Source organism: Osmerus mordax, chromosome 13, assembly GCF_038355195.1.
Source record: "Osmerus mordax isolate fOsmMor3 chromosome 13, fOsmMor3.pri, whole genome shotgun sequence".
In the NCBI taxonomy this organism is placed as follows: domain Eukaryota; kingdom Metazoa; phylum Chordata; class Actinopteri; order Osmeriformes; family Osmeridae; genus Osmerus; species Osmerus mordax.
The window spans coordinates 11622307-11740874 of NC_090062.1; the positions used below are offsets into that span (position 1 = coordinate 11622307).

The 118568-nt window shown below is 45.1% G+C and overlaps 7 protein-coding genes across 7 annotated transcripts; 6 read left to right on the plus strand and 1 right to left on the minus strand.

Annotated features, from left to right (window-relative positions):
- Positions 1-2785: 2785 nt before the first annotated feature.
- Positions 2786-3700, plus strand: rpp25b (ribonuclease P and MRP subunit p25, b). Its single transcript, XM_067249449.1, has one exon. The coding sequence runs from the start codon at positions 2786-2788 to the stop codon at positions 3698-3700; it is 915 nt and encodes a 304-aa protein (XP_067105550.1).
- Positions 3701-7483: 3783 nt separating this feature from the next.
- LOC136955284 (cytochrome c oxidase subunit 5A, mitochondrial-like) lies at positions 7484-9932 on the plus strand. The gene is made up of 5 exons (XM_067248957.1): positions 7484-7618; positions 8489-8605; positions 9017-9138; positions 9393-9519; positions 9793-9932. Exons 1-4 carry the CDS (start codon positions 7546-7548, stop codon positions 9504-9506), a joined length of 426 nt encoding a protein of 141 aa, XP_067105058.1. The 5' UTR covers positions 7484-7545; the 3' UTR covers positions 9507-9519; positions 9793-9932.
- Positions 9933-10411: 479 nt separating this feature from the next.
- Positions 10412-13798, plus strand: fam219b (family with sequence similarity 219 member B). Its single transcript, XM_067249043.1, has 6 exons — positions 10412-10617; positions 10928-11036; positions 11277-11370; positions 11492-11569; positions 11730-11781; positions 11994-13798. The coding sequence occupies exons 1-6, from the start codon at positions 10552-10554 to the stop codon at positions 12141-12143; spliced, it is 549 nt and encodes a 182-aa protein (XP_067105144.1). The 5' UTR covers positions 10412-10551; the 3' UTR covers positions 12144-13798.
- Positions 13799-14686: 888 nt separating this feature from the next.
- On the plus strand, positions 14687-50167 carry LOC136955288 (AT-rich interactive domain-containing protein 3B-like). Its single transcript, XM_067248965.1, has 9 exons — positions 14687-14737; positions 15803-16441; positions 32096-32173; positions 32446-32518; positions 45675-45858; positions 46860-47119; positions 48150-48422; positions 49317-49406; positions 49946-50167. Exons 1-9 carry the CDS (start codon positions 14702-14704, stop codon positions 50125-50127), a joined length of 1815 nt encoding a protein of 604 aa, XP_067105066.1. The 5' UTR covers positions 14687-14701; the 3' UTR covers positions 50128-50167.
- A 3465-nt stretch (positions 50168-53632) lies between these two features.
- On the minus strand, positions 53633-61454 carry LOC136955287 (semaphorin-7A). Its single transcript, XM_067248964.1, has 14 exons — positions 61327-61454; positions 61027-61160; positions 60757-60798; positions 60534-60632; positions 60372-60456; positions 60138-60245; positions 59584-59726; positions 57431-57609; positions 57025-57133; positions 56652-56838; positions 55699-55814; positions 55351-55496; positions 54825-54892; positions 53633-54678 (listed from the first exon to the last, which is right to left on the minus strand). The coding sequence occupies exons 1-14, from the start codon at positions 61433-61435 to the stop codon at positions 54341-54343; spliced, it is 1863 nt and encodes a 620-aa protein (XP_067105065.1). The 5' UTR covers positions 61436-61454; the 3' UTR covers positions 53633-54340.
- Positions 61455-65896: 4442 nt separating this feature from the next.
- LOC136955723 (rabphilin-3A) lies at positions 65897-73592 on the plus strand. Its single transcript, XM_067249450.1, has 5 exons — positions 65897-66041; positions 69583-70604; positions 72249-72420; positions 73113-73279; positions 73437-73592. The coding sequence occupies exons 1-5, from the start codon at positions 65897-65899 to the stop codon at positions 73590-73592; spliced, it is 1662 nt and encodes a 553-aa protein (XP_067105551.1).
- Positions 73593-87228: 13636 nt separating this feature from the next.
- Positions 87229-102923, plus strand: LOC136955398 (collagen and calcium-binding EGF domain-containing protein 1-like). Its single transcript, XM_067249096.1, has 11 exons — positions 87229-87341; positions 88534-88614; positions 97870-97922; positions 98205-98339; positions 98730-98867; positions 99468-99604; positions 99742-99865; positions 99954-100093; positions 100248-100283; positions 100523-100558; positions 100799-102923. The coding sequence occupies exons 1-11, from the start codon at positions 87229-87231 to the stop codon at positions 100985-100987; spliced, it is 1182 nt and encodes a 393-aa protein (XP_067105197.1). The 3' UTR covers positions 100988-102923.
- Positions 102924-118568: the final 15645 nt, after the last annotated feature.

Consider the following 118568-nt stretch of genomic DNA (forward strand, 5'->3'; position numbering starts at 1 on the left):
GTGATTACAGACAGCCTTTTACCATCCAGTTTAACCTCTGTGCACTTAAAATCAGCCTCTCTTCTCTGCCCCTCTCTTCCTCTCTCTCTCTCTCTCTCTCTCTCTCTCTCTCTCTCTCTCTCTCTCTCTCTCTCTCTCTCTCTCTCTCCCTCCCTCTCCTTCTCTCTTTTGCTCTCCCTCTTTCTGTCTGTCTCATTCTTTCTCCTTTTCCCTCTCTTTCTCCATCAGTTTATTATGCAGTAACATCACTACATCCCCTTAGGCAGCTGTGCATCTCCTTATGACTGATGAGGGTAATTTCTCCCCAAACAGCAGAATGATCACTTTGGTGAGAGCCCCAAACCCTCTGCTCCCTCCTCCGCCCCTTTCCCCTCCCTTCCCACTCTTCCTCTCTATTCTTTTCTCCATCGCTGGAGAAAATAAGGAAAACAGAGATGTTTGTTGCTGTTTCTCCTGCAGTGGATTGAATGGGTTCAGGAGATGGATGGTTGGTGTGTTTGTGGGTTTGGGACAAACAGATGCACTCACACACACACATACAAAATGGAGAAAGAAACTCACATCACACATTATCATTGTAAATTATTTGACCAACAGGGACGTTTTTGGTTTCGTTTGTGAGTGTTGAAAATATTTTTTTCATCAACATGGCTATTGATCCTAAATCAAACAAAGCCAACAGTAACATTTTCTGCTAGTGTTTTGGTAAAACAAAAACCATTCGCTGTAAAACGACTTTTCTTATTTTCTTTCATTACCATAGAGATCCAATATAATAATATGCCAGTGTGAGTTACCTTCACAGTAACAACTAAGGGTAGATACACTGGTTCTTATTCTCCATGTGTGTCTCCTGAGGGAGGCTGATGGGAGTTAGAACAGTTAGGGGCTTGTCTGCCTCTCTGCTGGACTCATAGGTTCAGCCTCACTGCTCTGTCTTCACCCATTCTCACAGCTGTCCATCACACTGCTAAACAAACCCACCTGTCTGCCAGGAGACTGGGCTGGGTTGGGATGGGTGGCTGGGCTAGACTGAAACAGGATGAAGAGTGGGCTGAAATGGTATAGGATTGTAATGGCACAAGGCTGGTATAGGATGGAGGCTAGAATGGGGTGGGCTGGTATGGGATGGAAGGAGATGAACGTGGGGTGGGGCTTGGCTTGGCGGGGATAGGAACCTGAGATTGGTTGAGTTTCTGGAATGGGCTAGAAGGTCTGACTGGGCTGGACTGGGCTACAGCTGGTGGCTGCTGGGCAGGTGCAGAATTGAGTGTGACAGCGCCCTCCCCTGGTGATGGAGAACCTATTAACCTACTTATTACCCCCACCTGTCAAGCAGCACCACATCTGTCCCCTACACTGTCTCACCTGCAATGACAGCCCTGGCCCACTAATGAAGACAGTCATACCATTATAACCTCAATGGCGTGACCGAATGGCATGCCTTTGTGGGCCGTCTGTCCTTGATCGCAAGTGTGTTCCCAACCTCGTAACAGTATATCTATTGAACCATAAGAGACATGCCGTTCTCACTGGGCCACTTGATTGCTTCAACAGTGAAGCTATTAACAGCACATTATGGAAATTGTAATGGTCAAAAACATCTAATGGGATAAAGGCTAAGTATGGTGCAATTTAATGCCACTGACTTTCAGTGGCTCTTTGAAGGATGTTTTCAATTATACGCAGAGAGCTAATTTAATTCATTGTTTCGTGGCTGAAAATGCATTTTTAAAGGTTGACTGACTCTCTATTTCAGAAACTCAGGTTTAATCAGTCATCTACATTGAACACAGGCGCCGGAACGTCCTCTAAAGAGATTGACAAAGTTGCCCAGGATTCTGGGCTCCGCCAGGCTCTTAAAGGGACGTACCCCCCACTCTTTCTTTCCCTCCCCCTCCTCCCTGGCTTCCAAGCCACGTTTCAATTATGGAAAGAGAGAGAGGGAGTGGTTCATCAGAGACATGAAAGGCCTGCCCCTTTAAGAGGGCTGTCTCCCCTCTCTCTCTCACGCTCCCCCTCATCCAGGCAGACACTCCTCCTGCGAGCGCTTGTGAGGCAGCTCCTGTCCATTCACGGCTCTTTGTAGGGAGAAACAGAGCGCACTACCCAGTGCATCACTGAGACATCACACACACGGGTCCACGGACGACCAGCCCAGGGGGGTCTGCTTCTGAACATGATCTGAGAGTGAGGTGAAAGGGGACAAGAGAGGATAGAGACCCAGCCACTCCACATCCAAGGAAAACCTTGACCAAGAGGGCCACAAGAAGATACTGGACCGTCCCAAGAAGTGTATCTAGGAGTTGAGAGTGATATGGATCACTGGATCAAACTGACCAGCTGAGACAGCAATTTACTGCGGGAGAGGGGAACTCAGTTTTCTTCTGAAAAGTTACACTGAAAAAATGAGCTGTTCCTGGAATTAAGACAGGGACGCTGCAGCTGAAAGATTTTCTGCTCGTCTTTCCTGAACTTTCAAGATTGTCATTCATGGCGTGAAATTGAGATACTCTTTAACAGCAGCAGCTTGAATTGTCCCATCAGTATTCTTCATACACCAGCTGGCGTTTATCTTGTTTTCCCAGCTCTGTCTGAGTAGCTGGGTGGAAAGAACTCTCACAGAGCAGGATCATGTTTTTCGTCTGAAGCCCTAAAACTTTGTAACCGCTGAATGAATAAAAAGACTGTTAGAAGAAACAGAAAATGATGCTAGCCTGGCTTCTATGCGGGGAGATTTTCTGACTGGACTTGGTTGTGCAGGAAAGAACTGAGGACAGAAGCCATGTTCACAGGTTGCGGAGTTGCCGGTTTCCAGACCCAGTACCAGATCCCAGCTCCTGTTGGACCACATACAGCCCTGGAGGTGAACAGGCAGGTCCAGGTGGAGGTTGCGGTGACCCCGCAGATGTATCCCCCCTTCCAGGGTCAGGCGTACTGTGGACACCTTCCCTCCACTTCCCCCTCCACCACGCTAAACAACATCTCTACGTCGTCGCAGACCTCACTCCCCATTCCTCCTCCTCCCGCCGCCCTCAAACTGGGGCAAGGGGGGTTCAAGAAGATGTGTCGCACCGAAGAGGATGGTCCCTGCCCATTCCCAGGGCTGCCAGCAGGGGTTTTGGAGATGCGCGTCAAGGAGGGCAGTAAGATCCGCAATCTGATGGGCTTTGCCATGTCTCGCATGCAGGGGGAGAGGGGGGAGGTGCCTGGCGGTGCAGCCATGGGGGTCAGCGCCAGGGGAGGCGGGGTTGGGGGTGGTCTGAGGCAGGTGGTGTTCACCGGCTCGGGGCGCGCGGTTACCAAGACGATCACGTGCGCGGAGATCATGAAGAGAAAGGTGGGGGGTCTGCACCAGATGACCAAGCTGCGCTACAAGGGCGTGAGGGAGGTGTGGGAGAGCCAGGAAGGGGGGGCCTCGGAGATGACGGTGCACAGAACCGTGCCCTCCATCAGCATCCTCCTCTCCAAAGACCCCTTGGACCCCCAGGAGCCCGGTTACCAACCCCCAGAGACCCTCAGTGCTCTCTGGGAGGAGAGAGACGGGGCCGGTGAGGGTGGGGCTGGGGAGGGTGCCCCACAGGCAGCTAGCAAGAGAACACTAGGTGTGTCTCCCCGTAGCAGCCACCCTGACTGCAAGCGAGTGTGTCTAGGGGAGGGAGGAGGAGTAGGAGGGGGGTCTGGTCTTACCCCTCGCTGACTGACTTGGCTGGACTGTTGAGGGGCAGTGGAGGGGAATGGATCAGGGAAGCTCACTCAGTCCTGCCCTCCGCCCCAGCACAAAGTAGCCCAGACAATCAGAGCACTCACTCAGATGGAACCGAGCTCTCTGAGCAGAACTGAGCACACAGGCCCCTGACTGCACAAGTCAGCCTGAAATGGGGCCGGAAGTTCTGTACATATGGGGGCTTATGGAATGCAACTACACTGTAAGCCCAGTGAAATGTTTTTTTTCGTCGTCATGCCAACAGAATTTTAAATTACGCCGTTCATGCCTAAAGAGCTTGAATATCTTCCTTTCTCTTACACAATATCAGCACCACAAAACACAAGAAAGGACGAAATTAAATTTTAGTCGCCATTCTCTTTCTTTCTAAGATGTTGCTTATTTAATTTTTAGTCTTGTTTTATCTGTATAGTGTATAATCAAAATGCAAAAGTTGGGTCCTCGACATTTAAGTGATTATCGATAAGTATGCCTATGTTTGTTCAAAGACGTCATCAATGACAAATGTAACACAGTATATCCATGGAGTTTTGTTTTGTCTGGAACATTAATCATATTCAAAAATCTAATAAATTATTTGAAAAATAATCGTTTGTCTTTCTCTGTGCTCACCACTCATAGTAGCCTACAACTGTTAAACACTGTGTCTGGAAAGGTAATCCCTGGGTGCTGATCCTTTGATAAGCTTAGCAGGAGTGAAATTTGTCTAAAAGACAGCTGATTTAATGACATAGCTGCTGATAAGACACACAGCTCCCCAGCCTGCCTGTTTGACAGAGCAGCCTGCAGGCAAAAATACAGGCACAGATTATCATTATGATTGTAACACCACATCACAACAGGAAGGGGAGATGGATTAAAACTGTGGCTGAAAGAACTTTACGTTTTCCCCTTAGAATGTGAAACCACGGCAACAGTCTGCTTAAATTTATGGAGTTTTATTCATGCAATCTTAGTTCTACCTCAGCCTTCAGTTCTGTAGGTTTTTTGTTATGGTTTGATTTCTTATGAGGTGGTTCAACCAAAACAAATTAATAGTTAATCTCTTCAGAAGATTGTTGTGGTCATCAGATTAACCATACGTAGTCTGTTCCATTATGTGTGCAGTATACACTACTGTACAATTCTATGGTGTGTGCAGTGTGATTACATTCATCAAACCTTAAATGAATTGTTCAAGATGTAAAAGGAAAAATGATGTATGTTGCTCTCCTTCTCAAACAGCCCAATGAGAGCTTTTCAAATCTAACACTCTTGCATTTGCTCTTTACGAACCATGTCTGCTTTAGGCATAATAATAAAACTTTACAAATGTAATGGGAGTCTTTCCCTTGATCATACTGAAAATCTTCAAAGTCAGGGCCGCACGGCTTAATATCGCTAATGATCAAAAAGTCTTCAGTGGCTTATGCATTGGACCACTGGAGTTCTCTTGCAAATGATGAATTCTTGAGTCTACACCCAGTGTTAGGGTGAACCTGTCTTGGAAAGGATGAGCTGGAAATGGCACAATCCTATTGTGTGGAGTTGGACGAGAGTACAGTGGTTGGCCAGCTCTTCTCTCTCTATGGCAGACACACCGATTAACCTCCTTCACGAACCCATTAAATGAATCAGAGCAAAGCAGAGAAGCCAAGGTTGAGTAGGGAAAAAACGCTGCCACTGCAATAAACCCCATATGGAACAAACTGTGTGTCCTCAAGACTGCAGGAAGGTTATCGCTTCAGGTCGTTGTTATCACACAGTTAACAGCTTTCACAGAGGAGGCTCTGGGACAGCAAGCCAGTGATGCAGGTCACATAGATAGCAAGGCTATAAGTAAATCTCATATCGACCCGAATCCTGTTATCAAGCATAAAAAATTCTAGGCCAAGAGTAAAATGCAGAGGGGGGTAATTATATAGAACTTGATAGCACACTTGAGTGAGAGCCCTGATAAAACACAGTGACAAAAGCATGATACCAGTGTTAAATCCAATGTGGCATTGTAACAAATAGGGTAGTACTGTGAAGTAGTCAAAACTCAGCATGAGAGTGCGGACAAGGTTATTCACCAGCTGAGTCTATTTATACCGTTTTATTCCGAGGTAATCATGGAGGTGGTTATTGAGTTCTCTACACTGTTCTCTGAAAATAATGTTCCAATGTACCTGATTAAATACATATTTATAACAATACTGAGAGTACATCTTTTTCATATTTTATTGATCATCACAACAAAGTTAGTATTTGGATCTATTAGCTTTGTTGCACATTTTGAGGGAAAGCTTGCCAACTGCATAGAATTTGAACAGAGAGAAAGGAGAGAGGGAGAGAGAAACAGAGGGAGAGAATTCATTTTGAACTTGTGATAAAAGTGTGTGCACTCTATTTCTTTTCCCCTCTCTCTCCGTCAGATGAGAGCGAGGTCTGTGGAATGGCGTGGGAGTTCACTATCTCCCAGCCTCCAGATGGTTCCGTCTCCCCTTATCTAGAAGAATGGGCGCAGCCTCCATTTTTCACCCCCCCTTATCTAGAAATCCTTTAAATTGAATATTTACTGGGGCTATGTTTTCTGCCAGAGTTAGTATATAGAAGACCCCATTCCTCTTTCTTGTTGAGACAGGCCAAAAGGTTTTTTTCTCTCTCTCTCTCTCGCACACTCTCACTCTGCCTTGTCAGGGGAAAGGACAATGATTGATTGTGTGATCTCCAGAAAAGAATGGAGGGTTAAGCTGGGCACCGCATAAAGATATTAATGGACAACCCTAAAGGGAACATGTTCAACAATAGAGAGAAGTATGTACTCAAAATGACAGGAGCCAGACGTCCTCCATCTTGTGTCAAAAGTGAAATAGAGGGAATTAATCACTTTTCGCGCACACCATTGTTTCAGCGTCCCCTCTGCTCACAAGGGGTTACAAGCACACTCAAGCAGCCATTGAAAACATCTTATTGCAATTTAACTGACTAGGGGGATATCTGCATAAACAAACATGTCACAACTCCCCCCCCACCCCCCCACCCCCGGGTAAGTGGGAATGTCTTTTCAAAACGCTTCTCTGAAATTCTTCCATGTTGGATTAATCAGTGCAGCTGAGGATGTAATTGCAGGGCTGAAGTCAAAGCTGCAAGTGCAGATAATAAAGACTGAATACATGGCTGCCAGAAATCTGAGGGAAAAATACAAGAATAGAGAGACCAATCATGACTTGAAAAGCTATCTTAAATTGTTGGACCACAACACCATTGAACATTATATGCAGACTTTTATATGGGAGAATAATGTTTAGGGAAAAGATGGCTGCTCAGTGCGTAGATAAATTTTTAACAACCTCTTCAAAACTTTAATCCTGAAAATATGCTGGGTCACAAAATGTAGGCTACTCCATCTCTGATATGTTGAGTCAGAGAGTCAGGTGGCTGAGCGGTAAGGGAGTCGGGCTAGTAATCTGAAGGTTACCGGTTCGATGTAGTTCTTCTGACAACCTCTGAAGGATCTAGGATCATGCCTCTCACTACTTCAATATGTTGCCATCTAGTGGAGAAAAACGACTATCACTGCCAAGGTCAGTTTGTGAAAAGAGGACATCTAAGACGTTGAAGTAGTCTTTAAACTGGAAAACCTCATACAGAATGAGGTGTATCATTATCGTTCTCTCTACCCCATAGTAAAAATTGGTTAAAAGCAGTTTCCTTGCGAATGATGATGGCCAAGGCCCAGCACGTAGCCCTTCATCGAGTATGCGCGTGCGCAAAGCCTCCTTTCTAATGTCGGTCTGAATCGGTTCCTAGTCAGTGTACGGCAACATAAGCCACTGATTTAGTAGGTCTGCATAATGTTCAGAGCCGTAGTTCGACTCTCAACTTCTGGAATACGGAGTTTAGCGCGGCCACAACCCTGTCATTCGGGTAAGATTGACACCTAAGTTTACAGTAATGTATAGACTGATTAAGAGTTTTGCCAAAAACGTTAGCTACTGTAACTTGCTACTGACTGTACCTCATGCTAGCGTTAGCGATCCTGGCTGGCTGGCTATATAAGATAAGCTAACCTTAGCTTGCTAGCCTGTAATACTGTCAGGGTGACATTGGTTAGCATGTTAGATTAATAGTGACAATTTTCGCTTTTCCATTATCTTTTTCGGCCATCATAGCGAGCATCTTGTTTGTAAAAGTAGCAATCCATATCACACAGATATCGAGCTAGCTAACAAGCTAACCATCAAAAAGCTACTAATGTGACCTTGTCTTGCGATGACCCATGTTTGACCAGGTCATCATCACACGTCCACTAAACTATATGCAGCCGTTGTGTTTTCAGTGACAGTTTAGACTACACTAGAGATGTGCAATGTTTAAATTACATATTTTCATTCCTGAATCTAACGGAGTTTATGGTAGGCCGATGGTGATTGCTGTCCTCACATGACCTAGTGGTTACCTGAATACAGACTTAACATTGACCGTAGGGAGGAAGCACTCCAGCTATGGTAATGTTATATTTAATCAACAGTATGCGGATTACAGCATGTCGGCTGTTTGGTATTTCGACTTTATGTCGACAACAATCTATTTCATGCTGCTTATTTTCCAAATCTGGACTGTTCTCGAAAATGATAGTTGACATTGAAGTAAGGAGGTCAGCTTGTTTGTCAGGCTGAGTGGGTGGGTTATGGGATTACAGAATAAGTTATTTTAACTATTCTTATTTGACAATGCCACAAATCTCTTGTCCTTAAAGCAAAACAGACCACATCACAACCACTTTCTGTTTTACAGCTCCACTGCTGTGCCGAGGATACTCCCATGGCAAGGTGGAGACAGATGAGGAGTTTGATGCCCGCTGGGTCACATACTTCAGCAAGCCAGACATTGATGCATGGGAGCTAAAGAAAGGTAACTTCCAAACATATGAAACTCAAAGTGACTTATACGTCTGGGCCCTGTGGAAGTAATAATAGTTTAGCTAAAGCAATTTGGTTAACTAAGCAAATATTTAACAGGGATGTAAGGATTTTGTCATCTTCCCTCTTCAAGTGACTTCTCCTGAGAAGTTTCATTTTGTATTTATGGTTACTTTCTGGACTCATTGCATTGTACTTGTAACATTTAGAATCTAAATACTTTGTATAGTAGTTTAGCATTAATATTAGCTTTTTGCCTGATTTTGTTATTGACATGTCTCATATGTTGCTTTTCACTGCTGTAACGATCCAGTTTCCCCTCGAGGATTAGTAGAGTTACTGCCTATACTATCTCTTGAGGATCAGTAAAGTTACTGCCAATACTGTCTGTCTTGGCTTGCAGGCATGAATACCCTCATCGGTTATGACCTGGTACCCGAAGCTAAGATCCTGGACTCGGCTCTCCGAGCCTGCCGAAGGCTGAACGACCTGGCCAGCGCCATCCGCATCCTCGAGGCAGTCAAGGTCAGCTGCCAAAACATGCTATCAAAACATGAACCTATGTTTATTTATCTGATACTAGCCATTATCATTTGATTATTATTCTCAAACTGCATATGTTATGTGTGAGATTGGTTTATTGTAGTGCCATTGTCTTCACCTAATGTTGGCAATGTTCCTTCATTGTTACTGGTTTGTGATGTTTCAGGTGCTATATGTTATACGTTGGAATGGTTTTGACTTTCTTGCATACTAGTAAACATTTTGTGTTGATACAGGACAAATCAGGCCCACACAAAGACATCTACCCATACCTGATTCAGGAACTGACTCCTACTCTGGCTGAGCTAGGCATCTCAACACCAGAGGAGCTTGGTATTGACCGGTTATAGACCCCGTACCTGGGTGAGTGCTAGATGTGTTATGCTCTCATATCTTCTGGAACCATGTTGTGCATTCATTTTTTTTAATCAAGGAATGTAGCATTTGCCATTATTGTGTTTTTTCCTGATTTTACACTAGTACAGCATGTGCAATAAACCTTAGGCCAGAGCATGGAAATTGTCCTGATGTCTACCTGCACAAGAATGTTGTTCTGTATTATAGCTTATAAAAAAAACATGTTTCATTTTTGGGCTTCAGAAAAAAACTGATACACTGTCATTGTTTTATCCTCAGGTCATTGATGTTCAAACAGAATCACTGTTCTTCAAAGTTATGTCCCAGTTCCAATGTCTACGATGTTGACTGAAACTTCTTATCCGGTTGTGAATAAATAAATGGACCTAATAAAAAAAGCAATATACTATTGAATCAAATGGTTTTTCTCAGTTTTGTTCACAAAATTCTTACATTGTCTTTTTAAGTGAAGTAAACTGATACCTTTCCTTCTGTGGTTAAAAACTATTAAACACTTTTATTGATACATCAACTGTGTTCTAAAATGTGTTAGAATATCTTGTTTGTTGCTGGATACACGCATTTTACGTTTTTCAGTAAGGTTTGTTGGCAGTATCAATCACATTGATTTTGACAGATGAAAATCGTCAAATAAAAACTTTAACAACATGTATGCCCTGAAAACGGTCCTAAGAATGAATACCACATACATGAATCCAACTACTGATAAACCGATATGAAAAGACTGCATGGATGCCATCCTAATTTTAAGTATTTATTCATTTTTGACCATAGATAAATAACTCTTAAATAACTTGAGCACAGTTTCCATCCTTATGGGTTCATCATGTGGTTGGACAGGAAACGGAAGTAGTTTTGCAGCAACCGTAATAGCGAGCGAGCTAGGCTGATTACTGCCTGGCTAACAGCGTTAGCTTTAGCTATCCAATAACAAAAACGTTCCTCTTGGGTGTCTAGGGAAGTCGAGAAAGTGAAAATGCCTGTCTTGTGGTGTATAGCGTGACAATCTTCAGCAACATGAATGACATTGAGGAGGAGAGGGATACCCTCCTTGCTGACCTACCCGAATCCCAAGTTTTGACGGTAAGTTTTCATATTGAATTGGAGAGCTGGCTAACCAGCTAGCCCGGTTGTTGACGAACGAACGGGGACAGATTTATTGACTCGGTCTTCTTGCGAATGGCACCCAGTACTTGATTTTCTATCATATGAATAATCCGAATAAAGTCAGATAACCTCATAAATGCAACACACCTAGCTAATGTTATGTGCTTATAGCTACTCGGCTCACCAACACACAAGCGTGAATGAAAAATATACCAATTATAGTTTAAGTCTAAATCCATGTCTTTACTAACTATTCACGAACACGCATCCTTTCCTTGGACACTAGGGTCCTGGCACCAGCGCAAGAAGCAAGACAGCTGATGGGGGCATCCGACCATTGGAGAAGAGGGGGCCTTACATCATGTCTAAAGCTCCGGCGATTCATATGAAACTACGTGGGTCCACTTTTCCACTCTGTATTTTTACATAGTATATCGTCTGGCATGTTTTGTGTGTCATTCATTCTGGTTTAGGGGTCTACATTCCAACAAAGTAAATTATTTCCCAGTGAATCATTCCTTAAGATGTAGGGCTGTTATACTCGTACTAACAGACACAGAGTGTGCATATAGGCATATTTCATACTGACATAATTGATCTAATTTCACTTAATGTCGCTGTGATTGTGTTTGCAGAGAAGCATAGAGAGATGGCCAGGAAAGCATTGAAGAAAAAAGGCCTTACATCAGGGGGGCCAGTCCTGCAACAGCCCAGACAAGGTGGAAACAGGTAGGATCATATCTGGTTATGTTAAACACATGGTGTTGTTTTGTGATTCACTCTGGAGGAAGGAATGGCATAAGATATTCAAACCATGCATTTTCAAGTTATTCTGGTTTTTGTTTTCCAGAAGCGTGAAGTTTAACAAGGGCTATGCCTCCTTGAGTCAACATGCCGAAGACACCCTGGTAGCACTAGACTCTGACAGGTAAGGCTAGCAGCTGTTGATGGTATTGATAATTTTTTACATAACATGTATGTTACTGTGTCCTGCACAGTGTGTCATGCACATTTATGGAGAGCTCGTTCACACAGGCTTATAAAACTTTCCACCTCATCTCGAATGGTTTTGTGTTTTGTCCTTGCAGTGATGAAGAACAGGATGTGGAGCAGTACTCCTCAGGTTACTCTTCAGCTGAGGTGAGCTAGCACAGATGACTGTAGTGACATGCTGTCCTACATCTTTGTTTTTTGGTTCTTTGCTTTCCCCTTATTGATAATTTTATATTTGATCTATTTAAATCTCTCACACACATGAATGCACACACCCCTATGAACTGCCCCTGCCTACCTACACATCACTTGGAATTCCCGCCAGTATTTCTTGACTGTCCCCTGATCCGTGTTTGCAGGTCCACCCTGACCTGAGCAGACAGCTGCTGCAGGACGGCTACCGTCTGGACGAGATCCCTGATGACGAGGACCTGGACCTCATTCCTCCTAAAGCCATGGGCTCCTCAGGCTGCTGCTGTTCTGAGGCCTCGTCCTGCTCTATGCAGTGAGCTATCCAGGTCCCTGACCTGTACCTGACTCCCCGGATCACCTGACCTGGACCTGACGCCCCAGATCACCTGACCTGGACCTGACGCCCCAGATCACCTGACCTGGACCTGATGCCCCGGATCACCTGACCTCTCTATTACCGTGGCCTTAGCCAGAGTCCAAAGTCAGGCCCATCTGCCAACCCTCTAACTAAGCATGGACCCCCCCCATCCCTCTAGACTCTAAGCCCCCTTTGCTCGTTTAGGGCTATGCTCCCACCGTGCCCTAAAACCCAACACATACACGTGCATGGATGGATGGTTGTCCCAAGCCTTAGCCACTGTCAGAGATCTGTCGCCCTGAAGGCTGACCCTGGTCTTTTTATGGAACTGGATGAAATGCAAACCCTTCAGAGGTTCTGTATGGTAGAGCAGGGGGATTCTTTCCTCTGGTATTGCACCAGCTCATCGGACATAGATAGGGGCCACTGTCATCTGTATGCTTATACGGTCAATCGCTTTAAGGCCATTTAGACATTGTAAAGGGAGATACAGCATAGTAAGCATAGCGGTCCAATGTGCTAATGCTCTGTAGCTGTGTGGTGTTATCGCCTTTTTTCCAAAGTGAGCTATTTGGAAATCCTACCAGAACATGAACATTCCCTGACCATTTTCTTCTAGATTTCTTCTTCTAAATTTGTATTTGTTTCTTTGTAATTCAGTAGGATCTAAACTCTAAAGAGCTAAGTCCTTTGGTCCATGGCTCTGATGTTATTACAAAGTTGTTTTGGATGTGAATGAATGCTTCAATGTGATGTAAATGGTGCTTGAATGTTACGTCTGCAGTCCAGCACTTAGTCAGACTGACTCTTTCAATGCTGTGTTCCAAAAACAATGACATTCTTGATATGGAAATGTCTGGCATGTTCCCCTCCCACAAAATGGCACTGTTCGGTAGTAACTTGGCCAGAGGTGCTCGGGTCAGTTACTGTGTGTACTGTGTGTTTGAGCTGGTCACCCAGTCACTGAGGTCAACCACTACATAAAGGACTCCCCTGTTCCTCAACCTCCTACCAGGCTTTTCAATGAGGAAGCTCATTGTAATGTTCTCCCTCTGTGGGGGATCTGACCAGAGGCCACCTTGAACCTGTCCTTACCATTTTGACATTCATTTCTCTCATCCTCTTTATTTCACTCTGCAGATGTTACCGTTTCCCAGCTGTCTATAATGTTACAGTGTTTTCTTGGTTTGGTTTTTAAAGCAGTGCATTGTGAGTGTTAAATACATTTACTGTATAATTGATTTTGTCTTTGTTGGACATAAGGAGTGATTTCTGTCACTTTTTGAGGAGGTGTTCACCCAATTTAAGAGTATTTATGTTTATTTCTGGAGACTTTGTGGAGGAAGTGTGTCTTGTCTGATCAGCTTTGTAGTTACATGTACATTAGGCTAATTACTGCACTCTGCATCAGGTGCAGTCAGTAGTCATAACACTGCACTTGCCTGTACTATGCAACTCACAGGACAATCTGCTTCTTAATCCTCCAGTGCTACAACATACCAAGTGTTACTGAGTGCTAAATGCAATAACTTGAATTATTATGTCACAGAAAACACTATTATTTGTATATGATTATAAATATTGTTTTGCTATATTCAAGTAATAAAAACTATACACCATGTCTTGGCTTTGTTATTAAGATATGCTTCCAATTGACAACTAGGTTGATTCAGTACACATACATTGCACATACATGTTGAATAACTTGAATGTGAGCAATGAAGAAGCTGAAGGCCTGTATTAAATAATGAAACTGTATGGTTGTTCAGTACATCTTCAGAACATATTTCATCCACAAGGGGGAAGCATTGAGCTAAAAAAATATTTAACGCTAAGACTAGAACATAGGCCTATTTAAATTACAACTATAACAAAGACATACAGTAACCTGTTTAGATTATTCGACAGTTCAAATAACGTTCGACAAGAAACAACAAGGAACGTAGACTCGTGTTTGCCTCTGAATAGTAAAAGCATAAACATTCATTGAGTACAGTATTACATTCTAATTGTTTCATATCCATGTCCAATGTAATCGCTATGGATTTTCAGCACAGTTACAACACACGAGTCTATTGTACTCTATAAAAAAAGCCCCTGTTCGCAAGATTAGACTGTGACAGAGGTGCCATTCCAATGGGATTTGCATACGTGCTGTAACTATTCAACCAACGTAGCGCTGCAACTCTGTAACTTGTTGCTGTCACTGGGCGGGCCCTAATGATGTTGTGCGCCTAAGCGGGGGGTGTCATTCTGGGGGAAGGAAAATCGAGTCAAAGGAGTTACCTCTATGCCAAGCTTTTCGAGATATGAGATCGGGCTATTTTCGTGTCCGTTCTTTTCTACAATTTAAAAAAGAAAAGTAAAAAACAACAACATTTGAGAGTAACGACCTTCATTCGCTCATCTGCTGGTGGACAAATTCAACACCGTTGTGCATGCACTATTTCTCAGTGTGTTTACAAGTGATTGAAAGCGTGCCAGCGAAGAGGGAATAGGATAAGCAAGGAAGGAGGGATGGTGGACAATTCCGGTAGCAGCAAGGCACAAATGGTGAGTTGTCCCTCCGTTTGGCGCTATGCCCTGCCCGAGCAGTCGTTGTGTCATATCTTTTTTTTTTTTTGCTGTTAAGCAAATGTTGCACGAGACTGAAACTACAGTCATGGTATAACGCCTTCACGTTATTAGTACTATGTGTATGAGAGGTTACAAAAACGTAATTGACATATTCTGTGTTCCTTCTTTTTTGGGGTAATGTAAATTATTGAATTCAAACCACGCCGTGCGTAAACAGCAGCCTGCATTTCATTCATATACTGGATATTTGATCGATTGGTAATATAGGCTATAGTATTCACCAATGACCTTAATCTTAACTACTTTAGAGTTTAGAAATAATGTCATGCGTTTCACTTTTTAGCTACTCATGTGTATTAACGCCAAGATTTATAATTGGAGATCTGTAAGGAGCTTTCCCTATACATCCGAAGAGTTTATTTTCACAGTAGTAAGTGTAGCCGTAGTGTAGACTTTTTATTATAGTTTGGTAGTACTTAAAATTGCATACATCCACGTACGTAGCTTTTAAAATGTGTTTGACACGATACTTGAATTGTAACTTGAAACATAGTAGTCCACTCCTGCGTGGTTAATGTTGCGTAAGATTGTTGCATCTCGAATGGAACACATCTACAATTTTACTTAAATAATTACTTAATTAATCTTCTGGGCACAACTCTACATTAAAAACGTTCATATCTTAAACATATTTAACACGCACCCTAATGTCTTGAGGAAACATCTGTCAAGACACATGCATTCATTCTTATTCTCACATTACTCCCCTATGTCCATTAAGGCATGTCACATTGCTGTTTATAGCATGCTTGTCCATACTGTACTTCGTTCCCCACATGTGATGTTCATATGATGTGATTACATGTTATCTATATGACTGTAACATCAATAAATCCACTCGGCCCCCACCCAGTGTTCTCTTGTTTGCTGTTAGTTTGTGGCCTGCATATTTGGACCTGCCAAGCCAAACAACTCTTTGGGTAATTTGAGAGTGGTAGGTTTATGGGTAGCTATTGACGTCTTTCTCACTTCCTCCCTCAGCCCAGCATGTCTCAGGAGGGAGGTCTGGTAGGGGGCTATCCTCAGGGGGCCACGGCAGGGGGCATGAAGCTGGAGGCTGTCATGGAGCAGCTGCAGCGCCAGCAGCAGGCCCGGCTGGAGATGGAGCGCAAGGAGCGACGGCTGCGTGAGGCCCACATCATGTACGCCCAGCAGGTAGCAGCCCAGCAGGCCATCCTGGCTGCAGCCCGGGCTGGAGGGGCAGGCTTCATGGCCAAGGGCCTGGCTGGAGTGGGGCCTGGAACCGGGCTGATGTCCAGGGTCTCCAACCAGAGCAGCGTGGACTCTGAGAGAGAGGACGAGGAGGACAGGGGTCGAGACTCTGGGGACGACGAGGAAGAGGAAGAGATGATGGAGGGAGATGAAGGGAGCGAGGAGGACGAGGGGAGTGCTGGTGGGCTGGAGTACCTCCGCAAGCAGACCATGGCTCTGCAGCAAGGTGCCTCCCGCTTGCCGGCGCAGCAGTTTGGCAGTTACACAGCCTCCGCCCCCCTGCAGACATCCTCGCCCCCTGTCAGAGTGAAGCAGGAGCCCGATGAAAGTCTCTCTCCAGCTGGCCCTCACTCCGCCACCTCTCCCAACGGACAGGCTGACTGGAGCTTCGACGATCACTTCAAACAGGTCTGTCTGCCGTCACTCTCCCTATTATGTCAAGCTTGGTATTTGTCTGTTTGTAGTTACGTCTTCAAAACAAATCCCTTTCCCTTAAGTGTTTCGAAGAGACTTGTTTTACCAAAGAGTAGGTTTGCGCCTTGCAACAAAAAAAACATGGCCATGTATTGCTAGAGAATTTTTGTTTCCGTTGTTAATCTGGCATCAAGGTTCAACTGTCTTTCCTTAAACACTGAGAGTCAACACAGAACTGTGTAATCAAAACACAGATGTCCTTTCACTAACTTACCATCACAGAGGACAGAGAGGAAAAGCCCTCCATTATTCCCCCTCTACATGTTTGTGTTATGTGTGATTGCTGAGCCTTCTCCTGCTGTGAAAGCCGTCTTAATCAGTCTGGGCCGCGGGTCTCTCAGACGGCATCTTTGTGAGCCACTTTCAGATCCCGGGGGAGGGCTGAGCCGTCCATCAGCTTTTGTGGCCAAAAAATCCTAGAAGTGTGTCCTGGCGTGAGGCCAGGCAGGAGCACAACACTGCTTGGCGCGCTCTCTCACGCTCTGTCTTTCTGTGCTGTGTGTGTGTCTCAGCCAGCCCTGCGCTTCTCTCTCTCTATCTCTCTCTTTCTTTTTTTCTTAAGGTTTGGCCCAGGTCCAGGTTAGAGACAGCACCGCCAGGGGTTTAGCTTTGAGGTTTTTGTGGGCGGGCGGGCGGGCACGAGTCAGCTCACCAGGGGGGTGGGGGCACGAGGGGGGTGTGGAGGTAAGTAGGAGTGCTGCCTCACAGTAGCAGACTTTTAAACCCTCTCAAGGGGATGGGCTCTGTGCCAAGGGCACTTTTCATTGAAGGTAAATATTTCCTCACCGCTGTGTTACGGCGTGCTGGAATGCCAGCTGGAAGGCAAGCTATGCCTGGGCAGTGGGACTGGCAGCGCTAGCAGGGTTAGCGCCTACAGGGAGGGCTTCTGTGGGCAACCAGTTGGCTGGTATAAAAAGCCTGGCTGCGTAGGAGATGACAGAGTTAGAGGCAGATCTTATGTATGCTGATCATTAGGTTGAGTGTGCCGCACTATCATTTTCCAGTCTTTTATTACTGTCTATTTAAAGGGGAAATGTCTTTGGGCTGTCACTCTGTACGTTTCCAAATATAGACCCTCCCCTCTTCTACTAGGCCTAGGGCCGATGTTTGAAGCGGATGTTTAAAATGACAACAGAGTAAGCCCTGGATTAAATGGAAGTCGAAAGAAACAGACAGACAGGCATGCATGCAGATACAGACAGAAAGACGGGTGGACAGATAGGCAGCAGAGGTTCAGCCTAGATGGAACACTGTCATAACCCGGTGCATAGAGAATTGTGGGGGGGGGCTCATTGAAAGCACACCACTGTAGGATCACTGTGGTAAGGGAATTAAACAGGTGTTGACCGCATTGTTGTGTCACTTCAAACAGAGGCAGGCAGCGGTGGTATTGTCGTTGGTATTGTTCAGAGGTGGCTAAACTTTGTGAAGCCTGGTGACTGGCAGGCAGGCAGGCAGGCAGACAGGGAGACCCAGATAGTGGTGGTATAGCCTAGCACAGGCCCTGTCTGTGGCCTGGGGCTTTTATTAGTTGAGAGGGTGGGTTCAGCCCCAGCTCTGGGGGGAGGGGGAGGGGGGAGGCTTTGTGAGACCAGAATTGGTCTGCCCTTTTTTTGTTTCCTCTCTTTTATCTTTCCTGTCATTATGTCAGCTCTGCAGTATTTAATGACGGCTCATCTCCTGAGGCAGTGTCAGGTTGCAGCCGTTGGTGGAGGGGGGAGGGAGGGGGACAGTGGAGTGGAGAGTGGGAGGCAAGGGGCCGTTTTTTTTCTCCGTAGCATTGTTTTGTTGAGGCCAGAGAGAAGTTATAGGCAAATACCACTGTTGAATAATAGCGTGGGGGTAAAGCTGTGTGTTTATGATTATCTAAAAGCAATGCCACATACAGAATACAGACAAGATCTTACTGTAACCTCAAGTGCTCCACACAGGCCTTAAAGTTAAATGCTAAATGCTTAAAGTCAAACCGATGACTTCAGTATTAGATTACATGATCTAATGTGAACTCAGGTTATCCAATTATTTTTGGCTTCTGTGTATACCTCCACTACAGTACTCTACTGTACTGAGTATGTGCATATATGTACGCGTGTCAGACGAGAGGAGGATGAAGTGAGTGGCCATGTTGTCCTGTCAGTGATGTATGTGTGGTGACCTCAGCCCAGCCCCAAACAGCAGGGTAAATAATTGTCGAACAAGGAGCTGGACAAAAGGCGTCGCGTGGAGCAGATTCAGGGAGGGTCATTGGGGCCTGCTCAGGCCTCGTCCCCCTATGGCCCTCCTCTGCAGTAGGACACGCAGGCCGATTGACCCCTGTAATCTCCTCCTATGCACCCCCCCCACACACACCCCTCCCTGTCCTTAGCATACTAATCTTCTGTGATTAATAGAGTTTTAATCACGACTGTGCACTGACACGGACCAACTCCTGTAACACAGATTTGGTGTTGCTGTTTTAGTTTGAAAACCCTAATATATTTCACACGTTGCGGATGTTGTTAGCTGGGTCTGTCAGTTTCCTCTCCCATACACTTTCTGTTTCAGAAAAACTGTGGGTGAGGCACTACATTTGCATTGTTATTATCGCGGTTAGAAAGGGAAAGAGTTGTCTGGCAAGAGAGGACCTGGTCTTCATCCGTAAATGTCGAGCCTACCATTGCAGTCTCAACAAATGCTTGTATTCTGTCTTTGCTGCAGCCTCTCTGACTGCCTCCACTGCTGCCTGCCACCTCAATACAACAACATCTGCTACTGCCTCCACTGCCTCTGCTCTGTCTCTCCCACTGCTTCTGCCCAGGCCAAACCTGTTTGTTTGAATGAATGCTGTTGCATAATTTATCTGTCGCCACAGCAACGCATCAGTCAGGAAGTAGTGAGATGCACAGCTGCAGCGGAGGATCGATGGGGATTGTGTATGCTTTTAGAAAAGAGGAGGAGATGGAGGGAGGGGATGTTTGGCCTAATTTATGGTTCATGTATGATGAATGAGCTGGACATTGTATTTAGCAGATGTACTCAACTATGCATTTGGGACGACGGAATGTGGAACGAACGCTGCCCTGGTGCGTGTGCACACTCTGTCAGGGAAGGCTGCTGCCAGCGTGGGAGAGATCTCCACTTCCAACCGTGACAAGCCTTTATTCTGGTTGTGGTTGGGGATGGTGGGGCCCTCGGAGGCCCATACGTAACAGGTGTAGCCTGATCTGCCTGGCCTGCTTTCTGTCTTCCTAACCTCTCTCATCTCCTGTTCATCATATTGTTTTCAATGATTTTGTTGACCTTATTCTGTAAGAGCTATCTTATCTCCTCTGTTTATCGAATCAACAGCCTTTTTGTGGCCTGTGGCAGTTGCCTTTTAGGGGGTCAGGGTGGATAGACTGATTTGTACATTTCCAGCCAATCCAAGTTTGTCAAGAAGATCTGTGTTTTAGCAGTTTTCAGATTCCAGAATGCACTTCTAATGGTCTAAATAGTTATTTGCATCTATAAGGATCTATATGTCTCTAGTATTTTGCATTGTTGAAAGCACAAAAAGGCAAATCAGATACAAAATATCTATCAATCTTGAGGTTTGGAGCTGTTATCATTTACACTTTATTTGATTATATATGAGTCCCCTGTAGACCATCTGTAGATGTTTATAGCATTTATTTACTATTAACAGAATGTCAACCACAGCTTTGCATATGGTCAACATCTGGTTAGGGTTAGTTGATAGTAATTTACCATTCGTTGACAGTTTATAATAAATTATTGTTCCTTGCCAATCATTTTATATATAGCCTATCAAGCATTTCTAGACATGACAAATAAAGCCTACAATGTGATCAAGCTTAGTATTGTTTCGTTTTTTAATTGTCATTTCTTTTATCTTTGATTACTTTATCAAAGAGGCTTTATCACTCTTGCCTTCCGTTGGGGAAAAACTATAACTGTACAGTCCAAACTAATGTGCAAACTAAGTGATTGATAAGCTAAAGGGTTAAAGTTGTTTCCAAATTTAGCCTGTTAATTTCAGCGTTGGTCTCAATGCAGATTAGACATGCTCAAGGTGTCTGATTGCTGGTTTGTTTTTAGATTGTGGCTGTAAAGATTATGGACTACTTAATACATTTATTTCAGAATGTCTATGGACGTTTTAAATCCCATGAATGAATAGCTTTGTACCAGGCTCTGTTTTCTTATGCTAATATGTAAATATATGTAGTAATTCAAAATAGAAACTTCCACAACTAACATATTAAAGAATGTTTATATGAATCCATTTCTTTGAGTTGTGGATTCTCCTGACCCACAGGTTTTGATAATATAGTATTTCTAACTTTTCAAACAGACGGTAACTGCGTGTGAATGTCTATGGTTAGTTATGTGACCAACTGGGATTTTCTCATTGGATGTTCTGCCTGGTGTGTTTGTGGGGCTTCGTCTGGGCTCATTAACTGGAAGGCCTGGCTGTGTACAGAGGGTGTGGTGGTGGGAGGGGGAGGGAGAGGGGGGGCTTCTAGCACTGGGTTTGTCCACCTTCCTAATGGTTCTGCTTCATGATAGAGACTAGAATACGCTCTACCCCTGTGGAAGCAAACTGCTTGGGACATGCTTGGTTTGGATTGGTATGGAAACAAACTTAATGTGCTGTGTCTCAGCGCCTCTTCAAAGTGTTGTGCATGTTGCCAAGTTGTGTTTGGTGAAGGGTAGATCTGCATGATCTATCCCTGTGTCAACTAAACAACTAGATAACTCACCATGTGGGTCTGGCATCATCTGATCTAGCTGGGTTGTGCTATCCTGCCCCTAACACCCTAGTGTGGGAGATTCCTTCAAGCCCAGAAATAGAGGTATTGAATTTGGTGACGAGATGGAGGGGGGAGGGGAGGGGCAAGAAGATGTTGTAAAAGGAGGAGTTGGGATGGGATGGGGGGTGGGGGTGGCTGGTTGGTCGGTCTGTCTCAACACTGCACTATGCCGCACCCAAAGGAAACATTCCAGACGGAATTAAAGAGTTAACTCTTCAAACAGTTAGGGTTCCCATTGAGGGATTCGACTAGAAGATGGGCGTTGGGGGGGGGGGGGGGGGGGGGGGGATGGGAGGACAAGCATGTCTGTTCTGCAGTCAGTCTAAGGCCTCTGATTGGTGATCTCTCAACTCATTTCACTCAGTGTCAGAGGGGCTGTAAAAGAGAGGGGGGGGAACCCTGAAGGGTCCTTCTGAATGGGACGGGGTGGAAGGAGAGGCTCTCTGGAGCAGTGAGAGACACACTTCTTTTATTTGACCCAAACAGCACATCTGCCACCACTGACAGAAGACCCCCTAGGGGAGTCTGGGGTAGCTTAACCCTGTTCTTGGAGAGCTCCCCTCCAATTGGCTTTCGCCCCAACCACGGTTATGCTAACCTAATTTAGTATGTCATCAATCATTTGATTTATTTGATATACTGTTATGCCTATAAAGGGTGTACGTATTTGTATTGCGTGTTTTTCAAAATTTTCTTCTTTCGAATAAGTATTTTTATCATTTATTTCATCCTTTTATCATTTGTGTATTTCCATCACATGGATTAGATAGCTGCCATGTTTTTGTTAGTTTGAGGTTACCATCCTCCTTATTCGTCCAGGGAGTAAAGTGGGCCACGCAACAGGAAGCAATGGCTCCTCCAGGAGTTAATGCAAATAACGGCTTGAATCACCACTGATGCATATTTCTGCCTAGGAAGAAGACACTCAAATTGAACTGCAAGCCACAGACATCTCTCACTGAAAAGCAAATAGTGAATGACCATTAGGGTGTCATATATACAGTACCAGTCAAAAGTTTGGACACATTTTCCCATATATATTTTTTTTAATTCTTTCAAATCTCCCCCAGAGGATAGACTTCCATCGTCTTTGATGGAAACGGAGACAGTAATGGCTGCTGTAATTTGATACGTCATCAAGAACCACCACAAACCAGCCCCCTTCCCCCACCCTCCTTTTCCTTCTTCGTCATTGGTTCCATCTCTTCTCTGTGACCACTCCCACCTGGCATATCTCAACACCTGCTGTTTAATGAGGCCACACAGAGGAGGAAATGGGGAAGATGAAACAAAGACATCCACCAACGCGCCCCTCTCAGCCAGCCAGCTGCAGATAGGCAGAGCTTGGCTCGTGTGACACAGCTGAGCTGCCTCTCCTCTGTCTCCTGTCAATTAAGAGCCAATTCTCAGTTACAACCCCCTCTTCCGACCACAGCAGCAAGGTTGTAGCTAGTAGGTTTCCAGAGCAGTGTTATGGTGGTCGTGGCGCAGGGTGGGGGTGGGGGGGGTGGGTGTAGCGACCCAGAGTGTAGCGACCCGAGGCTTGCTCCCTTGTTGAAAGGGCTGGAGCGGTGGGGGGCAAGGAGGCGTGGAGGTGAGGAGTGAAAGGTGTTTGGCTATTGTTAGTGTCTGTCTGGGCCGTCTCCTAGCCTGCTGGAGGCTTGGCTTGGGTCCAGGCCCAGAGGTGATAACTGGCCTGGTGTGTCAGAGGCCCTGGGTAAACACAGCGGTTGACTTGGGGCCTGCTGGCACCCGTCCAGGTAGGAGCTGGATGGAGTAGAGAGGCTTTGCTTACACTATAGCCTGCCTGGCTATCTGTCTGCCAGGCTGGCTGTCCAGTTAGCAGACTAGTCTCAGTTCCTGTACACCAAGTGCCAAAATATTGTGTAGTGTAGTACTGTGAACACAGCCAGATGGTTTGTCTGCCAAGTACACACATATAGGCCACTGTGTACAGTAATCATCTGCCTGTCGGCACCATTCCTCTGCACAACAGGAAAACAACCTGGCTTATTACTACCAGGGGGCAGACCAGTATGTTCTACAACATACTGTGAGTGTGTTTGTGTGTCATACACCTCTTAGTGAATTGTTTGCAAAGAGTGCCTCATTTGTAAAGAACAATGCACTATTTTAATCTAGTGCTAATTAATTATATATTTGTTTTACTTTGTGTTCATTACATTGTTATATCAGTTTTTTTTTGCCTGTGTCTCTGCTGCCGTAACGCTCACATTCCTCCGGCTGGGAGTTGTGTTATCTATGTATAAATTGGAAATGTAATACTATGTAACAAAATAAATCATTCAAGGTGGGTTTAAGGTGTTTCTTATAGAAGACAGCACTGCAGAGAGCACATTTAGTTAAATGCCTGTAACAACTCTATTTCTGACTCAGAAGGGTTATGGTAATGCAAACTGTGTTTTCTTTTACGCCCACCACTCATCCTACTTTAAACTAATACTCATATCTATCAGGGTGTGTTGGATTTTTAGTTAGCATGGTTCAAACATACCTATACAAATGACAATCGGTTACAGTAGATTATTATAATAATATAGTAATACATATTTTTCTTTTTTCCTTTTTCTTTTTTTGCTGGACTAGTTAATAGACAATCACATTCTCAATAGAACTATGAACCATGTCAACATTGGTTGGTCATTTCTAAAGCTAAGCTGGTAAATGATTTAAAGGGTGGACAAAAATGTAGCCATTAAGAGCATGCCTTTCAAGAGTAAGAAGGAGCAAGCCTGCAATAAGTGAGATATTCATTGTTTTTGCCAAACTGTTATTCTTCTAAGATTGTCACTTGAGATCCGGTTCAATAAAATGAGTCGCAAATCTGGCACCTCCAACCCCCAATAGAATTGGCCTTAATTGGTCAACCATCTGGTCAAACAAAAGACATCTAGTCAAATCTGGCAACCACAATTGGATAGTGATTGGAAAACAGAGGTGTTTAGGAAATGGTTGTTAATATGGTTTCCAGCTCCATATTCTGTTCAGATACAGACACAAATCATGAAGAAAATGCAGTCACGAGATTGAAGTCATGCATTATGTGGAAGAAATAACAGTTTGTTAGCTTATATCTCATAAAACTAAGATGTTTGTGTGGTTTGTTAGATAATGACCCTTATGAACAGCTACTTCTTTTGGGTATGGATGAGTTCAATTGAAATATTTTCAGACGCACTCAGTTACCAAAGTAGTTGCAAATAAGATTCAACCTCAACATCCATAAACCAATATTTGGTTTCATCAATATGTTACCCCCAAATAGGTTTATTGAAGTATTTTACAGTGATTTAATTAAATAACTTTAATATAAGAAATAATTTGAGTTTAAATGGATTCCTTATCTTCTTTGTATCTGAATGTTTAATGTTGCAACTGTTGGTCTTTTGTCTGTTGAGTCTGTCATAGTATAATTGTGAATATCTAGATAGATAGGTAATTGTATTGTATAGTAATGGAAGAAATCTTTCGTAAAGTAGGATATTTGTAAATATTTGTAAGAGCAGCTTACAGTAATGATTGCCTACTGTATGTTACCCTCCTTTTAAACAGCTCACTCCGGCATGTTCATGTCCTGCTTCCACGATCCAGATCAGGCCTACATATGTTATCCTATCATGTGCATTCACATGACACTTAGTGACCCCCGCTTTCATAGCGGGATTTAATATTAAAAAGCAATACTAGACTTTCTAGGATGATATAATGGGCAGGCTGCTTTTAAGGACTGTTATGACAAAGTCCGTTAGTAAACAAACACATAACTGTAGACATAGACCGCCATTTGAACTTTATGGGAATGTCCGATAAAGCTGTAGCGGTGAGCAGGTGAGACCCGCTGCTCCATGGAGATAAGCTCCAGATGTGTGGCGGGCAGGTCAGACCATCCAGGGTGAGGGGGTGGGGGGGGCTCTCCTGGAAGAGACGCAGCCCAACACTGGACTGAACCCACCCACCCCCAGGGAGCCTGGCGACCTGTCAGAGGTGGAATGCCCTCACACACTTAACGCTTGCTGAGGGGAACCAGATACTCCCTTTACCCAACGAGATCAGTCTGTATTGATCAGCCGGGTGAAAGCTGTGAATTGTGCTTATGGCTTGAACATTTGATACTGGGTAAGATTCTGGAAAGATAGTCACAACAGAGGTCTTCATGATGAGCTTTGAATGAGGCATTGTGTTTGATGACTCCATCCCCAGACAATGACGTCCTTTTCTCATTGAAGGCGTTGTGACCCTACACCAGTTCATGTAGGATTAGATATGATGTGTCTTAATAGCAGAAGAGGGGCTTGAAACTCTGCGCTCTGAATTCCTTTAGGCTGATGAGGATAAGAAGAATGTGTATAAATGTGCCTATCTGAGCCATGCCATTTCTTCAGCAACCATTAGCGTGGGGGTGAAGTGGATGCTTGCTCTTTAAACGATGTGAGGTATTTTTAGCCAAAGCTTTTAACCCAGTAGAAAAAAAAGAGAATTTCCTTCACGTGAAGACGTGTTTTCACTGGAAACAAGCAACTATGAAATTTTAAAAGGCCTCAAATCAGTAAACCTTCTTTTGAATGGTGTTTTCATATATATTTTAATCACAAAACCTTTCTGTTCTTTGTCCCTCTCGTGTGATTCTTGTTGCTGTCATCAATAATGATCCTTCTATATGTCCCTCGGTTCTGGACAGCCCTCATTGTAGGCCTACACTTCAGAGAACAAAACTAATAGCTCCAAATCAAATTATACGAGGAGGGGGAGGGCATAGGGATTGGGGCCCGAGTTGGGGGACAGGGGAGTGGGCCTCAAGATAATTTGTACAATCTGGATGGAAAATCCAACACTAAATTTGAATTTTCTTGGGTTGATTCTCTGGGATTAATTCGAGTTTCATTCTCCCGTAAACACGAGGGCTGTAGATGAGATTTGCTAAACTGTTTGCTCTGGCCTCTGAAAGGGTCTTTGAACCAATGAGTGTGAACTCCTGTCCACGGCAGCCTGTAAACGTTGCATTCACGTGAGGCGGGGAAAGGGGCCTAGCATAGCCTAGCCTAGTCAGCCAGGGAATGGGGGAGGGGCCCCTCAGTCTGTGGAATGTGGTGTCTTGGTGGAAGGGTACAGAGCTGAACAAATCCAAGTCATTTATTTGGCAAACCACACTAGCCTGTCACCAAAAGCTAGGAACTATAGAACAAATGATACAGATAATTTTCTTCAAAACTGTGTCAATGTTTGTCAGATTTAAATTTTGGAACCCTGAACCCAGACACTCCTTGCTCTTTGCGACTTCTCTTATGGGATTCCTGCCTGTTGTGAGATGAAGGGAAACAGTTAGTTGGTCAACCCTGCTTGTAGTTACCCCCCCACCCCACCCCCCACTCTGTAGTATTTGTGTCTTTATTCTCTTTGCTCTGTAATTGAAGTGATTCATAGTGGGAGAGGTGGTCTGGCATAGGGCCTGGAGGGGTGGGGGTTGGAGGGGTGCACAGCCTTTCACAACCTCTAAACCCCTGTTTAGAGGTGCATGGTGTAGGATGGGCAGGCAGAGACACGCTCGCCTCCCTCCTCCCCCCTCGACTCACGGCCCCCACATCCCCGCCATCCTGTCTGCTTCTCCGCTCCCTCCCAGCCCAGAATAAGATGTCTCCAACAAGACTGGACATACGGGCCTCAGGAGGTCTGGCCTCGCTCTCCAAGGCCGTCCTCGTGTGATATATGAGCTTTTTTATGCATCGTAGTAACTCTCATTGTGAGCAGAGAACCAGGACGTGTGTTTGGGACTGTAGGAATTCCACCATATGTTGCCAGGGGCCAGTGAGGTGTTCTTTCCTGTGCAAATGTAGTCGTGATTAGCCGGAGCCTTTTGTGCTAGCTCACCATCAGATCCTTTACACAGCGGTTATCGGATAAAGAGCCCCATCCACTTCCTCCGCCCTCTCGATCCGCCACCCCCCATCAAAGCCACAGCCTGTATGAATGATTCGATGAGTCCCGTGGAGGGATAAAGCCCCCAATTATTTGATTTGGATTACAGATTGCAGCCCCCTACAAGGCCTGTTTGTACAAGCGTGCTGAGCGGGCACTTCCACTGTATGGGAGGCCAGAGGGCTTTTCATCTGTAGCAGGACAAAGACCCAGCTTGAAGCAGCGGGTGCTTACTGTAAATGTAATCTCATTTAATCCTAGGTCACACTAGGTCCCACTAGCTAATTGGGTAGATTACAATGAAATGCGTACAATGAAAGTTATTTTTTCTGTATTTAATTTTTTTCACTTTTTCTTTCGCACGGATCCCGCTAACTTGTGGAAGAGGGGAGGTGCAAGATTAATAACATATTAAAGAGTTTGAAAATGTTTGTTTTCAATCATAAACAGAAAATCCTTCTTTTGCATAGGTTGTGTGATCCTAAACATTTTCCTATTTTCGTTTGTTTTTGTGGAAGAAAGCAACATTTTACAATGTTTTTGTAAAATTCAATTCTTATGTGTTGAAATGGAAAAGCACACATTTTTTTCTTCTTGGCATTAATACGTGCTTTTGGCCCAGATCCAGGACTATCTCAAAGGTCTAGCGGTATGCCTAGCCCACAGACAACCTTGAATATGATTAAATTACCACTCCTGTGTCTGTTTTAGACATTTCCCTCCCCTCAACTGTTTTGACAGCCAGTAATTTGGCTGGGAGAGATTAGTAGGGGGAGTGTGTTGCAGTCGGCACAGAGATGGTGACTCGTACATGCCTCTCTTCCTATGAGCAATGCCTCCATCATTGTGCGTGTGTATTCACAGATTTAGAGTGGAATGTTGAACTGATGAGAGATTTCAGTCAGTTCACCCACCCCTGCCATTGTGTGAAGCAGCTCATGCCAAGAACACAATTCTGTTCCTCTACCAATGATTTACGGCCAGTGGTTACCATAGGGATGTTGTTAGTATGTGTGTGTGTTGTATTTTATTTTAAAAGGAAATGGGTGAGGCTCTTTGCTCAACCTGTACAATGATTCTTCTTCTAGATTCTTTCGGATGCAGTCAAGTGAAGAGGTGAAGGGGGGTTGGGGCAGGGAAGGAGAGGGGGCTCCCCTGTACCAAGTTAAGGGGTGATGTCAAGCTGTGGGGCTTGGTTTTGCCTCATCTCTGCTCCTCGGGCCGTGGTGCTGCCTGAGGATGATGAGTATTGACTGCTGCTGTGTGAGATTGCGTCCAGAGGGGGTTGGGGAGATCCCCATGTTTGCACATCCACAGCTATTGATGGGACCTCGGCTCGATGGCCGGCCAGGCCCCCGGGGGACTGAGCCTGTGGGAGGGGCACATGGAACAGGAGGTCGCTGGCAGCAGTGGACGGGTGGACATGAGGATTGGCGGGTGGAAGCTCAGAGGAGAAACCCAGCTCTAGCGTAGAGGAGGCACGTGCTGGTGCTTGATGAGCATTGGAGCTCCAGTTGGGGCTCCTTGGAAACCCTGCAAACAGACACAGTTAGGGTGCTCTGGTGGGAAACCCTCCTAAAAGACACAATTAGGCTCCCCTGCCTGTCTCCCTCCACCCCTACCTACCTCTAGTAGTCCTCTCTCATCTTGCTGGTTGTCCACCACATTCAAATCACACATTTTTAATCAGGCTCTTAGGATTCATGCAATTCTACAGGTTGACCTTTTTAGGCGGTGCTCAGTGGTAGAGCACATTCTGTCCATAGATTTACCGTTGCATTGACCAGCGCAGTCCACGCCCCTGCCCTCCCCTTCACAAGACCCCTCCTCTCTCCATCAGACGTCCCACTCCCCTCCGTGGGACGGGAGGATGAAGATCACATGATCTTTATTACGAACGAGCTCCTTCATACAATGACGGCTGCTTATCAAATTGAAAAACTGCTGTCAATATCCTGGCCAATCAATTATGTCCCTTCCCCCTCCCCTCTAATAGAGCAGCAGCCATTAACCCTTCCTGTGCTAGCTCGCCTGGCTCCACCAAAATGGTGGCTGCCAGCAACAAGGCCAAACATTTGCTTTGTAATGAAGCAAATGTTTGGCCTTGTTGCTGGGAAATTCAACACTATTATAGTGGTGTTGAATTTGCCCTCAGGTACGGTGTGTCTGTTTGACTTGTTTAATGGTAGTTAGTAAAAATGGGAAGATATGCAAATGGTGTGTACACATCTCCACCAGCTAGTCCGCGGTGTTTCTATTATGTATTCACTGGATGTCTGCAGGCAGAGCTTTGAGCACTTCGAAGCTCTAAGCTGTTTTCTTTTACCTTTGTTTTTCCAAACACAACATTGTGTTTGTTTTAGGAAATGGACTTCTTTCAATCAAAACTTTTCCCTAAGGGTATTTCCTCAACCCTTCGAGCTGCAGCAAATCGCTGTTCTTTAGCAGGTAATCCTCTTTTGGCTCGACCAAACCTTATCATGTTCCTTTGTCAGCAGGACAGGATGTGATAGGATAGACGCATGTGAGGGGGTGGATTGTTAATTTCCTCCCACTGGCTGCACACTCAGATGTGGACCCATCTAGAGCCCGTCATTGGGCTGTGCGCCTGTCACTCACATATTGGGTCATAATGTGATTAGCCCGCCCACCGCCTGGCCAGTTAACCTGCTAACAGCATTATGTTGTAAGAGGAAGAGAGGGTGGATGGGAGAGATGGAGATGGATTGAGGAAGATCGAGGGGGTTATAGAGCAGCATGCACACATTATATTTCAATTTCTTCCTTTATTTAAATTTTTCACATTTAAATTCTGTATGTACATAACGCGCATGTCAACTAACCCCAGCCTGCAGTCCTGTCTTTAGCCTGTGTGTGTGGGGTGTTACAATGGGTTTATGTGGAGCGAAGGGTGGAGTGGATACTCTGATGAAGGGGCCAGATATGACCAGTCATAACAAAGGGAAAAAGTCCCCCCCCTCCAAAAAAAAGTATTGAATGATTCACTGAGGAGTCAACAACCTAGCTTTAACATTCCTCCTCTGACCAAGGCTCCATTCACAAGAGCCAACACGTCTGACAAAGGTGTTGCTCAATGGTAGAGTATTTGACTACAGATGTAGAGGTTATGGTTCAAATCCCCCCTGTCTGTCACTCTGAATAAAAGCACCTGCTAAATGATTACACACAACAGTACCATGAGACCTATTTAATGTCTGTTAGTTGTTGTTGGTGAACTCCGTTGCAGACAACCCAGTGTTTTGTAAGCTGTGTGTGATCTGATTTACAGATCACACACAGACCCCCCCCCCCCCCACACACACACACACACACACACACTCAGTAGAAAATAGTCAGACAAGAGCTGGGGTCAGTGTGCAGGTGGCAAAGCTGGCCCTGCCTGGGGTAATGTGCTGTCACACAGACCTTTGTCACTGCTAATGTGAGGCACACCTTGAACCCCCTGCTCTTTCAGGGAAGCACAGAGTGTCCCTGTGTGTGAGGCCAATAACCCAACAGTCACTAACTATTGTCAACATATCACATGCACAATTTTTATATGGACCAGATAGGAAGGCTTGTTAGAGCGTTAATGGTCTTGTGCAAGCACACACACACTCAGACACACACACACGCGGTAGAAATACACACATAAATGAAAATGATATAGCTCTGTAGTTTTCCATCATGCTGGCAGAGGGACAGAGTACAGTCATCGGAACTGATAGTGATGCATCATCACTGCCTGGTTATCAGTAAGGCTGGGATGAAAACGTACAGTATTCGTAAAGATTCTGTTCGAATTATCTTTGGTAAGGGTTAAACTTTAACAAAAGAAACCAAATACACTGTGCAAGGGTCAATAACATAACGTGCTTCCATATGCACAGTCTGGATTATGCCTGTGAAGAGCAATCTATATAACATTCGTACTGGACATTGGCACCTGTAAGTTATTTTGATAAGAGATAAGTTAAAGATATGGATTCTATAGGTTATGATAGTCAATCTGTCCTGTACTCTGAAATATGTCCACGGTTGCTTAACCATAACAACATGATATATGGAATATTTGACATGGATGTAGCCAGCAATGTATGGTCATGTTTTTCTTGAGGTTTCTGGCGTTTCAGACCTCTGCTGTCAGGGTTATTATTGGACCTTGGTAACCTTTGACCCCCAGGCTCTAGTGTTCAGGACCTGGGGTCCATCTGCCCAATAGGCTCCCTGCTGAAATCATATCTGGTCTTGGCGGCTCTAAACAATCCCCTTCACTCTGACCGAAACTTGTTTTGATATCCACTGCCTGCTTTAACAGCTTCAATGTTTAGGAGTGACATTCCTGCTTTCCACATACCATGGGCCTCCTACTCTACCTCCTCGGCCCCTATCTCACTCCCCTCCTTCCATCCTGTGGGGCCTTTGGCCCCCCTTCCTCCTCCGCACACCCCATTAGTTGTGTATGTGTGTGTCACTGTCACCCCTATGATCTGTGTCTGTTTGTGTTTGCTGAGTAACCACTGGCCAGCCAGCCCCCACAGCTAGCCTGCCTCCCTCTCTGTCATTCTGCTCACCTTAGCCCTTGTGAACTTGGCCGGTTGGGTGGACTTCCATTCCACTCAGTAGTCTCCCGTTGTGAAAGAGGTTTTGGGCGGGTTTGGGCAGGACCCAGATGCTGGAGGGTCTGGTCTAATGCTCTTTAGAAGGGGGGGGGGGGGCGAAGGGAGAGAAAGTTGACAGGAGGGGAAGCAGAAAAGGGACACCACAATGAGGACACTTCACTGCCCAACTTGTGCGCCAATATTTGGCACCTCTGACGATGTGTGAGTGTGTGTAACTCGTTGTCCTCTTGTCCGTGCAGAATGGGAACGCATCCTGGGGGGACGAGGCTGACAGTGGCAGAGGGGGGAGAGGAGAAGCCTCCAGAGACTTTGCCAAGGTGAGATTTGGACACCCATCGTCAACCCAGTGCAGTGACAGAATACACAAACAAACAACTCATAGTATTATTAGTCTTAGAGATAAGAGAGAGGGCCTAATGACACATTACTTTGACTTCAAGCCACCACTTGACAAGCTGGTTTGTCTATGTTGAGATGTACACTACATCAGTATGAGTAGAAGTAGATGGACTAACACAAAGGCATTTTAAGAAGTATTTTGTGTACAAGATTCCTAAGTGACTGGTTGATTAATGACTGTCATTCGCAGCTGTATGAGTTGGACAATGACCCCAACAGGAAGGAGTTCTTGGACGACCTCTTTACCTTCATGCAGAAACGAGGTAAGAAATAACAATGTCTACTTCCACCTGCGTCTGTTGTCACTTACTGTTTTGGGGAAACACCTTTCACTTGCCATGACACCGAAACCTCACATGGTGAGGCCCATTGCAATCCACTTTCTCTTCCAATACACAGAAACACACAGATATCACAATATTTATAGGCACAGTTTGTAAAAAGAAGAAACTTGTGCTTTGAATTCCAAAGAAGAGATGTTGAGGTTGTTCCCCATATTGTGTGTGGAGGCTGTTTGGCAGCAGATGTATCTGGCTCTCTCCGTCCCCCCTGACCTCTCGTCTCCACTCCGCCAGTCCTGACAGGACCTGTTTAGGCCCTGATTAATTCACTCAGCAAACAGGCCTGAAGACTCTCTCTCTAGTCTGACAGCCTGCCTCCGCTCCGTGCCTCTCTCTCTCTCTCTCTCTCTCTCTCTCTCTCTCTCTCTCTCTCTCTCTCTCTCTCACACACACACAAACACACACACACACCTATAGACACTGACACACACACACACACATACACTTATAGACACTGACACACACACCTATAGACACACATACACATAAATGCAGACCCACACATCCTGAATGACACACATGCACCCACACGTAAATACTGACAGACATACACATCACAAATATGTACTAAATGGGATGTACAGGGGGGTATTCCAGGTAGCGGGTTTAACAAACTCTGAGCCTAACCCTGAACTCTGAGTTGAGTTACTTTAAAATTGGAAACTCTGAAAACTCGGTTCCAGAAAAGCTGATTTGAATTTGTTAACTCAACTCGGAGTACGTCAACTCTGAGTTAAGCGCGCGCATGAGAACTATTAAAAGCCAACATCAATGGAGCTCCGATACTGGGATCAACCATGGCACCCAGCAACAAAAAACCTTGTCCTACTTCACCACACTTCAGATATAAGTTTTATTTCGTGTTCAATCTGAGCACATATTATGGAAAAAAAGCAACACGGCTATAGCAGCGTATACAATTGGCGTGGGAGACAAACTGCCAAGTCAATGCATACATTTGATGTAATAGCCAGTCCATACCGTTAATATTACAGAAGAAAAAGTGGGAGACTTAATAAAATAGCATGTTCAATGTTATATTAAATATAAAAACATACTACAAACAGGTAAGACATATTTTGCTTAAGCTATACGCTTGTGATTGTAGCCTCGAAGTCACCTTGGTTTTAATCATATATCGACATGATACAAAGTAAATATCAATTGGTGCCCATTTCAACTTGTAATAGCAGTTTCCCCCAACAGAATGCTTTTCAAATCAAATCAAAATGTATTTGTATAGCCCTTTTTACACGCAAGCATGTCGAGGAGTTCACATACGCCCATAGAACTGCCCCTCAACCAACCTAAACTCTCAAGGAAGACAAGGAAAAACTCCCAGAAAAACCCACTGCAGGAGAAAAAATTGAAGAAACCTTGGGAGGAGCAATTCAATGAGGGATCCCCTCATTGAATTGCTACAAAATACAGGAATGTTTGTATTTTGGCTATATTGACTATATTACGTAGATATAAAAATGCAGTTCTGGTAATTTGCTTAATATTTTCATCAAAGGATGATGACGATGATGATTAAGATGACGAAGAGACATTGACTGCTGCCGCAGAAAATGGATGCAGAGAATTATGTATGGTAGCTACTGGTAGTTCTCTCCCCATGTACTTTTATTTACAGGCTTGTGTGGAATTGTCAGTTACACTGACATTATGAGAATAATGAATATAAAAAACGATTTGCACATTCTGATCCTGTTGAACAGAGCATGGATGCAGTATACAGTGATATGTTCATTTAATGGCAGGTGAATTCTGGCTGTGGAACTGTGAAATGTAATGCAATCCCATGTATTCCCAGTTACAAGTAAATGAGTTGTACAAATTGCACCTCATGAAGAATTGCCAAAAACTGACCAAGAGATGGTGTAGGCCTACTTAGGGTAGAAGAATAAAGGATAATCTTGAAAAAGATTTACTGGAACACCAGTTACAGGAGGATGCATGTAACAGGTGATGTTAATTGTAGAAACAATAATCTATATCAATATTAATTGTTGAATTTGCTGAATTTCTATTTTGACCAAGAGATGGTGTTAAATACACCCATATGTACACAAATGTTGACATAACAACACAAGTAGACAAACCCACAATGACACTCCTTAGCCCAATGAAAGCAGTAACCAGGCAAAACTTGTTTAAGGGGTAATGTATTAGTCTGAGACAGAGAGGAACTGTCAAGACCTTGTTACCATCTCCCTCTTTTCTTCTTCTTCCACTCTCGTCTCTTCTCCTGCTCTCCTGTCCTCTCTATTCTGCCCTCTGCCTATTCCAAGATAAATAACATTTCACAACATGTCACGATTACACGCGGTAGTTTTCAGGATGAGGACGTGGAGTCGGTGGGCGAGTAGCCCCCACCGCTCTCTTTATCAGCACTATCTAGCTATCTGTGGTTCAGTCCAGGAGGTCAATGCTTTTAGCTGGGGGGTGTCTCATCACACCAGCACTGCCTTGTAATACTGTCTGATAAGTTCATATCCTTGAGAAAGACAGAACCCAACCTTCTCCTGGCTTTCTCCCTCTGTCTTCTCTCTGTCTTGCACTTCTCCTGCAATAAGAGGTACTTGGGTGACCTCCTTTGTCCTGCTAAATCGAGGCCTCAATCCCATCGTACAAATTGCTTGGCTGGCTTCCCATTCCGCTTTTAGTACTGTTGGCTCTCAGAATGTTGACTGTGTAAGAGCCAGCGCTAGCATGCTCTTGTGTGTGTGTCTGTTAGTGCTAGCATGCTCTTTGTGTGTGTGTGTGTGTGTGTGTGTGTGTGTGTGTGTGTGTGTGTGTGTGTGTCTGTTAGCGCTAGCATGCTCTCTCTGTTCACCTGCTGGGCCTTTGGCTCTCGCTTCACTTATGACTCTTATGAAGGCATCAGAACAGATCATTTATTTGAAATGATTTAGGCTGAAGTTAATTTAAGTCAAGAAGCCATTCATTTAACATGACTGTGTTTCATATGAAGACACTTGGTGTTCCTATCCCGGAAAGTGTGATGGTAGGGCAGTGTAAGGTAGGGAGGCCAAGACAACGTGAGGTAGTGATGGTAGGGCAGTGTAAGGTAGGGAGGCCAAGACAACGTGAGGTAGTGATGGTAGGGCAGTGTAAGGTAGGGAGGCCAAGACAACGTGAGGTAGTGATGGTAGGGCAGTGTAAGGTAGGGAGGCCAAGACAACGTGAGGTAGTGATGGTAGGGCAGTGTAAGGTAGGGAGGCCAAGACAACGTGAGGTAGTGATGGTAGGGCAGTGTAAGGTAGGGAGGCCAAGACAAGGGTAAGGTAGTACGGGTCTGAGAGTAGTCTGCAGGAGACAGATTAAGGAGTGTTTCCCGGCTCTCAGCAGCAGGGCCCCAGTCCCTGAGAAGAGGGAAATAGCGGAAGGAAATCTTACCAGGGAATTCCATTTCCTCCCTGAGTGCTTAAAAACAGACGTGTGTGTGTGTGTGTGTGTGGGGGGGGGGGGGGGGGGGGGACTGAGATTCTTTTCTTGGTGTGTGTGTGGGATGGCATGGAATTTTTGGTGTGTGTTTGCATGACGGGTTTCTTTTTGTGTGTGTTTGTGACTCTATGCTTCATTGTGTGTGCGTGTGTGTGTTCATCGCTGAGGAATTTCCCCAGCTGTCCTAAACACCTCTGGTTGGTGAAGAGGCCCATTGATAGCCCCCTTCCCAGTACCCCATACTCACAACCACACCACTGCCGCCCAGGGCTGGGGGAGGGGGGCGGGCGGCCCTTGCCGGCATCCACATTATTATTTGACTTATCCGTTTCAAAACCAGCTTCTTCTCACCCCCGTAGGGAACAGAGTGGAGCTTCCAACCCTTCTGTGTTGCTTTTATCCCATCTCCAAGGTTGCGATTAAGCAGATGGGTGATTGTTTGTTTTGTTTTGACACCCACTCCCTTCAACCCCCTGCTCTGGGGGTTCTGGCATAGGGGGAGGGGGGGGGGGGCGAGGGGGGAAGGAGGCGTGCGAGTAAGTGAGTCTACGGCACCTACGGGCACTTTATGGAGGAGAAGGGAGGGAGTGGGGGAGAGACAGAGACAGAGAGGGAGAGGGAGAGGAAAAAGGGGCAGGGGTCCAAAGGAGCGGAATGGCTGTCAGCGCTGTCCACTTCTGATGATTAATGAAGCGCAGCTCTGATGGACGGAGCGAGTGTGGGAGACTTCTGTTCAGGCCCTCACGGCAAGAGGGGGGGGGTTAAGACAAGTGTTCAATGCCCCCATCCACACCACTACTGTCTACCCACCACCCCCCCCATCCACCTCCTGCCTCTGAAAAATAGAACCCCCCCCCCCCCCACCACCACCACCATCCCCACCTGGAGGACAGCGAGTCTGCCCTTCCCAGTTCACTTCCTGTTCACCGGGAAGTGTCCTCCGTCTGGTGTTGTTGGACATCATCCTGAAATCACCCTGCTTGTTGAGGGATCTGGGCTGAGGGTGATAGCATCTAGAGCAGGAGTTATTTTAGGGAAATCCCTCTGTAGTAGACTTAGGTGTGCTGCCTTGTAATACGGTAAGCCGGCCTTGTCAGTGGCATTTAACACCTACAGCCTGGACAGGGCTTGAGACGGGGAGAGAAGGGGAGAGGGAGGGAGGGAGAAAGGGAGAGATGAAGAGTTAATTGTTTGAGATTGTGCCACGTCCCTGAGAACGGGCTGGCTCAGGTCCAAGTTGTGTTTGGTAGGTTGGCGACAGTATGACCTTTAATCGCCTTAATGTTCTCAGGCTGTTGCCTTTTCTGAGGAGAAGGGGCAGGAGGCTGCGCTAGCTGTGTGTGTGTCTGTGTGTGTGTGTGTAGCCCAGTGGCTGTGCTGGTGACGGCGTGGGAACAGTGTCCATCCCAGCAGGGCTCCAGAGGAAGTCCCCGTAACTGTAACCCAAGAGACCAGCCTGCTCTGTCCACACCAATTACACCATGAACAGACGTATGTGTGTGTTAGAATCCATCAGCCCTCCAAAGCCAGCATAGCCCTTGCATGCGCATACATGTTCGCAGCTACTGTGAATTCATTTTTTGTAAATAAAAGCTTATTGGAAATGCCTTGAGATATGCCAACACCAAATGCCTGCACCAAAAATGTAATCCCTTAAATGATGTATTTATTTTAACTCTTTATTTCGACTCACACTCAACATACATACACACAGAGAGGAACTTTCTTTGGCCAGATTGCTTTAGCTTATTATTTTCCTGTGAGTTTCTGGAGGTGTTTCATTGAGGAGTTTTAGGAAAAAGGGTTTATTCAGACGTAACATCTGGCCATCCTGTTCGCTGGCTTTATGGTATCAGATTTACAGACAACTGTCAAACCTGTTGAGACCAGCTAGCTAGCTAGCTAACCTCCCCCACTGGGCCAAAGGTGTGAATAGTTCAGCATATTCATCTGTTGTATTTTCAAGCTGTATGAAACCTTTCCTTTGAGCCTGGTTTCAGTTTTTCACTAGAATCCCTGCCGTAAACAATGAGTATGCAGATGCAATTTCAACCGATAAAAAAAAAAGACGTACTTCCAAATAGTAATCTGTCTATGTCTTTCTCTCTCTTTCCTACTCTCCCCTCCCCCTCTGTTTATTGTGCTACAGTTACAGCCACCGAAACTTGATAACACTGTGGGGGATAGGGGGAGGGGGAGGGGGGAGAGGCGGCAGGGGAAGAGGGGTTGTTGAGGGGGGAGGGGCTGGATTAAGGGGGCCTCCTGTCCTGTGCAGGATGATTAATGAGCCCCTAAAAAAGTTGGGGCCTCCCGGCCTTTGATACGGGCAGGGGCTGATGGACGGCAGACAGGACAGGCCGAGTTTGCCGCGTGTCGGGGGGGGGGGGGCTAAGGGATGGACAGAGCAGACGGTGGAGAGTAGAGGAGTGGGTGGAAGAGGGGTGAGAGGAGAGAAAGAGAGGGAGTAGGGGAGAAGTGGGAAAGAGAGGAGGGGAGAGGAGGCATGGGGGGACATGAAGGGAGGCATCAGGCTTGCATGTGTGGAGACTAAGTTTGACTCTTTATTTTCCCCACTGGAAGTAAGTGATCCATCACTGGGCAGACAGACAGGATAGAGAGAGAGGCAGACAGATAGGTAGAGAGGCAGACAGGGCGAGAAATAAACAGACAAGCAGAAAAGGAGGCAGATAGACAGACATGCAGGCTGCCTGGGCCCGCAGGCCAAGGAAAGGGTGTGATATGAGAAACACAGCCCCACAAAGATACAACCACGCCTTTCTAATAAACGGCCCCAGACAGGAGCCCAAAAGAGACACTATTCTTAGGGCGAGACATTTTTCTGTTTAAAGATTAAAGATGTGGTCACGGTGTGGATATGTTAGAAGCCTGAGATTATCTAGGCCATTTTAAACTCAGCCCCACCCAGCCCTGCTAAATTACAACCCAGCTGTGCTCATCCAGCACAGTGGCATCATACTCTGCTTCCCATAACACAAGGAAATAGTGGGTTTCCTCGTCTGTGGGATGCCAGATTGGAGTCAACAACTCAAGATTATTTGTTTAGTTCCTAACCGAATCGGGCCTGCCTTTTTTTCTTGCTTCCTGTCCTTTGTGTGTGTGTGTGTGTGTGTATGAGTGTATGTGTGTGTGTGGGCATGCGTGTGTCTGTGCTCCCTGTCATTTCTTCAATAAGTCAGTCAGTCAAGCAGAAAGCTCCCTCATGTTGTTAGATTGCCAGAGTGGCTTCCCTCTTTAATTATGGACATCTTGGACCGGGATTTGGTCTCCTAAGCTGCCGAGCTTGGAGAGTCTTCATCAGTCACCAGTCACCGAGCAGACCAGGGGAGGAGGACCGGCTCAGTGCTGTCCCCCTCCTTGTGTCCCTCCTTCTCCTCCTCTCTGCCGGTGCTGTCGTGCAGCTCTCAGTCGATGTTTCAACCTGTTTGTGAAGCCCACTGAGTTGAAATGTCTCTCTCTCTCTCTCTGTCTCCCTCTCTCTCCCTCTCTCTCTCCCTCTCTCTGTCACTCTCTCTCTGTCTCCCTCTCTCTCCCTCTCTCTGTCCATTTCTCCATCTGTGCGCTGTGTGTCGAGGGGCTCAGTTTTTCCCTGCCCTCCACACTCCAGTGATGGATAGTACTGAACTCCTTACTGCACCCGAAGGACGATCCCCCCCCCCCCCCCCCTCAGCACCTCTTCCTCCTCCTTCTCCAGCAGCACAGCTTAGCGCAGCACAGTTCCATAGCAGGACTGTATCCCTCAGCAGGCCTGGAGTCTGCCATGCAGGACACATGGGGTCTGGCTGAAGGCTTGAGGGAGGGGAAACGACAATATAGAGACGACTGGAATCTTCTACTGCATTTATGACACGCACATCCACTCAGCGGTTTCACTTCCCCTTCCTTGTCTTTCATCCAGAAGAGGGACATGTAGTTTGGTAACCTCCTCAGGACATGATTGTGTGTGTTTTCAGATGGGCTCCTTTCCATCCTCCAGAGCCGTCTCCTCTCCCCAGGCCAAGGCAGCTGATGCCTGGGTTATTGATCTGCCCAGCAGGCCTCCAAATGAGGGTCGTCAGCTGATGGCTTTATCTGTCAATCTGAGTGTCCATTGATTTGAGCAGTTAGCCAGCGTGGTGTGTTATAAGGAATTGTGTGTGTGTGTGTGTGTGTGTGTGTTGGGGGGAACGGGGGTCCCCTTGGACCTGTCAGTGTTGCACCTGCCAGTTAAGACATCATTCTTTGTCCATGCTCACTCTCTAATAGAAGTGTGTTAAGCCACCTCATTGGTCACTGCAGTTTCTGACTGACTGTCATTTGAACCCAGACTCCGATATAGCCCCCCACCCCCCCTTTTCTATTCTACAAAATATTTTGGCTTACAAAATAGTTTGGTTCTATTTGGGCTTTGTACCTGATACTGATCTACATGGACGTAGTGATGGATGGGTGGATGAATGTGCCCCTCCCCCTCTCACCTTTCTGTCAGTGTTGACGCGGGTCTGGTGTGTCCGAGCCTGTCGCGCCCTGAAGAAAGCAGGGGACTGCAGGGACTTGGGTTACAGTCGGGTTGGTCGTCTCACTTTTCGTGTCGTCCACCCTTTTCATCCCCTCTCCCCTCCCTCATTCACCCCCTCCCCCTTCCTCTTCAATTTCCCCTCCCCCCATCTTTCACCAGGTGACCCATCTTTATGACCCAAGGAGAGGGTGTCATATTTCTCTGCCTCCCTTACTTATACCCCCACCCCTCTCTATCCCTTTCTTTTCTCTTCTTTTTTTACTTTTTCCCACCCTTTTTGCCACTGTCTTTATAATCTACTCTTTCTACAGCTTTTCCTCTCTCTGTCTTCCGTTGCCCCCCCCCCCACACACACACACACACACACACCCCACCACCATCCCCTGAGCTCACCCACTTTGCTGTCATCCGTTGTTGATGGGATTTAGGGATTATGATCTACTTTTTGGACCTGGGCCGATTTGGAGTCGAGTGCTTCCAGTCTCAGTAGATACAGTCCCGGAAAGGTGATATGACCAACCTGAGGACAGAGTCTTTTTCTCGACTTATTTGAGTTTATAGTGATCGAACTCATCCGAGAATTTATGGAATTCACTGTCGGTCACTATTGCTGTTCCACATTCCTTTCATTCTCTCTCTCTCTCTCCACCTGTTGCTAGTGATACAGTTGCTTGCTATGTGTGGTGTAATCTTAACCTAGCATATCGAGAGACGTGGGTGTGTGTGTGTGTGTGTGTGTGTGTGTGTGTGTGTGTGTGTGTGTGTGTGTGTGTGTGTGTGTGTGTGTGTGTGTGTGTGTGTGTGAACGTATGTCCGCACGCATATATATCTCTTACCACTTGATATAAATTGGTGTGTCATGTGAGTAGCCCTCCCCTGACTAAAGATAGGGATAGATTCCATCCCCGTGTGCAGCTTTACCTTCTATGTCCCTGACATTAAAAATAAAACAAACCTGGGTGTGTTGCAAGGCCGAGCCCCTGACAATGCAGGCTAACGCTCAGGCTACGAAAATGTAAACGTTGGACGAGGAGGTCTGGGACTAGCATAAACACACAGTGGAAGTGCAGGGTCTGAAAGGACTCAGACGGTGACAGAGCCAGGAGCCGAGGGGCCCCTCATGGTGGCTGACACCTTTCTTAGAGCGCGTCATCCTGTTTTTCTTCAGCTAGCTTTCAGCTGGGCCCTCTTCCTTTCTTCCCTCCCTCCCTTCCTCTCTCTCTCTCTGGGAGGTATAGATGAGGGTCCCAAGTTGAAACCGCTGAAAAGTGTGTCCTGTAAAGATCTTTTTTTTTTTGTAATGCTTTCTCCTGCCCTTCTCTTTTTCTCTCTTCTTTGTTGTCTTTCCTCCCTATCCTTCCTTCCTCTGCTCCCTCCCTTCGTTGCTCTCTCCGTAGTGGGTCCTGAGGAGGTGTGGTCTCGTGGTAGTGAAACCTCACACCACAGAGTCAAGCATTCGGTGAAAAATTCATTTCCTGCACCCTTGCTTCCAGTCTTCCCTTGGCCTCTCTGTTAGAAGGCTGTCACTCCAGCTCTTAATTATTTAAAGAATGCCAGTAATGTGAAATCAGCAATATTTAATTTACCACAGTGGTGTCAGCACCAGACCATTGATTTATGATAGGACCCTTTAATGCAGACAGCTGTTTTCCTCCAAAAATAGGTCAAGGGTCACATGTGCTGACCTTGTTTTTTTCACATTGAGATGGAATATGTCCTTGGGACAGTAGGGATGGGTAGATCGGGTTGAACTATCACGTGGAAATGGAACACCTCCATTCACTGTCACACTACCGACCTGAACCAAGTGGTTAGATGTGTATGGTCCCAAGTGTAACTGTCCTGCTGGATCTCTCTTCCGCTTTGTCTCTGTCTTTATCTCGCTCTCTCATATCTCTCATGTTGCATAGTGCCACAGGCTATGCTGACAGCTGTGCCTTAGTATATGGCTGTTGTCTGTCGTGTGAGAGCCGACCACTCGCTACCCGTCCTGTGCCCCTCCCAAATTCAGGCCCTACACTAGGCTCTACTGTGGAGCTCTTCTCTGGAATGAGCTCTGTTCTAAAGGCTCTGCTCTGAGCTCTGCTCTGAGCTCTGCTCAGGGGCTGTAGAAGTAGCACACAGGAGGAGGAAGGACTTAGGGAGTGGTCCACGGGGGCCCCAACCATGGCACTTCCCACCCTTCTGACCTCTCAACCCCGGGGGCCATTAATCACCCTGCTCCTGATGGCCTTGTCCCACGGGGGGAATCAGTCCGGGGCAAAGGATGATGGGAGGTGAAGCCTGTAGCCAATTACAGACCGCTTCAGAGCCGAAGAGCCGCTCGGACAGGAGGAAAACAACCAATAGCGTGGCCTGAATGAAGGCTCCATGAGCTAATGCTTCTGCTGAATATAGCCTCTGATATCATGGCTGTTCAACGGAATGGTTCTGTGACCTAGAGCTTGGCAGTTCAGGACTAAAGGTGAACAAGGCGAGTAAGGTGTTGGAGTCTCTGAGCCTGTGGGCTCAGAAGGACAATGCTTAGGCACTGGACCAAGAAACAAGCAAACAGTCGATGCGCATGCTTTCGTCACAGATCTCTCCCATTTGGTTTGACCAGTATGGATCTTTTTTTTGTGTGCCATACCTGCTGTACCTGGCTTCAAAGGGGATTCTTCCACACGCGAGGGACGATGCAGGCCACAGCAGTACGGGCGTGAGCGAGTGGTGCAGCCTGACTGCGCCGCCGCCATGGCAGGACGGCTCTATTGTGCCCCGTCTGCTGCCTGGTCATTGTCCCAGGGGACTCAGTGCAAGCCTGTATGAAAACCTGCCTTCCTGCTGACCTGCACTTTAATTCACACATCAATAACCCCTGGCCAACCCCTGACCCCTGTGCTTGTACTAATTGTTCGATGCGGGATTGATGTCCAGCGTTGCATTAAATAACTGATTGTGTGGCGGGGGCGGGGCGCCTTTCAAATTCCTGTGTGTGTGTTCTGGAAGCCTCTCTGGACTTCACTCTCAGGTCTCTGGTACAACGAGACCGTATTGCCAGCCAGCCTGAATGAAAATAGAGAGAATTAAGAGGAGGGTAATGAGAAGAAGAAGAGATGACACAAGATGGCGAGCATAGGGAGCGTTGTAACACTCAATACAGGGTGTGTACAGTTTGGTTGCATTCCTTGACCACAGAGATATCATAATGTACTGTATAACAGTCTTTAGCAGGAAGGGTCTGTTGAGCTGGCAACCCCCCCCCCCCCTCCAGGGGGACACTCATCCCCCTGCTCAAAGCCAGGGGCGTTGTTAGACATAAAGCTACTGGGGCACAGGCCCCTATTCATATCCCTTTTTTTTCTTTCAAGCAATGCACTACTAGCCTATAGAAACTCCCCTTGCTTAACCCACTATACAACAGTTCGGGGACGCAAGTTTGATATCAGTTTTGGCAGGGACATCATTAGTTGATGCGAGCGCGCGCATTTTCCTCACATTCATTGGAGCGCAAATACAGTTTTTTGTGGAGCTTCATGTAATATTGACTGAATATCCGACACCTGGACTTTGTGCGTGCTGCAGTCGCTATTTGGCTCAGAAGAGCGCGCTGACATGGACTCCTGCAGGCATTGGTTTGTGTTTTTGGTTAAACTGCTTTGATTTTACAAGCGTTGATTGGGATACTGAATTAATTTTTTATTATCAATCAAAATGAATGCACTGACTAATAAAGTTAATTGTTAAACCTCAAACTTTAGATTTTACCGGGGCACAGCAGATGTATACTGGTACTGCCCCAGTATAAAGGGTCTAACAACGGCCCTGCACAAAGCCATGTGTCTACCCCCCCCCCCACCTACCTTCCAACTGAAGCCCACCTCCAGCAATAGGTCCCTATGCAAATGGATTAATCAAAGACAACCTGGTATGGTCTAACTGTTGCTAAATTGAAACATCAAATCAGGGCTAATGCCCTGGGTCACTGATCACATTGCTTTTTGAAAAATACATTAATGGGTCTTATTCCAGGTTACATTTATATTTACATTTAGTCATTTAGCAGACGCTCTTATCCAGAGCGACTTATAGTAAGTACAGGGACATTTCCCCGAGGCAAGTAGGGTGAAGTGTCTTGCCCAAGGACACAACGTCATTTTGCACGGCCAGGAATCTAACTGGCAACCTTCAGATTAGTAGCCCGATTCCCTAACCGCTCAGCCACCTGACTCCCTTGTAGCTCAGGTTAAGCACCTTGAGCTACAATTCTTGTATGAAATGTGCTATATAAATAAAGTCTTACTTACTTACTTACTTACTTAAGAACAGCCTTGGGAACTGAGGGATTGGCTGGCATTAACCTGCTCTCACAAATCCTGCCAAGGCCCCCAGAAGCTCTCCATGCTATCAGGCTAGCTCTGGGGCTAACCCAGCCACTGACACTGTGACTGGCTAACAGCTGAAGGGGTGTGTGGATTTACCGCACACAATCCCTCTAAATGAGCTTCATTATAGCAGGCTACAGGGCGGGCCCCCCCTGCTGCCCCAGGATTAGACTGAACAATGCCCCTCCCTTTCCCAACCCCCCCCCCCCCCCACCACCACCCCCACCCCCTATACCTCTCCAACACGTGCCAGACCCCTCTAAGCGAGTGGGGTGTTTTGACATTTCTTAATTGTGACACTCACACAATTGTATGCTCCACCCCCACACACACGCACGCACGCACACACACACACACACACACACACTACCTAACGAACTACCTACCTCATGTCCATGACTTGGCTACACACTCCCTGCACGCTTTAGTGCAGATAAGCTGTTGACAAGATTAATGCACATGTATCAGAAGTCTGGAACCTCTCAGTCTTTGTTTTCAGCCTGGTTGTTTTGGTCAAATCCTCCTTTCCAGGTCAAGCTGGTTATGCCGTAACTGGGCTAATATGTTTTTATCAACCTTTTGTGTGTGCCTACATGGATACGTATATATGTGTGTGTACGTGGGATTTGGGATGGTGGTGGTGGGGGGACAGGGTTGAACATTTGTACAGTTTGTTTGGGTCTATAGTGATGTCAGAATGTTGTTTGTGTCTCCCTCCTTCCCCTCCTCCTTCTCCACCACCTGCCAGGGACCCCAGTCAACCGTATCCCCATCATGGCCAAGCAGGTGCTGGACTTATACATGCTTTACAAGCTGGTGACCGAGAAGGGAGGCCTGGTGGAGGTCATCAACAAGAAGATCTGGAGGGAGATCACCAAGGGCCTCAACCTGCCCACCTCCATCACCAGCGCTGCCTTCACCCTCCGGACGCAGTGAGTCATTAACACACACGCACGTACATGGGGTCACTAATGCATGCAAACATGCAGTCCGTCCCTGGCATACACATGCTGGTTTCACACGGGGAGTCATTAACACACACACATTTAGTCACTAACTCTCATGCATGCATGCATGCATGCACACCCTCACACACAGTGAGTCACACACATGCAAACACAGACGCGCTCACACAGTGAGTCACAACCAGCATGCATGCGTGCTCATACAAACACACAACAAACAAGCACTCAGACGCACTCAATCATATCCCATCACAATTATCAACATACTCTCTCCCTCTTCCTATCTTTGTGTTCTAACCAGTCTTTTCTCTCTCTCCCCTCTCATTCTATATCCCTCATCCATTACGTCACACATGAGCCCATTGATTCAATGGATTTATTGATGGGATTTAGGTCATAGTTGAGAGTAACGATAGCCTTGCCTATTCCTTACTACATACATACACACATTCATACATACATACGTATGTACAGTACATACATACATGCGTACATACATGCATGCACGCATACCTCCAATCCCGTTGACTATCCCAGTGCCTTAATGAGGCCTTATGTATTTTTAATGCTGGCTGACTCTGCTGTGCTATTCTCCAGCCATCGTCCGGCTTTCTGTAATGGCCGCCTCCGCTCAGTATTGATCTCTTCCAGTGCTCTCTCCCATTAGGCTCCCTGGCATTTCCATGTTTTTATTACAAGGTGGAAACATGCCAAAGTCGCTGCTGCGTTCTTACCGAGGCCGCTCGCTTTATGGCCTTCATCAAACCTGATGTAACGCTCGCTCTGCGCCGTCTCCGTCAGTGAATCAGATCCACTGACGGAGGTTCATGATGCACTGTGGTGACGTGTGCTTGTTGCATACATTGTTTTCCTTATTCCAAAGGAAGGCGTTTTTTTCTTCCTATCATGGTTCCCTGATACCGCCCTGGGGGTTTTCTGATAACCGTGTGTGTGTGTGTGTGTTCCAGGTATATGAAGTACCTTTACCCATTTGAGTGTGAGAGGAAAGGTTTGAGTTCTCCTGGCGAGCTGCAAGCGGCCATCGACAGTAATCGCCGTGAAGGCCGGCGCCCCAGCTACAGCAGCAGCCTCTTCCGTTTCTCGCCCTCCCCCAGCACCGCGCCTCACATCCTGTCCTCTCCCAAGATGCACCTGTCCGCTCTGGGGGTCGGCGCCTCGGGGGGTCTCAATGGATTCCACGTCTCCCCCGGCCACTCCCTCAAGAAAGGTGGGTAGAGGGAAATGAAGGGTTGACCAATCCAAAATCACAAAGCGAGAAAATAGGAAGCGAATAGGGTTAGCCGTCATCTGGGCAACAGGGTTCAGTGGGTAAATGGATGTTTGAGGACAGATGTAGACTTGCGCTCGATCAGAATGGTGATTGATGGTGTCATACCGCCCTCTGTTGTACATAAGTGAAACTGCAGTATTATATTTCCATACCGGTAGTTCAAGTTGGTCACACATAAAATATAACAATATACAATAGAATATACAAAGGCCCTTTTTTTATTTCAAAGTTTTTTTTTCTTCTACCATGTCTGTTGTGTCCTCAGAGTATACTCGGTTTGTTGCAGTCTTCCGGTGTGAAAGATCCAAGCAGGATTGTTTTGTGCCTGTCTTTGTGCATTAGGGTGTGTGTGTGTATGTGTGTGTGTGTGTGTGTGTGTTTGCGTGTATGAGAGAGAGAATTAGTGTGTGTGTTAGGTAATAGTCTGAGTCTTGGGGTCAGACCAAGGGCTGTTCTTTCTACTCAGATTTTACTACATATTAATAAGCAGGTTCCCACACCAACAGCCCTTTATGGCCAGTATGGTTTAAAACCTTCAAACCACATCAATGAAGATCTAAAACAGATCACTATCATTACCTGTCTCTCTCTTATCAACATCTGATCTGTGGAATGTGGACCAGTACATGACCCAGTCAGGCAGTTATTTTAATCTTTTTGAAGGGAGGGATCGGGATTTTTTGTTGTTCACTCTTCTTCATTTTGTTCAACATAGTTTCAACATGTAGTCATTTTTATCAGGTGTTCCAGTGTCCTCAAGCTGAACTCCTTTCAAAGAATTAAAATGAGTTCCCATAAATAATGTTAAACGTGAACTCGCTTCTGGTTTTTGTCCTTGTTTACACCCTGCGTTCCTCCCTTCGCCCCCTTTCTCTTAATCCGTTTGATTTTCCTCTCTTTTCTCACTCTACATCTCTCACTCTGCGCCCCTCACCCCTCGATCCTTTCCTCCTCCCTCTCGCTACAGAAGACATCCCCCCCTCCATGCTGGCGGCCGCGCGGCCCTCCATGGCAGCGCTGGCTCTGGGGCAGCAGCAGCAGGTGGCCGGCCTGGCACGGGCAGCCACCCTGGAGCAGCTGAGGGAGAAGCTGGAGACGGGCGTGGGCGAGGGTCCAGAGAGGAAGATGGCGAGGCTGGCAGAGGAGCAGCAGAGACTGATGCAGCAGGCCTTCCAGCACAACCTGCTGGCTATGGCCTCCCAGATGCCCATGAACCTGCGCCTGGGCACCCCCGCCAGAGGTCAGTGGCCGATGCGCGGGCACACACATGCATGTACACAAACTCCCTCTTTCTCTCTCTCTCTCTCTCTGTGTGATTTACACGTGGCCTATGTGTTTTTAGTTGCTGGTATGTGTGTGTTTGGTGTCTAAATGACAACACATGCTGTTCAGAAAGTTGTGTGAGAGAGTGAAAGAGAAATAGACTAGAGGAACTGATTCAGTGAACTGAATGACTATAAGCTGCTTTTGTATACTACCCGATCACGCTGTATATGCACAGGTGATATAGCCTTTTCAGTTGCTGGTCCTAGGCTGTGGAATCAGCTTCCCCTTTCTATTAAGCAGGCTCCTTCATTGTCTGTTTTTAAATCCAGGCTTAAGACCCACTTATATGTAGTGGCGTTTCCCACTGCTTCTTGAGTTGTGATGTTACTTGTTTTGCTGTTGTTGACTGTTTTGTATTTTGTTTTTTACTATGTATTTTATAGTGTTTTTTTACATGTATTTGTATTATTATTTTCTGTGCTTTTGTTGGGCAACTCGGTCAGCCTTGCTGTGTTCAGAGTGTGCTTTATAAATAAAATGTACTTACTTACCTACTAAATTTATATGGAAAACACATGACAACCACATTTACAGAGGTTAGTGTAGGGCATTCCAACATTTCACAGTTGAACATTGTTCATTTGGTATTGGTGAAACATCTTGTGCTTTCCTTGGCAGCGGGTCACATGCAACGTGCTCTGGAAGAATACTATGCAATTGTCCCTGTTAGTGACACATCTGACGTGTCCTGTTAGTGACACATCAGTTTCAATGGGCTAGTCTGTTTTTCCCCTTAATTGTTTACTTGTTTATTTACCCAAGGTTCTGCTTTCTCAGTGTCTCACAGTCCTTCCTTTTCTTTCTCCAGATGAAAAACAGGATATGTCTCTCAGCATTTCCACCAATGGAAGCACCAGCATCAGCGTGTCTGTGGAGGTCAATGGCACACTCTACTCAGGTAAGATTGGCACGTCTATCACTGTCCAGCGTGTGTTATAAACCATGCTGTCGATCACTGTTGCATCCCCAACATACAAGCTTCTCAATCAGGGCTTTTGATATCTTTCACACAGAGTAGACTGGGGAAGCTCTGATGACCATCTCTATCAAAACCATTTCAGCCTGCCAAACCCCCCGTTTCTCTTTTCCAAGGAGGAAGCTTAGTCATAGCTTGGTTACACTAGTCTGGACAGTAATAGAGCAGGGGAATGCAACAATTTTGTCAATAACAGTACTGTTATTGTACTGTGTGTGTGTGTGTGTGTGTGTGTGTGTGTGTGTGTGTGTGTGTGTGTGTGTGTGTGTGTGTGTGTGTGTGTGTGTGTGTGTGTGTGTGTGTGTGTGTGTGTGTGTGTGTGTGTGTGTGTGTGTGTGTGTGTGTGTGGGCGGGTAGGGGGGGTGCCTTTCAAAAGCGTTCTCAAATGGCTTCATAATGAAGGAAAAAACTGCATAAAAGTACCAATGTCTGAAGACCCTTGTTGTCCCTCTGTGCTTCAGGAACCCTGTTTGCTCAGAAGGCTGGAGGTGGCGGAGGGACGGCCATGTCAGCTGCTGTCCCTCCTGTAGCTAGCGCTAGCTTCAACTTCGCTGCCCCCTCGGCCCAGAGCCACAGTCCCACCTCCTCCTCATCCTCCAAGGGGCCCGGCTCGGCCGAGCCATCCACCAGCGGCTCACCTTAGCTGGGCCAGCTCTTGAACACGATCCTCAGGCTTCTCCTAAATGCCCAGGCCCAGCATGATTACAGAAATCATTAAGACAAAGAAACTGTTGCACAACAAATACCTCATCGCTCCTGTCAACCTTGGCTGTCCATCACATGAGATCATGTGTCCTCTTACACACACACACACACGTGACATGCACCTATGCATTTGATTCCACATACAAATCACACACTCATGACACAGACACTCTTATCCCAAAAAGATATGCTAAACACAATCAAAAATCCACAGCCAAAACTCATTGACAGGTGTTCCACAACCGAACTTGAAGAGTTTTATTATTTAGGACTTCTGTTTGTTGCCATGTTGTTGTCCTTTTGATTTAGTGTTTTAGATTTTTATTTTTATTTTTATTCTTTATACATACCTCTAATCAAGTACCCTGCAGTGGCATCTACACCTCAGTTGGACTATACTTAAAAACATGAATTAACGTTTTTTTTAATTGTTTTTCATCTTGTCAAAATCAGGGGGAATTCTTTTTTCTTCTTTTTGCAACGGGAACCTCACAATCAACACACAAGCTATGCATTCAACCACCTGGACGCTCAAGTTGCCATGATGATGGGCATGTAGTAGAGAGAGAGCACTACATCGCCTGATACTCCAAATGGATATCGATCGCACAGATCAACACCTAATTCTTCACATCTTTCAATGGTCAGGCACAGCGCCACTGGACTTGGTCTGAAAACATCTTATTCTTACTTCAGTGGAAGGACCTTGTAACCTCAACTTCGGCGTGGAGGGATGTGTATCAGTCATTGTGGCACCACAGCATGCTGGGAAAAGCAGCAATGCTCCCCAACTGCAGAACTAGCAAGGCCCCAGGCCTATGTCCGCACCCCTACTTTCCAACTATCAGAAAAGTAGTGTTAGCTCCAAGGTTTTTTAAGTTCCTGCATTGGATGGAAGAGTTGTGTGTATGTTGGTGTGTGTGTGTCGCCCTCCACAGCGTTTGCATGTAACCATACCTTTCCAAACCTCACCTCCGCCTCTCCATTTGGCGAGAGGCGCCTATCTCAGGAAGCATCGTGATGTCTCAACGGGACGTTCTTTTACGCGGGGGGGCGGGGGGAGCGGGAAGGATCATACCGAAAGAATGCACAAATCGAAGAGACTGTTCTCAAAGAATACCTCAGACTCTGGAATGGAGAACGACACTACATACCTCATTGCTGCATAGCCAACTTCAGTGGTGGTAAACCTCCACCAAAGTAAACTCCACGGTCCTCAGGAGTGGTCTCCTGAACTCTGGGCATCTAGCTGAGCCACTGTCTGGCAGAGGTAGTGGGGACACATACTGTACCAAGCTGAACTGGGATAGGCTTGCTCTCCTGTATGTCATCGGTGTTTGTTTAGTTTAGGTTTTATTTAGGTCTGTATGAAATGAAAACAATCTGTGCTGTGAGGCAATGCGCCACAGGCAACAATGTCACTCAGCATGAGTACAATCAGTTGACCAGTCATTTCTCTAACACCCCCAGTAACTGATCTGTGGTGGCCTTTTGGTTATTGCACAGCTGAATACCAAAGACTAGCAGAGTGAGTCCTCTAGCCTGGAACACACACACACATAGACACACACCCAACCCTGTGCTGTCATTGGCTATAGTGGGGACCAATAAAATCAAGGTAAGAGAATCTACAAAAATGAGAAAGACAGCCAGAATCAACTTTGCATAGCCTTGACATCCATGTATACGTACACAGACCCATGTGAGGATGGGAGCCCATCTCACTGGTTGCAATCAGGTATTGGGCTATTAAAGGTTCAGCCCGGAACGGCTCCACTCTGTAAGAACCGCTTCAGGGAAAAATCTCCACAGTGAGCCAGAGTCTGGCTGACTGGAGAAAGATCACATACCATTTTTCTTTGGTTTTCCACTCAGAGGTGAAGAGGCACTCTCAAAAGTATTTCTTTACTCCCAACTGTCTGCTGCATTTGAAAAGAAAAAAAACAAGATGTAGATTATTTTTTTTCAGGGGGGAAATAGATTTTCTAGCTTTAACCGTGTTGAATGTGAGGCATTTTAACTGTTTTGAAAAACCTTTATTCAGCCCCCATGTTAATCACAGAGCCGAACAAGCCTTGACGCTTTTTAGTGGACAGCGTAAAGCTGTTTGGTGTTGGGTTTTGCAGACCTTATTGTAGCGCGGCTCACAGTTCCCGCTTTGAGGACCTGAAGCTAGACCTGCAGTCCCTCAAGACGACAAACAATAAGTCCACATTTTGTACAGATGAAATACGTAGTTGATGCCTTAATATCAGTTGCTGGTGAGAAAAACCAGAGCACGTTTCAGGAGCTCTCCGCTCAAAAGTACTGTTTGTTTTACTTCAAGCTTAATCCTTTGAAGAGTTGAACGGTGTTTCCACTGTCTTTTTAATTCAATCATTCAGACATTAGACACCTACCACCAGGTTTGTTTATACGTTTCCAAACCAAGGTTTGCTATTTATTTGCGTTGATTTTATTTTTTCCTTCTGATGGACATACAGTATATAATGATGACTTAGCTCGATCACCTACTGTAGGAGGTGTTGCTAGAATACTTCTGGTTTCTCTGTCGTTTTAGAAAAAGAAAACATTTGTTTTATCCAATCAGTCAGTTTGACAGTGTAACCTTACAGCCTTTGCATGAGTGTCTGAGAGAGAGTGAGTGAGTGGATGTGTGTATGCAAGTGGGGGGGTTGTTTTTAACTGTAATGCCATATATATGATACTGCAGCAGGGCTGGCAGAACATAAACAATAACATGAACGGGCAGACAAACCCACATACTCTGTGAATACAGTTTACAGCTCAGGCTAACATTGTGATTGTGTGTGTGTGTGTGTGTACATGTGTTCTTGAAGACCCCCTACCTCTTATCACCATGTTACCTCATTGAGCTGCAGTCATTGTTGCATTTGATGTTGAAGTCATGACCTATGGCATGTCTACTTATAATGACACCAACAAATGCAAAGCTATTGTGACTCACCTCGTGCTCTTTTAGACTCATTTGGGTGTTGCTTTTATCTTTTTTTTCCTCTTCAGTTACAGACAAGGTCACATCACTCAGGAAACTGTGAAGTTGGAAGTCTGCAGACCGTTGTCTAAGACTGTTAGGAGTTCATTAGCTTTGTAGTAGTTTTACATCTAACGTGATCTGTGTAAACAGGTTCATATGCAAGTGGTTATTGAATATACCTCATTTATCAATTTTATGTTGTTTTTGGCTTGTACAATGCTCCTTATATAAATTGATCTGTGGGGTTTGTGCATCTTTTTTGTACTGTTGTTATTATTATGGACATGATAATAATGATATTACTGATATTATAGTTTTTCTTTTTGAATTCAAGCAAAATTAGGACAGAACATGTGAATTCTTGTTAAACTGGTTTGTGCAGATTGTATTTAAAAGAGGAGCACTTTTCCAAAGTGATTTTGACACATTCAGTTTTGTTCACATTAGTAATATAAACATGTGGTTCTCAGGGCTTTAAACTTGTATGTCATGATAAAGTTTTACTTTATATCTTAAAAGGAGTGTTTTTGTTTTTGATCTGCATTGCAATACAAATGAGAAATCTTAGCAACAATGACAAGGAACAAACTGTAAACGTTTCAGAACTTTTGCTGCATAATATTTTATCATAACGATAAAAGGACAGTCTCACAGAAACTCCCTGGCAGAGAGGAGGTTTGTGTCTATAGCTAGCAGACAGAGTATGCCCAGAATGAACTGAAATTAGGAACTGGAATAAGACTAAGAGGTTCATACAGCAGCAGCAGACTTTTCTATCAGCAGAAAAGCGAGCTACTAAGCCAGGAAAATATATTCAAATTAAAACATGTATATATAAATCTAAAATATTTTATTCAACAGTGTTAAATAATATAAGAGTCCTTGCCAGTAGCAATACATTTCATAATCATGTCATGTTAAATTAAATAATGGAAAAAGATCAGATAGATTCTTGAACAGTTCCGTATCTCTGTGCATTAACAAGCATCTGGTGAGTCATGAAGAGCAGAAAGTCCTGAGGTAGCATGGCTGTATTGCATAGCCTAGCAATACGAAAGTGCAAATTGTGTCAAATGCTGGATGAGGCCCATAAGGGCCTATTCAAAGAAGAATTCACATTTTCTAAGTGACCATATAAGCCAGAGGGTATAAACTAACACATCAGCATCTGCACCACTGTAACTATAAATATGATCCACCCCAGAGGGCCTGATGCCAGCCCAGGTGTGCCGTCCTCCACCTGTAAGGTGTACTGTGCCAGGGTCCTGCGGTAGCCCCCCTCCTCAGACTCACACCTGTAGGTGCCTGCGTTCGCGAAACTCATGCTCTCAATCAGCAGCAGACACTCACGCTCGGTGGTAAGGAAGGGAAGGGGCTCATCATTGCAATACCAGCTGTACTGTGCGTGATTGGACGAAATTGGACAGATGAGGAAGTGCTTTGAGTCCATCTTTACAGGGCGGACATCTGTTGCTGGGGAACTTGTCTGAACTGAGAAGGGAAAAATACGGAAATGTTTCTTTCAATTCAGTTCAACGTTTAAACTAGCTTTGTTTGTGTTGCTCATGTGACGTCTGACAAAATGACACACCGTATCATAATCAGGTATTGCACTATCACCACAGACTGTACTCTACCTTTGTATACAGGTTCTTTTTGAGGGGTCTTGCAAATAGTAGCATCCCCATGGGTCACATTAGTCATGCTGCAGTAAAAGGACATCAAAATGTTCAACTGTTTTTACATGTGTAGGTCAATGTGATGGAAGCGTGCACTGTGCATGTAGCGAATTGCAATTGAGCTCACAGTAGATAAGACTGTTTGACAAACACCCACCCACTTCCTTTGTGGTGCTACATCCAGTTCCAGGGAAGCCACAGCTCTTTCTCACTATTCATTTGACCATATATGGAGTATCACACTAAGATATGGAGTACCATTACTAAATATAATTATTAGTAAGTGTGAACACAAGCCACAGAGGCCCCATATTCTACAGCCAAAACGCTTGCGTTAGTTTAAACTTAACTACCCAAGATTGACGACCTAATACCCTCATTCTTTTTCTCTTTCTTCAGTACAAATCTAATTCTCAGTTCTCCAACTCCACACTACATGTTGCGAGGCTGAGCAGAGGGCGGGCAGTGCGGGGTGTGTCTGTACCGTGTAGCGGGGGCGCAGTGTGTGCCATTCCAGCCACAGTAAGGGTCCCTGGCCAGGACACAGTCCTCACACTGGGGTCCATACAGGCCACAGCTGACCAGGTCCACCTGGACCAGCTCACTGCTGGAACTCACATAAAGCTTGCCCTGAAATCACAACAACAAAAGATGATTGTCAATGTCCTTCATCGACAGTAGCCCTTCTTGTCATTTACATCATACCATGAAGTGGAACAATAATTACATATTTGCCTAGACATTTACTACCTATCATATCTAATATCTACTTGTGAATGTGTTTATACAGGATGTGTGTGTGCTATTATAAAGTCTGAGTTGCCTCACTCACCGCGGAGGAGTGGATCATCATGTTAAGAATGTGTGTTCTGCTGCTAAAGGGTTGATACTCAGCAATGACAAAAGCCTTGTCATCCTTTTCGAGAACTTTATGAATGACTCCCTTCTCTAGAAAACAAACACAGGTCTTTTAATTTTAAAACTTTTTTTTTTTTTTTTACACACAATCTGTGTGTCCTATGTCCTATGTGTGTCCTATGTTTCTTCAAGATGTCTTGTACATCATTTATTTAGCAAGCTTTGTTCTGGTTTCAACCATACCTGTCAACACTCCCGTTTTCCCCGGGAGTCTCCCATATTTCACACCCATCTCCCACCCCCCTCCGGTTTTGTTATGTCTCCCGTGAAACTCCCGTCATTTGTATGGCCCAAACCTCGTTATATGAACAATCCCCCCCCCCCCTCGTTCTGAAGTGTCCTGGATTTTAGTACTCAAATGTTGACAGGTAGGACGTTTCAACCCACACAGTTGATTTATTGCAGGATATGTCTCAATCCGTGTTGAGTAACTTCCAGTACACATTACAACATCTGCCATGTTGTAATGTGTTCATTTAATAGCAACTTCTTGATCAACAGTCAAATGTTCTAACCTTGAGCTGGCATGTTGGTCTTCATATGTGTAATGTATAATAAGAGCTGGCACCTTCCCAGCACGATAAGACACTAACCAACCAAGTTTAACAACATTTAAACAGAAACTTGAAAAACAGGAACAAATGGTTCTGCTTAAAACAGTATAATCTGTTTACTAGGTGATGTGTAATTTCTCGAAACTCGATAAGGTTGAGTCTTCCAGTGAACACCCACACCTGTTCACCCTTCCTCTTAACTTGTGGTTTGTGTGAATGGGCTTTGCACAACATTCCAGTCAAAGTACTATTTAATCAACCAGAGCTTGATTAATCAGACATACTCTTTAATGGTGCCTGTAGCTTCTCTTACCTGTGGATAAGAACAGGACCGTGTGTTCGTTTTGGACTCGATCCCCCAGCATGTGTGTGTAATTGTGGTGGTGAACTAGGAGCGGTCCGGTGTTGCCAGTTGGCATAACCCAATCCTCCATTTCAGTGTCTTTGTTCAACAGCTTCACAAAATTGTGGGAGAGGGGTTTAGTGCTGTCCGGGCTGCACTAAAGCAGGAAGAGGAAGGTTGAAGTTGAACAGAGTATCAACAGTAGACATCTACAACAAGAACGGTTTAGTATCACTAGCCCAAAGTGGTATTTGCTTCTGTCAGAAGGACAATAAACACAATATTAAAGGAAAGGTGGTAGAAGAGTTAGCATAACAGTATTAATACTAAGTTAAAGGCATACTATTCCAGGTCGTGGGCTTGGGATGGCCCCTGTGTATCCCTTGAAGTTGGAGGCCTTAAATACACTGTCAATATCGTCCATGGTGTAGACACACACGGCACTCATCCCCCTGGAGGGAGAAGTAAAGACAGATCAGTGATCGATGGTTACAACTTTCTGTTCAAAAGGAAACTGCTGGTTCCCAAAATTAGAAAGAAGAACTGTGACCTAAAAAGTGTCAGGATTAGAACATGTTTAATAATATCCTAATGTCACAACTTAATTAAGTTAGTTACTTTAAGTTTAGTTTTTGGTCAAGTATCTTTTCACACGATGCAACCAATGAAAGTTTTCAGTTGCTCTTTACTAGTGGGTTTGGGTTAGAGGCATCATAGGACATTGGGGTGCATGATAGGGTTTGTCCCACCAGGTGTTCCTGAAGAGTCCGTAGACCCTGGTGTCCTGCCAGCGCTCTGCTTTCAGAGTGGCTGTATCTACCAGCTGGCTGAAATACTGCTTGCTGGTCTGGTCACCACACAATAGCCGGGCTCTCAGCTGGGATGTCCAGGAGTACTGGAAGATCCCCTTGGGTCCACCCACATCGGCCTAGGACCAGAGAACAACCAATCAGCATGCATAAGTTCATGTACTAGCCAAAGTGCAGGAGACATGTGGTAGCAAATGTCCTGCATGTTTTAGATGTGTCCCTGCTCCAACACACCTTATTCAAATAAATGGGTTGTTATCAAGCTCTGTGGAAGCCTGATAACGGCCCTTCATTGGGTGTGCTCAAGCCTTCGGCGAGAGCACAACCTTTGTTCTCTCACATATATATTATTATTATTTTTTTTATTTCTTTTTGCCCCCCTAAAACTTAGTCAATATTTGGCCTACATAGACAACGTAGGTGTCAAAAGTTTCGTCTTGGTAGCGATTGAGTTGCTTCTATTGGAATTTACGTTCCGTTGCATGGTTTAAGCGTAAGTTAAGTTTTTGTGGCGAAAAGTGAAGCTAACGGTGGCTAATTTGCTAGCCACAGTCACTGACGTTACTAACGTCACTGCGTCACTAACGTCACAAAAAACACGCGTGACTACCTTTGCCAGAACATTCGTTTAGCATCTGTTAACTTTGGGGATAGCTAAGCTAACTATAGCTTTACTGCAAGGCAGCTGCAGAAACGCCACAAGAGAAGAGGCCAGGGTGATAACTATTTACTCATTTTACTTTGTGATATGACACACAATTGTGATGTGTAATGTACAATATAAGCTGATATTATTAAGGAAGTACATCTACTTTCGGAAACAGTAGTCTACTATTTCACTGAAGTATTAGCATCATGACATTAGCCTGTGTTGCCCGGGCAACACATACTACAGTGGTCTATGATGTAGCGTTATCTGTTTTCAATCGTTAAAATAAACATTCCTCACATATACATTTTCGTTGTAGGATTTATTATGACATTAGAAAACGATTTGTTGGTGAAATTACCATTACCTGTGGTTTCAAACCAGTGTAGCTCACTGCAACGCTGTAGCTTACGCGAGACACACTACAAAAATATCTAGCTACAGTACACAGCTGTTTAGGAAGTCAAACGGCGACAGAAAATGTTCGGCACTCCCCTTACTTAAATCAAAAGTCTATCTAACTACTAACCTGAACTTCATTGCCACGGCCTAAACTTTGTCAATCTGTTCATGAAAATAATTAATTTCAGCCTAAACCGTACAACGGAACGTTAAATCGAATTCAACCAACGCAATCGCTACCAAGACGAACACAGCAGTAGTCTAGTACTGTACTGTAGTAGTACAATTTACCGGGGCAGCTTCTCCACACAGGGCTATATCGCATTTTGCGTTGTTACTGACAATGATCGCTACCAGTGAGCTTTTTATGAATGAGCGATTTTCCACTAAATAAATGTCAAGCTTATTTACGTTTTTGGGGGCATATTTTCAGTTAGCAGATGGTACTGTTTGAATCGCGATTCTATCTTCTGCCGGTAAAGTCGTAGAATAATCTTCAAAGGGGGTTCTTTATTAATGAATGAATGCAATATGAGTAGGCTAAATGCCTGAAAATATCACGAGAAGGGACAACTTAAAAGGACGTTTAAGTCATAGAGATTAGGTCAATTTTTACACCGGTCTGCCAAATGTATTCGTTTTGATTCAGCCTGTCAGCTGCCTCTTGCAGGGGAAATGAGAAGACATCATATTTCATTCTACACTTCACTCGTATTTTGAGTTGTAAATGAGCAGCAAAAAAAAGATGCTTTTAAATCTATGTAATCTTTATAAATAATAAGTAGGCCCGATGCATTTTTATATAAAATATACAGACCCCTGTGCAACCGACGCAAGCAAGCACACCCTACAATTTCCCCAGAAATTGTATCCTCTCTAGTTTGAATTAGAGATTATTATTTACATTATAATAAGAAGCCTCCTTATGGTTTAACATGATGATAGAATACGAAATTCCACTCCTAAGGTGATAGCAAATCTGGGAAATTGATGTTAACATGAGTAAATGCAGGTGCTTGATTTTTAGAATGACACAGCTCACCATGCAGATCTGGGACACCCTGGGAATCCACAGTTCAGAGCCAGGGTTCATATCAGGATTTTTTTCCATGTAAAAGGCATACAGTTTGTCTTGCAGACGCTCTTCTCTTGGGCCACTCATCACCAGACTCAAGTACCTCAGCTCTGAGGACACAGGAAGAGGTTTTAACATCTCTGCAGACTGCACAGCTTTGTGACTTGACTTTGAGCCTGGATACGGTCCTTTTTATAACCTCAATTTGACTCATCACAGACAAGCAAAAGAGGTACTTCCTGTAGGCATGACAAGCAAATAAGAGGAAAAGAAACAGCTTGAAAAGTTTACGTCTGCTTTTCTGAGTGTGCCAAAGTTGTTTTCCAGTGAGTCACCACTGACCTTTAACTACACATTTGAACATTAAATGTAAAGATGCAGTGCTGAAAGAAATGTAACCAGGTTAAGAAAAAACAAAAAGACATTTCACTGCAAAATGTCTTTCATAACTTGTTCTCAGGACCATTTCACTAATACAGTGTCAGCAGCATCGTCTCAAACATGGACGACCACTTGTATACCTGTAGGACTGTCCTTGGGGGTGGTTTTGGTCTTTCCAAACCTGTAGATGCCTACCGAGCCCTCAGTACCAGACCGAGTGGTGTAGAGCTCCTCAGCATCAGGAGTAACTGGACCAAAAGAAACATGGGCTACGTTACAAACAGCCACGGTGGAGTCTTCATTGTCCCGGACAACACATGTTCTACAGTAGAATGTATCTGCAAAAGCAGCATGATGTCTTAATCCAACCTCACCCATGAGGAGAGATGGCTCCCGTTCCTGATAGTTTGGCTTCATGTGTTCAGATGGGCTGCACTTAGAAGAGTGTATCGCTGGGTTCTACACAGAAATATTACTGTCAACATCACCCTTCTTATTAGTTTATTACAGCAACATATGTACAGGATGTGCCATACCTTGTGACAACACATGCCATCCTGTCCATTTGTCCCGCATATCAGAAGTTGGCCTGTTTCTTCATTATTATGTAACACTGTGATGTTGTATTGACAACCCTAAAGCATGAAAAAAAGAAAAAAATGACTGCTGGTGGCATGTATTTTCCCTACACAAACTGTACCCAAAAGGTGTATCAAACTTCGATGAACTAATTTAATTAACAAATGAAAATGTACTTACAGATGACAGTTGAATATCACAAACTTTTTCAAACACAGGAATCTGAAAATAAGTTGCCAAAAAGACAGTTGAAGCCATCCATCATCTCCATCAAATAAGATCAACAACTCCTGCTAACTCATCACTACCATGGCGTTTCTGTTAGGGATCTTGAATATTCTTAGAACAAATGGTTTTATGCAACACACTGATTGCTCTTAAACAGAACAAGAAGGCTTGAGGAACCAACAAAAAGTTTGGGTTGAGGCTGTAGAATACATATTTCTGTACCTCTTTAATCTGGAGCGCGTGAAAGTCAGCCTTGAGAAGCTGTCTCCCTCCTACATATACGCTATCTTCTTCTTGGCCCTTCAGCAGTTCGACTTGTCTTTGCTCAGGCAATAGCAACCTTTTATATATAAATTCTAGGTGGAAACACATGCAAGTCATAACATGTATTTCCTAGGTCATAAGAAAATGAGAAGGAGAGGACTGAGACTCGTCGTTACTAGAAAGGATGCTTGCACATTAAATGTAGGCAACAGAAACTTTGTGTTTGTCTACTCTATAAAAACAAAAAATACGTCTTACCTTTGGCCGTTAGAGTCATTCTTGGTGTTTGAGTCACCTGTATATTTTTTAACGAGAAAGACACAAAAAACGCCATTGAAAAGACAAACGAACTGAGATAGCGAGACATAGTTCTTCCTACACCGAGCTTGCTGATCCTCAGTGTCTGTGTCAGACAGAGGCTGAGGCTCAGCGGGCGTGTGACACATGCAAGTGTTTCAAGGCTATCGAAGTAGGGAAGTACTTCGTAACTTCCCTATAATACATAATATAGGGAAGTATATATTATACCCCTACGTAGGGGTGCTGCGTGTAAAAAACATTTTTTATATATGATCTGCCACACAAATGTGTAATATTGGCTGGTTTAGATGCACTATATATATGATAATATGATCAATGTTTGCAGTGTGCGTGTTCAGTCCAGGTAATTGTCTATTCCCCCATCACTAATTTGGTTTATGCATACAGTAGTCTATCATTATGTAAACACTACGTGCTTGCACACATTCTTCCAAAAGTTTGCGTTTTCAGGCCCGAAAAACACAGTTGTCGTGTAAACGGGGCCTCGAATCCCAAATGCTTGTGGGCTGAAATTATTCCAATATCAATCCCTGGTGATGGTTTGTCGTGTTTAAATCCCAAAGTTATAAAGATATTTTCCAGTAGGGAAGTCACATGACGATGATCATGATTGTCTATGATCCAGGCACATGACTCTAGAACAAAGTGCCACAAGGTGAAGTTGGAAATGAGTTTGCGCCCGCCACCGGCCCAGTGTGTGTGAATAGAACGGAGATCAGATATTCCAAGCCAATGATGACGGTATTGCAGGAGTGGACATGTCACGCTTTGTGACACCTGTAGAGCATCATAATCACGTTTCCTGTATATAAATAACGATCGAGCGAAATGAGCTCATATCTGGATTTTCTTCCGTCGTTGACAGAATTTAGGTCGCAATGAAAAGAAAGTCAGTGAGGCAGGCAGAAAAGAGAGCTGCACGGGAGATGGCAGCTCTCCAAAGCGAAGAGAGTACAATAAAGGAGGCGTCCGCGGGTGAGACGTCGGCCCCTCGCAAGTCGAGGATGCGCCGGGCTAGAGAGTTCATGGAGGAGGAGAGGAGGGCAGCGGAGCAGCAGCTGCTGATAAAGATTAACCAGAAGGAGCAGGAGGTGCTGTGTGAGAAGGAGAAAACTGCAGACATGCAGAAAGAGATGGACAGGCTCCGTGGTACAGTAGAGCGGCTAAAGCATGCGCTGTCAGAAGAGAAGGCTCGTTCTGAACAGAAGACCAGGCGGCTTTACAAGGGGATGGACATGCTCAGGGAGAGGTCTGCTGACCTGGAGAGACAGTTGGCAGAGACAAAGATTCAGGCAGCAACATTCTCGGACGAAAATGAGAGACTGCAAGAGAGCCTTGGGGAAGAGAGGCAGAGGGTCGCGTCCCTCCAGGGAAGGCTGACTGTGGCAGATACGAAGACCCGGGCAGCCACAGAGACCTGCTCACGCCTGGAGGGCCTGTTGGAGCAGACCCAGGTCAGCATGGTGGCTATGGCAAGCGACCATCTGACGGGGAAACAGAACCAGCAGAAGGTCGAAATGAAGATGATGCTGGAGATGAAGGAGGCTCTGAATGGTCAGATTCAGGCTGAGACTGCGCTGGTCCAGGTCCAGGCCAGCCTAGTGGCCGTTGTAAAACACAACACGCGGGAGAAACAGGTTCTTCTGGAGAGATTGTCTGAAGAGGAACACAAGTCCAGACTGACTCTCCAGGCATGCTCCCAAGCTGAGGAAGCTCTGGCTGGAACCCAGACCAGCATGGTGGCCATGGAGGCTCAGGTGGAGACACTCACAGGCCAGCTGACAGACCTGATGAAGAACAGAGAGGAGGAGCAGAACATCTTAGTAGAGGAGAAGCTCCAGGCTGTGGCAGCCCAGGAGAGGGCTGAGAAGGCTCTGACCCAGGCCCAGGTGTCTCTCAGGGAGATGAAGCAGAGCCGCCTGGAGGCCGAGAAAGGCTGGATCAAGCTTATGGTCAACAACCTGGAAGAGATCAGTTCTCTGGATAAAGAGACTCTTCACACCCTGTGCCTGCAGTGGCAGGGGTCGAGTGACCAACAGTTGGAGAGGAAGGACAGGGACTGGAGGAGGAAGATGGAGAACCTGGACCTCCAGATGAGAGAGCTGGAGGATGAGAAGCAGCAGGCTCAGACAGACCTTCAGCTTGCCCTGTCCCAGATTGAGGCCATCAGAGATGGATTCCTCGGCAGGCTTCTGTTCAAAAAGGCAAAGAAAAGAATGGAGAGAACCAAGCAGAAGGAGGGTTAGGACCCCCTCCCCTCACCCCCCCTCCCCTCCCCTCACCCCCCCTCCCCTCCCCTCCTCACACACACAGAGCCACACACAGACCTCACATTAACTATACAATTTTGACTATCCCTCACCACACACTCACCCTATACCATCCAACGTTACCCAACCCCCCCCCCCCCACACACCCACACACAAACACATTTATCCAACCCTGCCACATGAGCATTACTCTTCATGGGGATAAGAAGAAATGGAGAGGCACCATCATCTATCATCTATCTATATACCATCAGCATAATGAAGATTCTTATGTTCAACTAGTGATATGCATAAATAAAAACTTGTGCAAAAAAAAAAAGAATGACAGAAAGCCCACGCATCATGTACACCACCAAGCAACACTCCAGACCAAATTCTTTTTTTTTTATAACTCAATGAAAACAACAGTTTTCACAGCTTTACCAGCCTGGCATTGCCAGACCAATTTGTAAATGCAAATAAGTGTGGAACCTCTCAGTTAAATTTAGATTTACAAGGGGTGTTTTCTTTTTTTCTTTTTCTTTCAAAACTTTTTTTTTTAAATATTGGTTCAACCTACTGAAGTTTTCAGTAGTATGGATGTGTGTGTACGTTTCATATGTGTTTGTGTCAGGACAGTCTGAATTATTTCCTAAATGGTCCCTAATAATAGATACAATGTTGTGTATACAACCAATTACAGCATCACAACATCCTCTTGGTTGTCATTTAATGCCTCGACAGTGATTATCGTACAGTCATCATAACCCCTCACATATCAGATAAACGGTTGTGATTGGTCCGACCAGATTCTGATCGGAGGGAAATCTGTTTGAGAGAGTATGTTGACCTGGCCTGGAAACCAGATGAATCTGTCAGCTCATGTTTCATTTGCTCTGATAGATGGCTCTGACCACCATCCCATTCAACCGTGTAAATAACATTTGAGAAAATATATTTATTATTGACCGTCTTACTTCATAGAAATGTACCAATTGCTTACTGATGATGCAACAGTCAATGGTATACTCATCAATGTCCAATAGGTGTCAGCATTGTTAAAGGGTTGATCTTTAGATATCTTTAAATATCTTAAATATCTCTTATCTCTAAAGATCAGCCATCTTTAGATATATTTGCTGGAACAATTGCTGTATTATTCTTGCATGATTTAAAAAGATGGCTTGAAGCTGTGAAGCTGTTTCCAAGCTAATTGGAATACCAAGTGACTAGAATAGAAAAGTTTGTCTCAGTTCAAAATAATGTAGAAAAACATTTCTCTCTCTACAAAAGATGCTACTTTGTGGTACAGGATTTCATTTGTATGCAATTTTGTATTACGATTAGGCTTTACAGTAGGCTTAATGTATTTAGGATATTAGCATTAGATGGGGTTTACAATATCATTTTAGATGTCCAAGTTTAAGCAAATATAATTCGTTTGAAAGACAAACATGCCACATAAGAGTATTGTGTGTGTAAGTGACAGTTTGTGGGTGTGTGAATAGTTGTCAGCACACTGATTACTGGTCTGATCCTTCATCCCTACTCTGCTGAAAGAGAACTTGCTCATGGAAGTGACAGCTTGCAGGTCTTTCAAGGAGGGGTGGAGCCAAGGGATTGTGCTGATTGAGGAATAGGGTTAGACTGTGTGTGTGTGTGTGTGTGTGTGTGTGTGTCTGAGTGAGAGAGAGAGAGAGAGAGAGAGAGTGTACATGTACATATATGCATGTGTGTGTGTGTGAGTGTGTGTGTGTGTGTGTGTTCAAATGTGTGTGTTATTGGGGAAACTGAGACAGGACTGCAGCTGTGAGTGGATTCTGGCCAAAGACAGTAACTGCAGGACAAGAGAGAACCTCACTTCACTTGGAGCCAGAGTGGCACACTCACTCCCCTCCTCTGGAAGAAGGGACTACCTTCCTGGACAGAATGGCAGCATAGCTGGATAGAGAGGCACACTGAAATAAGTTTTGGGGAAATCCTCACCAGCACAATACCTGGAATACCAATTCCAGTTTTCTCAGCTGGGAGGTCTAACAGCTCAGAACATGTCAAGCTCAGTACAATGTCCAGCTGTTCTGAACACTGGATGTCTACTACTGATCACCCGCGAGGGAACCCCAACATCTAACCGCTATACCACTGAATACAAACTTTTCTGAGGAAGGACGTCATCAGGGTTATTACACAGGAAGGACTACCCTGCTCCTGTCTGCTACCATATCTGGGTCTGAGTGTGTTTCTGGGTCCAGTTCAACATGCCCCACCAGGAGGAGGACTACCCTGGCCAGCCTGTCTGGCAGTCTGTCTTCCTCTTCTGCTGCAAGGGAATGATTGAGGGAGTTATCCTGCTGCTCTTCCTCTGGCTGCTGTTACAGGTCCTGTTCACCAAGAACCTAGAAGGTAAGCTAAACCTTGCATGCTCACATATGTGGCGACTGCACACTGCTCCCTCGCACACATCTGGAGCTACACAACACACCCCTTCATCCATCCATGAATTCATCCATCAATCCATCCATCTATTAATTCATGGATTAATTAACTATTTAATTAACTAATTCCTTCATTCATTGCTATTTACCAATGTAGAAGCCTCACTGTGACGTCTTGTGATCATTCTTGATGATATTTTGAATCATGGCTCACTTACAGTAAGACAGTTTTAAATGCCCCTCTACACCCCCTAACTGTTCATTTATTGTAAATTATTTTGAAATTGTAAATCCAATTACTTTTTTTTAAATGAGTTTTTTTACATAAATTCGCTTCAGATTATAAACATTTAGTGTGAAATCCAAGACAGCTCAAAACCACAAACAGTAACATCATCCTCACTGCAAGATTCCTCATAATATCTTTGGCACAGTTTATGACTGTAAGCAGGCTTGCAGGGCAAACTCATTTATCTCTCTCAGTTTCTTAGACTATGTTAAATTGGTTATAATTATATGTTTGGCCTCTCTGAACAGATTACACAGGTCCCACGCAACACTTTTTGTAAAATGTTTGCAAACTCCCTCTAGAAAGTCAATGCAGTTATCTGGACTGATAAACAGTTTTTACAAAAAGGTAATTCTGGATGGTATTTTCTTCTCAAGGCAGGACTGTACTATAGGCTCAATGGAAAGAAGGTCCAAGAATTGATGAGTTATGACGTCTTCATTGAGAATACAAAGTAGTTGGGAGAAAATGTATAGTCTGTTTACATTGTAATCATTTAGTAGACAGTTTCATCCAAAGTGATATACAATAAATACATTTGTCAAGAGTAAACGTACATCAATTTCTACAAAACCCAACGTATGGTCTGGTTATTGCGTTGCAAACAAGCTACTGTATATGGTAACATTATTGACAATAGCCAGCAATGGATCCTTTAGCTAGCTAACTAGTTTGCCATCAAACATCTTAGCCATTTTAAGGGTGTAAAAGTGACTTTGTTTGCTTCATCCAGCAAGTGGACCATACTCTGTTAATTCCCCTCACATCATTTTATGGTAATAACTCAAAATAATATTCAAATATGCTCCCTGTTTGCGCGTGCATGTGTGTGTGGGTATGTATGCGTCTGCATGTTGTGGGTGAGTGTGTGTGCATGTGAGTTTACGTGTGTGTTTGTGTATTTCTATGTATTCATGTTTGTATGTCTGCATGGTTTATGTGTATGTGTTCTGAGTGTGTGTGAGATGGAAGATAATCGTGTGGGGTAAACCCAGGGCAGGGTAGCTGAAGATTGTAGATAACATGTAGGGAGTCAGTTGGCTGAGCGGTGAGGGAGTCGGGCTAGTAATCCGAAGGTTGCCAGTTCGATTCCCGGTCATGCAAACTGACGTTGTGTCCTTGGGCAAGGCACTTCACCCTACTTGCCTTGGGGGAATGTCCCTGTACTTACTGTAAGTCGCTCTGGATAAGAGCGTCTGCTAAATGTAAATGTAGTGTAATAACAGGAGATGACAATCTCAAAGTAGTAGAGACCATGTCGGCTGAATGCCTGTGCCTTTTTCAGAAGAAAGATCTGAGGAAACGCAGAGCGCATCTTTGGCGCAGTGGGCTATGAGTCAGAAGCAGTGGATGCACACAGTTGTGTGTGTGTGTGTGTGTGGAGGGGGGGGATTTATAACAAGACAATAAGAAAGGTAAACATTTAAATGGTGTGTATGAACATAGTTTTACATGACATGCCTACGATAATCATCAATTCCAGGTAATTTTCTAATTCCTTATTCAATTTGAACAATCATGCCATCAATATAGCATTTGATGTGATGTCGAGTCTCTACGTCTGAAAGCTTAATTCAGATTCCCTTACCTCCCACTCACATTTAGATCAATTGGTATGAAAGCTTAGTCACCGAAAGCAGTCATTGGCTTAAAAGCAAAGGGTCTGTCACTACGATGCATATGCGTTATCCTGTACCAAGGAAGTCAACGTGAAATGCGCGTGCTGGACAAAAGGAATGGATTTTTATCTTAAACCGCGTTCACATTGATTCAACCAAGGACAAGGAAAATGTCGTACCATGCCCTTCCAGGTAAGTAACTTTGGTGTTCATTGTAGTTATCATTCTCTTTTAAAAGTTCAGTGATTGTATTTTATATTTAAGAAAAAGATAGAATATGCATGTCATCATAACGTGCTTTCGACAGGGTTAACGGTCCCGCAAGTTTAGGTATGATTCTATTATTGAAATAAAATGGAGATAAGATGTTACTATAATTAACTTGCGTTCATTCACGTTTTTATCACGTGGAAAAAAATTGTACATTGCAACAGGTAGGATTCAGAACAGGAAAAAGTTGTATGTGAAACATATTTAGAGGCGGGTCTAGATTGGTTATACTTTACAAAGATTTTTCATTATGAACTGGGAAATAAAAATGTTAGAATAAAAAGTATTACGATTTGGCTAACATCGAAAAACAATATTTTGCGGGTAGTTTATTCGATTTTTCAATTATTATTATTATTATGTTTAGGTGTAGGGCCTATGTGATGTATTGAGACAGGCAGACCTGTCAGGTTTGATCTGTCTTCCCTCTTTTCAATACCACAATTCAATATTTTACGACTCCTACTTAAGCCAACCTAATAGTTGAACTGGTACTGTAGTCACTTTCTTCCTTTTTGAAATTCAAACACCTGTTGTCTTGTCTGAAGGCCATCATATCCCGTTCATTTTTGATAGCACCAGATTTAACTGTAGCCCAAGGAATTCTCATTTGATGAACAAGTGTTCCATTGGAAGCCTTTAACAGTGCGTGAAATGGATCGGAACAATTAAGGGCATGGCAGGGGGGAAATAGACTTGCCTACTAAACATCCACATCTAGCGAGCCCTCAAGGTGCCCTTACAGACCCACCTGCTGTTTCTTTGTAAGTGGGCCAGGATCATGATTTGTGTTCTCTGTGATCTTCTGTTAAGAGCCCATTGAAGATGTTTTGCATCATATCATGCCTGATAGATTAAGTTTGGCCTGACGAATGAGTCACTGTGACACTGTCACTAACTGTTTAAGTAAAGGCTGCGTGTCATTTTATTGAACATTCGGAAAAAGCCCAATCAATCACATGGCTTTGGAAGTAGCCGGAATAAATGATGATGAAACAACTGTAATGTGTTTACTTGGCTCTGTTTTAGATCAAAGCCACAACAGCACAGATTCAGCTTCTAAAATTGAACAATTTATCATGATTAGAAACTTCAGACATTTCCTGTTTAATGTGATAATAGATGACAAGTGTGGAGACTTAGTAAGATGATTGCTGTATTAGTAAATGTGAGGTATGGTACTGTTTCTTTTATAATGAAGGGGCACCAATTAATGTTCTCTCTCTCTCTTTCTCTCTCTTTTGAATCACTGATGTCACTGCAGACATTAACCCCTTACTTACCACCCTGTGTCAATGTTTGTATGTGCCTATGTGTTTGTGTGTGTCTAGTCCACCTGCAGATCCTGCTGGCAGTTGGTCTGGCAGTGTTCTGCTTCTGCCTGGTACTGGGCTGTATCCTGTGCTGGCGTAGAGGGAAGACCCATCCACCAGAGGACAAGGAGGCAGCCCTGTCCCCTCACTCCGCTGTCTCCAGACACGTGACCGTGACCCTCACCCCGGCGCCCGGCACTTTACCCATCAAGCAGCAGTATGAGGAGCTGGACGGCGATGTTTTGGAGTACCCCTCCCCCAGGAGTAGCTCCTCCCCCTCTGATGATGACCTTAGCGCCCTGCCCTTTAGTCCCTTGGCCCCGTGCTCGGAGATGAGCTCGTCTCCCAGGTCCTGCTTCCCCATGCGGCGCCTCAGCACCCCCTGCGTGCCTTCCTCGCCCAACAAGCCCCGAGTCCACGGGCGTGCCTCTCTGCCCTCCATCCCCAAGCTGAGTCTGGTCTCCAAGACACGCCGGGCGATCGAGCGGCGCTGCACGGTGAGCAGTGACAGTGTCCTCTGCAGCGAGCACAGCCGTCTGAGCGCCACCGCTGCCCCGCCACCTCCTGTCCAACAGGGGGAGCCCGCCCCTACACAGTACGGTTCCAGCTCCACCCCCGGCTCCTTATCAATCCTCAGTAAGACCGCTCCGATCCTCCACTTCTCCCTTCATTTCTCGCCCGGGCGGGGCACGCTGACCACCAGCATCCTGGGCCTGTCCGGGGCGTCGCGGCGCCGGAGCGGGGTGCTGGTGCGGGCCAGCCTGCCTCCGCTCTGCCCCTCCCCTCAACAGGTGGCCTCCTCACGCAGACGCAGCCTCAGCCCAGAGATGCAGAGCCAGAGCTTCGTGCTGCAGGTGGGCTCCGTGGAGGAGCTCCGTGCCTGCACCCTCCGGCTGGCCGTGTTCAGCAGGGACTTCTCTGGGCTGCGCGAGGCCGCCCTGGGGGAGCTGGAGATGGCGTGCAGGGAGATGGACTGGGAGCCGGACACCACCATCACCTATACCAGGGAGCTCAGCCCTGCCAGGAGCCAGCTGAAGAAGGTACCCCCCCCATCATCTTGTCTGTCACTGTAAAAGCACAATAACGCAATGTTGGGCTATCAAAGGCACTCACATCACACACACAAGGAAGTGCGCGCACACACACACACACGCAACACTTTCCCTTGCTATCCACTTCTCCCTTCTCTGTTGACTTACATAATGCATGGTGCGACCACGCACGCATAGGCTTATGAATAGCCCCTATCATGCTTTACTCGTGAGGGAATGTGATGTCTAATCAGAATAGGCCACCCATTAGTGTTTCTTTCCCCCTCCCCCCCCCTCCGCTTGGGCATGATGACATTGTGGAAATGTGACTGCAGCAGAAAACATGTTGAGTGCAGTGAGCTGGCAATGTGCCCACGCATTGTCCTCTATGGGGCTGTGGAGACACTGCCAGAGGCCATTACTGACAGACGGGGGGGGGGGGGGGGGGGGTACACGTTGGGTGTGTGTGTGACATTTATACAAAAGGTGCCTGGCATGAAATATGAATGTACATAATCCAGGAAGTGTATCTTCTAAAGAGCCTCTGTAGGCAGTTTCTCACCATGGATGTCAGATGCAGACCAAGGATATCACGCACGTGTGGATATGGTAAAAATGGTCGCAGTGAAGCAGACTCCATCAATATGTGTGTGAGGTTCAGTGGTTAGGGTCAGCGTCAGATGGGGAGGGGGAAGCTGGAGAAGAGAGGAATGAAGAGGAGATGTATTTGATGGGGTGATCTCTGTGGGTAGAAAGTGGATACATGTTCATGAGTCACTTGTAGGTTTGAGTCAGAGGACACCTGTGACATACGGATGTGATCCATTAAGACTTCTCCTGTGGGGACATTACTGTGGAGAAGAGACCATGCTGTGGTAGAATTGCAGGGATCAAATTCCAGAGACACACTTACATTAATTACACTCCAAATGACATCACAGTGACTCCACATGCAGGGTTGGTCAGTGCACTTAAATGTTACTCAGCACTTGCCCCTGATATTTGATGCTTTAGTCCAAGGGGACATTGATGATCATCCTCATAGTTGGGTCACTAATACAAAAAGAAACAAAGAGACACAGAGAGAGTGATTTTTTCCTCCTTTGATCTTATTTTTTCTTCTTATTATTATTAATTACTTCACTTTTTCTGTTCTGTGACAGTCTGGGTACCTTAACAGACATTGGAAGAAATTAGTCTATGTGGGAAACAACTACTGACAGACCCAAAGACTGACAGATCGACAGATTGAAGCAGTGAAGTGAAGCTCACTTGCCGGCGAAAACATTCTTCACACTCTGCTGGTTCCCCCCCACACACAGTGATGGGCTCACAGCAGCATGCTTGGCGGAGTCTGGCGGCCCTAAATGAGCAGCTAATGGGATTCATTCCGCCTATCAACACACAAGTCTCTGGAGGTGGGACTGCTGAAGACTAGATTCAGATTAGGGATGCGTTCCTGGCTTTCCAGTGTTTAACAGTGTCAGGATGAGAAGGGTTTGTTGAAAGGCACTTGGAAGTTCCGTCTCTTCAGAACACCTTGTAGAGCACCTGGTTGATGAAAGAAATCTTTTGGAAAATGTTGTTTTAATTCAACTTCTTTTATTTTCCCTTCTCTCCTGTCCTCTCTTCGTTTCTCTTCTGTCCTCCCAGAGCATGAGTTCCCAGGAGACACTAGGTCGTAGGAAGAGTTCTGTGTGTGCTCCCCGGTCCTTGGGCCAGCTCTACATCCTGCTCCAATACCAGACCGTAGCCCACAGGATCAAGGTGATGGTACGCAAGGCCGAAAACCTGGCCAAGTTAACAAGGATGCCAGGTGCCCCAGGTAAGCCCTCAACTTCAGATACCCAGACGCAGACCCTAACCCAGTCTCAGCCATCGTTGGTTACAGCCCCAGCCTTAGCCATGTGTGATTAAAGACCCAGACTCAGATCCAGTCTCAGCCTTGGTTAGTCACACAGCCTCTCTGATTTAGCTCCATAATCAGATTAAGGAAAGTGATCAGCCTCCTGTCATTTCCTGTGTACTATTTCATCTTTCTGTCAGAATCTCATCTCTGCAGTACATTGGGCAGTGTGGCTTGAAATAGAACACCACCTGCTTTATTCCTTAGAAAATGTGTAAATAGTCATATAAACAATAGCTGTCAGAACAGGAGGGGAGAATAGTGTCTGAAAGGGTTAGAGATAACTGGATTTTATCTATACTGTGTTTTCAGACATGATTCTCCATGATCCTCAGTTCTGAGGCCTTATATAAGCACTGTGTGTATGTGTGTGTGTGTGTGTGAGAGAGAGAGAGAGAGAGAGAGAGAGAGAGAGAGAGAGAGAGAGAATTAGGGAGAGATGAATAACAGTGAGAAGGACCTCATGTTCTGTTGAGGATTAAATGACTATTTTACCAGACGTCCGCCCAATAGGGAATCATGTTGTGTGTGTATGTGTGTGCACATTTCTCACCATCTTTCTGTCCCCCCCTCATATGTCCCCCAATAATGATGTCATGATGTCCTTACAGACCACTATGTTGTCATCAACCTGCGCCAGGATGGAAAGGTGATAGGGACCAAGGAGACCAAGGGGGCAGGAGGACATAATGCAGTGTGGAACGCCCCCTTCCTGTTTGACCTTCCTGTTGGAGAGGTCTCCCTGCTCAACATGGTCCTGGAGTTCATCGTCATGCAGGTGAGAGTCTTACAGAACACGTCACTAATCCAAGACTTTTATGATGAAGCTGAGATGGCATGCAGTTGTAACACCTGCAGGAGTTTATCAAGATTATATTTTTTTTTTATCACATCAAAATATGCCATTAGACCTGATACATGAGTCTCTCTGACAGGGGCACGTCTACACCAAGAGCAGCATGATGGGCCGTGTGCTGATTGGCTGTGAAGGTCCGGAGGCAGGGCAGGGACACTGGAGAGATATGTGCAGTCGAGGGCAGGTGGAGATGGTACGCTGGCACACCATTCAACCAGAAGCCCACTGGGACTGAGGGAGAGGGGTCATTCTTGGACTTCCCCTTCATTTCCTCATCCCCATAAGGGATGGAAGGAGAAGAGAGATAAGAAGAAGAGTAGAAGTCCATGCTCTGTTCAGACTTGGACCACACACATGGGACAGCATCACGCCTCTCAGAGGCCCCTTTGTCCACACTGAACAGAATCAGAAGGATCAGAATGTCATTCCACCCAGAACTCCTAACTTTGATCACCACACTGGCCTGCCAATGACATTGAAGGCCATACAACTTCCACTAAAGTGTATAATATCAGTAGCATGAATGTGTATTGTAATGTCTGTTGGTGCATTCTGGGACCGGCTCAGCCCTCACCCATGTTGTTGTTGGATACAGTATATCAGAAACGGTTGTGTTTTGTGGTTTGTCGTGAGGTGGGTCACGTCCGTGTTTGTCACATTCCGCTCCTCCTGTCTACCCTGCCTGGTTTCTAAAGTATATTGTACACGCAGTGCTTGTGGTCCGTGCTGCATGACTGTAATGTCTGTCTAACATTAGTGCAATTGAAAAACCGTGATATTGATCGTAGTGCGCTGTTCTCTGCCATGCAATATCCAGCTGTCCACCCGGGCTCCTCAAAGCGGTGTGGCATTAGGCTATAGTACAGAACTGTACATGTGGGCATGAATATAGTGTGTGCCTGAATCAACCATAAACACCCTTTATTAGAATTGGATAGGATCAAGGCTTGACCCATTCAGACAAACAGGTTTTTCTCTCAAGTCTTCTGTACATACTGTAAATGATGTGTATTCTGTCATGTTTTTTTGGTGTGTATTTGAAGCAGTACTGACCTGCCATGCCTGTTATTGGTTGTATACTAGATTGTGTACTACAGCTTTTGCATTAATAAAGAATGTGTCGTTGTGTGTGTAGTTGCTATTTATCTTTCAAATAAAGATATTACATTCAGAAAGATGACCACTGGGATGTAATCATTTTTATATTTATTTACAACAGAGGCTAAGATTTTGTAAAATAATTCTGACAATAATACTAATGATTCTGTTCCAGGAAACAACACCATGGAGAGTAAAACGTGTTGTTGTGTAGTCTTGATGACCTGCCTGGCAGAGATGACGCAAGTCAACATCAAGACTTGTTAAATTTGATTGGCCAGTAGAGACAACCTTATGTGTCATCCTGGCATGATTGGCTGTTCAGGAAAGCCATGTCAGATGGTGTGTAACTTGTGAGATATTTTTATATTGCACACATCCAGTCAAGCAGAAAATTGTTGTTCTCACTTAATTACCTGCATCATGCCAATCCAGCGGCTCTGACAGAGCTTTCTCTGTCACTGCCTGGTTCACACACTGACATCCAAATGTATGTTTTTAGCTCAGTCTCTTGCACTGCACTTGTGTTTTATGTGACAGGGGTGTTTGCTGTTAAACCGTCTCGGCTAATGAGGGGTAAAAACACGTACGTCAGCCACAAAACAGGACTGCAGCAAACACAGCGATATGGAGGACAAACATTGGATTTCTTTTTTTCTTCTCTCTCTTTCATCTGTCACTTTCCCAGAAAAGTCTATCTTAATGAGTTCTGCCAATCTGTTCCTCTGTTCTATCTGGGTGACCCCTGGGTGACCCAGTTCTGCAGACACATGTGGAAGACTGTTCTGCTTCTCAGCAGTCACACAGACGAACACAAAGAATGACACAGCAAGTTAAAAGATTGAATGTCCTGGTCAATGTGCCCAACACATCCAATGGGTTTTGGGCACTACAGCAGCTTCATTCTAGCACAGACAGGGGCAGTAGTAATTACTTGGGCTGCACAGAGCAATAATCAAACTATGTGCTGTGTGTGTATGTGTCCATTCAACGTTAATGTTAGTACATAAAGTTGTAAGACAGTACAATAGAATTGCACAACAAAATAATATATTTTCATATATTATCTTATTGTAATTTAGTGGATTTGTATTAACTGAAGGTGAAACTCACTGTCACCCTCTTCAGGACCCAGATATAACATCACCCCTCTGTAAATCCGAAGTGTGCAATTATAAATTGTATTTGGCAACAAACTTTTATATTCTAAATGTTCTTGCTCATCCTAGCAATACTTTTTGTCAGATGTTAGTACAAAAATACAATATTTATAATAAACATAATGTTGTTTTGGAGAGAATTTTGTTCTCCAATTAGGAACCTCACAGTCAAAACAGCTTGGTCATGTCTATGGGTCTGTGCCTGTGGGTGTTTGTAACATGTAAGGACACACAGCTTGTTAGGGGGCTTAGGACTGTTCACACTCCACGGGGGCCCAGACAAACAAACATCCAGCCTTTATGAGTCACGCAGCAACTTTCAGCATAACCCCAGTGGCCTCAGCAAGAGGACCCACACACTGACATTTTCTTCCTTTCCACTTGCCCACACCTAATGAGACTGGGCCTGACTATTCAGAGGGAGGATAGAGGTTTCCTGAAACCCCAGCCTTCCCCTCATGGTGAGTCACCCATGTCACAGGTACCTTTGCCCCAAGCTGAGTATTGACCGTCACATCACTTTGATCGATGGGTCTAATCTCTGGAACACTCCAGGGGGCAGCTAGTTGTTCATGGTGGAGGAAGTTGCTCCAGGCAGTTACATGTCAACTTGCCTCATCATCCCGGAGTGCACCTGATGGAGCCACTGATGGGGCCACTGATGGGGCCACTGATGGGGCCACTGATGGGGCCACTGATATGGAGGGTGGGGGTGGGGGGTAACGCACTGGAGGGAGGGGAGCTGGGAGCAGGGAGGGGGACTCAGGGAGTCCTGTCTGTTTGTCTGTTGATCAGTTTGTCTGTCTCGTTGCTTGCTTGCTTGCTTGCTTGCTTGCCTGCCTGCCTGTCTGTCTGCATGTCTCTCTGTCTGTCTGATTATCTGTCAGTCTGTCAATCAGTCTGTCTGTCTTGCTGCCTGACTGCCTACTTGTATGTCATGCTGACTGCCTGTCTGCATCTTGAAAGGCCTAAGACCTGTCAGGACAAAGATGGAGAAAGTAAGAGAAATTAAAAATGTGCGATTCAAAAGAGTTTCTGCCGAATAATAAACTTGATTGTCAACTGTGCCTTATGTCATGTTCATCAGGTTTGATACAGAGGGTTGGTCATCCAATGAGCCCTCAGACCACAGCTGTTGGGCCTTGGGCAGCTACAAATGGAGTGGAATTGCTTGCGTGAGTTCATTGCGTGAGTTAATGGATGGACAGCCTTCACCAGAGACACCATACACAGACCGTAATAACTGCTCTGGAAAATATGACAATAATATGAGATAATTGGTGTGTTGCTATAGAGATAGGATCTGTTTAAAACGAGAAAGGGTACTCTGTGGGGAGCATTCCAGCTCTCATCTATCATTCAAGAAAAGCACCTTGTCTTGAACAGGATATTTGAGTATTTCTTCATACAACCATTTTTCGTTAATTACATACTTTTTATTTGTTCAAGAAAAGGTTGAGAGTTAAGGTGCTTTAGAGACATAGAATAGATATGACAGCTACATATTGCACCAACTGGTTAAAAAAACAGTTTTCTGCCCAAGACTGCATAGCACACATTGTATACATTTCATTAGAGTGTATTTTAATCTCACCATTAGAATCGTAATTTCCTGTAACGTCTATGGGAACTGCACTACCATGACTGTTCTACTCACACAATCTACTTGACCGATGCCCTCTTGTGGTTTAGTGAGTTAAAGCATCTGTTGGCTCAACCTTTGCTCAATGTAACAGTATAGGGTGATCATGCATTTAGACAGGCTTGAGTTCATGTACTATTTTGCAGTCAGATGTAGTTACATTCACTCTGTTGCAAGGTGCGTGTATGTAGGGATGTGTGTTTGTGCGTGTGTGTGTGTGTGTGTGCATGTAATGAGCAGCATAGAGACAGGAAAGCTCTCAGCACTCAGCTCTGAGCATGTTCTACTGGGTCCAGTATCTCTCTGGGGGTTGAGACCCCTATCAGACACACACACACAGCCAGGAGCAGCACATTGCTTGAATGGATGTTTTCCAGAGTTTCAAAGGCCTGGCAGTCAGTCTGTATATCAACTGTCAGGTGAAGGTCCTGCTCTGACTCTCCGGGCAGACTGACCAATCAGTTTTTTCACCCCAGTCAGGTGACACCGTCACACTGACTTCCCCCCCAATTTATAAACCTGTGGTTTCTATTACAGTAATGTCATACTTTGTGTCATGTCCAAACGAAACTGCTCTTCTCTCAGTTTTTCAGGGTTTGAAGGCCAAAGTCTGTTTTTGATTTGTGAATTCCCTTGTGTGCGTCTGTGTGTGTGTATGTGTGTAAGTAAATGTGTGTGTGTGCGTGTGCATGCGTGCTCCATTGTCAGCTCAAACATCTGGAGCTCACTAGTGTGAGAAGGAGGAGGCCTTGTAGAGGAACACAGTCGTGACTAACCCAAAGCTGAGAACATCCCCATCCAGCCTTGTGCTTTATGAGAACTCTGTGTAATAATGATTAATGAATGCTCCAGCACACTTTTTGTATGGCTCTCACGCCCCCTCGCGCCCGTCTCTCGCTCTCTCGCCCGGCGGGCTCAGGTTGCAACCGGACCCAGACATCACAGAGCTGACTGGTCAGAGGGCCTGGCCTGTGTCGCACCAGATCAGAGACTACTGGATCGGAGGAGACATGAGACCTGGCCCTGTTGCATGTGTGTGTGTGTGTGTGTGTGTGTGTGTGTGTGTGTGTGTGTGTGTGTGTGTGTGTGTGTGTGTGTGTGTATGTGTGCACAATGCCTAGGTCTAAAGATGTGTATGTGGATGCTGAAGGTGTGTGTATGGGAACAAACATAGGTCACATACACACGGTCAGTATTTGTAGGATTTTAAAAACACGCCAATTAGGTATAGCAAAGATGGCATGAGCACACAAGTATCTCAAAATCTATTTCACGTTGTAGACTATGCCCGAGGTGTGTCATTTAGCAAAGACATCAGAAATATTGGAGTCAGATGGCTGAGCGGTGAGGGAGTCGGGCTAGTAATCTGAAGGTTGCCAGTTCGATTCCCAGCCGTGCAAAATGACGTTGTGTCCTTGGGCAAGTCACTTCACCCTACTTGCCTCGGGGGACTCTGGATAAGAGTGTCTGCTAAATGACTAAATGTAAATATAAACATTTACACATACTGTTATGGTCTTCTCATAGCAGAGTGATGAGGAAAGATTCAGTAATACAATCTCCCAAAGACAGAACAATTTCAGACCAGACCAGTTCAAAGTGCTCCTCTCAATACAGTATAAACAATGATCTGGGAAATCCTAAACAAAAGCATATGATTCGTGTCTCTTTTCCAGCCATTTACTCTCGCTATTGCTCAAGTCAATGATTATTCCAGCCTTTTTAACACAGAACATTCTGCTCCACAGATTTGCTGAAAGAAAAGCATTCAAATACGGTGTGGGGGAGTGGGTCAAATCATTTAACACAGAATTATTTTGTTCCCATTCTACAGGGACCCCGTGTCCTTGATTGTCCTCCCAACACTGTCAATAACAATAAATGCCAACTCTCAAGCCACAAAGCTAAGAATTCCACCATTTCCTGTTTATAAGCTTATGCTGCATTATGCCACTCCTCCTCTTTTCCTCCCCTTCTCACTCTTTCTCTTCCTGCGTTCGCCACCACAACATCATTAGCTTCTCGTTTTCCACCAGCCTCCTCCCTTTGTTTCCTCGCACGAAAGACCACAGTTATGGAGCTGCCGGTTTTTTCCTGCTGTTTCATGACTGAATTCCCTCTCAGACCCATCTCCTCCATGGGTAACTAATTAAAGCAAAGAAGTCTTTAACAAACGCAAGACTAACAGAATGGAGACAGGTGAGGAGCAGGTGCACAAGGCATGAGAATAGTTATATGGAAACACTTGGCCCATTGTAGCAGAACACATGCAGCATCTGCTTCAAAGGACAGTGAATGAATGTCAGATTTTTGAACTGATGTTGGAAGTCTCTAACCCCCATACGTACTTTCTTCTTCGTATAATTCACCTTGGGGAATCGATGTATCAAAGTCTCTAACCCCCATACGTACTTTCTTCTTCGTATAATTCACCTTAGGGAATCAAAGAGCTTTTCTGAGGCGTGCTGTGAATAATAGGAAGTCTAGCTGGAGTCTCTCACAGGTGGTCTGGTCTGCGGTCCAGCCTGTGGTCTCTATGCACCTTTATATCTTTCAGCTTCAGTTAAGCTTCATTGTTTCAGACATAGTCCCCCAAACTTTCAGAGCAGGCAAAGTGTTCAAGTTCTGACCTTTGCCTTCTGTTGTAAACTTCCCCATGTGACCGGTTAGTCTCGAATCACGGCAGCATCACTGCTTCCTGGCTGTCTGCTGGGAGTTGTTCCTGTTGAGAAGACCCAGATCATGAATGTGGTTCAGCTCTGCTTAGCTCCGCTTCATGTTTTGCACACACAGTGATGACGGGTCACATCACCTCTGAGTTCAGCTGACACAAGGCCTCTCCTCCTCTATCTTTGGTACCAGTCCAGCTCCCAACCTTAGCAACTCTGAGCCTTTAGCATTTCACATTTACCGCCAGCTGCCAGCTGTACTTTTGAATTGTTCCCTCTACCTGCATACTGTACGTCATTTATTGTTAGCTGCTCACAGCTAACAGAGATGCCTTAATTTTAGCTACTAACCACCAAACATATGACAGTATCCATATAGCAGTAACCACTGTCTGCCACGAGAACTCCGGAAACTTTAGCACATTTTCAGCTAACAGATCTCCTTTACTGTTCACAACTGTTAAAAGATTGCTAACAGACCATTAGCCACTGACAGCAAACCGTCCTTTAGCGGGGGCCCTCAGCAAGGCTGGGCTCTGTGCGTCACCTCAGCTTTGTTTTCCTGCCAGGGGAAATTAATAAATGGGTCCAAAGAGACGGAGTAAACAGATAATGGGAGTCATATGATTTTGTGACAGTGATGTCATTAGTAGGGAAGGGGGGGGGGGGGGGGGGGGGGGCGGGGAGGGTTTAGGGATAATGTGACTACCAGAATCGCCTCGTCCAACAAAGGCACACCTACTGTGTAGCTTTAGTCTATCTCCTCTCCTTCTATTTTCTCCTTTCCTCCTCCTCCCCCTCCTCCTCCTCCCCCTCCCCTCCTCCCTTCCTCTCCTCCTCTCCTCCTCCCCTCCTCCCCTCCTCTTTTCACCTCACACACCCATGGAGTAGGTCACGGTCTACTGTGAGACCACACGTACTCTTCTTCTTCCGACTCAGAGCTGTATACGTCTGTCTGCCACAAGGGAATTTAAACATCGTCCGATGGATGTTTACCTTGAGTGAATACTACAGACCATTCTCTTGCCAGAAATGTGCAAATTACATCCCTGTTTGGTTGTGCACTGCCAAATCCTCTGGATTTCTATCCTCGCTCTCTCCGACTGACTCAAAAATAACCATAGCGAGCATAATACAGGTCATGCCCTTTGCTTTCATCACTTGAGTTTGTGGTCAAACAGATGAAATAATAGACTACCCACTGTAATACAGGTTTGTATTCTTCATTCGTTTAGGAGGTTTAGCACCCACTAGAGCTCATTCACAGTAACTGCCATATCTCCTCTCATTTGGTGTGTGCATTTTTAACAAGATATTATGCGTTCATGCTATGCCATTTTGCAAGATCGTATTATACTGATGGCTACACCAACATTGCCCCAGATCTCTGCACCCTGCCTTCATCAAGACCCATTCTGAATCCAAATGTTTTTTTTTACAAGGATGAAATAGTCAAACCAAACATTTACACAGAGTGATTAGAGGGCTCCACTTACGCACGGCCACTGTCCCCATCTGCTCTTACTTACCCGTAACTTTACAATTTACAGAACAACTGCTTCTCACCCATTTCCAGACAGCCTCATAGCCCTATATAATAAACCCAGGCTCTTTAAAGACTGTAGGATTTATTTGTAGCCTGCGGTCCAATTTGTTTGGAATTTGCTTGCATTACTGGGCACACATATGAGGCTGTTCTGCCTCTGTCAGGGCTCCAACGCATGACCTGTAGGTCTGTTAGGGCATGAGGGCTTAGCCCCTCTTCAGTAGAAAGACAGGAACATTCAGGGCCTGAGGGTCTCTCTGGTTCACTGAAATTCAGGAGCGTTTCAGGTCTCTGTCGTAATAGGAGACCTGCACAGTCAAAGGAAATTGCAGCCTTTCAGGACTGGATGCATGAAGGTTTATTTGAAGGATAATAGCATTGATCAGAGCAGAGGATAGGGGCTTCCTGTGACTGTCCTCCCTATCCCTAAAGAGGAAGAGAGAGGAGCGAAAATTTGAGGTCGGGAGAAAAATAGAAACATGAAGAGAAAAATGATGGGAAATGGGGAGAAAGAGTGTGCTTCTCATAGCTGGGACTGATGGCCTGTCATCGCTAATCATTTCCTCTATCTGATTAGCCTGTGGTCCTTGGAGGGGGATTCATAAGGAGCTCCTCTCGTTCATTTTATTAAAGCACAGCGATTAGTCCGAGGAGCCTGCTGGTGCTGTGTGGACAGAGAGCAGGCCTTGGCAGCGGGCCAGCTGCTAAAACTGCTCCTTCTCTCTTTCTCTCTCTCTCCCTCTCTCCCTCCACATCTACCTGTCCACATACCCTCTCCTACCTTTTTACCGAAGCATTTAAGTAATTTTATCTCAAAAGGGTTTTCCTACTTTTAAAGTTGTTTTCTCTCTTGAACAGAGATCTTATTGGGATTTTTATTTTTGTTTGAATTGTTTATCACTTGTATTATTGTTTTTATTGATTTTATGTAAAGCACCTTGAGCTACAATTCTTGTATGAAATGTGCTATATAAATAAAGTCTTACTTACTTACTTACTCTCTCCGTCTCTTTCTCTCCCTCTCCCATTCTCATTATTCCCCTCTCTCTCTCTCTCTCTCTATATATATATATATATATATATATATATTTCCCATCCTCAGCTTCCTCTGGGACATTGTCACCTCCACACTCAAATTATGGGACGTTGGAACTATTTCCTTTGAATGGAAATTACATGATAAATATCCCCCATGTCGAGCCTCGTGTGTGTTCCACCACTTTAAGCACCTGACCCCCTCCTCTACCCTCCACCACCCCCTTCCCCCGAGACTGTACAGTGTAAGGGAATGTTTCTCCCAGCCGAGCTGTGGTGAATACAAAACTATAAGGTCTAATCCTTTGACAGAAGTTCCACATGATCTTTTCAGAGCTCCTTGATTCACAACTCCCTGCGGGGTATTCAGTCTGTCAGACCAGTTTTCCATTTAGCTTTTTTGCTACACCTGGATGAATGATACTTGAAATTAACACTAGATTGAAGATGTGTGAGGATTGAAGAAAATCCTTTGTCTGCCGTTCGTCTGCACTCGTCTCTCTTCTCGAACTTTGAACTTCTAATTGTTTTCTGCAAAGTGTCTTTTTGGCCTTTATATGTGTCCTATAAGAGACCCTGTAGACTAGAGACTATTTACAGCACTAGTTCCTGCTTTGCTGTTCCTCTGCTTGTCTCTATGGTTTCAGGCCAGTGAGGTCAACCGTAAGGTTGGCGGCACCACCGCAGGGGAATTGAGAGGGAGACACAAAGAGAGAGTGTGAGTGAGTGAGAGAAAGAAAGAAAAAGAGAAAAAAGAAAGAGACTAAGAAAAAGAGAGAATAAGAGGGAAAGAGGTTGTTTTTGCATCCTTTGAGGTCATGGCCTTTCGAAGATGCATTCCAGTCCCTCTGAGGTTCGGTGATCCCCACTGATGACTGCACACACACAAAGTGAGACCTTGCCGCCTGACCACCACAGAGCTACTGTACTGTATGTTCTCAGGCCCTTCTGCAGATGTTCCACTCAATACACCCACAAGGCCTGGACAAAGCTGCACTGTATTGTTTTTACCGCTTCAAATGTGCAGGGGCCCCAGATGAGGTCTGAGTCATGTCAAAGCTCTTCCACCTGAGAGGCACTGGTCTCCACTGCTCTTGTGCACCTGCGAAAGAGCAGAGGTACTGTCCTGCTCCCCTCCTTCTCCTCCCCTCCTTCCTCCTGCCTCTCCCTCTCCCCCTCCCCCTCCTCCTTGTCTCTCCCCTCCTCCTCTTTCTAACCTTCCTGCTTCTCCACATAAGACTCCCATGCTGAAAAAATTGGAGGAACATGTGAAGAAGGTGCATATGTGTGTGTGCATTTGTGTGTGTGTGTGAAACTCTAATTATACTAAGAGGTGGCGTGAGTGCGGGTAAACAAAGCAAAGCAGCCCCTTGACAAGAACCTGATTCATTATGTTATTACAGTTTGTTCTCTGAAAGGCCAGACCTCAGGGTACCCCATATTCCAAACAGAGACCAAAGGACAACTCAGAGTAGCCTACCACACAAGGACAAAAACACTGTGACTTACTGCTGAGTCAAAACCATGGTACCAAGCCACAGCACATTCCCTCCCAGTCACTGTGCAGGTTTTTGGCTGGGAGCACACTCCAGACCCCTATCAAAGCCTGTACAATTGCAGAAGCGAAGTGTCAATAAATCAAGATTCGGGGAAAACAAAGGAAGGAGCGCAGCCCCAGCTGGAAGCCGTGGAGCAAAACAGCAGGAGGCTTGGGGAGGATGACCTACAGTAAATCCAACTCAAGTGTAAGTCCCTGTAGTGGACTGGTTCAGTCTTCTCTGGATTTGAGAAAATCAACAAGGGAAAGAAAACACCTACATTTCACCTGTTTTTTATTTCAGAGGTGATGCCCTTGCTTCATAGTTGTTTTTATTGCCATGTCTCAGTACAGTAAAGGACGCCAGTTTGGGCCTCTTAGAGGTCCAGAAATGAAGCCAATGCTACTCGAACCTCCAATCGTGTGTAAATGTGTCAGTGAGTCCCAATCATGTTAGAGGAGAGCATCTACTGTATAGTAAAAGCCCAGTTTGATCGAGTGAGGCTAAGCCCACCGCCTCAGTTCAGCGTATTTTCTTGTCCGTCACCGAGATGAAAACCCGATGTGAACACTTGCTGGACTCTGCTGGAGGTTGCATCCAAGGTCGTTCTGCTTTTGTTCGTTCCAATCAAAAACAATGTCCGCTTCAGTTGAGCTCAAAATGTTTACTAGTTAAGCAAATGGTTTTGAACCGTAAGCAGCGATGACAGTGATTCATTTGGAGCTGTCAGGTGTTTGCCAAGGGGCTGGAGTCATACTGAGGCGGGCTCCTCGCCGTCTCCAAGCGACTCAACCACAAACACTAAATAGATTCATTGCATTCAATAGTTAGTGCAAAAGATGCAAGACACAAAGGGAGGAAAATGGCAAGCAGGCTCATGCATATATACAACCACACACACACACACAGACGTGCACACACACACACTATCCTGGCTGTATTTCATCCACTGACAGATTTGGACAGGGCTGTTGCTATAGTACTATTGATGGCACAAAGAAACATAAATCAAATAGATAACTGAATCGACTGACATTAATGTGAAAGGGCTGCAGTAAGCTATTCAGTCCAGCTTATGTTCATCTCAGTAATGATGTGTCTTGTTCCTCAGTGTCATAATGAGAAGATGGAGTGGGAGGACATTGGAATTGGCCGACCGACCTACTGTACATTCCAGAGGACAAGTGGATGAGCAGTATACTGGACTAAGGGACTACTGGATGAATGTAGTGCACTAGGAGACTAGGGCACGAGGAGACTAGGGCACGAGGAGACTAGGGCACGAGGAGACTAGGGCACGAGGAGACTAGGGCACGAGGAGACAACGGACGTTGATTAGAGAGTCGTTTAGATCTTGACATTGTATCCATGCAGTGCAGACAACCATCAAGCTGAGAGAGAAGACACAATGGTGTTCAGGTGTGCAACAACAATGACAACAACAACTAAAGCTACCTTGACCATCTCCGCCATTTCTGAAGCGATCTTGGAATGTTGTCAGAATGAAAATCGCCAGTTTCAGTGAACATGACCAATGTGGCCCCAGCCCTCAATGAAAAACACATTTTCTAAGGGTTTTGTTGTATGCAGATTGACAAACACCAAATAAAGAAAACAAAATGTCAGTGGAGTGAGGAGCTGAGCTCCGTGGGAACTTGAGAATGGGTGGCTTGTGTGGTCAAAATAATGACCTGGAGACTGCCATCTAAACAACTGCTTTTCTCTGAGGTTCTTTAATAATGTTTCTTTATATATTTTATACATTTATTTAATTTGGAAGGGAATGTAACATGAGGAGAGTGAGGCAGCAGTTTAATTCAGTGTGTTAGGCAAGTAAGGGGTGGGGGAGCAGTGAGAGGGTGGGGAGGGGTTGGTGGGGAGGTCTTGATGTGATTCATTGGTGGAGAATGAAACCAGCTGTTGCTATTGACTGGTAGCCAACAAAGCCACTTGGGGAAATGAAGTTCGAGAAGACAACTGAATGCGGTGTTACCTAACATCCATGCTGACCATAGGCTTACTGACTCGCTGGCTGGCTGTCCACTGGGGTTGGATCACTTTGCACCCCTATCATCGTGGTAAACCTCTCTCTGTCTTACCTCAAATATTGCCCAGTTCTGCATGCCATTCTGTCTATGCCATTACCCCAAACCAGTACAACCACTGTGAGAACAAAGGCCGCTCACAAGAAAGGTTTCAATATGATGCACAGGAACACAACTTGATGTTTAGATACAGAATGCTTGATTGTTCTGCAATTTTATGGGTCTTCTAAAAGTTCTTAGAAATTATTCAAATTTAATTTATTAAAGGGGGTTATTATTAAATTGTATTGCTATATTATGTTATTAAAAACATAATCATGATAATATTTTTTATATTATATTATATGTTAGACAATATGCATTTTTGTGGACACACCTCTGTGTTGACAAGTTTCCCAGCACCATTTTTTTCCCAATCCTTTATATTATTCTAATTTATATGATATCAGGAGCTTGCCTTGCAATGGTTGGTATTTACTACTCTGGTAGTCAGGTCATGGTGAGTAGGCTAAGTATGGTTCGATTATCTGGCAAACTACGTTCAGAGGAATTTAGTTTATTACATTTTTCAAAATTACATAAACGATCAAATTGGCCTAAAAAATAAATTTCAAAAGTTGAGAAGTTGGGTATTAATTCAATGTTTAGCAACCAATTATCAACCTAGTATGGACACACTTTAGTGAGATCGGAACAGAGATGCTAAAAATAAAAACGTGGATGCGACTTCGTTCCACAAGAGGACGATGTAGAGGTATGTCTACTCTTGTCAAACTGTTTTCTCTCCGCATAGTCAGCTCTTAAAAGCAGGAATGTAGGCTAATTCCGCCGGGGATTAGTGAAAGGACTCGCGCGCATCGCGACTCATGGCTATAAACCCATCTAGAATCGCTCGAGGGGGTCTGATTCAGTGCGCAACAGTTGGGACGGAGCTGCGTAATTCTGTGCCACTTATAAGCGCACGCTCTAAGTTACATTGAGAGTCTCATGTGTTTGCTCTCAGTTTATGATTTCTCTTTAAAATCCGCACAAGTGCGTCACTGACAAATGAAAACAGATCACGTATTTGGAGGCCAGCGACGTGTTTGATCTCAAGTCATCAAACTAACGTAAATCCTTCTGTCTCAAAGCGAGGGACATGGGTAAACTTTGCTGTGCGACGCTCTTACCATTCGTGACAATTTGTGTCATTTTTCTTTGGGAATCTGGAGCCAGTTCTATAAGAACAACATTTGGCGTAGACACGTCTGGGTAAGTTGCGCATTCTTGGACCGTTACAGAACAGTGTTGGCAATATAGAAAATAAAAAGTTTAACTGATTCGTAAAATTAGGCTACTTAGATTCAGTCAATGTTTCACGGGAACGGTTGTCATTCCAATCACCTGTTTATTATGAACGACCTACTCAACAATGTAATGTCATAAGGTAGAAATGTAGCCTAAAACTGTTTACAACAATGTCTAAAGAGAATAAAACGTATTTAGTTTCGTCGACACAATTGTTTACCTGTAGGCAAAACACCTACAATATCAAAGTAGAGATATTCAAAGGCATTGCTGAATTAGGTATGGGCTATTGCTAGTTTGGGTTTAAAGGAGTTCCAGACAGCGCGTTCGTGCGCTCGCGCCCTTCGCAACATGTGATACACGGGAAATACCCTACGCTAGGCTACACACAAAAAGAAGGCAAACCAGTGAGTGCTCTCAATCATTCGCGGTACAGCGAGCCAAAAGACATTTACTAGTAGACATATGATAGATCAAATTCATATGCCTAAAGAGAGTATCTCAGTCGGCGGGCATATGAGCAACGGGCTTATGCAGTTAATTATCTAATGGTGTCACGCCGACCCATTTGAGCATATTTAATTTCTGTACAGTAGCTTCATAATATATCCATCCTATATATATATACATATTTTTTCATTTTATTGACACTAAACCGCCATGCATCTAGAGATTGAAAGCATCAATAATAACCGATTAGGCTGCCAGCTTCATAAGGCACAATCAAGTGTATTCCATAACTTTAACGTATTATTATTCTGACTTCATTTCTTTTATTACTGTTATGGTGCCTTGTTGCTGTGCAAGAGAAGGCCATATGGGTTTTATGAAAGTAATGAGAACTGATATGTTGTCAAATAAGATTGAAGACACACTATACCATGCTAGACAATGTGTAACGCATTATCTTGATTTTGTGTGTAAAACTGCTTTGGGATGTTTTTGCCCTGAGAAGTTTCCATTACGTAAAACGCAAAGGTGGTGAAATATGGATGCATTTGTGTTCTTTTTAATTATACCATTTATATTTGATTGGCAGGGCATGTTGAAGACGGCTGTAATATGCTTTTCGTTTGACAGTATATTTTCAACATGACCATATAGCAGCTAACTCCCTTACTAACCCTTATCACACGTGTGTTCTTCTGCCTGAAAGGGAGGGGTGTCCTGAGAACAAGGTGTTGACGGTGGAGTACCCATGTGTTAAAACCGGCGGCCAGAATGGCACCTGTCTCAGGTAAGAATTGCCCTCCCGCCCTTCTTCCGGATGCCATTTTCCTTTCCTGACTGCAACCAGGTCCTCGACTTTTCCTCTGTTCTCCTTTACCACTCCTCTCTTTCACTCCCCCTATTCTCTGTCCTTTCCTCCAACTCAGAATACTTGAGGAGAGCACTTAAGGTTGCACTCATCCTCAAAGCTGTTCCCTGATACGTGTAGACATAGTGAATAAGGGGGGCAGTAAAAGAGGTACGGATTTGAGAAATGACTTGATGCAGCACTGATCCCCTCTGAATCTGTGTGTTGCTCACCACACCTTTCCCAGAGCTGGACCCAGGGCTGGGTTCAGACTCTCCTCTCCTACAGGGCTGGGACCAGGCCCCAACGTCTGCTCTGTGTCAATGTCAGCCTCATGGTTTACCAGGCCTCAGGTCTCCTTCAGTGTCTTGGCTTCAGACTGCTCCTGAAGTGGGGGTGGTGAGGAGTTTCTCCTGGCTCGTCTCAGAGAGGTCCTGGTATGGAATCTCCCAGCCCTGCTAGTTCTCATTATCACCATGATGGCCGTGCACAATAAGGAGTATAGTCAGAGCATGAACCAAGGCTGAGGAGGGCAGGGAGTCCTGCCAGGTCTCCGATTCTCTCTTTTTCCTCTTCATCTTAGCAGGGGAAGCTCAGAAGGAGATGTTGCTGTGGGTGAGAGAATCCATGCCAGCATTCTACCCCAAGACAGTGAGGATTCTCTCCTCCCCTTCCTTCTCTTCCTCTTTTTTCTCTTCCTTTTGTTTTCCTCTTGTTTGTCTACACCCTCCCCTAAAACTGAAAGGTGAATTATATTATTCCTTTCCTTTTGTATGTTTGTTTCTCACTGTGGGAGGTCAGGGCGAGCAATGCCAAGCGGAACCCGCAGGGAGTTACCCAGACCCATTTACTATCTAAAGGTCTCTCTTCCTCCCTCTCTCTATAATTCTCTCTCTCTTCTTCTCTCTGTCTCTCTCTTCTCTGCCTTTGTCTATATTATCATTGTCTTTGTGTTTTCTTCGCTTGGCAGAAACGTTGATGAGTTTACAAGTCCTCTACTCGGTTGCTCCCTCCCTCGCTCCCTCTCTCCTTCTCTAAGTGCTCTCAGCTGTGTATCAGGATAGGCTCTGCAGTGTCGATAAACTAGTAAACGACTGATCCATGTGTGTTGTTCAGCTCTAAACACCCTCCACAGCCAATTGCTCCAGAGAAGGACAGAAAAGCTGCATGCTTTGCTGAGGGCCTCTGTCTCACTGCAGAGCAACCATAGGGCTGCCCTGTGAAGACAGACAGATGAGTGTGTGGACGCATAAAAGATCCAAGCCAACTATTTGGGGGCTGGACTAGTGGACCCAAGTGCACAATACAAACAAAGGATGAGGAAGTCAATAAAAGGGCTATTGAATGAAGGATTGGGAGGGAACTGAAATGGAGGGCAAGGCAGGAGGGATGGGCAGGTTGGCAGGGCAGGTTGGCAGGGCAGGTAGGCACAGTTCGCAGAACGGGCAGGGCAGGTTAACAATGATATACAAGATTATAACAATAATACAGAGCAGCCATGAACAAAGCTAACATGTAACAACGATCTGGCACTGACTGACAGGCAAACCGGGGTAGATATTTTGCAAGCTGATGATGAGAGGCAGGTGTGTAGACTGAGGGAGGGAGGAATGATGTCATTGTGAGCCGGAAACTGAAACCACGCCCACCACACATACACACATCCACAGACACACAGACAGAGAGAGGGAGAGACTTGCTGCTAATAGGATGTGGAAGTTAAGGGCGGGACACCAACAAAACAGGAATCTAATAGATTTTGCTTTCCAATTTAAGTTATTGTTCATAATCTGCTACTTGACAACAACCCTGTCTTGCTACATCAATTGTAGTGATACATTGAGGGAAAGATGGATGGATGGAGAGATGGGGGGAGGGAGGGATGTCGGTGTAAGCTAAGGGTCTGAATCCATGTCTGTTTTCACTTGTCGGCTTGTCCAAACTGTTGTTTCAGTACAGTTGCAGGGGCGGTCCCAAGAGGACTGGAGAACTATGTTTAGATGTGGTATAGACGTACACTCAATTCTTTCGCACGCACACACACACACACACAAACAAACACACTTCCGGGCATCATATTCCGGAGTATGTGGTTAGGTTGGGGCGAACACTGTTTTAACCTCAGGTCCCATGACAGAGAGAGAGTAAGAAGGGAAACAACCTTTACTGTTGATGATTTTGAAATATGGTATCCAGAGAAACCTCTACGATGAGTCATAGTGAGTTTGGGAAGTATTGTCTGTGAAATTTCCCTGCAAAAGGTCCTGATATGATCATTTGCGTCCTGGCTTTTTCCTGTTCGCCTGCCATTTTTGAACTGGAGATGGATTTCCAAGCATCTTACAAGTCATGCAAGAGCTCTCACGGGGGTGCTCTTGAATGAACTGACATGAACTCACTAACTGGGCTTGACACACACATACATACACATACTCGCTATCAACTAAATAAATAACACAAATGTGCATAACGTGCAGATTTAATCATATGCAATCACAGACCACAGATTTAGAGTAGAACCGGCTTGTCGTAACTCATTACACTGGTCCGACCCACTGCTCTGCTGTCCAATGATATGCCTCCGTGAGTGTGGTCACATAAGGAACACCCAAGGCAGGACACAACCAACCCCCCCAACTGCTACCTTTCAACTGGTCTATCACTTCTCCATTTCTCTCTCCCTCTCCTTCTCTCTCTTCCCCTCTTTCGTTCTTGTCTCGGGTGTCATTGTCCCTTTGAGAGTGGAATTTGTGTGTGGTGTGTGTGGCAGGCGATAGTTTCAGCCATTAAAACTCTGAGATAACAGCAAACAAGAAGACGCAGAGTCTCGGCCAGCAGGGTCAACAACACCCTGACACTTTCACTGCTGCCCCTGTTGGAACAGCGCATGTTCCAGAGTATGTGTGAATGTGTGTGTATGTAAGTGCTCCTAGTGCATTAAAGAGATTCTTTTACGTGGTGGTTTTATTCAATGTGCTGCATATGTGTGTGTGTGTGTGCATGTGTTGAGTGTGTGTGGAGACCATGAAGGCTCCAGAGGAGAGGTGAGAGCCAAGGATAATGCAGTAAATCCATAAGGAAACAAATAAAGAGAGCAGATGAGAGGGGGTCGAAAACTCTGGAGGTACAGCTACTGACCCCCAACCTCCCCCCCCCCCCAACCGATACACACATACCATACACCGAAACACATGCACACATCGCTTCAGATCAACAGGGTCTACCGGGGCCGGCAGTAAACAAAACAGGGACATGACAAGGCGGAAAAGGAAGAGGAGAAGGAAGAGAAGGTGGAGTAGAGGGTTAGAGGAAGAGGAGGAGGTAATATACTACAGGGGGAGGTGGAGGGGGGCCATATCATTCGATTCCAAATGAAATAAATCTGGTCTCTGGCAGACGGTGTGTCCCTCACGGTAGGGGCATGCCTGGAGAAGAGAGAAGAGGTCTATAAACAGAGCAGGAAAGGGATTCGCAGTGGGGAGTGGAGCTCAACAGGTCAGGCCCCTGGTTTTTACGGGGCCTTCATTCAGAGCTCCCCCCCATGTTAACCGGTGGCCCATACTGTAGCTGGCTGATGTTGGGGAAATGCTGAGGCCAGGCAGTTGAGGTAGACTGATGGATTTAAAACCAGGATGGTCGTGTAAGAAAGACTGTCCTCTCTTTCTTTCTCTCTCTCGCTCTCTCTGTCTCTCTCTCACACACGTCATCCCTTTAAGTTTTCTTTATCCTCTTTCTCCCTCGCTCTCTCTCTTTCTATCTTCTTTTTGTCTCCCTCCCTCCTTCTGTGAGTGCGCTGTGTTATCCACCTGGCTGCCGTCTGTACGGTCTGGCAGACACACAGACAGGAAGTTTTCCTCTCCCACGGCCCCTGAGCTCCCCGTGGAGGAGCGGAGAGACGCTGCAGAGGACAGAGGGAGAATGAAGAGAGGGAGAGAGAAAGTAAAGGGTCGGAGGACAGGAGAGAGTGCACTCACATTCCTTTGTCTGCAGTGGTTGTAAAAGCAGAGTGCTTTTCTTTAGCAGGTGAGGAGAAGCAGGCCCATGTGTATTTGTGCGTGTGGGTGTGTACGTGAGTGTGCGCACGTGCATATGCGTTTGTGCGTGTATGAGGTGTGTGTGATGAATGTGTTCGTGAGGTAGAAATATTGGGGGGTGTCTGCGTGTGTTTGGGTCTGATGCGTGAATGTGTTGGTCTGTGTACGTCCATGTGACACGCTATACAGCAAATCTTTCTGTTTAACACGCAGCACATAGTAATTGCCTTGATGTGTCCTTCCTGCCAATCACTCTGTGAAGAGATTGTCACTAATACACTTAAAAAAGAGCAAGAGAAAAATTTGGTGTTTAAATGACTTGTGTCAGAGTCCCGAATGAAAAACAGACAGGATCTGAGATAACAAGGACCAGATGCCTCAGGTTGTGTGTCTGTGTGTGTGTGTGTGTGGTCGGGGGCAGGGTAGTTGGAGCACAGGTTCAGCAGTCTAACAGCGGTCTGGTCAGATCAGCCCAGTGTGGACAGAAGGACCTCAGCATCCCAGCCCCTTTATTATGCTTCGTTTACTGAAGTTCAGGCACATCTCTTGCCAAAAGCGCGCCTGAAGTCATGACGTTTTCCATCAGAACAGCTCATTTAGCTCAACTCATTGTGAAAGGACGATTCATCACCACATGTAAGTCCATTGGGTTCCTTGAGCAAAACACCTCTCTCTCCTCTTTCTCCCTCCTCATTCTCCATTCTCTCTCCTGGTTTTCTTTCTGTGTGTTTTGGATGGGGATCAAGACTGAGCTGTGGGAAAAGAAACCTGTTCATTTTTCTCACACTTGTAGTTGACACAATAATCTATCTCAGCAATGTTACCCCCCCCCCCCCCACTTCTGACGTATCATCACGTCAGCCAACGTCCCCCCTCCACCCACCTTCCTGTGATCCTACTGTGCATGGCCTGTACAACACCCCTCACGTAGGAAGTGGTCTAGTTTAATCATTTACATGGAATACTGATTTTATATTCACCTTCATCGTCCAGTCATATTTTTGACGTCTGATGACCCTGTACCTCAAGGGGTCTTTATGGGAACATCATGTTGGTTCATACCTCATGTTCCATAGCCCAAGAGTAAGTGTGCTGTGCCCCTTCTATGGTTGTGGGCTGTCACAGTTCATACCTCCGCCTAAATAAATCACCTAGCCATTGATTAGAGGCTGGCTTGCCGGTGTGTGTGTGCTGTTTGAACTCTAGGCCAGCTGGATGTTATGGAATATTTGTTTTTATTTGACGTAATATAAAAAATGAAGCGTAAAGGAACATTTGCAGCCGCTCTGATGAGACGTCACGACCTGGATCAGCATATCTCCAGGGAATTCTCTATCCGAATGACCTCCAGGTTGTTCTCATCTGATGTGGGGAGGTTTTGAAAGGTCTTCAAGGCTTATCAGGTCGTTACCTTGAGTGGTGGTTAAGAGGTTTGGTGTGATGTCAGCGTATCGTCCTCCCTAAGAGGATGTCCACCCGTCGCCTGGTTTCCTGCCTCTGACAGGAGAGCCGTCATCGTCATTAGAAGTCATCTGTCATTGGTTAGGCCACGTTGCTTCACTGTGCAGTCTGGCCCTCCTCTCTCTCTCCCCCAACTTTCTTATTCTTCAATCTCTCTTTCACTGTTTTATCTCTTAAGCCATTTCACTCTTTTTTTCCTTCATTTTTCTCTCTTCCTCCATCTGTCCCTCCCTCTCCCTCCATATCATTATTGACTGTTATTAGGGACCAAATGACCCTAACCTCCCAGTGGGTCACATGATTGTCCATCAATGGGGCTGAGAGGGGTCAGAGATTGAACATTCCTGGAGTGACACCAGAGCCCTATGGGGTCAGAGTGGCTAGAGGGCCCTGAATCTGACAGTCTGGCAATGGGTTGAGGTTGGAACTGAGGGCTAGGAACTGGAACTGGGGCTGAGGCTGTGACAGGGCTAAACTAGACACTCAACAACACACTTTAAGGCAGTGAAGACAGAAACAGTAGGAGGTAGTAGGAGAACAAGAGGGGGTGAGATGGAGGAGCCTGTCTGTGCCTGAGAGGGAAGTGGGGCAGACCTCCTGAGCTCTCAGTCAAAGGCCCCTCTGTTAGAGGAGGGCTCTGATGTGTCCCCAGGGGGCCCGGCCCCTGGAAGTGTGCTGCCAGTGTAAATAAACACAGAGAGCACACACTCACACTCACCAAGCTAACACCTCCATATGTGTGTGTACTCACATGGCCAAGAACAGGCACTTACATACTAACACCCTTACCTGGACCGGCACCTCAGCCCAACACCTTCACACCTCCCAACAGCGGGAGGCGGAGGAGAATAGAGGCTCATATGCTGGTGCTGTTACTGTGACGCACAGGGACTGACACCTTCTAAGGTTTAGAGAGACAAAATCAGACAGCAGCGATTCCACAAAGGCTCAAGCATGTGGAGACGGCAGAATGTTCTTTTACGAGAACGATGAAGCGATTCTAGGAACAGCAAAGGATGGCTCGCGCCGTGTAAACAGATACAAACATCAACACTTACTGCTCATTTTATGATGTCTTTTTCTCATTCTCTCTCACACACACACACACCCACACAAACAAACACACGCGTAGACTCAGACAGCGAGTCTCCTGTCTCGTTGTTTTGAGAGGGCAGCGACCTTCACCTAGGTCTCTTCCTGTTCTTCTCACAGGACAGCCCCTCTCCAGGGATCACCAGCTCACAAACTGACACGCAGGCTGTGCCTCTCTTCCTCCACATCTCTCCCCATCCTCTTCCTCCGGCCCTTCCTGATGTCATCGTCTCCCTCCCTCGTTCCCTGCACGCTGCCGTTCCTCCCCAGTTGCCATAACAACCCCACAAAGTTTTCTCCAGTCTCTGAGGAGTCTGACAGTTGGAGCGTTTACATACAGGAGACGCTACCCCCTGACACGTCACACAAACCTCACCCCCCCTTTCCATCCACTCCTCCTCCCCTCCTCCGCCATCCTCCTATTTCACTCAATTAAAAAAAACTTCTCTACAGCCAAGGGAGTAGCTTTCTGGTTTATGAATTATATTCTTAACACGTTGTGACTGTAAACCTATTTAATGAAAGCATCATTCTTGTTATTGCGTGAGGGGGTTCAGTCCATGGAACCCTCTGCTTTCCAGACTTCCAGACTGTCCTACTCTTTTCAGAAAGGGGAAGAGTAGGGGGGGGCACTATAATGAATATCCCTCCTTTGTAGTGAATTCCTGCCGCGAACGAACAAATAAATCACACCAGCCCCGGGTAGAAAACAATAACATGGTGTGCAGGCCCCTGGAGGGAGACCCCTGGCTAAAGTACATAATCTGCTGTGTAAAGTGATCCGGGCCCGGGCCTGGTTCTGGATCCTGTCTCACTGGTCCTCCCTGTAGTTCACTGCTGATTTTGGCAGCAGCACCTCCAGCCCAGGCCCTGTGTGGCCCCTCTCTGTCCCCCCGCCTCCCCCTGCAGGTAGCCCCTGGGTCACCTCCAATCTCCAGGACTCTGGATGAGGGGGTTGTTCTGATAAGGAAGCCCAGTGAGAGTGCTCTGAGGGCTGGCTTGGTAGAAACTATAGTCCCCTGGCACTGTCAGTGCAACATTAACAGAGCTAGTCCAGATCTCTTTTACCCTCTCTTAGATTTCAAGGTCATACCGTTCAGGGAACAATTTGGAAGAAATCCTCAAAGGGTCAGGAAGCTGGCATCCAAGCAGCAGTGTTGATAATGTGAGAGTGGTATAAGGAAACTCTAGTATTCTCTATTTGTTGTGTGTGTGCCTGTGTGTTTGTTTGTGTGTGTCTCACAGTCAAGTGTTTGACAAGTCTGCCAGTGTCAAAGATCACTCTCACTAATAATATGTGGCAGACATTAACAAGCTGTAGCCAATTACTTGCCAGTACCCTGGCCTTTGGCACACACACACACACACACAAAGGCAGGGTGAGAACCAGCCGACAGGACAGTGATGGAGGTTTAGCAGCTTAGCAGTTTGGCCTTATAGGCCAATAGATCCCTGTCCATCAACAGACAGCAATCCCTCCCATTGCAAAACAATAACAGACAGGTCACCCAACCTCTGCCAATGCTCTGACCTGATTCTACAAGACTCTGTAGAACCAAGAGCCTGTCTCATTCATCAGAACCCCCATCAAGTGAGGATGTGTGTGTCAGTTTCTGTGTTTGTGTGTGTCAAAATGACTGACAGATGGTCTGTTGATGTTTACCAGGATACTGACAGAGATTATTCTGCCTTAGCCTTCTCCACACCTCTCCACCTACGGCTCAGACAGGCTCCACATCTGCTCCACATTAGCCCAGCTTCTCCTCCCTGGGCAGAGACGTGAGAGAGAGTCCCTTGGTTAGGCACAGAGGTGGCCTTCAGCTGCCAGACCCCACAAGTCCCCAGTTCTTGTCCCAGATCCAGACCCCCCTTCACAATACTATAGGCTGTAGATTACCCCTCATCTGGCTTTCATCAAAGCCCTACCAGACCTGTCCTTCCCTGGGTTATTTTTCATTCAGGGGAAGGGGAGGAGAAGGAGGACACGAGAGGGGAATCCGGACAGGGTGATTTAGGGTTATGCTGCATGGAAGCTGGAGAGGAATAAAAGCAACTTGTCGTCTTGAGAGCGTTACGAATGGAGCACTGTGCTAAATTCTCCCTGACAAGAGCGTGCAGTCCTTGGGCATTCTTCTTTTTTTTTCCACCCCATACTCGTCGAGGTCGGCAGCCCTGCTCTGTTTCGGTTCCGTGGTTCCGTGAGCAATCCGGTACCCCTGGTTGTTTCCTCTCCACTGTTCCCGTCCCTAATCCCTGTAACATGTGGCGGGTTGTTGTGTCTGGCGCTGCACCTTCCTCCGGCACAGCTGTCTCCTGGCTGGACCTCGAGCAAGTGGAACCAGAGCGGGATGTGAACCCGTGGACAGGCATGAACTGGCTGAGCCTGAGTGTTAGTGCAGGGGACAAGGGGGGTGGGGGGGGGGGGGGGAGGGGGGAAGGGGGTAGGCAATGTTGTCTGATTGAAGACAGAGTAAATCGTAAAAACAGCATGGTTCCACCATGGTGATGAACTCTGTCAGAAGGACAGCTGACTCACTGCGTGCTGTCCATCTGGTGTGTGTGTGTTGTAATGATTGTCTGATGTTGTTTCTCTCCTGTTTGTTTGCAGGAGGAAATGCTGTGAAGGTTTCAGGTTTGTGATGGGCCAGTGCATACCTGAAAGTAGGTAAAAAAATGACGCCTGTTTTTCCACACACAAAATATATCTGTAACCTTCGTTATCAAATATTGGCCCTTGATCAAAAAGTGTTGTCTGTCTGTTCATCAACATTAACATCTGTTCTATGGATAGATTTCATGTTCCACACAATGTTAAATGATTCTTTGTGAACACTAGAGGGCAATATTACTCCACTACTCCTAGAGTTTGTGAGGTCAATGCATTGAAAGCTAAGTGATAAACTAATGCTCTTCTTTGTGTCTGTGTGTGTTTGTCTTTGGAAGGTGTTGATGTGTGTGCTGGATCGCCCTGTGAACAACAGTGCACAGACAATTTTGGAAGGGTCGTCTGCACGTGTTACCCTGGTTACCGCTTTGACCGGGAGCGGCATCGCAACCACCAGAACCCCTACTGTCTGGGTCAGTCCACTTCCTGTTTGTCTCTGATTGGATGTGTCATTGGACCAATTAGGACTAGCTACAGTTTCCTACAAAAAAATCACATTCACCACATGAAGCTTCCTTCGTTGTATACATTTTTACAGTTTAGTCATTTAGTAGACGCTCTTATCCAGAGCGACTTACAGTAAGTACAGGGACATTCTCCCCGAGGCAAGTAGGGTGAAGTGCCTTGCCCAAGGACCCAACGTTAATTTGCACAGCCAGGAATCGAACCGGCAACCTTCTGATTAATAGCCCGATTCCTTAACCGCTCAGCCATCTGATATACTCTATATATTGTCTGAATTGCATGCCATATGTGAAGCGTGTCAGACATGATGTGGCTGCCTTCGTGTGTTCCATCTGCAGACATAGATGAGTGCACCGAATCCAACGGCAGTGTGTGTGACCACGAGTGTGAGAACAGCGTGGGCAGCTTTCTGTGTGCGTGTCACACTGGCTACATCCTTGCACCTGACCGGCGCTCCTGTATTCCAAACCACAACTGTGAGTCTGAGCCCAAAGGCTTGTACACAGCGGTACACATATGGTATCTGTGATTATAGTGTGTTTACGTGGGTGTCTACCACCAGGGGTGGCAAAAGTAAAAACATTTATGAAAAATATATTTTCGACTTTTCAAAATATTGTTTTTCCAGACCTTTTTTTTTGGAAAATATGTTTTCAACCTTTCAAAACGTTTTTATCAATTATTTTTTCAACCTTTCAAAACTTTTTGTCAAATCTGGTTTTCAATTTTCTTTTTTCATTCTTTCAAAACTTTTTTTCTTAACTTTTTTTCGAAAATATTTGTACAACATTTTTTTTCCACACACACAGTGAAAGGACAGGAGAGGAGAGAGAGATCATGCCACCAAATACAGATTAAAACTAAAGTAACAAGACTGTCTTGAAAATGTAAGAAGTAGAAAGTATAGATATTTGTATACAAATATTTAAGGAGTCAAAGTAAAAAGTGGTCAGAAAAATAAATAGTGAAGTAAAGTACTGATACCAGAAAAATCTACTAAGTACAGTAACAATCTTGGTCTACCTCTTTACCACCCTGTGTATTTGAGAGTGTTCCTGACTGTGTGTCTTACCCAGTGAGCTCCCCAGGGAAGTCAGACACCTTAATGAGCGCAGGCTCCTGCTCCTTCACCTGCCAGGACTTTGTCACCATGAGGAACAGCCTACTGCAGCTCAAACTGAGGCTGGCCAGCAGCACTCAGCCACCCAACCAGGTACACTCCCTGTATGACCACACCCACTGTATGACCACACCCACTGTGGGACCACACACATGCATTTTTAGTTTTTATTGTCACCTAAGTGGATGACCAACTGGCTTTATTGCACTGGTGTGTGTATGTGTGTGCAGGGGATGCTGTCCTATGGCCTGGCCAACAGCAGTGACAAGCCATCTCCTGGGAGGGTGGGGAAAGGGCCCGACACCTCTGGGCCCTCCGGACCCCCTGGCCTTCCAGGGTCGCCTGGGGTCCCAGGTAAACGGTCCAAATCTCTCTCTGTCTCTCTCACTAACACACACACATCAGTTAAGTTATCAAGTCCTCTCCTGTCCACGTTTACCAGGACACCCAGGAGCTCCAGGGGAGAAGGGGGAGCGGGGGGAGACGGGGATGCCAGGGCTACAGGGACCAAGAGGGAACATGGGGCCAATGGGCCCCCAGCCTGATCTGGAGCACATCAAGAGGGGCCGCAGGGGGCCGGTGGTAAGATGACAATGCTGCTTCTCTCCAGGAACACTTCTCATACACATTAGCTGAGGTCAGCTAACAAGTGTTGTTTGCCACAGACAAATAAACCACAGATATGACAATCTGATATCATTAACTGATCATATTAACTGTTGTTTCCATACTCCAGGGGCCACCTGGTACAGCCGGAAGAGATGGACACAAGGTCATTATTTATCTCTCATTTCCACGTGAAATAACACTATGTCTGTGCATACATGCATGTGTGTTTGTGTGGATGGTCATAAACCTTGTTAATACATAACTTCTACCTAGTAAATGTTTATAAAGGTATTAACTGTAACATTAACAGTTTGGCGTTTCATGCTAGACTGAGAGGAGGCCTAGTGTGGAGTTATTGTTGGAAGAGACTTCCTATTTATGATTTTATCCGTTCTTCCTCAGGGAGATAGAGGAGCCCCAGGCCCCAGGGGTCCACCTGTGAGTCTGCACACTAGGCTCCCTTCCAACCCCGTCAGGACGTCATACATACAAACTGCTGTACACAAAGCTTTCAAAGAAAAACATGATTACAATAATATTGTTGTCCTGTTTGTTCCATGTTGTTTTTCTAACCCTTATTAAGACAATCTAGTCGTTCAAAGGCAAGTTGAACCTTAATGTATTAATAGAGAATTCAGAGGAGCTGTATCTGAAAGAACACCTCCCGTCTCTCCTTAGGGTCCCCCCGGCTCCTTCGACTTCCTACTTCTCATGATGGCGGACATTCGCAATGACATCATTGAACTCCAGGAGCAAGTGTTTGGGAAGAGGCGAGGTATCTCCTTGGACAGCCCACCAAACTCCAGCGGGGAGGCAGACTTTATGGACCGGGGCTCTGGACAAGGAGAGCTCAGGCTCAAAACCTGACACCTAGGCAACTAGGTCACCTGAGGCAACTGTCAATCACACAGCCATGGGGAACCAGTTTTAGCTCCTACGGAGCATAAGACAATAAGTGAACTGACTCCTGTTGACTCCAGTGAAGCTTTGTCGCTACACACAACTATCAACTGTCTCCATGCCTCAGGACTGTCTGATGTTTAGAGACCTCATCTCTGCTTTCCCTTTGTCAGAGACAACAGACTGCAGAGAGAAAGAGAGAAAGGAGCTAATACAAAAGAGGACAGAAAAAAAGATACAAAAGAGCAATACTACCATGTATTGATCATTATTATATTTGTACATAGTTCTTTGCATATTACTAAGTGTTTTTTTCTCGTGTGGAGGTGCTCGCTTGGATCATAAGCAGGTGTGTGTGTGTGTATGTTTGTGTGTGTGCATGTGCGTTATACATGTGCGTGTGTGTACCCATCTGTGTGTAGGCCTTGCATCTTAATTTAGTAAAGCAAAGTGTGCCACAGGCCTTGAAAACAACTGCTATTCAGAAACAGCATACACAATGAAATCACACATTCCAAAAGTGTAGACATATACTTGTAGTGATTAAAAAAGGGAAATGGAATGAATAAAACACAAAGGTCTGGCCAGCTGCCTGGTACAGGGTGATTTTCCTCAAGTGTGAACAGGCAGTTACAATTACTACAGACAAACACTTTAGTTCTGTTTTTTGTGCTTTTCAAAGAAAATCTTTTGACCCTCATTAAGTCAATGACAGTAATTACTTTACTTATTAGATACCACATTGTCACCAGTGGAGGGGGCTAAGCTACAGAAGATGAAGTTGCACAGGCATGGGACTGTCTTTGGTTCAGTGTTTTGGCTCTGTGTTTTGACCAGATAACAGAGAAGGTAAGCATGGCGAAATTTTGACTGGAACATCACCAGAGTGTTGACCAAACTCCTGTTCATAAAGCGAAGAGAAGTTAATCATGTCAATGCGTATGTAAAACATGGTGGAACAGGGGTCTCTGGGGGGCTAACTGCCCCTGAACTATCGCGTGTTTCTTGCAAATTATCTCAAGTGTAGGTATCAGGGGTCAGGGGTCAAATGCTTTGGCAGTGACAGCTGGAGGGATAATTACAGACCCTCAGTGTCAGCCAGTCTGAGCTCGCTCCCACCTATAATGACTGTGCACATGGATGAGCCCAAAATATGTTCTGTCTGAAAAATCACAGATATTTGCTTGATCTATGGAGAGGTGCACGCCATATACTCATGACTTTTCTTTGATCAAGACATAGATGTACACTTTTCAGTTCTCCGGATCCCTTGTTGTTGATAGGACAGGTGGAAGGGCGTGTCTGTGTGTTTGTGTGTGTGTGTGTACGTGCGTATGTGTGTGTCTGTCTGTCAAGTCTCTCACCTAACAGCTCCACCCCCTACCGTGCAGTTGCGGTTCCCAGTACAGACGTTGCTAGGAAACCTGGGATCATGAAAAACAACATTAAACTATTTGAGAACTATGTCAATGAAAGAAAAGAGAGAGAGACAGAGCCACTTATCTCACACCTTGTCATGCAATTGGAGATTACCTGATGGCTCCATAGGGAGGCAGTAGAGAGGGTGTCACATGAGTTTCTTCTGGTTTAACAAGACTACTGCTGTACCAGTGGTTGAGTGCAATATTACACAGTGAATGGTTGCTAGTTTTTCTGGTAAAACAGACAGAATGAGCATTCTCGTTCTCTTTTCCCTATTTGTAATCAAATAACAACTTGCTGAATTTAATCTTGTCAGTTAGCCATAGTAAGCTTTCTAGAGGCTACAATCCGTTAGTCATGTGGATAGCTAGCTAGCTCTTGATGGCCTCATCATATAACAATAGGTTGTAGCTAGTTATCCTTGACTCTTTGTCCCCCATGTTGCCCTCATTTCATGGCGATATGAGAAATAAAATGTTAAGTGACGAAGTGGAGCCTGTTGCCCAGTTTGTTTTATGAGATCTGTGAGACAACACATTCACATGTGACACTGCATGTCCCTGGGTCCTGAGCAATTCACCCAGTAAATGTCAACTTCATACAATGCCTGGTTCTCGAGATAATCACGACACAGACTATACAGATTATATACAGACAATACAGATTTTTGCCCATATGTTTACATGCACTCTAAAACAGGGGTCCCCAAACTTTCATTCATCATTGTTCCTTTCTTTAATGTGAGGCCAGGTCGGTCTGTAACAGAAAATTACATGGGCCGTAGTGACTACCATTATTATTGTGGAGATTTTATTATGATTTTAAATGTATTTATTATGCTAGATTTGTTTATTATTTTGTTATGCACCAAACATCTGTACATATCAAGGGATATATAGCCTATTAAAAGATCATTATTACTATCGTAATTACCTTTTTTCCTATTAATTGCTATTGAAATCAAAACAGTGACTTACTTATGCATAAGAATCTTTTTTTTATTTTTATAAATGTTTAAAAAGAATGTCTCTGGCATTGTTCAGAGGGCCGGTCCAAATGCGTAGGCGGGCCGTATTCGGCCCGCAGGCCATAGTAGGGGGATCCCTGCTCTAGAACATAGTGCACACTGTCTTCAGTCTGATCTTCCCTGCTGTTATGCCTCAGTCGGGTTTACATAACAGTTACAGGTATGTGAACTATGGTTGAGGAAGGAAATGACAGTCACTTGGTCCTCAACCGAATACATGTAATAGTTATACTCATCCTGTATTTGCCGTAGCAAATACAGGATGAGTGTACTGGTGTACTGTTTGACAAATATAGATGTAGTCCTTTGAGAACACAAGTTTGGACAAGTCAGGTATGATGAAATATTTTCCAATAGCATTTGGCCTTCTATTTAAGGAACATTTCCTTTGCGCTAATGCAATCATTTCATTGCAGGTGAGGAGCAGGGCTAGGTGCAGCTATTCACTGGCAGCTGTGGGTGAACATGAAGATGTGTCTGATAAAGCTGCACAAGAACCTTAGATAGCAAAGGCATTCCCCACTGACACGCTATAGTGTGTGTGTGTGTTTGTGTGTGTGTGTGTGTGTGTGTGTGTGTGTGTGTGTGTGTGTGTGTGTGTGTGTGTGTGTGTGTGTGTGTGTGTGTGTGTGTGTGTGTTTGTGTGCGTGTGAGAGAGACATAGGGAGTTCCAGAAAAATGTGTGTGTATGCATGTATGATCATGTCCATGCCAAATTAATGTGAGTGTGCGTATGCTTTTGTCAGTGTCTAATTAAATGTGTGTTTATATCAATGTTCATATGTAGAGTACATATTCATACACGCTACCCACCAGTGGGTTATCCTGAGCCAGGAAGCAGAGGCAGTCACACACTGCCAGGCTGGCATCTGCCAGTGATGTCACTGATACGGCCACTAGCATTCCTGCAGATTGCCAGTGACCTTTCTCTCACCCCTCTGTTTTCCAGGTTCAGCAGAGACAGCCTGTCCAGCAAGCAGGTAATCTTCATCAGTCATTCCTGCAGTGACGACATCCAGAAGACCTTATTGCCCTGGTCTATTTTCCATAGGGGGCACAAGTTGAGGACTTTAGTCCCAAGCAATGAGGACCTGTAGGACCTTTGCTTTACTGTACTTGGAGATACTTGCTCATCAAAAGCTGGCTGTGCTGGAGACCCAAAAATGTTGTTTTACACATTGAGTAGTAGAAATGAAGTTCCTTCTAATCATTTTTGGAATTTTTCCACAAAGATGGTCTTGGTGTGTGGGGGGCTGGATGTCAGGATTTAAACTTAGGTGTTCGCAGTGTTGTGTTGCCAGTATGAATCAGCACCTAAGCTATGATGGTTGATGAGCAACTCAACTTTCCTCTACTTGTAGGTCCGTATCTCCTGCAGGCCCCTGGTCATGAAAGAGAGAGGAGAGAAGGACAACAAACAAAGTCTGTTAGAAGTGGTGGGCTCTGTCTTGGTCCATCTCCTCTCTGTGTCACATCTGCTGAAGAGTCAGGTGGAAGGGCAGAAGCACTGAAGGTGACATGGAATATGCTTTCCCTTTGCGTGTTGTTTACATAACCTGCCCAGACGTGTGCAGGTACAGAGAGGAAGAGAACTCCAAAACTCAGCCTCCCAGGTCTTGCATGACTTAGTAAATATTTAGGTGTTTCCAGGGTTGCTTAGCCATCGAAGGAGCGAGTTAAATCACAGGTGTCCATCACTGCTGGGGTATGCAGCTGCGTGCAACAGAGAGAGAGAGAGAGAGTACACACACAGACACATTTCTCTTTGAGTCTCTCACACGTACACACACACACATATACACACAAGCTCCTGCACGAAACATAGGCATGCCACTGAGCACCTGACAGGTGCAGGCGTGGTCTATTAGCAAGCAAGACACGCTATCTTGACACGCCAACTCATTCTTAAATCTGAGCTACGTGCCTGAGGCTAGAAGCAGGGCTGCATACTCTGAACCCTGCAGCTCCTCCACTCCATTTGGCCACATCCCACACGGCGGTACTACTCTGTCTGTAAGCCTGAAACTCAGAGCTGATCGGATGACTCAAGGGTCTATTGTACCTGGATCTGTAAATGTATGTCACTATGCGTGCATCTAGTGTCATGCTTTAAGTGCCTGTTTGAGTTTTCGGTACAATGAAATCTCTTTCTCAGAAAAGAACAACAATGGACTGTTCAGCCAAAAAAAGTTTCTATGAAATAGACAAGAGAAAGACACACCCGTATTTGTGAGGTGAACCTAGCTGGCCATACATTAAATAAAATAACTCACTATTAACAATCAGGGTTAGGGTAGGAAAGTTGATAAGACGTGGAGAGGTAGTCTTTAGATGTATACATTTCTATACTCAACTTGAATATTGTAGATTTAAATAATATACGTGCCCACTTTTGCAACTTGTTGATCAAGTTTGATCAGCATATGCACATACATGCAGCTTCATTACTCTTTCCCATTGGACCAATAGACATAGAAATGAAGACTTCAATGCATTTTATAATATAAATGATGCATCTGAAATCAGTCTCTGCACTGTTGTTCATTTTGGCAGCATTAATCAAATGTCAAACCTGTCAAAAGTGTGGGCTAAACAGGAATAGTTGCCAAACACCTAGGAATATTTTCACAGGAAGGTTTCGCTTTATTGCCATCCTTAATGTTAGGTCGGATACAAAAATCCGAGAGGGCGGATTAATGTTGAGGCGCTGTGTAAACTCCCCTCGCCTCGAGCGCCTTGTCTCTACACCTCAGCTTCCTCTGCCTTTTACGAGCCGCTCGCATGCACACGGCAGAGCCAAGAGAGGGAAACCGGACAGACGAGTCCGTGGCCCGCCATAGGAGAAAAGAGAAAAAAGTGTGTTGTGTCGCCTCCAGTTCCGAAGCTACCTGTCTTGTGTGAGGACAACTGCTTCTTCTTATCATTGCTGCTGACCTCTTACAAGGCCTAAGGCAACAGATTTTTTTTCTTATTCTTACCTGGAATCGCAAATGGCCAATTGAGAATAGTTGAAAACGACGGTCTCAAGGTAGTCCATCACAGGGAATTGAGGGCCAGAATAGGCCTATAGGCTAGTCCACACAATTTTGTTACTTTTACTAAATCCGTTTTCTTATGTTTTCTTAATTTTCCAACCTACATTTTAGTTAGGTTACATGCTGTTGTGATTCTACAATGTCTTATCCACATCAAATCATTAGCCACTGTTTACAGTGACTGATCAGCAGGCCTGCAACCCTTTATTATTATATTATGTTCCCACGAATTCATCCCAAATTATCTTACCATGGCACATAGCCATGTTTTCTTGAAGGCAAGTTTACATCAGTTGAATTGACGTGATATAAACACTTTGATGACGTAACCAGTTTACGATCTTGACTTTCGTCCCAACAAACACAAGTTTAAACATGAACTGTCAATTGGCTCATTCAATACCAACAGCTCTACGCAATGGATGTGAATCTGAATGAATGTTAATCTCTCAGACCTGCTGTCCAATTACCTGTCATGTGAAATGGAGGAAGAGTTGATATTTTTTTGGCCAGGCCTCAGTGGGATGACAGGATTGACATGCCTGAGAACCACCAGCTCAACCAATGAGAACGATGGAGAAGGCCTGTTTTCACCAGGCATCAACAGCCACCATAATGTTGATTCAAGATTCAAAGATTGGCAAGCATTGTTGATATAAGATTTAAAGATCCAATCCAAAAAGCTTTATTTGGACATTCTGTATAAAAATGGTCATAATCTTATGTCTTATTTGTATCACAAACAGTTGACAGGATAGCCTATGTTTCAGAAGTAGCTAGGCTACATACTATTTATGCTGAATCAGAGCTAGGGAAACTTTACATAGTGTATAATGTTTTTTTCTTTTTTTCATCAATATCATTATAAACATTCACATTTACTCCGTATCTCTATATGTATCCATATCAGATCATATAAATGTTTTGATAATTGGCCTACCAGTTGTCTACCAGTGAGTCCTGAGATGATGTGAGATTACATTAGTTATGTGCGCCAGACAAGTCTGTTGATCCTGTGGGATAATCTATCTCAGATTGTCACACACACCAGGATTTTGGCATGACACTGATGTTGCATTAGCGCAATTCTCCCAATGGTACCCAGGTCTTGGCTGACCAACCTGGGGGATAATTCAATTAGAGTCTGGCAACCAATATGGTGGAGACTAGAAACTAAAATGGCTTCCACCAAAACAAATGTCTGGCTTGAACAGGAGCTGTAGGACAGTATGTGCTACAGTCCTAGCTGTAGGACAGACACACACAAACTGCCTGGATCTGTTGTAATCTACCTTTCCCTGGTTTGAAGTCATGTGCTTGTAAAGAATGCTATGCTGTGTGTGAGTGTGTGGTCAAGGGTCTGCGTGTGCCTGTAGTGCGATTGTGTCATTAGCAAGCCATGCAGGAGTGTTTAAGTGGAAAGGTATATGTGTGTGTGTGTGTGTGTGTGTGTGTGTGTGTAGGCTATCCACTTGGCCTCCGCGGCCAGCACAGTGTAATTGAATTATGGCCGAGTGCTGAGCGGCAGGCATTCAGGGTGTCTCCACCTCCCTGTTCAAACAGCACAAGAGCACTGGCCAGGCCACATTAAGCCTGGCTGTCAAAGCACGTCAACCCCAGGCCTACCAGGGGAGACACTCTACCGCAAGGACAAGCATGCTAATTGCTAACGCGTCAGTGCTTTCCTATCATTAATGCTAACAAAAGGCTTAAAAGGACGTTTACTGATTTTTGGTGGATGTGCATTTTAAACAAAGTGGAACATTGATATGAAACTGAATGGGCCCAATAAGGCAAGTGAGTTGGAACAAAAATAGCAGTCAGTTGAAAGGGATGGTGACATTTTAATGTGAGAGAAAACAGAGACAGATCCTCTATTGAAGCTGGGAGGTAAATTCTGTTTTCATTACTATGTGTGTGTGTGTGTGTGAGTCTGTGTGTGTGAGTGTGTGCACGTGTTAGTGTATGTCTGCAGGTGCGCAAGCCAGAGGTGCACAGAACCATGGGGCGTGATAGCAAGAACAGCAACACTCACATAAACATAATTTAAAGACAGTTGAAAGGCATTTTGATTTACAATCCAAAATGGCAGTTTGGCAGTGAGAGCAGCTTGTGGTGGCTTTTCATTTCAGTCTCTTTCACAGCATCCTTCCCTGCGGGCCTCACTGACATTTTCCAGGACATTTTCATCTGCAAAAACTTCCTGCATGATGAGAAAAAAGCACAGGTAAACAAATACAGTCATCAGACTGAAGCACGGCTGTCATGTGTTAATGGTTTTCTGCGTCATTCCACCCAGAACTGCCGTCAGAAGTATTTTCTCTGATGGGGTCTTTCTCTCTGCGTGTTTCTTTGGGTTACATTCTTCATTGTGTACAAAATCGACTGTTGCACAACAGTGCTGGATATCACACACGCAAACCTGTGATGTAGGTGAATGGACATTTTGCAAGCACCTGTACACAGACAGAAACATCACAATAGCCATGAATCAACTTGCCCCAGATCCAATCAAAACACACAGTGCCATCTACTCTGGAATATTCCAACTGTACGATAGAGAAGCTGACCTGGTTCTGGTGTTTGTATCGGCAAACGAAAACAGAGGGTAATCAGTGTAAGAAAATGCTGTCTCTAAGGAACTCCTCTGGACTCTGGAGAGACAGACTGTAGCCCAGGTTTATGCATTCTATCTTATTGCGTGCAGCAGGCTATTCATTTTCACCAAAGATACATTTCTAAAGTTCACACAGAGCACCCCGTCCTTAGAAAGAGAGGCCATCTCAGGTTTCATGAGCAATGAGGCGTTTCACATATAGGATGTTTCAAAAACACACACTCAAACACATTCCCTCCCTCCTGGCACGCACTCTTTTCCACAGCTCTCCTGAATGCACTCTGTTGCCCTCTGAGGTTGTTGTGAATATGATGGACAAGCCTTGGGGTTGGCGTGAGAATATCCTCTTAGATACTCTTGTCTTTACAGCTGGTGTGTGTGAGTGAGAGAGAGAGAGTTAGAGAGAGAGAGAGAGAGAGAGAGAGAGAGAGAGAGAGAGAGAGAGAGAGAGAGAGAGAGAGAGAGAGAGAGAGAGAGAGAGACTAAGATATACTAAGAGATACTAAGAAAGATCAAGTTTGAGAGAAAGAGGGGAGGGCTAACAAAGGTGTAAAAGTTCAAATTATAACATGTGTATAACATCTATGGGTGTAACAAAGGAAACATTTCCCTTTACATCCCGGGTGATCAAACCGCTGAAACTTGATAACTTTATTTGTGAGAGAGAGACGGAGAGGGAGAGAATCAAATAACCTTTGTCATTCACACATGTTGATTTGTGAATGGGAATTGCCTTCTAGGTTGTTTAGTCAGTGTGCAGACTTCGAGGCACTTGTAAACTGAAACACATACATTCCAACCCTGAGCAGTGTACTTGACAAAAGAGGTACAGATCTTAAGAGAAAGGAGATACAGGAGTCTGTGAAATCCTTTCTGAGTTCACACTTCGTTACCGCACTCCACACCTGATATCAGAAGCTAAACGCCATACAATGTGTTGGGTGTCATTTGCAAGTCTAAGACTCCTTTGATGTTGTATTGCATCAGAGAATGGTAGGAGAAACTGATATGACCTCTGAATCCTTATTTTGAAGTAGGATTTTGTTGCCTTTCAGACAATCGATCTTGATAACAAGTTTCTGCAGCTTTATTCAAAGTAACAGGAGACGGTATGAGCCTGATGTTTTATCAATCCCTGACATCTCCAGTAACTAACCAAATTAACCTAGCAAGTAGCACGCCACTGTGAGGAGATAGGAATTGCTATCACTCACTGACTCACTTCCGTTTTTTTCATAACTTGAAAATGCATACAGTAACTCCCTGCTAAGCATTATTGGAACTGTTGGAAGTCAGACTTAGTCACAGTCTCCTATAGTTAGTCATAGAGGATATGGCAGCACACAATGATGAATACCTATTCCTTGACTCACTGTTCTCCTCGCTGTCTATGTACACAGGTTTAAAACAAGCTGATCCACATCAACTTAAACGGAGGAGAGACAGCTGTTGTCACTTCCCCACCCATATGTGCATGTCTTTCATCTCCTCATCTCTGTCACTGCGGTCTCTCCTCCATCCCTTCTCTCCCTTCTCTTCCCCTGTCTCTCTCCCTCCTCCGGTTCCTTATTCTCTCATCCACTACCTCCTTCGTACTCCTATTGTGTCCTCTCAGAGTCAGGCAGGCTAATGTCAGCCATGTGTGAAAGGTCATCTATTGTACATTTGCTGGCTTCAACTCACAGAGAATCATCACAGTATCTGTGTATAAAAGTGACAGGAAGCATATTGTTTAAAGTTATCAATTTAAGATCAAATATGTGTCTGGTTGGTGAAATCTCATTTGTACACTGATTATACTGTACATTATTTAAATACATACTATTCATAATGACAGTGTTTGTCTTGGCCTTGTAAGTGACATGCCAGTGTATATCAGATTGTTGACCTCAAATACCGCATCAGATTGTAAGGAGCTCAATATAGCACATACCAGGCAAGAATAGCAGATCTAATACGGTGTTGGTTCCTGTAAAGGGGGAGTGTGTGCGTGCCACTACTGTTCCTCCTGCCCCTATCGTCAGTGCCATCTTCCACTGAAGCCTGCAGGATTTACCACCACTACGTGCCTGCAATCATGTTCCTCTTGTGGGCAAACAGAGGAAGTGGGCACTATGGTGCCCAGAGCTTCCCCGGGAGACTCAACACGCCCGAACATTACACCAATGGATAAGGGGTGAGGGAGGGTAACTGAAAAAAGAGAGAGAAAAGGGAGAAGAAGGAGATCAGAAAATGACAGGATATCCCGAGGCCGAACAGTAGCACACGAGTCGCATATACTTTGAACATGGAATAATTGCAGTGGCTCTTAATTGGCAGTTGGTTGTTAGGAACTGGCTGGGGATCAAATCGGAATAAGCTGTTCACACCTGACAGACAAAGTAATAAGCCTGTTGGCAGATTGATTTGTAGCCCAGTTTTAAAGTGACATGGAAACACAGCATAAGAGAACTCAAACAGGACCTCTACACTTTCTGTAGCGGCCTGCCAAAAGTCCTCCTCCGCAGACTCAAATTCTCATCATCCACTGGTCAATCATTAACTTCAACTCAACTTGTTCTTCAGTCACAGGGTTTGCAGCCCTTGGTGCATGCAGGGAGGGTAGTTTTGACAGAGTGTTCTCATCTGGGAACTGGAGACCCGCAGGGTGCAGAGAGAGGCAGCACGCCAAGAGAGGAGGAGAACAGGTAAAGCAGTTTCCTCCCTGTGTTACTGTAAGCAGGTGGAGGAGGAGGTGGATGGGTTAAATAGGGTGGGTGGAAAGAGAGGGAGGGAGGAAGAGAGAGTAAGGTAAAGGAGAGAGGCAGGTAGGGAGGGGGCAGGGTGGAGGCTTGTTGTCGTGTTTGTATTTGCAGGTAGCAGAGCCCCCGAGCCAAAGATTGGGTGTGTGGAGGGAGAACAGCTTGCTCCTACTGGGACTACAGTTTATTTAGGACAGGTACCTCCCTTTTCTCATTCATTGTTCTTTCCCTCTCACACGCACACACACATATGAATGCACATACCTGTGACTGTGTACACACATGCATGGCGCAATGTATTGCGCCATGCGCACTGCAAAATTATACGTGTTAATTTAACACCGGGGGGGTTTTGGGTGTTCCAGATCAAAGCTGGAACACACATCCAGAGAATAAAGTGATTCACTGTTCTCTGTCTCTCCACTGCCTTTCTTTCACAATGTCTCTCTTTCTCTTGTTCTTTCTTTCACTTATCTGTTTTTCCACCTACCTCGTTAATTAGTTCAATATCGCTCTGTATCTCATTCACACACACACACACACACACACAACCACCCACCTAAACTTATTTAAACACATTGCACATTCAAAGAAATAAATAATATTCTCATCATTTTCTTCTTCTCTCAGTTCATCCGTATGAAGCATTGGCATGGTCATCATCGTTGCCACCAGGTTCATCAAACCCGTCAAAACCAGGGACAGGTGTTGTTTGTAACTCCAGTCTGGAAGCATGTCAGCATCACCACCTATCAGGCCATCAAGCTTCTGTTTTCTCCTTTGCGTGTAATGAAGCCAATGTGTCTCAGTCCTGGCATGCACAAATGATTAACTGGTGGTGAACAGACCTGATAAAGAGATAATGGCACACAAGTGCTCCACCGCTATGTGCGTGTACCTTTCAGACCTGGCCGTGCTCACACGAGACAATTACTCCACTCTTCAATTTGTGTTCCCACCAAGACCCTTCCGGCAAAGTAAGAATAAATGTAAGAAACGTTATAACTTTACAAACATTGAACAGAGTCAACTTCTCTGTCATCCGTAGACTGGAACGCTAGTCTGTTACAGTCATAAAACATTTGGTTTCTTCAAAAACAACGCAGTTGCACTCCTGTCCAGGTCAGGTGGGTTGAACCAGGATGGTTCTGAGGAAATGCTGGAACTCTTTCAAGTCGACCAGTGGAGTGATATGTTGGAGAGTGTATCTAAGGGGCACTCATGTGGGCTTACTATGGATGTTTATGAGTGCTCACAGGAAAGCTGCATATGAAGCAATCACCAAAGACTGCTTTAGGAAGAGGAAGCTGGAAAGTGAATAACACAACAATACCTCCTTATTGCTGATTATAGTAGAGACTATTGATGACGGGGCTACTCTCTTTAGCGGCACAGCCTCGGGTCACTTCCGGTTAGTGCCTTATACCTGGGAAATCCCCACAGAACAGCTGCAGCTTACAAGTACTAAAACAGAGACATGGCCCTATAGTGAAATGTACTACTGCTATTGCACTTACTACACTACTATACTCACTACTACTACAACTCTACAACTCTCACTACTTACTACAACTATACTACTACTTCACTTATGATTACTACACTATCCCACTAACCACTACTGCTGACCACTACACTTACTACCATGCTTAGAAACTTAGCTAGTGTAACTTAGACACAATTACTGCTGCTACACTACTACTGCTTAAGTACCACTGGGACTATGTGAATGTATGAATAATAGTGACAATGCATTTAGCAGAATTTACTGAGAGTGAGCAGGATCAATAGTTTTGTGTTGATGTTTAAGTTTAAATGTGTGTTTTTATGAAAGTGTTTGTATTTGTGTATATGTATTGTAGAGTCTGTGTATTTTTGCAAGTTTTTATGTTTGTGGGACTATGTGTGTTTGACAATGTAGCCTACATCTGTGTGTGTACACACACCAACACAGTAGCCGGTAGAGCCGGACATCCTGTGCTGGTAGGGTAAGGAGTATTGTTATGCTTGAAGCAGGCTCAGACAATTACTCAACAGGGCCCTAGGGATAAGCCTTTAGTGCTGTCCAAGAAAAACACTACTCACTGCAGACACACATGCCTTAATACAAACCCCACATAGATACAAACGTACTTCGCCACATGCACAAGCCAACAGAATTATATACATACACCTCCCAAACTATGCACATGCAAAAAAAACATTCCCACAATTACACAAACGCACACAGACACCCCCCCCCCCCACACACACACACACACACACACACGCACACATACATCATTGTCTATAGACTCAAGGTGGGGGGCCTTAAGACGAGGCATAGTTAAACAGAAGTTGTTCTGTATACTCTCTAAATACTGTGCACAACATGCATTTTTTGTCAAGCACATGCTTTGACCTTTGTATATATATGATATGATATGATTGTTTCCTTGTACAGTTTTTGTTGACAGGACCATTTTGTTATAAAGGCTTTGTGAATTACTTTTTTAAATGCTCACTATTTATTTATTGTTTGATTGAGGCCTAATTATTACCAGTGTGTTTTTACCATATGGGGTCAATGTAATACAAATCATGTGAAAAAAATACAGGACAGAACAATGAGACTTATTTAGCCTATTATTGTTTCATACGGCTATTATTATCCTAAGCATCAAAGCTAGGCCTATAGGCAACATATAGAACGGAAATATGCATACAAATGAACTGATTTCTATAGAGGAAATCCATGCGGAATCTAGCCAATCACTGTGAACTTTGGTATTTACACAACAGTAGCGTGCTTCCCCAAAACGGACGGTGATTGTTTTGATAAAACGGGTGACCCGCGAGCCTGGCCGATGCCTCCCTCTGCTCTTTTTGTACACAACCTCGCGACCCTTGGCACGGCCAGAGCAAACAGAGTCTGCACGCAACGGGCTGTGGCACAATGATTAACCCGTGGATGTGCTGTCGACTCATTCATTGGCTTGCGAGCAGTCCGCTGTGAGAAGAGAGGTAGAAGGGTAGACGACGTTAATGTGTCTCACGCATGGCTAGTTTTGCGTGTCACGCATAGCCTATCCGTATCTTCTTTCAATAGAGGTTAGGTCTGTCTTTGAACACGCGTTTCATATTCTCTTCCTTTTTGTGTTCTCTTTCGCTCCCAGGGTCTTTGAGTCAGCGAGAAAACAACGTAGGCCTATGGCACCTTCGTGCCCAAATATAGAGAGGTGACAGAAAGATGGATGACCGAGATATTTCTGCACGCAACTATTGTTATCCCCGCAGAACTGAACATTGGCTAGCACAAGGACTGATGGAGACGGAGACTGTTAGCTCAGTTACTAATCTGGACTGGTATACACTCTTGTCAGCAGGGGGAAGGTGATACAATTACTCCCCCTTCTCCCCCGTCCGCTGTCATGCCCCCTCCCTAACCAACCTCTTTGTGGTGGCTGCGAGTCAGAATGTTGCTCAATTACAGCTTGAGTGTGTGTACGATTGCGTGTTGAGAGGCGATAACAAGTAACGTTTAGCTGATCTTGATACCTAAATGATAACCTTATTTTATATCGATTCTCACGCTAGGTTTAGCTCAAAGGTTTGAGTTTAATTATTGCCCCCAGTAGTATGTTAAGCTTTTCATCTTTTTGCTATCTCTTTTTATTGTATTAACCTATATCTAGAATACAAATGAATACATTAATTTTATATTTTATAAAATAGGAATGTGTATTTTATAATGTGTAGAATACATAAGTGCCGATCATTGTCGGTGTCTACTGAGCAAATGTATTCCCTGAATTTCGTGGGACTTATTTGGTCGAAAAATTTCATGTTAAACGAAGTTCATGCGGAGAGAATAAATTGAGTAAGTTTGTGTGAGGTCATAGTCAGCATTCATGTGTAAAGTGTCATGACCTGCAGTCCAACGTAATCCTATTAAGGTCAGACTGATCACAGCACACGCATAGCCAGAAGCCTGCTCACTTATGATCGACCTTCTCCATACTTCTCCTCTTACAATTTCATACTTTGGACCTCAGAGGCCCAAAAGAGGCTGTTATGCAGTGTGTGTATATGTTCATTTCATGCAGATGGATCGTTTTCATGGGAGTTCAAAGAACACATCAAAATATCTGCTGCCATTCACAGCCATTTATCTGCAGGCACGTACACACGTGAACACACACATTGTAATGGAATGAACTGTATACATGTCCTCTCCATATGCTTAACTGCCTTATTGGCATTTTGTACCCCAAAACATAGGCTACTCACAGGTACGTGCACGTACATATACACACCTGGTTTCAAGATAAGTGTGACAGGTTGTTTTAGAAGCTTAGATGTGACTGCATTCAGTCGTTAGACTAGTATCTCCCCAGAAAACAAAGTGTTTTTATGAGCTTGCTTTGCTCAAGCGGGGAGCATGTCTTGGAAATGAACATTTGAGATCAACAAAACAGCCAATTGTCTGGTTCTATATCGATGCACATGTACAGCTCTGGAAAAAATTAAGAGACCACTGCACCTTTTTTTCAGAGCTGTATCTGTCTAGCCCTCAAATCATTTTGAATAGAGAATGTGAAAATATAAGTTTGTGATGAGAACATAGTTAAGAGAAAGGTCAGAGTGGCACCAGATGACAATATGCCAAATAGTGAAACTGATGGGATATTCACGCTCGTTTTAAAATCAGGGGAATTTCCATCACCGCCTCTCACGCTATATTCCTTTTCTTACAAAACCTATACACAACTGAATGGGCGATGCCGTTCCTTGGACATGGAAATTCTGAGTGGACTCGTTCTAAGAACAGTTGCATTACATCTGAACTTTTTAAAGCTCTTTGAAATTTCATAACAAGTTCTCCAGTTCACACGCAATAGGTACCTGCCATAGCTGGCATTACCGTGACTATCCCGGGCAATTGCTATTTGGTGGAGTTAAGCAGTTGACTCCAGTCCGGGCGTTTGCATGCCTGCATGAAGCCTGAGTGGCAGATCGCATGACTCAAAAGCCCAAGATCCTCGCATTTACAGAAGCTATAGCGCGCAAATATGTGCACCTCCGTGCCCAAGAAAAAGTCTCACGTCCTGCCCGCTTTGTTCTGCGAGTGTAAGACCCTTGTGTCTTTCCAGGGGCTGATGCCTTCGCGTGACTGACCAAGCAGATTTAGCATTGTCCCAAAGACCGATCCCACCCCTCCGCGCGGGAGCTCCGCGTTCTCACGCGAACTGCCCAGAGGCGCATGCAGCGTAGAGGGGCACGACGAGCGCGCCACAGGGGAGAGCCGGCCAGCCCACCCATCAGGTGGAGAATGAGAATAGATGAAATTATATTGAAAATGTAAAGATTGATGACACTATTCCCATGTTTATGGTTTATTTAAGTTAGTTCAGCCGAAGTTGAGCGTCTTCTTGAGTTTGGACATTAGTCATGGTCTTTCACTTAGGCCTATAATATTTTATAAATGTATTTCTTTTGTACTTTACAGGTTCGTTTTTAGAACCCAGTTTACATGTTTATTTAGCTGGAACTTTACTACGTTAAAGATAGAAATTATTGGATATCTCATTTTTTACACTTATGAATATCGTCTTGGCGGGTTGAGTCAAGCGATAGGCTACAGTGTAGTGGAAAAGGGTCATGGTTCAATATTATTGATTCAATATCATTCAACATCAATGGAAAGTCCCCCACCTGTATGCGTCGTGCGTAAATGTGAAACTCTCCAAAGAAATAATGGGACTCACTCAGACACATAAATACACGCCATATGAATTTATGGTAAATAACTGACAACATATGTTGCATATCCATTCCCGAAGGTGAATAGAATTCCTATTCAATGCATGCATTTAAATAGAACACTGCTGGAGGAGAACAGCGAGACAGAAACTGTGACTAATGAACTCATTTAGCCTTTCACCTCAGCAGTGCTGACAGACTACACCCCCCAGCATCCTCATCCAAGGGTCGGGGGAGGCAGGGGCTTGCCACGGCGTTCTCACGCAACTTAGCCAATCTTTAACTCGAGCGCTAACAGGTGCACTCACGCAATGGCTTCTGGCAGTTTTATCACGAAAACAGAGAATGACAAACTGTATGCAATGATCTAATCTGTCGATTTAGAAGCCTGTTCTAGCCTACCACAGATCACTAGACAATTGGTCAAGTAGCTGTGGATGTGAAGTAATTTGCAAAACAAAAGGGTTTAGCTCATGATATATTCTTATTTAAATGTATTTCAGGACACAAAGTAAATTTGACTTGCTATAAAACATGATTTAAAATGTACTGACTTTATATATGCTTCTATCAGACTTCAACCATACCCATTGTTTGTACAATACAACTGTTTGACAGGTTAAGTAACATTTATCAGACTTTCAAGGTGAGTCCCTTGATTAAGGTCTTAGACTTGTTAGTTCCCCCGTCCGGAAGAGACTTGCACGCAATCGAGTAATTGCCTTGGGCCATGAAACAAATTGTCATCCCATTGATTAAATATACCGCGTATTTAGTAAGCTATTGTAGGATATAACGTTTCACAATGATATGGTCTTATATTCGTTCATATTATCTTCTGGTTGAGGGAATTAATTAATTAATTATTATAATAAACATAATTGTATCTTCTGTTTGAGTAGCTGGCTACTATGTTAAATGCTGAGGCAACTCTCAGGCTTCATCGTTCGATCCTTGATCACGC

What these genes read in the sequence shown, in the direction of transcription:
- LOC136955288 (XM_067248965.1), top strand. Translation starts at nt 14,702, where the DNA reads ATGGTGGACAATTCCGGTAGCAGCAAGGCACAAATG. An exon ending in CCTGGGCACCCCCGCCAGAG is followed by an intron (nt 48,423 to 49,316) that starts GTCAGTGGCCGA and finishes TTCTTTCTCCAG; the next exon opens with ATGAAAAACAGGATATGTCT. An exon ending in CAATGGCACACTCTACTCAG is followed by an intron (nt 49,407 to 49,945) that starts GTAAGATTGGCA and finishes TCTGTGCTTCAG; the next exon opens with GAACCCTGTTTGCTCAGAAG.
- rpp25b (XM_067249449.1), top strand. Translation starts at nt 2,786, where the DNA reads ATGTTCACAGGTTGCGGAGTTGCCGGTTTCCAGACCCAGTACCAGATC.
- LOC136955398 (XM_067249096.1), top strand. Translation starts at nt 87,229, where the DNA reads ATGGGTAAACTTTGCTGTGCGACGCTCTTACCATTCGTGACAATTTGT. An exon ending in CAGAATGGCACCTGTCTCAG is followed by an intron (nt 88,615 to 97,869) that starts GTAAGAATTGCC and finishes GTTTGTTTGCAG; the next exon opens with GAGGAAATGCTGTGAAGGTT. An exon ending in GGGGCCGCAGGGGGCCGGTG is followed by an intron (nt 100,094 to 100,247) that starts GTAAGATGACAA and finishes TCCATACTCCAG; the next exon opens with GGGCCACCTGGTACAGCCGG.
- LOC136955287 (XM_067248964.1), bottom strand. Translation starts at nt 61,435, where the DNA reads ATGTCTCGCTATCTCAGTTCGTTTGTCTTTTCAATGGCGTTTTTTGTG. An exon ending in ACGCGCTCCAGATTAAAGAG is followed by an intron (nt 60,799 to 61,026) that starts GTACAGAAATAT and finishes ACTTATTTTCAG; the next exon opens with ATTCCTGTGTTTGAAAAAGT. An exon ending in TGATGATCCACTCCTCCGCG is followed by an intron (nt 55,497 to 55,698) that starts GTGAGTGAGGCA and finishes TTGTGATTTCAG; the next exon opens with GGCAAGCTTTATGTGAGTTC.
- LOC136955284 (XM_067248957.1), top strand. Translation starts at nt 7,546, where the DNA reads ATGTTCAGAGCCGTAGTTCGACTCTCAACTTCTGGAATACGGAGTTTA. An exon ending in TGCATGGGAGCTAAAGAAAG is followed by an intron (nt 8,606 to 9,016) that starts GTAACTTCCAAA and finishes CTTGGCTTGCAG; the next exon opens with GCATGAATACCCTCATCGGT. An exon ending in GCATCCTCGAGGCAGTCAAG is followed by an intron (nt 9,139 to 9,392) that starts GTCAGCTGCCAA and finishes GTGTTGATACAG; the next exon opens with GACAAATCAGGCCCACACAA.
- fam219b (XM_067249043.1), top strand. Translation starts at nt 10,552, where the DNA reads ATGAATGACATTGAGGAGGAGAGGGATACCCTCCTTGCTGACCTACCC. An exon ending in GTAGCACTAGACTCTGACAG is followed by an intron (nt 11,570 to 11,729) that starts GTAAGGCTAGCA and finishes TTGTCCTTGCAG; the next exon opens with TGATGAAGAACAGGATGTGG. An exon ending in CAGGTTACTCTTCAGCTGAG is followed by an intron (nt 11,782 to 11,993) that starts GTGAGCTAGCAC and finishes CCGTGTTTGCAG; the next exon opens with GTCCACCCTGACCTGAGCAG.
- LOC136955723 (XM_067249450.1), top strand. Translation starts at nt 65,897, where the DNA reads ATGCCCCACCAGGAGGAGGACTACCCTGGCCAGCCTGTCTGGCAGTCT. An exon ending in CCAGGAGCCAGCTGAAGAAG is followed by an intron (nt 70,605 to 72,248) that starts GTACCCCCCCCA and finishes CTGTCCTCCCAG; the next exon opens with AGCATGAGTTCCCAGGAGAC. An exon ending in TGGAGTTCATCGTCATGCAG is followed by an intron (nt 73,280 to 73,436) that starts GTGAGAGTCTTA and finishes TCTCTCTGACAG; the next exon opens with GGGCACGTCTACACCAAGAG.